The sequence below is a fragment of the Ostrea edulis genome, chromosome 4 (genome assembly GCF_947568905.1).
Source record: "Ostrea edulis chromosome 4, xbOstEdul1.1, whole genome shotgun sequence".
NCBI lineage: Eukaryota > Metazoa > Mollusca > Bivalvia > Ostreida > Ostreidae > Ostrea > Ostrea edulis.
In genome coordinates, this window is record NC_079167.1 from 28523736 (window position 1) to 28667914 (window position 144179).

Below are 144179 nucleotides of genomic sequence, written 5' to 3' on the forward strand. Positions count from 1 at the left end.
TTTTTTTTTTTAGGGAGAGGGCTACAACTCCTTAGGATCTCCGTAATGGTGCAAATGCGGGAGTGATTCACTCCCGCAACATTTGCGCTCATTCTAAACATTTCCTTACTTTCTTTACGTAAATAAAATGATATTCTATGTTTCTTAGTCAATATATAAATTTACAACCTGCAACTTAAGATTTGTGAGGTTCTATTCTACCGTTTTCAACAATTTCGATAAATTCCAATTTCTCGATTCATATTTGTGCGTCATGTTTGATGTACTGAAGTTTCAACTTCCGATTGTCAAGTCATTTGCATATGCCATATAAGGTAGTATTTACATCAATGGACAAGTATGGAGACGAAAGCTATTTCGTCGGTATTGAAAAGGTTTGAATTTAATATCAAGTTAAAAACCGAACAGCAGAGTGTAAATTCTTTCTGCAACAATATGATTTCCTTTCTTTGTCGAAGTGACTCGAGTAACTACATTTTCGCGCTGATTGTCAATGTTTAGGTTTTTCATTAGATCCACCTACGAGATCTCGCGATAACAAGCATGGCGGAGCAGACGAAGAAGTTTGCATGCTGTACATTATATTTAATGAAAAACACCTTTATTAGACATGCCCGAGCACAAAGTTGGTACTCCTTTTGGTGTAAACAACATTTGGGACTAATACACAGAGTTTATTATCGGTTATTCATAAAATTATTTTGCACCATTATGGAGATCCTATGGAATTGTAGCCCTATCCCGAAAACGTCAGAATAAAAAAAATTGGATAGGGCTACATTGTTGCAGCTAGAAGAAAACGAATGAACAACGTTTGGTGATCAAAATGAAATATTAATAAAATTGCATGGTATGGTATGGCGCGCATGTATAGCACGCCAAATTCACAAAAATGAGCTAAACATAGTTTCACAGTTGATAAACTAGGTTTATCGACTGTAAACTATAGTTTACGGACCGTAAACTATAGTTAACGACGTTAATCTATATTTCACATCTGTAAACCATAGTTAACAGATAATCTATGTTTCACAAGCGTAAACTATAATTAACAATGAAAACAATCATTAGCGATTACAAAACATAGTTTATCTGATAAATACGGTTTCACAGTTGTAAACTACGGTTTACAAGTCTAAACTATTATTAACGAATGTAAATGATAGTTTACGGTTTATAAGATATATTTTATAGTATTTAATGCGCCGAATTCACAAAAAAGTGATAAACACAGTTTTGTTTAATATAGTTTATGAGTAAAAATGGCAGTTAGCTATAGTTTACGATCAAAAACTATAATTAACGAATGTTAAACATAGTTTATCTGATAAATATAGTATCACAATTTGTGAAACTAGGATTAACAATTGTGAACTATAGTTAACGAATGTAAATTATAGTTTACAAATGTGAATCTGTATTTATCAGCAAAATCTATTGTTAACGTTTATTTAAAGACAGATCAACTTGGATTAGCATTTGTAAACTATAGTTTACAACCCTTAAATATAGTTTTACGGATGAAAACTATAGTTAACGAATCGTTAACTATAGTTTACGGTCTGTAAACTATAGTTTACAGTCGATAAACCTAGTTTATCAACTGTGAAACTATGTTTAGCTCATTTTTGTGACTTTGGCGTGCCATACGCATGTATTCAAAATGCATTTTCTGTATGTGATGCCTCATTCATTCGGAGACTTTAACGTAAACTAAATCCTATTCAACTCTTTAGTGATTTATATATCACATGCACAAATCTAGTTTGAGTGAAATCTCTGTTAAGATTATGCTCGTCGTCCTTAAATGTATGAAATAACACTTACCACCATAGCCACTACACTAGATAGGTTTAATGAAATAAAATATATCATGCATGAATATGAAAATTTTCCCTCTCCCGCTCTCTTTCTCCCCCTTTCTCTCTCTCTCTCTGAGCTAAAATGGCTCAGAGCTAGAAATGGCTTCTATGGACAAAATCAGGGAGTGGATTACCTTTTAAAAAGCAGTTCCCCTTATTCTTGAACTATAAAATATAATTACTAGAGAAATATGTGTCTTTGAATCAAATTACAAATGAAATTTAGAACGAGTATTCGCTTTGTACATTTAAACTTTTACTTAATTATTCAAACATTCATAAAAAAAAATCTGTATCAGCATACAGTTTCTTAACGATTTTCAGAAATGTGGACCAAAGTACACTATACCTAATTCCCGAACAGGGACGGAAATTACCACAGAAATTAAATCCCGGGTTTTGCCTTGACATACATCGCGGTAACAATGACTAAATTACCATGAAAATCAAAACGACAGTTCCAAGATATCTCTCAACTCGAATGCATTTACAAATGTGGACCGTGGTTCTGAATATTAAGAGGCAAAGTGGATTATTTACATACCTTAGTGAAATAAATGGAGGCAAAGCTGCGTCATCACGCATTCATTGTTTTCAATATTTTTACATTTCTCTCTCTCTCTCATAAATATATATGAACTCTCGAACTCTCTCTCTCTCTCTCTCTCTCTCTCTCTCTCAGGCTCTCGCTCGCTCGCAGATGAACTTCTCAACATTAAAGAAAACACCGAGGAATTCATGCAAATATTCATTTGTTTTAAAGTGATGACGATATACACATAGTCATAGTTAAACAGACACGTTCTTATGCTTGCACCGTGTACAGCCCCACGTACATTTGGGGGTACGGAATAATGACATTAGAGGGTACGAAATTCGAGGCGTGTTTTACTAGATAAGTTGACATATTTAGCTTGGTTACAGCTATAGAGATAAAACAAGTCTTATATTAACATACGACGGAACACAGTGATGTCCCGCTTACTCTTACTTGTTTCCCACCTTGCAGTTTATGCTAGAAATAGGTGAACACTTCAACAATATTCGGCAACCACACCGGCACTCGTAAGCAATATTTGGTAAACTTTTGAATTATTCTACTACTCCATGTAATATAACCAACACGCATGGTTTCTGCATATAACGCTGTTGCAGATACTTCCATGATTTCCGAAATTTCACGTCAAATAAACAGTGAAAACTTAAATTTTAGTGTGTGCCACTCGGGTACAGCTTTCAGTGGAGGTATAGGGGACAATAAACCAATCATTGTGATGAATTTAAGAAAGAATCGTTTGGATTTGAGATTAATATTAAACCATCTGTGCGTTGATAACGAACATATTGTAGTAATTTTTTGATTTGAAATGTCGCTTGTGTATAAATGCAGTCGGTACATTAACATTTCTGATCAGAGAATTATTTGATATGTTCTTATATCAAGATGTTCCAAATCGTACTTCAAAACCGATGTTTGTCATCTCAGAAAGTAAAGGACCTTGTTTTTGGACTACACTAATGGTACCGTTGTCACTACAGGCAAAATAGTTTTGAACCCAAGCGATGCCTGTATAATTGCCTGTTGTTGTCACGGAAAAGATAGTTCATCGTATTTAATACATGTATGTAAACGAGAATATCAAGTTGCAAACTTTACTGATTGCTTTGTCGTTTGTGATATTGGGGCTTGAAATTTGATTTAAACTGTCAGTTCAATTATATTTTATTTTACTAGTAACTACAGGGTGATGACATGAAAGAAAAGTAAACTCTAGTTACACCTACCGAATAGAAAGTTACAACATATACATATTTCTAATAAAGAGTTGGGGTGGGGGGGGGGGGTGGGGGTGGGGGTGGGTGGGTGAAATTCCACATTGCAATAGTGGAACTCCGATTAATCACACTAGTGCGCTCACTGTTTTTGGAGACGGTCCTATTTTACTTTTTAGACAAGAGGCCCACAGGCCTTACTGGTAACTTGAATACCATAGACCATGCATTTTGTTTTTCCTCTCACATATCTCAGAGTGAAGAAGAAGATTTGCTGAGATTTGATACATTTTCACTAGAGAGCCATATTGGCCCCACCCTAGGGCCTAAACCCCAGGGGGCATGATTTTCACAATTTAGGTAGATATCTTCATTGACATCATAACCATGCATTTAGTTTTTCTCACATATGTCAGAGAGTGCTTGGGGTGCAGCCTGGTCCTCACTTCCTTTCATATTTGAAAGGGAGGGGGGGGGGGGTAATGCCCTTTTAAGGTTTTTTAATCGTAAAATTAGACTTATGAATGTGTGGGATTCAGTTTCAGAATAAAGGTCTGGAACTAACGAGTTTACCGTACATCATTTTTTTTATCATACTATCTGTTATTACATGCATACATGTACGTAATTTTCGTTACTTGAATGAGACCAAGAAAATTCCTGCATTTTGAAAGACATAATTGCATATGATAGGTGATGCAAAAAAATTGTATTGTGTTTGTAAACAAAGAAAACAACATCTGAACCGGCCGAAAGGTGTCAATGAGAATGTTTAGCGTTTTCCCAAGTCAAGGGTTTCTGATCCGATCCGCTCAGAAATCCTTGACTTGGGAAGATGCACGATAAGCACACTGCGCAGATATACATATATGTACATATCACAGACTCGTGATGGAATGTTCCTGTTTCTATAAATAGATTTATCTGACACTGCCCAAGTTTATGTTACATTTCGTTTATTACAAGTTTCTAAATAAACATCTATACTAGCGGAAAAAAGAAACTGCATTATTTAATATATATAAAAAATAATAAAAAATAACAACGAACAAATTTTATTTTTTGTAATACTGTTAACAAATGTATTCGTTACAACATTTCATAATCCATTACTGTTAACGTCGAATAACGTCAATTTCAGCACACTCGAAAGACACTGGTATTCGAACTTGAATTACCAAAGTTAATAACGCGTGTGACCACCATTTGCATTCACGCATGCTTGACAACGGAGCCTCATTGATGCCACTAATGTGTTCAGAAATGCTTGAGGGATGTTGTTCCAGATGTTGGTTAAAGCCTGGCCTAAACCAGCCAATGTCACTGGCTGATTTGGTAAACGGCGTAGACGTCGTTCCATTTCATCCCAGACGTGCTCGATCGCGGCGATAAATCGGGGGAAACAGCTGGCCAAGGCAAGACATCGACATTCTGTTGAACAAAAAAGTTCCTGACTACACGTGCAACATGTGACCTTGCGTTGTCTTGTTGCAGTGATGTGATTTTGCTGCCTCTGTATGAAGGGTATCACATGGCGCTGAATAATTTCGTCTCGATAGCGTACGCCGGTGAGATTTCCATTGACAACTTGTAGAGGGGTCCTTCCACGTGCTGTTATTCTACCCCACACCATAACGCTACCTCCACCGAATTGTCGACGTTGCACAGCATAAGAGTCCTGGTACCGCTCCCCAACGCGACGATATACTCTACAACGGCCGTCACTGCTATCCAAATGACAGAATATTGGCTCAGTCCTGTATTCTGAATCGCAGATGTCGTCTGCACCACGCTAGTCTAGCGATACGATGACGTTGAAGCAGTATTGGGCGCACCGATGGACGTCTTTGGTCTGATGTTGTGCTCGCGCAGACGATTACGCACAGTTCTTGGACTGATTGATCGAAGTCCAGGAACGCTACGAGCAGTCAAACTTGCTGTCTGGAAACGATTTCGCAAGTGCACAAATCTAATGTGGTTGTCCTGTCACACGAGGACGCCTGGAACGTGGTCGATCCCGAGTGTTACCAGATTGTTGGAAATGTCTCCATAGTGACTGGATGGTGTTCCGATGAATTCCAAAGTGTCTTGCTACGATATTTTGTACCATTCCAGCTTGAAGTGTCCCAACAACACGATTACGTTGGTTTTCGCTGAGTCGTGGCATGACAGAAGGGTAAATTTTGTCAAAACTAAAGTGCTTTCCTTAACGAATAGTGTCCAAACAAACCTTTTACACTTCTTACTCCAAACAGTATTGGCCAGTAAAACTCGTGCGTACGAACACTTCAATAAATAATATGTGTTCACTAACCATGAAAAAGTTCCAGCATCTGAGTCGGGTACTATCCGATATTGTTCAAAAACATCACCTTTATCGATTGTTTAGATTTTATAAATATAAGCAATAAATATAGAAATATTATACTAAATTTTATAATGCAGTTTCTTTTTTCCGCTAGTATATATCTTCCTCCTTTATTGATCTAAAGGATGAAATTCTTTTCCACCACAACATTCTCATGTATAATGACAGCATGCCATACATAACAACAATGAAATAACAAAATAATCAGAAAAGTACTATCTGTAGGAGTATGGAAAAGGATGACTACTACCTGAAATATACATGTACAATGTAGTTATTAGTTATCTCCTCCCCCAGGGACAAGTTTTATAGGGTACATACAAAATTGAAAAACTGATCACATTTGTCCAAATGGTACATGTACCTATAAAACTAACACAGGAAAATGCAAACACACATCATATAAAAATAAGAAGACAAAAGGACTACAAGAATAATTATAAATGTCACTAAATGTTTCTGAAATATGCATTGTTTATACAAAACAATTGTTATTCGTTACTGCGTTTGTGTACTGTTACGACGGTTAGGCCTTTGTGGTGATAAAAGTTCCTTGACTCCGGCTGTGTTATGAGGACAGCACGTACTGCTCGAGTCGCAGACGATACATCCCTGACAGATGTGTGTGGTGTCTGTTCCATAGCAGTGCCTGCTATGTGATCAGTCGACTTAAAGTTAAGACGTTTGGTTGCTGGAGCAGTCTGTAAGGGAAATTGCAGAGTACAATTGGCTCAACTCGGGTTGTGACGGTAGCGCACATGGTGACTGTGGTCTACATGGTGGTGGTGATATAACTGAAGGCTGTGTCACCTTCGGCACTGCTGTCTCAGACGGAGGGGGTATTTTGGGGACCGCACCCGGGGACAGTTCCACAACTGAAGTCGGTGCTACATACCGGTATATATCCTTTGTCCGCTGGCTATGGAAGGGGGTGAACTTTCTAAGTTGTTAACGGTTGCGAATCGTGACACGACCTGTACCATCCACCCGGACAACATACTGATGATGTTGGCGGACCTCGATAACGACCCCAGTGTGTTCCCATCTCCTGGGATGATTGCCGAACAAATTTTGTAAGTAGACATGATTCCCTACTTTTTTAGTGGCGGTTACCTTTGAGTGCTCATTCCACTTTTCATGTTCCCTTGAGTGTCATCGAGAAAGTGACGTTTCACGATGTGAATGCAGCTGTTTCCACGTATCGTGAGGGGGGTTCTGCCCATCACGGATGGGGCGTCCAAATAAGATCAATGCTGGGGAAGATTTAGTCTCTGGATCTATTGAGTTGCGATACATCACCAATGCTCTCTGGAACTTATCCACATCCAGGGAACCTATAACAGATATGTTCTCCGCGAGGATATGTTTCACGGTTTTCACAGCCAGTTCCGCCCTGCAGTTTGCATATGGGTTAACAACAGACGAAATTCTATGTCGAACCTCTAGGTTTTTAGCTCACCTGAGCTGAAAGCTCAAGTGAGCTTTTCTGATCGCCTGTTGCCCGTCGTCTGTCTGTCTGTAAACTTTTTACATTTTCGACTTCCTCTCCAGTACCACTGGGTCAATTATAACCAAACTTAGTCAACAGCATCCTTGGGTGAAGGGCTTTCAATGTGGGGGGTTTTCAAATGAAGGGCCATGTCCTCTTCAAACGGGAGATAATCACAAAAATGCAAAATAGGGTGGGGTCATTTAAAAATCTCCTCAAGAACCACTAGGCCAGAAGAGCTGAAATTTGCATGAAAGCTTTGCTTTCTGACATAGTGCAGATTCAAGTTTGTAAAAATCATGGTCCCTGGAGGTAAGATGGGGCCACAGTAGGGGATCAAAATTTTACATACAAATATCATGGGGAAATCATTAAAAATCTTCTGAAAACTCACTGGCCAGAAAAGTTTACATTTACATGAAAGCTTCATGACATAGTGCAGATTCGATTTTTTAAAAATCCTGCGCCCCCCCCCCCCCCCGGGAGTAGGTTGGGGCCACAATAGGGATCAAAGTTTTACGTGCGAATTTATAGGAAAACTCTTTAAATATGAGCCAAGATGACTCAGGTGAGCGATGTGGCCTCTTGATAAGAATTCCTGTGTCTTCCCTGCTGTGAACTGGTGGCCACCGTCTGACCTCAGCTCTTCTGGGATGCCAAATATCACGAATGTCTCGCGCAGCCGTTTAACTAGACCCTCTGCACCAGACTCTGACCTGTGCACCATAAACCAGTTGGAATACCTGTCCACAATAACAACATAATATTTGCCATTGGAATTGAAATAGTCACTGCAGATTATTTGGAAAGGGTAGTCTGGGGGTGTAATATCGGATGGAGGTTGCAAACTGGTCTCTCACTCTAGCAATGTCAACAGTGATGTCAGGCCAATATACAGAGTCCATGGCCCGTGCACGCATTGCGCTGACACTTTGGTGGACAGCATGGAATGCATTGAGGATTGATGTACGAAGGACAGGTGGGATGATAATTCGTTGGCCCAAGAGTACTACATCGTCCACAACAAACAGACTAGCTGCATAACGAAGGAAAGGCCGTAACGCTGCAGACAGCTCTCTGATGTCATCAGGAAACCCTGTTTCCAAGTGATGTATTAGGTTAAGGAGTGTTGCGTTTGATGCTGTGGCCTCGCGAACCATATCCCATGTGACCACTGTGCTGACAGATTTCAGGCTTGCCAGATTGTCTTGACGAGATACCATCGTGTTGAGATGATCAATGAGAAGCTCTGGCGGTTCTCCTGGTAGTGGAAGGCGACTTGGTTGACCGTTTGGGTGTCTGGAGGCTGCATTTGGGCCCAAGTTCTTCCTTCCAGTCACATGTATGATTGTGAACCTCTATCTTTTTGGGGTTGAGTAATCGCCTGTATTAATATCAGTTAGTGACTTATCATTCAGTATCTGTAGAAGAGGTTTGTGATCTGTAGCAACAATGCGAACCTTGCATCTCAGTACATAATAACGTGTTTGGGGGAGTGCATACACAACTGCAAAGGTCTCACTTTCGATGGGAGCATACCTGCTTTCAGTTGGATGTGTAAACCTGCTTCCAACTAAACATAACTTCCACCCATCATTGTAACAAGCAGGAGTCTTCAGCACACATTGGCAATACTTCTGCATCATGCAGAAGCCAATGCCATCAACAGACCAATCAGTGGGAAGGCAGGTCGGTCGATCAAGGTCAAATAGCCGCACACCGTCTTTCATTTTCTCTATGGTAATTTCCTTGGACTGGTGGAAGACCTTGTCCAATTCATCTGTCCAAATGAATGGTGTTGATGGTTTCAAAAGTGCACGGAAAGGCTTCATTTGTTGTGTCAAGGCAAATGTCAATGTACCCTGGTTTATAAGTCCGAACATGGCTCTCGCTACAGTAATATCAGTGGGAGTGGGGAAGTTCCTGGTGGCATCAAGGAACTTGGCACTGGGTCGTTTATTAGTTGAAGTGATTGTGGGCCCCGCAAAATCAACATCCTGTACAAATTGAAACTTCTTTGGATTTAATGTAATGCTGTTGCGTACACAAATATCAAACCATGTACAGGCCTGAAATTTGGAACTGGAATTTGCCCACATACATATTTCATCTACACATTTGACCTTGTTTTGGAAGTCAGCAATGATGTCATCAAAGCGCTGGGTGTACGCATCACCGCTGGCCAAGAATCCCTGTGGAGTTACCTTGTACCTGTAGCGTCCCCATGGGGTAATACATGTTGTGAAATGTCTGTATTCTTCACGTATCGCCACAGAATGGTATCTATTCCAGGCATCTGTCACTGTTTTCTTTGTTCCCTGAGGAACGTGGTCTGCAAGGTGAAAAGGGCTTGGAACATGGTGAGTTTGGCGAACGGAACATCGATTTTGTGGTTGCAAGTCTACTGTCCTTCTGGGGGTACCACCAGCCTTGCCGGTGACAACCATCATTGAACACCATGTTGTGGGTGTAGAGACCGCCAATGCGAACATCTCTCTCCAGGTCAGCATACACTTTTCCTGCCAGTGAACTGGAACTAGTGCCGTCTTGTGGACAGCCACGGGTGTTAGCCCTAACCCTAACCCTGGCATTTGGGTCAACATGAAGTTGGAGAGGCTCACACTCAATAAGTGATAGTGGTTGGTGTTCACACATATTAAACATGTAGCTCCGTAATAATCTCGTATAATACACTGAATTGTACTATGTGCAAAATTTATACAGCTATACGAGAGAGAGAGAGAGAGAGAGAGAGAGAGAGAGAGAGAGAGAGAGAGATGGTTTCGAACTCGGAACCATAAAAAATTACAACTTAGTTGGACCATCGCTCTAACCACTACGTCACGAATGATCTAACCACGACTCCACGACAGCATACATGCACAGAAACAAGATCTATAACAGGTTTCTGGATCTTCGAGCAAATGCGAGTTTGGAGATTGGTCTTATACTTCAATCATTTTCAACATGAAGGCCACTTTTAACCAAAATTTATGCAATGGGATTAAGTATTGACACCCAAATAAAACACAGGCACCTGAAGTGTGGATAGCGTGTATAGATCTTACGTACATACATGTACCCCCCCCCCCCCCCCCCTCTACGCAATGAAAAAATAAACACAGAACCAATAATTGACTTTTAAAAATATTGTTTTTGTGCAATCTTAGTTCTCACATACATAAACTAGAGTGTAAAACAAAAGTTGGAATATCGTCAACAAAAATTATATGTCACGTTAAAATATAAAATCAAATCAAATATTTGAATAAGACAAGAAATTTCTGACCCACCCAAGCAGAGTGCCCCTCACGCTGTTCTGTGTTTTCTCTTTAAATGTTTAGTGTATTTAACCTATATACAAAGTGTTTAAAGTTTTTTTCTGTATTTTACTTCCAAAAAAGAAACGTATATATATATATATATATATATATATATAATATATATATATATATAATTCTATGCTATAGATTTATATATTCGGTCTTTTAATTTGATATATTCGTTGCTTCAATTGTCATTTATTCTGCATTATCATGTGTTGAAATAACTCAGACAGATGTGTTCAAATCAAAAAATCATTCACACATACTGATAATTTTCTTTGTTACAATCCTCGTAAATAACCTCTCAATGTACATATGTACATGTACAAATATCTGTAATACTGTTAGTTAGACTAACACTTAACTTGTCATTAATTCTTACATTTATATAGTGTTAGTTAGATTAACAGTTGACTTGTCATTAATTCTTACATTTATATAGTGTTAGTTAGATTAACAGTTAACTTGTCATTAATTCTTACATTTATATAGTGTTAGTTAGACTAACAGTTAACTTGTCATTAATTCTTATATTTATATAGTGCTAGTTAAACTAACAGTTAACTTGTCATTAATTCTTACATTTATATAGTGCTAGTTAAACTAACAGTTAACTTGTCATTAATTCTTACATTTATATAGTGCTAGTTAAACTAACAGTTAACTTGTCATTAATTCTTACATTTATATGGTGTTAGTTAGACGCTGACTGATCACTAATCCCCGAAAAATAATGCCAATCTCCTCACCGTGACAGCCCTACCCTTCCATGTTTATTGTCATACTGTATGTACTAACACCGTCATCCATGTTTATTATCATGCTGTATGTACTAACACCATCATCCATGTTTATTATCATGCTGTATGTACTAACACCGTCTTCCATGTTTATTATCATATTGTATATACTAACACCGTCTTCCATGTTTATTGTCATATTGTATGTACTAACACCGTCTTCCATGTTTATTATCATATTGTATGTACTAACACCGTCTTCTATGTTTATTATCATATTGTATATACTAACACCGTCTTCCATGTTTATTATCATACTGTATGTACTAACACCGTCCTCCATGTTTATTGTCATATTGTATGTACTAACACCGTCTTCCATGTTTATTGTCATACTGTATGTACTAACACCGTCTTCCATGTTTATTATCACATTGTATGTACTAACACTGTCTTCCATGTTTATTATCACATTGTATGTATTAACACCGTCTTCCATGTTTATTGTCATATTGTATGTACTAACACCGTCTTCCATGTTTATTATCATATTGTATGTACTAACACCGTCTTCCATGTTTATTATCATACTGTATGTACTAACACCGTCTTCCATGTTTATTATCATATTGTATGTACTAACACCGTCTTCCATGTTTATTATCATATTGTATGTACTAACACCGTCTTCCATGTTTATTATCATACTGTATGTACTAACACCATCTTCCATGTTTATTATCATATTGTATGTACTAACACCGTCTTCCATGTTTATTATCATATTGTATGTACTAACACCGTCTTCCATGTTTATTATCATACTGTATGTACTAACACCATCTTCCATGTTTATTATCATACTGTATGTACTAACACCGTCTTCAGTAGCTGTTATGAGAAGTGTTACAATTATGGATGATAATGAAGGTGCTCTCATGTAGATAAAAATCTACGCTGAATTCCCCACAACGCAATATGACTACATCCACTGTTAAATAAATAACATTGTATATCGTATATTATTGTAATATTCACGTTATATTCACCGCTTTCACCTTACTATCGAAATCGTAACAAACAACAAGCAGAACAAACAAACAAAACAAAACAAAACAATGCCGGAATTTGGTTATGCTTCACTGATTTATAAAATGACAATATCTCAGAAGATATCGCAAAGATTTATCTGCTGAAAGAGTTGTGGGAAAAAGATATTACGAAAATTACCATTTTGTATTGATAACGAGAATGTTACATACATAATCACTAATGCAAGGGGTCAAGCTGAAATCACAAAGTCCTTATCCCCCCCAATTTCCTTCTGATAAAGCCGGGACAATTATCAACATATCAGATGTCGCAAATCTTTGCAGGCGGAAGGACTTGATTTATTTAAAAAAGCTATATATAAGAGTTATCACGTATCCCTTTACTATAACATCAATAGTATATATTTCAAGGACGTAATGGATGAAAGGAAAGGTGTGTATAAGCAATACTTGCTATTTGCAATTGATTGACATATTTAAAGCAATATGCTGAGTATACATTTCGTTAAATATGCATGTGCATGTGGTCAATGAATGATGCACGTGTTGACACGCACATGTGTTCTACGAAAAATTGGTTAAAGCGTAGGACCGGATTGAAATGTCCATACATGATACACATTGCAGTGTGTGTGTGTGTGTGTGTGTGTTTTATTCAGACTTCAAGTGCAACAATTTTCCCAGCGTGATACGCTTTTCAAAGTATTATTATGCAGTTCATTGTGACCCTTATTTAATGCACCCAAACCATTGACATTACACTATACAATGTACACATAAAAAATCGTCAGCTTCAAGGACAATCGAGTAATATTAAAGTTCATAAATGCGTTATATAATATTAGAGGTGTATTGAATTCCAGGTGTAATGAATGGTTTCAGCTGATCGCCCAGTCATTGTACACACGAAACATAGATATTTATTAGCTCATTGCAAATTGTTCGTTGTCAATAGACTGCGAAGAACAAAGGCAGACATCACGATCCGCCGACCTCGTGAACAATATAATCAACCTGTACACGGGACGGTAGGTGCCAAAGGAAATATCATTTTCAAAAATCAAGCAAATATTTTCATACTGATAGTATACCGTTTTACACTTTAGGTTTTCACAATTTCTGCTGTACATGTTTACAGTAATTTAAGACCTGCGTAAAAACCAGAAAGACCGATAGTGAACGGGTTTATATTGTAGTCTGAAAGAATGGGGTGTTCAACGAGGGAGACCATAAAAAATCCACCCAAAGACAAAGGGCTGCAAATTTAGCAATAAAACATCTTCCTTTGGGCACCTTTTATTGGTTAGAAGTAGAATTATCCATCAGAAAATTCTCAAATATTTATTTATAAACGATTATCTGTAGAAAACGAAAAGAGAGGCAAGATTTAAGGTTTTATACGTTTTGAATATATATACAGAAAATGAATTACAAGTTTAAGACAAAAGAGCGATAAGTTTATTTCTTCATTCCTGAAAAGCTGCAAATGTTATTGAGATTATAGCTTATCTTTTCCTTTTTGTTATCGCGGCGTAATTTAAAGAGAAATTACCCACAGAATTCAAAGGCAAATTACCTATAGAATTCAAAGACAAATTATCCATAGAATTCAAATAGAAATCACCCACAGAATTCAAAGAAAAATTACCCATAGAATTCAAAGAGAAATTACCCATACAATTCAAAGAGAAATTACCCATAGAATTCAAAGAGAAATTATCCATAGAATTTAAAAAAGAAATTACTTAGAGAATTCAAAGAGAAATTACCTATCGAATTCAAAGAGAAATTACCCATAGAATTAAGAGAAATAACACATAGAATTAAAAAAAGAAATTACTTACAGAACTCAGAGAAATTACCCATCGAATTCAAAGAGAAATTATCCATAGAATTCAGAGAAATTACCCATAGAATTAAAAAAGAAATTACCCACAGAATTCAAAGAGAAACTACCCATCGAATTCAAAGAGGATTGTCAACAGAATTCAGAGGAATTGCCCATAGAATTCAAAGAGAAATTACCCACAGAATTCAAAGATAAATTACCCATCGAATTCAAAGAGATATTACGGTCCATCGAATTCAAAGAGGATTGTCTACAGAATTCAAAGAGAAATTACCCATAGAATTCAAAAAGAAATTATCCATACAATTCAAAGAGAAATTACCCATAGAATTCAAAAAGAAATTACCCAACGAATTCCAAGAGAAATTGCCCATAGAATTCAAAGAAAAATTATCGACAGGATTTAAAGAGAAATTATCCACAGAATACAAAAAGAAATTACCCATAGAATTCACAGAGGAATTCCCATAGAATTCAAAACTGAATTGCCTTCAGAATTCAAAGACGATATACCCACAGAATTCAAAGAGAAATTACACACATAATTCAAAGAGAAATTACCCAGAGAATAAAAAAGAAATTACCCACAGAATTCAGAGAGAAATTACCCACAGAATTCAAAGAGAAATCTAAACTGTCTTCACCCTGGAGAATCTCACACAGCAGCAATGCTGCAAAATAAAATCAAGCTTGGTATTACATGTATAATTGGATTACTTATTCAGATTCAGAAAATACCACAGTTTCCTTAAAATACAGTCCACATTGTTATGGACTCTCGAGGCGTTCCTCTGTTCCAGGTCCAGCGCCTGGCTAAGTATCCACAATGCATACAACCAGTCAAAATAAAATACTATACAATTTAATCATACATGTAATATCGGGTGCTGCTACTCTCCAGCACTTTCGCGGACATGCCACTTGAGCAAGATCTAAATGTATTTTATGAATCCAAGGAATTTTTAGACTTGGTGGTTATGGTATTGAAATTAACATACATTCTTGTCCCTAACAATAAAACTATCGTGCATTGTGTCAGTTTGCACTTTTTAAAATTCAGTTAGTTCAAAATAAAACTTTCAAAAAGATCGTCACACTGGGGACCTCGTAGAACAATGAGGGATATGCATACTATGATTAATAATACTAGTGCCTAAAATAGTTAGATAAAAAAAGTACGTGAAGTCGTATCAGGTATCGTAACATGGTTGTTTACCATATTTATCAACAAAGGCTAGTGACTGACAACATCGAGTCTGACAACTTTTGAAGTCACCACGGTCGAAATAATCAAGCTAGGAAACGATCAATGGGACTGAAAAGAGAGCCAAGGAATTTTACACCATTATGAAATAAAATGTACAGACACAGGTCCGTAGCGGGATCGATACTATCAACTCAAAATTTTCAAACAAAGCATTTGCACAAAACGGTTGTTTGCATTGTGTTGAAATAGCATTTTATCAGCGTCACGCAAGTGAACGTGTGCTATATATATATATATATATATATATATATATATATACGGGCGACCGTTGTTGGGTTTTTTTTATCCCCCCCCCCAGAAAGTCCACGCCTTGATTATCTCAGAAATCGAAATTACTGAGCATGCGGCTCTTTTGGTGTTTTTTTTGTAAATGAATGAAAAAACCCCACCACGAACACAAGTACTAATCATGCAATTTTAAGAAGTCTGTGTGTTCAGTTATAGAATTTCCTGTTGAGATATGAATGTGAAATAAACATGTATTAAAATGGGTAGGTAAAGTATACATAATTCAGAAAGCGAAACTTTTAAAGACCAATGTACAAGCGTCATATGTTGCTACGCTACGCCAACCCGAATGAGACCTGGCTGTTTAATCTCCCTGTGTATGGGAAAAAGCCAAAGCCAACAAAGGCGATGTCACGTGATTTAAACATTTCTAATGGAGGATTGAAAAATATTTGAACATGACATTTTTAGGTTTGGATTCTCGGTTGTGTACAAGGAATATGGAGAAAGGTATTCTCTTTTTTACACATACTTGCCTGACATATTATGATTATTTGTGGTGATTGCATACAGCATGTCGCGTTTGATAGTTAAAATCAATAAAAGACACCGGTACAGTTTGTCGTACCTGAGTACGGGAGATATTTCTTTAAAGTTCCTCGCTGTTAATCATCTGATGTATTTATTAAATGAACTGGTTCCGGCTTGCAGTGCATATGTGTGTATTGAAGGGAAAACGTCGTTTCTGGTGTCAGTTATGTGTTGTCTTTTATTTTCAGGTTAATTCTTTAACATAGGAGCAAATTCATCTATACAATAACGGAATGGTATCGTAAAAAGGCAATTTCGTTCCAAAAAATATAAGGAGTAGCAAAAATTATGCTGTTTTCCATTGCGATTTTAAGGGAATATACTGAACGACGTTGTTCTTCCATAGTATGGTAACGTGGAAAGGTTCTAAAAAGACATTACGCTATGGTCAATCTCCGTCATACGTACACACAATGTTATTGCGGTTTGGAGTCTATCTGTGCATATTCGGAGTGGTCACTCAAACGACCTCGGCATGTACCCCGTGTAGCAGTCAGTGTTCCTGCACTCTCAAGTCTGGCACCACAGACGAGTGCGAGGTGGACTGTCGAGAAAATGGTTTCAAGACATTGCCAACAGCGGCGGAGCTGCCTTCTACAGGAAGCTGGAAGATAGTGAAGCTGTAAGTGTCAAAACAAGTGTGTGGGGAATGTAATGACACCGTACTCATACGTCGTACTACCCCCTATATATTATTGTCCAGTTTTCATTGTTGGTCACGTCGATATGCTGTTCTGCAAATATTGTAATGCTTTCATGTCTTAAATCTATCAAATATGTACTAATGGTAGATGCCAAGGTCCTATTTTAATTCCAGCATATTATATATATATATATATATATATATATATATATATATATATGTAAAGTCAAAAAATAAAATCCAATGCTCAAACTTTTATCTAGACTTTTATAGTTTGAGTATTGGATTTTATTTGTTGACTTTATTCTACCCCGATACCAAGAAAAAAGAATTTATTGAATATATATATATATATATATATACTCACACAAGATTAGTATCATATAAAGAGCTTTGCAATGAAATTTAATCTACCAGTTACAGGTGGAAAATTAATTATGTAAATTTGTTTACTAGCATCATTTAGTCGTTTCCAACTTCAAATTTGTTTGTAAATTTGTGAAAGACAATCATTCTTCAGACCATATTATAAACACATTTTAATCTATCTATCTATATTATATGACATTATTTAATATGAATAGCAACTATCCTATCGGAGAATTATACGGAATGTCACAAACCCGAAAAGAGAAAACTCGAAAAGATTGACAAGTCTTTTTGTCTGTGAGGTTTTTGTTTCCTCTAGAGACCTGATTGAAATCTCTATCAATATTTTGACTGATAAGACGTCAAATATTATCATTTAATTAAATTTAGTTTTGCTACCTGGTTTTATACGTCAGGATTGATTTTTCCCCCCGTAAGATGTAAAAAATATCATGAAGACAGTAAGACTTTTAAAAGTATATTAGTTCCACTAAATACAGTGGTCAGACATAATACAGAATAGTTTGGACGAAAAATATCATTTGTTCATTTACTAAAGAGCTTGACAAAAGATTGAAATAATATTACTGTCTTCATTTAACACCGTACAAACTAAATCGCCTTATCTGTTCACACAATGAGAACCGGATCACAGCATAATTTTGGTAGAGTTATATAAACTTGGAACCACTTGAGGGAAACATGCGCGAGCGTTTTTGATTATGTAAAACCGCTTACAACTGTAAATTAACCCAGTATTATTCTGAAGTCTAGATTCGCGGTGGATTAACTGTCAATGTTGTTATGATGCCCCCACTTATTAAGTTCTGACCAGCTGTTGGATACACAACTGCGGCAAGATACATTCTCATCTTACGATATATATATATATTTTTTCTCTCCCTGTGGTGCAATCTGGTTGGTCTGTAGATTTTACACATTGTTGATATAAAAATTATATATAATATATAGTTTTAAAAAGAAAGAAAAAACCCTGAGCAATTTACGTGTCTTGCGTCACCTCTTAGACATTGCTCGTTACACGATTAAGTGCAGTGAAGTCGTAGTTCTTCGGATTAAATAGCACTATTCACCAAAATCAGTACTATAGTATATATCCATTGAGTGTCAATCACGACTATATTTTGTCTCCATATCGTGTTCAGCGTATCATTCATTTATTAAAAGCATTGAGTGCCGTTCATTCATTAATTACTCTGTTAATTTTACGTCGCGTCAAACACACCGGAAAACACACACACACAAAAAAAAAGCAAAAAAAAAAAAAAAGCAAAAAAACAAAAACACACACACACCACCCTGCTTCATCCGTAACGAGGAGTATACATACTTCAATATATATTTGATATTTTACAGGCAGAAATCCTGTACAGCTTGCTTTATATTTGTAATGAGGATTACATATTTAGATTTTATTAATTTTGACTTGCAAGCCTTATCCTTTTGAGTTATATATAGTCATATTTTTTTGAGATTTTATATAGTCGTATTTTTGGGGATATATTTGACTAAAACGATACACTATTTTAGAAATGTTATCAAATATATTGCAAGATGTAAACGGACATTTCGAAAAGAAACGAATAATTTTTATATAAAGGGGTGGCTTTCGAGACCACTTTTGTTTGGCCGTATCTTTACCCCTTACTGCATGTATTTTTGATTAACATGAATAACGACTTTATATTGTAAATTAAAGAAGATAAATCTGCAGCTTTGTAGTGGCTATATAACAATTGCAAGTGATTGTCATCAATTTATAATGTTAGTAGCATGTGTTTAGCTACCTTTAGAACTGTTCTGGCCTGTCCTAATATTTTCTCAGAGGGCTACAGTTCTTCAGCTAGTATTTACTATTAGTCTATTACAATGTACAATGTAAATGTCTTCGAATTGAAAGTCAGCTAGTCAAAATTACGTTGTAATAGTGTAGATAGTTGTGCGTTTAATTTTAGATCTCATTTATTTGTTAGCAAGTCACGCCGAAAAACGTAATTGAAATTTGTTCGTGATCATCATAATTTTTTCTCATTCTGACATAAAAAAAAATCTTCAAGGATTTACTCCGTTAATAAAAGAAAAGGGGAGTCGGCTATTTCAATTACCAGTTCTTTTTAGTGATTCTGTCAATGACGAGGATGTTAACGTTGATTTGTGAAGAGCTTAACAACAGTGAATTTTAACACCATCAAATATCGTCCTCTGAATGTAGTCATTTGCTTCCATTCAACCGTTTAACTTTTCGTTAACTTCAATGCAAGAAATCTATTGGTATGGTCATGCAATTTCCATATAAACTTTCATCGAACATTTAAAATGAGTTTTTTATTGGGAGTATTATACAAGATTTACAAATTCCGGAATTTGACAGTTTTAATGTTTTAATGTTGTAGATATGATTAAGCGGAGCGTCATTTACTCAGGGTACTTGACAGGATCTTTGAGAGCCCTCCACGCTGTATATACTTTTGACGTCGTTTTAATGAGATAAACGTGCTTAATGTGAAACGTTGTGAAGCATTAGAATGATTGACACAATACTGGATCAAAAGTCACACATATGAAATATAAACAGAATTTCTGATCTATATTACTGAAATCTCGGACGTTCCTCTTTTCAAGATGATGTGAATGTCAGTAATTCTGCCGGGCCGTTTTTATGTCCTAAAACTACGTGAATGTGAAAAAGAAAGAATTAAAAAGATTATGAATATATTATTGATGTTACACATGTATCTTTGAAACGATTAATTGACGCAACTTAGGTTTATGATCGAAGGTACATGAATATACTTTGCACTTCTGCTTCGTATGATCGATGAATTTGGATTACATTTTAGGCTAACTTTATTAGGCGAATAATTCATCAATAGATTAGGACAAAATAATTAAACAAGTGACCTTCTTACCCGTCAACCCGGAATGTCTGTAGTGTACAATACTCGGAGCCTCGAATTATATGGCGTCTAGCCTGTTGCAGGGATCAAGCAGATCGGGGTAATCGCGAGCAAGTAATTTACCTTCTACAAAAGTAATGAATATAGATAGTGTGAGAATCTTAAATTCAATCAAAGTATTGAGAAATTGTTTAAGAACAATAGAGAATTGAACCCTCCATACTGTAGTATATGTACAGGTATGTATCACAGAGCTAGAGACCAATGCTCCATCTGATGTGACTATCCGGGATCACACACAGGGTGAAACTAGGCCACTCTGTAACCTCAAAGGTGAATGAATGGTTATTTTGCAGTGACTAATGGTTACTATAGCAGTGATTAATGGTTGCTATAGCAGTGACTAATGGTTACTATAGCAGTGGCTGAAGGTTACTATAGCAGTGACTAATGGTTACTATAGCAGTGACTAATGGTTACTATAGCAGTGACTAATGGTTACCATAGCAGTGACTAATGGTTACTATAGCAGTGACTAATGGTTACCATAGCAGTGACTATTGGTTACCATAGCAGTGACTATTGGTTACCATAGCAGTGACTAATGACAGAGCTCTGACATTCGGTCATCTTTCCGGACCTCCCAGTGAACTTTCAGTCTGAATGGCAGTTTCATCCAGCAACATAGATAAAATTAACCACTGCATGTTAACCAAAGGATTTTATTTGACAAAAAAGTATAATTTTCATATTTTCTGGGTCTAGCCTTATATCCATTTTTTTTAAAAATTAGTCGAACAAAACTTTTAGGAGAAACGTGCGCAACTGATGCGTTTTGAATCCTTGACTTGAAAAAAAAAATATCATTGCAAATACATGTATTTGCATTCTTGTAAAACAGAACTGGAAAAATATTGCCGAAGTTTTACTCCATACATTGAAATTCCAAATCTGGCATTTTAAGAGACAATATTGCCATGTATCTATCCGGTGTCTTTAATAGCTTTTCGCTCTATAAATTCAAAACGCACAAAAATGTGTTTCTCATTCAGGATATAATATAAGACGTCAAAACCATGAAATTTACGCTTTTCACCAAAAAAAAAAAAAAAAAAAAGTAATCCTCTGGTTAACATGCGAAGCTTTAATATCAGCATGGTATATTTGAATCACGTGTTGATTTTTGATGTATTATTTTATGACTTGCAGAAAGTAAATTACTTCGTTGCTATTAGATGTTAATATATGACATGGGAAGTGTAATTTGATACCTCGCTACCTTTATCTGTCCATTTTCTTTAATAAAAATTCGAAGGCCGATCAAGCCATGCTACGCGTACATGTACCAAAGAATAGGCGATATAATGTATGTTGCGAGGGAATAATAAATCAATTGTAGACAAATCCAGGAAGTAAAAAAAAAAAACTTTCGATAACATATTACTATATTAGTAATTTCAGTGTTTTATCAGGGAGGTCTGCAACTTTGATGCATTCGCACAATATCTATACTATTACTGGAAAGGGGGAACGCATTCCAAGGATTAGGAAAAATTTTCTAAAACGAACTTTTAATCGTTGACAGCAAAAATCAATACCGCGATGTATACCTAAAAAGGGTTGGGGTTTTATCTTTAATTACAAAATCTTATGAAGGCAAATGTAGAGGTCCACAATCTATAGAAATCATCTATTACCAAACACGATTTATAAGATTTATAACCGTGTTTGGGGCTAGTTTCTAAGGTACTCGTGTAAATATGGATTTAGTCCCGAAAAAAAGACTGTGATATAAATGAGGGTTTTTATCTCGCGCTTTGGTAGGCAATCTTATCGGGCCGTTTGAAATGTGAAATTACAGCTGGACGAAGAAAGTATTTGGAATGACTGTTCAATATGATAGATATTAACCACTTACAGGGGTGATGTTTTAAAAACGACTGTACTAGGGTTGTTTCAATGGTAATATTAAATTGTTTTGTTTTTGCTCTGCCGTTGTAGTTTTTTTCGTTCCTTATTTATTCTTTAGTTCACACATTTAGATACTTGTATACAGGGCCATTTTCTTATAATTATACACTGATGACAATCAAGTGCGTCATTACATCCCCTTCCTTCTAATAATATAAAACGAGTACCCCCCCCCCCCCCCCCTCTAGTGATCTTTCGCCAAAAGATTCGGCATTTAGAAGTGAGAATCACGGGTCTTTCGGATATGACCCTATACACGGAGATCCTGTGTCCCGGCAGGTGTTGGCACGCTAAAGACCCCGCACTACTACGGCCCTGAACGCTAAACATAGGTCTAAATTTGTGGTACTTCACCTACAGCTGGTGACGGCTAATTTTTCGACGGAACGTAAAACAAGAAATCAATCAATGAAATTATGTAATATACTTACAACAGTCTATAATGGCAAACTCCAAACTGAATTTCTTTTACTGAAGATGATCAATGTATGTTGCATTTGGAGATAAGTTTATGTTGAAAGGGAGAAAATATTGGGGAGGGGGGGGGGGGGTAACCATCTTAACTGGTGTGGTTATATAGGTACAAAATCTGATTCCAAATTTCTGATTTTGTGATACTTTACTGAGTTACGGTCCTTGAACTTCGAAAAACAGTGTTGTCAGTTTGACTGACTTTTTAATTTTGTTGTGCTTGCAGATATTCTTTTGAAAATTGGTACATGTTTATTTTGCTTCTACAAAGTTGATAAGAACTAGTGGAATCACATATATACACCAGCCTAAAGTTTACATCCATTAAGTTTCTTATTTCTGTATATAATAGTACTACACTCATTAAAATTTCTAGTATAGCAATACAACATTGTAGCTAAATTATTCATGATCACCTACATTTCACAGTTCATTGACTTGGTTAAAATCCTAAACCTAATTATAAATTTATCTTTTTCCCCCTGGTTTTGTCTTTGTTCCTGAATAGTAGTTGATTTCAATCCTGGTTCACCAATTTTCCTCTCTACCATAACCTATTTAAATTAATGAACCTCGAATATTGTTACGATCCAATAACTTTTGTGACCGGTTGGGGATTACATATGTTACCATGCAATACTCTCAAAATGCTTGTTTAAATTTAGCTGCAGAACTGTAGCTCTATGATAATTATTGGGGCGGATCCGTACCAATATATTTTTTAAGAGAGCTACAGTTCTGCAGCTAGTTTAAATTTAAAATGTTCAACCAAAAAAAAAAAAGGGGGGGGGGGGAGTGCTAACCTCACGTAACTTATTACGTAAGGGGATAAAGTAGGCCTGCGTGTATATTTACTTCTTTTTTTTTCTAATTTCGCCAAAATTGTTCCTATGAAAATATCCACTAACTCTTTGAACACAAGTTATAATTGCGCATTTACTAATTTTTGTTAGTACGATATCTAGATATATAATAACATGCCGATTCATTGTAATCATTTATAACTTTACTATGAGGAAAAAGTCAGTCTTTGAACTTGACATGGAAATCTATATATGGACCTTTGGAACTTTTTGCTTTGTGCCAATAAATATTATCAAATAAAATATATTTGGTCTATGCACACCTTATCCGGAAAAAGTAGGTTTTATACAACTTCCGACTTAATGGCGCCAAACGACAAGCCAAGTGAATATTTTGTATTTAAACCGGCCTAGGTAAACATTTTTTTGTTTTTAATTTGGATCCATGTTTGAAAAAAAAAACCACCTTACAACGAATTGTAACGTGGATATCATTCAGGTTGAAAAAAAAAAAGAAGGTTGTGAGTATGTCGGCGAGTCTATGACTACGTTAGTTAGAATAATCTAACTGTGTCTCGGGACAGGCCCGGTCTGTATTCGTAATGAAAATCAAAATCAAGTGAGCTTTTGCCCTTTTACTCTACGCGAGGTTTCCGTCCGTAGGACATTATCATTTTAACGATAGAACATTCTATCTATGACTACATAACCGACCGTTCGAAGTTTGTAGCAGTTTGATCCTCAATTGAAACTATATATCTTGTCTAGAGCTACAAAAATAAATACATAACTGAATTATGAAATAATAAACCGGAAAATTATAACAATTTTATTTTGGAATGCTTGACTTCTCGGTCATTTTGTCGCAATATTCAAGTTCGGACTTCATGATCCTGCAGCCAGTTTGTTTTAGAGCATGTTATAATTATTGTACCTAAAATGTCATGAAAAATCATTATACGTGATTGAGATAAGTTGCATATAACCTAACTTGAAGGATGACAAATAAATTATCGTAATGGTCAACTTATTCCTTTTAAACCATAAAATGGAAATATTTATATCTGTAATATATTTCTTGTTCTTACATGGGACTCGATTTGAAAATTGCGAGTTGGAATCCACTGGAAATGATTTTAAAGTTTTTGATTTCAAAATATTTACATTCTGTTTCTGTCAGAATTCTCAGTCGTTAAAATAGACAGAAAATTATCAATGGGGTGGTTGCGACCCAAATTTGGTTTTTTCCATTCCAAAAACGTTTTCTGTTAAAAAAAAGGGGGATTGAAGAGCCCATTTGGCACATAGATGATTAAGGGAATAACTTTGTTTTCCAGTAACTTTCTGGCTTTCATATTGGTTATAATTGATTTGTAAGTATATTAGAAACACACTAATGACTGTTTTAAAAGCCTGTGTTGGATAAATGCATCAAAGAACATGTATAAAATAATGCATAAAATGATAAAATACCTTTACAGATTCCATTTTTAATTCATCTAAATATCTATAATTTGTCATATATATTGGAAACTTAATTTGTATCAATATCTGAAAACCCATGTATTTGCACCAAACTGATTATTTATGTAAAATTAATTTTTTTTAGAACTTGTTTAATCACATGAGCACAGTAAGAATTTATACTTTGACTTGATCCCCCATAAATGGTAGATCGGCAATTCCTTGAATTAAACAGTTTTGAAAAGTGAAAATGAGTGTTTAATCCAAATGATTTGCAGATTTGTATTTGAATTTAGATGCATGTCAGGTATTTTTCAGAAACTTAGAAACTTTAACCTTGCTAATAACTATTGTACAGTAAGTGCTAGAGCTTTGATATTTCACATGAGTATTCCTTGTGACAAGACCTTTCTGTGGGTACCAACATTTTTTACCCTGTGACCTTGAGTTTGACCTACTTTTTGAAAACTTTAACCTTGCCAATAACTTTTAAAAAGGAAATTCTATAGAGCTTTGATATTTCACGAGAGTATTCCTTGTGATAAGACTTTTCTAATGTCAAAAAAAAGAAGACAATTCTAATGTCAAAATCAACAATACTTATAGTATGAATTTTATTTGGTGGTGACTTTTATATACTGTAAAGATATTTTAGTCATTTTGATAAAAAAAATCAGCATATATGATGTTGACACATACTTTCCTATACTGAACCTGCACTTTCCCCCAAAGTATCGCCAAAATGCTTTGACAGGTTTTTTTAAAAATACCTGTGGCAAGGAGGAAATGGTATAATCCCTGGTTTTCATCTGTAGGAGCAGTATAACAGTTTCCACAAAATACCTAAAATAAATTACATTTAATCATATTTAGATATCTAGATGAAAATATTTGGAACTGCTTTGAAATACTGCTTAAACAAGTGTATCTGTAGAGTGTGTGTAGTTAAGCAGATAGGTGTAATACTAATTTAACAGTTTTGAAAATTTAACGTTTAATGAAATTTAATACTGAATCAAATTTAAAGACTTGTAATAGCTAGGCGTTGTATTTATTCCATTGGTTGACTCTCCTGTCTATTTGAGAGCATTGCCGAAACATACTATACATATGAAAATTATAGATATATATATGATCATGCATGCTTCTTGAATATTCCCAGTATTGCATTATAAAGCAAAGTGGAATGTGTTTGCTCAACTGTATGTAGTACGTCGTTTATTCAAATAGCTCAGTTAAACTCCGACAGATCTGGTACCAGTGTATTCAGCCTTTGAACAAAATTAATAGAACCTTGTGTGTACTCAATATCTTGATATTATTTTCACCTCTTTGCACGAAAAGTGCATTTGGGCTGACAATTGATATCGACATTTACGTTTTTGTGCTGTCCTCTATTTCTTTTTCTCCAGTTATAAAGCTTTGAATGGTTATACGGTGCCATGATTTTACTTCATTAACACATGGAAAATTAGACCGTAGTCATCTTTACTCTACACATTTTTCTTAAAAGTTTTTAAAGCACTCGGAAGAAAAATCTTGAATACATGTTTTGGACTAGATGTGCTTCAAGCAAGGTATAAAGTCGATATCTTTATGCATCCTTCTTTTTTGCGTTGTGGTGCCGCTGAAGGAATGCCTGTATTTTTCGTGCTAAATATGTGAAAAATTCTCCATCAGTTTATCATTTGATTTCATTTTAATATTCTTTTATTAATGTCATCTGTAATCTATTACACATGTAGTAAGTTAAACTGACAGTAATTGTAAAAAAAAAACAACAAAAAAACATTACATAATGCTCTTTAAATTGAGCCTTATTAACATGAAACAAGCAAAAAAAATCACCTTTCAACAAGCAATTTTTTATACTAGACGTATCCCGATGAACATTAAAATTTTCCTTTTTGTAATATAAATCATATTAAAATTTCATGTTGTAAAAAGCAATTTATGCACATAGAACTAAGGCCCAATATTCTGGGACACCAAACATGGTCACATACATTGAATAATGAAAGTCTCTAAGTCGGTTCTCTCATTGAAATCATAACATTAAGCCCAGAGATCTCTGTGTGTAAACATGATCAAAAATATGTAAAGGTTTTAAATGTAGTCCTAGGATTGCTTATCAAAGCAGAAATGATGTTGACGCACCTTCTGGTACTCGTAATACACAAACAGCTGAATCATATAGATTACACTGCTGAATATCGAATTGCTTCGATTTGTTATGTATGTATTTTGTGTTCAATTTGTCACGGTTGACCTTTACTATGCAGCATGTCAATGAAATTTTATAACGTATGTACATGTACTTTCACTGAAATGGGCACATAAATTCATGTTCAGAAGTTATATAGTACTAATGTATTAAGATCGATATCTCAAAAATAAAAAATAATCTGTTTTTTAAAAAAAGTGTAGGTTGAATAACAAAGTCTATGTCTTGTATTCTTGTATAAAACGAACTGATCTGTAAAACTGTGCATTCCGGGCAGTTTATACAAAAAAAACTTGCAATGATAAGAAAGAAAATATTGACAGCAGTAATATGGATTTTAGTCTTGCCAATGTGAATTTCTATGTGCATTGAAGGAGCATTTTTCTTACAATTGGGATACCATCTAATGACAAAGGACCAGTTCTTTTTTGTGACTGAACAACACAAACATGAAAAAGATGGTTATATATTTTTTAAACCAGAGACTTTTTGAAGTCACTGTATGCCACGGTCTATACAGCTGTGTTTTAGAAGAAATTCTAAAGTAAATCGTAAGGTCAACGGTTACGTGAACAAGGAATTTACTAAATATATATCGTTGTGTACCTATAGTTGGCAAACATTTCTCCTAAATGAATTTTATCACTTGTCTACGTACAAAGATCTTTTTGTGTGCTCAGTAGCATGGAGTGATAATATTTGTCAAGTACGCTAAGTAGCCTTAATCCTCGCAAATGGAACCCAAAGACTAAGCCAAAGTGTTAAAAAGAAGAAAAAACCCAATACAATGGGAACACTACATTGTGACGAGTATAGTTAATGTGTGTTGCGCTGGTCTTGTGAAATCTTGTATGCCAAGTTTGACCTATATGCAGAATGTATATACTGTAAAATGGAAAAAAATTTCATGTACGGTTTACGATTTTAAAATAGTCTGTATGTAATTGGATATATGTTTTGCCTTTTTTTCCTAAACTGTTTAGAACAACAAATTATGGACAATTATACTTTTTTACAGTTGTTATGTAATTTGCATTAAGATCAGAAGATGTGATTTTTTTTCCCCCTCAATATATTTCAATACTTTTAGTGTTCATTTGCCAATCGGTGATAATGGGTACAATATGGTCTTGTACTGCACCTTTTCCACTTAAAAGAAATTTTTAGCATTTACATAATTGTCTAACATTAAATTCTTGAAAACATTTTCATCATTATTTAATCATATTTAAAGGTATATATATATGTACTTGTGGTGTACGTGACTCTGATGGGACTACTGGTCAGAATGAAGTTCATGAATGGAAAATTTTGAAAACTGTATGGGTTAGTGTATCCATGAAATTTTTTTTTTATAGGAAATTGAATTCCACACCTAGCTACCTATACATGAATGAAGTAAATACTAATTCAATAAAAAATATGAGGACACTCGTGGATATGAGGAAAGTTTTTATATTTCATGGTAATAATAATAATATTTATTTATATAGCACCCTTAGTATGACTATAAATAACCACTCTAAAGCGCTGGACACAATACAGCATGTTATAAAAGTAGTACAAGGAATTTAAATTATAACAGCATTAAGACAGGTAGTATCAAAACAATGCTAGAAAAACATCAATAATGTGAAGTAAAATTACTAAAATCTAAAACATGATGTGCATGAAAAAAGTTCCACGCCGCACAACCAAATTATATAAAATACAATAGTTGAAATAAATTATACAATTATACACTAGAAAAAGGCATGTTAAAATGATGGTAAAGAAACCATAAAGATTTAACCACCTATAATACTAATAATATGCAAGTCTAAAAAGATGTGTTTTTAAATGTTTTTTAAAATGGTGACATATGACATGGTGACATGACTGTGTGTACTCTAGTTTTTCATTGTAACATATCTGTACCCTAGTGGTGCTCAAGTTTTACTTTCTGTATAAACTTATATTGAAGAATATAATTAGTAGCTTATCTTTGTAAAAAGTGGGTCTTTCTTAGAAAAATGAGTTGGGTAAACTAACTCTTTTTGAATGATATTAAGCGAAAAAATCCAAATAAATGGTCTGATTTCATGAGCAAATATACTAAACAAGATGTATTTACTTATTGTAAATCTTGTTTTCGTTTTCAAATCTTTCTCACAAATTTTTTGAATTTGCATGGGTGTGTTTAGGGAATTCTTTGACTGCTCCAATGTTGAAGAGTATTGTTAGTATTGTACTTTACCAAGTTTGTCAATTACTTTTGTCTATTTAAGTATTATGTATAGTCAGATTATCTTCATGACAGGAATTTTTGTATTTACATTTCTTTATATTGTACCTTAAACTGATTATATGTACATAATGTTAGTAGTAGGCAAATATCAAAGGACTATATGCAGAGTACACACCTGATTTGTAGTCCTAAATATGACTTTGAATCTTTAAAAATGAACTTTACTCTAGCTGTTTTATGAATAGTGTGTATACAAATTTTCAATCTACTAGCTGGCAGTTACGTGATAAAGAAAAATGCTGGTCATGGTCTTCAGATAGGACATCATAAATGTACAACTGTTCTGGAAATTGTAAACACTTCAAATGAATGTCCACTCTTTCATTGGACCAAAGTAGGCTCTATTCATTTAGACCTCAAACAACTATGACATAATTTATTGTTCATTTGTATAGTATGCTTGTAAGTTAGGCTAAAATTCATTATGTACCTACTGTTGTCTTATTTTGAATTAATTCTTTAGGAGAGGTAACAAAAGTAAAAAGAATCAGTAATACAAGAATTGAATTTTAGAAATATGATATACATATTGTAAATGTGTGTATAATGGAAATTTATACCTGTCCACGTAAGCTACAATGTAATATATGATTATTATCTCGGCAATTTGAGCATGTCGAAGCCTGGAGGATTGTCGGACATGAAGATGTTATAGAGACATTAACTGTCAAAGTCGTATTTACCGATTGTTAACATATTTTAGTGTCTTTGGTGGTGATCCGATTGTTAACATATTTTAGTGTCTTTGGTGGTGATCCGATTGTTAACATATTTTAGTGTCTTAAATTTGGTGGTGATCCGATTGTTAACATATTTTAGTGTCTTAAATTTGATGGTGATCTGATTGTTAACATATTTTAGTGTCTTTGGTGGTGATCCGATTGTTAACATATTTTAGTGTCTTTGGTGGTGATCCGATTGTTAACATATTTTAGTGTCTTTGGTGGTGATCCGATTGTTAACATATTTTAGTGTCTTAAATTTGGTGGTGATCCGATTGTTAACATATTTTAGTGTCTTAAATTTGATGGTGATCTGATTGTTAACATATTTTAGTGTCTTTGGTGGTGATCCGATTGTTAACATATTTTAGTGTCTTTGGTGGTGATCCGATTGTTAACACATTTTAGTGTCTTTGGTGGTGATCCGATTGTTAACATATTTTAGTGTCTTTGGTGGTGATCGAAGCAAGAGCATGTGAATTTCTATGCATTATCAAACACAGAACAAGAGTGTGAAATCATGATTACATCAAATCGTGCATTAGGTTCTTTAGCATGCCACACCTGCTGTGACATGGGACATCCATTTTAAGGTCGTCTCCGAGGACCCCTGACATTCACACCTGATGCCGAGCGTTTGGCGATGGAACTGTCATTATCTGTTTTAACGACTAAGGTCTGTCGTGGCCGAGATTTCAACCCCTGCCTTCCGCATGCGGGGCGAACGTGCTAACTTCTAGGCCATCAATTGAAATCGATATATAAAATATATGTACATGTATTTAGATTGATAAAAAAATCAGAAAGTTCCACAATCTGCATTTAGGACCTCATTCTGATTCATGTTATTATATCATTCTGCTTTATCTAATAGTTCTAAAAACCATGTATATTATATAACAGTGTTTTCCCCTAAATAAATCAATGAAATTAATGATCAGTTAGTTGATATTTTCACAATGCGTTACACGGGCACACAATTGACTATATATTGATGTATTTGTAATAAAGCAGCAAGGTTATATTCCCTGTGGAAGGAAAAGTATGGACCATTGGTTGTTAGAATTGGATCAGCTATAATAATTAAATAATGATAACATAAATTTACCTTATTTAAGTCTGACATACAAAGCTACAAAATCATTGATGCATCATTTAAAACTTATGCCTGTTATATCAAAAACTAGTGTATCCAGCAGAGATACGGCTTACTATACACTTTTACATTCAGAATACAAATTAAAAACCTTCATGTATAATATACACCCTCTCATAAAAACAGTGTTTTCAGCATTGGAAAAATTCCTATTCTTCATAAAGAAAAAGAAAGTACGTTTTTATTATTTCTTGGTTAAAAAAAAAAAAAAAAAAAAGTGTCCTCTTATCATAAAACCTGCCCACACATAATACTACATTTGTACATGTACCATGATGAATTAATGATCAGAAATGCAGAAAATACGCATGTACAATGCCATGTTTTCAATAAGGCAAATTGTCATTGCATTATAATTATTATCATGGAGTAGAATTCATTTAGAAGAGATGTCCATGTCCTTTTGATTTCAATAAAAATAAATGATTAAGTGTATAATTTATCAATCTACATGAACCTTGATTTTTCCTGGAATCTGACCACATGGTATGTTCTTTTCCTAGTCACTTAAAAGGGATGTGTTTTATGCTCTTTGTTCAAGGAAGGTCTGTGCATGTCATTGAATGAAGTGGAATGTCATTTCTGATACAGGGTTGATTTTAATTGCTAGAAATTTACCTTGAAAAGATAGGAAAAGTAGGTCACTTGTGGATTGTAATTAGCAGGGGTATATTTAATGGGGAATGAATAAGCAGTTTCTTTATGATTGTACACATGTTTTGAACATTTTTCAATAGCCATGCAGTAAGACTACTAAGGAAGATCTCAATCAAAATTTTTCAAAATGTCATTGATTTTTGGCTTAGGTCAATTTCAATTTGAAGAGTGTATGCATACCCCCCCCCCCCCCCCTCTCTCTCTCTCTCTCTCTCTCTCTCTCTCTCTCTCTGGAAAAAAATGATATACTTTTATTTATCATTTGTCAGAATTAACAGTTTTTTCTCTCTTGATAGCTCACTAGAGTTACATAGGCTCAGATGGAGCTTTTCTGATCCAAAGAGCTAGTCACGAAGGGTCAAAATCGTCCTGCTGCTGGGATTTACTTTTCATTTTTTTTTTTGTCTTCTCCAGAACTATATACTTAATTGCCAGTTTTAATGAAAATTTACAAAAAGTATTTTAAGAAAGCAAGATTCAATTGAAGGGCCTTGCTCTATTTGTAGGGAAGATAATTTTGAAAAGAGGATGAGGTATTTCAAAAATCTTCTCAAGAACCACTAAACTAAAAACACAAAAGACCAATCTTTTAATTACATATATGTATATCAAAGCTTCCTTCTGTAGATGGGCCTACAAAAGAAGTCCAACATTGGGAAACTCTTCTACCTAATTGAAATAATTTTCTTAAGAAAATATATTGTGTATAAATTATATATATATAAAAAAAAAATGTCAGTCATGTGAAACAAAATCTTTGTTAGAACTTATTATTAATTCACACTGATTTTTTTTTTTTGCAGAGATCTTTCAAGTAATGAGATAGAAGAAGTGCCACGAAGTAACATATCCTTTTTGACGAACTTGCAGGAATTGTAAGTAATATGCATCTAAGTTTGCACACAAGTTATTTTCACATTTTTTTCTGAAAAGTTCTCTGAAAAACCTTAAGTTTAATTAATTGAGTGTCCTCATGTAATACTGATTCAGTTCCCTTCATACCATGACCCTTAACCCTTAGTGGGTCCACAACAATTAAGAAATTTGGTCTTTATTTGTGTCCACAGGCAATTGCATCGCTTGGGGTCGAATTTACTATAAGAGTAAATTCGACCCCAAGTGATGCAATTGCCTGTGTTTGTGTTCCAAGCTAACAAGTCTTTATCGCTATGAACAAGATGACTCGGGTGATCATTTTGATCCATGGGCCTGGGCATCTGACCTCAAGACCATAATCTGAGAATAGACTTAAGTCTAAATTTCGAATACAATAAACTTTTGAAATAATTTTCATAAGCAAATAAAATTATCAGTGTATATCTGTATTTGATTTGTTTATATAAACCAGCAGTTTTTAGCTCACCTGAGCTGAAAGCTCAAGTGAGCTTTTCTGATCACCTGTTGTCCGTCTTCTATCCGTCTGTAAACTTTTCATATTTTTGACTTCTTCTTCAGAACCAAACTTGGCCAAAAGCATCCTTGGGTGAAGTCCTCTCAGGTTATTCACATGAAAGCTTCCTGACATAGTGCAGATTCAAGTTTATTAAAATCATGGCCCCCTGGGGTAGGGTGGGGCCACAATAGGGGATCAAAGTTTTACATAAAAATATACAGGGAAAATCTTTAAAAAATTCTACTCAAGAACCACTGGGCTAGGAAAGTAAATACTTACATGAAAGCTTCCTGACATAGTGCAGATTTGAGTTTGTTAAAATCATGGTCCCCGGGGGTATGATGAGGCCACAATAGGGGATCAAAGTTTACATAAAAATATACAGGGAAAATCTTTAAAAATTTCTACTCAAGAACCACTGGGCTAGGAAAGTAGATATTTACATGAAAGCTTCCTGACATAGTACAGATTCCAGTTTGTTAAAATCATGCCCCCCGGGGGTAGGATGAGGTCACTATAGGGGATCAAAGTTTTACATACAAATCTTTTAAAATCTTCTTCTCAAGAACCACTGGGCTAGGAAAGTAGAAATTTACATGAAAGCTTCCTGACAAAGTGCAGATTCCAGTTTGTTAAAATCATGGCACCTGGTGTTGGATGGGGCTACAATAGGGGATCAAAGTTTTACATGCGAATATGTAGGTTTGAATATGGGCCAAGGTGACTCAGGTGAGCAATATGGCCCATGGGTCTCTTGTTTTAATCTGTGGTAGAGAAATCTAAGTTATTAGTAATAAAAATTTTGACTTAAAGTATATTCTCAGTTTATGGTCTTGCATGAGGCCAGGTCTATATGAATCATAGATGAGAGAAATATGTTTTCTTCGAGAATTTCTTTCATTCTTTGCAAATTTTATCCACGAGTTGGTAAAACTTCAGCATTAATTATAAAACCTTGGGGTATACCAGGGATCGACACTAACGGTTGTCCGATTGCCCAAGGCAAGTGAAAACCCAGTTTGGACAAGTAAAACTCAATACACAATCCATATCATACATATGGACTGTCGATGGGATGATGGTGTTCCCTATTGATTTTGGGGTCAAAGGTCAAGCGCACTGGACATCGAAGTAGCAATATGGTTTCGGGGCTTTAAAGCGTTATCCATTCCACCTACATGCAGTCACCATATCATACATGGACTACCCATGGGATGAAGATGTTCCCTATTGAATTTAAGGTCAAAGGTCAAGGGCACTGGACATCGAAGTAGCAATATGGTTTCGGGGCTCTAAAGCATTATCGTTTCCACCTACATGCAGTCACCATATCATACATGTTGACTACCCATGGGACGAAGAAGTTCCCTATTGATTTTGGGGACAATAGGTCAAAGGTCAAGCACACTCCTAGAGAAGAGACTACCCAAGGTTTTGTCATCCCCCCCCCCTTTTTTTACACTCAGGAAAGAGGTAATTTATACCTATTAACAACACCCTTTTGGAGATTGGGTTAAGGGGGTGGGGTGGTATTCTTTGTGAGCATTGCCTCTTGTTGAGTCCTGGGATATGCGAGAGTGAGCACTTTTTGCATGAAAAAATATCTGGAGAGCTCTGACTTGTCCAATGATGTTTCACATTGCTAGATAATTTGTAAGCTTAGATGGAAATGTTATGCTTTTTCAAATGTTTTTTTTTTTTGGCCAATATTTGAGTAAATTTACATGAAAGAATAATGCCACTAATTATGCATGCAGGACTCAATTCACACATCTGCACAAAATATTGTGAATTTTTTTTATAGAATTTTTAAAAGATTTTAACAATAAAGATAATTTTGTGTACTTTTATATACATTAAAGCTTGCTGCTTTATAATTTGTTAAAGGGGTACCTGTAAAGTGCGAAACGAAATTGAAAGGAAACGAAACGAAATCTACCAAAACGAAACGAAACAGATTGTATAACCGAACTTTTTAAATTAAAATAATTAAAAATGGTATCTTAGGCCCCAGTGTGAAAGTTACCACAGATAAATAAAATTCGCCTCCCCTTTTTGATGTAGGCTTTGGGCTTGACTGATACGAAGTTTTAAAAGTTGGAGGGGGGGGGGGGGTAAGGACAAAGTACATATCCGAAGTTGATTAAATACCATGTGAAATTAGTTTCGGATCAGTAAATTTCAGAACGGAGGGTTACAGTCTCAGAGGTCTGGGGAAACACACTAAACGAGGGGTGGGGGTCACCGGCGTTGGATCCGCCTTTGGGTATAGATACATTGTTTGAAGAAGCTCGTGTCTGAGAAAGTTGAGAGCAGGAAGAGTTCTTAACCTCTTATTTTATCTCGAACTGCTGAGGTGCGAGTACTGAAATAAATTAAATAATATACCATATTATATGAATGCAATTCGGTAAGATATATATACATGTATTATTAAAAATTATTATTGATATGTAGTGAGTCTAAAGATAACTCTATACATTTGGGGTGTTGCTAAGACGTGAAATTGAAAACGGGACGGAAAACGGAAATTGTTTTATACAATAATATCAGGAGGAGGTCAGCATTTTGTAAAATGAAAAGGCTTATGAACAAGGGAAGCATAAATAACAAAGAGAACATACTCAGAATCCACCGTTTGATATACTACATACAAATACACAATATCCACATGTATACATAGATTTGTCTTTAGAGCAAAAAACACTGAAACATGTATTTATGCCCAAACGCATTTCGTTTCGTTTCGGTAGATTTCGTTTCGATTTCGCTTCGCACTTTACAGGTACCCTTTGTTAAAGATGTCGAATTTGCCTGTACCAAATTTTGTTTTTTGTTTGTTTTTGTCATGTTATTAAGTAGAATTTTATAAAGCCATTAAAACAATTATTGGCAGAGCTAGTAGCTAGGTGTGTTAAAAAATTCTGGTAATAACAATTATGAAAAATTTTGTTTGGCCTAAACTTTGCACAAATGTTATTTATGAACATTATTGAAATTGAATTCAACATTTTTGCTTTGTGGATTTTCCTGGAATTTACCAACAACAATGTGGTGTAACTTTCATGATTTATAATACATGTTTCTAAGATGTTTTCCATTTGTAGAAGCCTGCGAGGGAACAATATCTCCTCCATAGAGCACAGTACATTTGATGATTTAGAACTATTAGAAACATTGTAAGTACAATATTGTTGTATTTTCATATTTGTAAGTTTAAGTAAATATTCTTACAAAATTCTGAATGTACTTATATTTCATGAAAACATTCATATATACATGTGTACCATCATTTAAAAATGATTTGATGAATGATATCTTATCTTTTCAGAGATTTATCATCCAATCGTATATCAAATTTCGACAACAACTTTTTCAAGTCATCCAAAAACATAATCAAGCATTTGTGAGTATTAAAGTTACTGTGTACATTGTAAATGAATACCTTGCACATACTTGAATTATAACTATGATATCGCGCACATTTTTATACATATAATTTGTATTATAATTATATATTTATATTACAAATCGCGTTTTCCTCTATGAACCAACCAATTTCAGCACGCGACACAATCCGTTCATATTGACTATGAACTATAGTTTAAAGCACGCGACTGAGAGAGCGTAATGATTTGAAAAAATACGATACGTGTTACAAAGATCTCGCAAAGTCACACATCGGATTAAGATTGTGAACTTACGTGGATTATCATCCAAATTTTATGGTCTCTTAATTAGCTCCAAAATACAGTGCACCGTGCAATGTTAATAAAAGGCAGGGTTAGACGAAGTGTGACGACATGTCTATGTTTTGACGTACATCACAATACGACATGTCTATGTTTTGACGTACGTCATCACAATACGATTGTGACATAGGTGGATCTTAGGAGTTCGTTTTATGCAACAAAATATTGCCTGACTTATACAAGCAATGTAAACAAATGGTGATTTAGTAAATGAATATAAATTTAAGAAATGAACATCACTTTTGAGCTGTTCATAGTCAATATGAACAGATTTGGATTTGAGGCAAATTCTCTGTGAATCGCTAGCGCGATTCACAGAATTTGCCTCAAATCCAAAAAAAGCCTTTTTTTTGCGGCAGTGGGGGACATGGCTAGGTCACCTGAGTAAACTCGTGCATTAACAATTGAACATTTTTAACCTCTTCTTGATAGCTATACTATTCCAATTCTTTTCAAATTTGGTATATGAAGATCTTTGGGACAAGGGGGACATAAATTGTAAATTTCAGGACTCCTGCACCCCTGGGGCCTTAGGGGAGGGGTAAAAACTGCCAAAAATTGACCAATTTTCGAAAATGTTCTTCTCTAGAACTGCATATGTGTAAGAAAACTATAATTGGATTGTGATATAGAGTGGGAAAGCTTCTACCAAAACTGTAAATTTCATGATCAAAGGGGGTACGGTTTGGTTCAGGGTGGTGTCAAAATTATTATGATAATGATTTGAAGGACTTTTTTATAGTTTGCTGATACAGTGTAAAATCTAAATGCATATTTAGGAATAGCAGAAAAGGATGTACAAAAACTGGTGAATTTTACAACCCAGGGTTTTGACTCTAGGATGGGTCCTCATTAGTCATATTGTTTAATGTCAATACATATAAATATTATGTAAAGCCTAGCTCTCATTAGTGTATGCACTTTTGAGGGCAGTGAAGTTTTAAGAACGTATCTTGTTTTATACTGTTGCTGAACATTAGAATTTAATTAGCTTAGATATTCAGAACAGGAAATGTTTTTCTAGATTTCATAGCCATTGGGAGTAGTTATACTTTTAACTAGTACTCAGGTGACCGATAAGGCCTGTGGGCCTCTTGTTTTATTGTTATTGAAAAAATATTTATTTATTTATTTCAGGAACATTAGTCATTTACAATTAACAACTTTGGAAGAAAATTTTCTAAAGGATCTGCAGTATCTGGAGACCCTGTAAGTACATCTTGCTTCTTCATCATGTGCATGTTGTTTACCATCAATAAATTATCTGTAATTACATTTGTATCATTATTAACTATAATGTTTAATTGTTTCCATTGCTCTCTTTGTCCCCCACCGCAACACAGAAAGGGTCATAGAAATACTGGTGTCCATGTGTATACGTCCGTGCATGCATTCTTTTGCCCCACTTGACTTTGTGGATGCAACTAGCTCCTCTAAAGGAAATGTTAGTCACCATATGTAGTTGATCATCTTGCACCATCATTTTGATTCGACAAATTTTACAGGAGTTATGGGACTTTTTTTCGTTCTACCTTTTTTTGCGGCAGTGGGGGACATGGCTACACGGCTACACATAGCAATCTTGTTATTTTTAAAGTCAAGTTGAATTTACAAAGAGCAGAAAATTAATTCTTGTAATATAAAAGCAAATTAATTTAGTTTGAATTTTTCTTTGATGTTAAGGATGCATTTTACAAACAAATTATTTTCTGATATGACTAAATACTCAATTACATTTTATCAAAATGAAATAAACATTACCTAATATATATTTTCAATTTGATCAAAGAAATAAAAATTAGGACTATATACAACACATAGAGTTATATAATGTAATTCATTAAGATCTGAAGTTTACAATCTCAAAAGATACATACTTTTTTTTTCGCTAGCTATTTATAGTGCTTGCTTACGAATTAAATAGCTAGAAAAACATGAAAATTCTAACAAGTTCATGCATCAGAATGTGTGTTTGTGGTATGTATAATCATTAGGATGATAGCTTGAATTTTCAAATGGTTCCACAGGATCAAAAGCAGTTCAATATAATTTGATATGTTTGTGTAGTGATGCAAGTTACAACAAATTATCCAGTCTCCCAGTCTACACCTATAAACACACTGTTCTACAAATGGTGTAAGTATTATATACATCTTGTTAAAAAGGAGTTCTCCTCTAATTATGAGTTTAAAATTATTGAAAATTTCATGTTTTGAAGTTTGTTAGATAGAGATACATTGTATTACAAGTGTTAGTTTATAGATTGTATATTTATTGCTTATAGATGGAGGTACATGTGTTTACTTTATGTATTATACAAGAACTGAAGATCACAAATATATATCACAAAATTTTATGTCTCCAGTCTTATTTTGTTCAATTTATCAGCAAGATACCATTTTTGTTAACGTTTCTCATGTCTGATTTGTTTCATCGTATTATATAGATATAAAATAAATCATGAAATTCTTTTTTCCTTGTTAAGGCAACCTCATAAATTTGCATCTGATGAAGTGCACATAAATTAAAAGTGAATTTCAGCATATCACCGTGATTCAATATTAATTAGTTTTTAGCTCAGTTGGACGAAAGTTCGTTGTAAGCAAATATGTGAATTTGTTTTCTTTAAAAAAAATTCTTTGAAAGAACTATGCTGATTTAATCCAAACTTTTTTCAAATGATCTTTAATAATATCATACAGTAACAATGAATGCTTTAATTGCAATTTCAAAATTCCTAAACTGAAGTTGAAATTGAATATAGTCTATGATGGTAAATTGTCATCGAGATACATATAACCCATAATAATAATGCTTAGCTTAAGTTACATGTGTACACTGATGGGTAGAGTTTGTACTGTAAAAGCTTACTGACATGTAGAGTTGTGGTGCATTATATGTACTGCATGCAAAAATCACACATGGCGTTTTTAGATGTAGGATACACATAATGTAATAATAAAGTGTGCAGCCAACTCTTTTTTTCTCTGGTTTTTTTTGTTTTTGTTTTTGCTTCTGATTCCAGTGTTGTATGGTTGAGTAATTCAAACAATTTTTTTTTTTTAAATTACGCATGTCCTTGGCGATTATCACCTGCATAAATTGCCATCACAAATTTCAGATGTGCTTGAGAGTGGTCAGACCACGGCTACAGGAACATGTCAAAATTAAATGCAACAAAAAGATGAGGGAGCTATACCTTCCTAGGCTTAAAACTTAACAATTCTGATATTATTACAAAATCTGTACTTAAAATCCATGCCCTTGTACAGTAAATTGCATTTCTCCCCTTATTTCAAAATTTTGTTCTCATTTGCAACAAGTTACCTCTTATTTGTCCTTGCAACATAAATTGCAGCATATTGACTAACAATGATTTGGTAACTGTGGATTTGGAGCGCCAAAGAGTGTATCATATGTAAGTAACTACACCAGCCACTCCCTCTGTATATTACTCTTACTCTCATTTGCTTCTTCTTAGATGTCTTGTTAGATTTATTTTATATATTTATACATACCCTTTTTTTTCTTTTTAGATATTATATAGCTTTTTTGAAATCATTATTTTTCAATGCTTATAATTGGGTAGTTATCAACTAATGGTTTATTAGACATCGGACGTAAATGTGATGGAACTTATTTTCCCTATAGTGAAACATATGGCTAATATATGTAAAACATTACAAACTATATATTATGGAATGAGACTAGCATGATTGATGGAAACATTATCCAACAGACAGGGACCTGTATTAATGCATATATCTGTACATTTGCAGTTTTATTTCACAAAAAAAATAATTGGGGTACCAGTATAGGTAAAATAGGGTACTAGTATATTAGTCAATCAGGCCCAGAGGTTATAAAACTTTTACCATATTCAAACTCAGCCATGCTTGTTTTGAGTATAAATCTGAGCAAGCTCTAAGCAAACTCGAAAAATCTTGAGCTCCATTTGAGTATGAGAATAACTTTATAAAAGTTTTATCATGTTCACTATTAAGTATGAGTATGATTTAGAGCACGGAGTTTGAGTATGAAAACATGCTCAAAAAAGTTTTACAAACCTCCTGACATGGTGTTTGGTCAAGGTGATACAAACTCATAATGATTGGTCTTTCAGATAAGTTATTATAAATTGCGTATCAGGTTTGCCACACTGAAAGTTAGGTACATTTTAATGATAACTAGTCAGGAAAGTGCGTTGTGATTTTTTTTTTAGTTCTGGATATTAAAAAGCTTATACAAACCTTAGAGTGCGGGCACACATTGTTTAAACTGAAGGGAGAGGATACAATATATTTCTTACATTTTTTCTCTATCATTTGTTGATATTTTTTTAAAAATCAATGTTGCTGCTTTTTTAGTATTAGTCTAGACTATACTGTGAATTTTCTGAACAAAGTTCCATAGTTTTTATTTTATTATAGACATACACTGTAGATAAGTGAATGTAAATCCTGGCAATCGAAGCATGGTTAATCTTCGTGAGATATTTTTGTTCATTACTTAAAGTCTATGTTGCAGTAACTCAGTGGTAGAGCATTTACTCCATAACCGGAAGGTTGTGAGTTCGACCCCTGCTCGCGCCAAGGCCGCATCAAACCTAAAACGTAAACATAGGTAGTGATTGCTCCTTCACCAAATGCTTGGCATTTAGAAGTTAGAATCACGGGTCATTCGGATATGACCTTATAGAGACCGAGGTCCCACGTCGCGGCAGGCGTTAGCACCATAAAGAACCATCTGTTATGGACTTTAGCACTATAAGCGTAGGTCTAGATTTTTGGTACTTCACCTACAGCTGGTGATGTCTCAATATGAGGAAAAATTTCTTGAAAGGATGTAAAACAAAACAGCTAAACTGAATGTTGCAGTGGAGATTTACAGATGCTGCTGTTTATGCAGATACACCATGGGTACAAACATTGTAGTCAGCGATTCATCATATCCCAAGGATTAGCAGAATCGCACTGTTAAGCATATATATAAATCAATGATTTCATGGAGAATTAATATGTGCAAGTATCATACAATTGATTTTCCATAATCTAAAATCATTCATCGAACCATTATATTAACACACCTTTGATTTTTAAAATTGCATTGTTTTTAGAATTACACATGAAATTGATTTTCCACAATTTAAAAACATTATTAACCCATTATACTATATTACATCCTTGATTTTCTTTTTTAAAATGACATCGGTTTTAGAATCCCTTAACAAAGATTTTTCACCGTGAGATATAAATGATATTTCTGTAGATATATATATTGTTTTCATTGTATTCAGATTCAATGCATGTATATTATTATTGTATGTTACAACTCTAGTCTTTATTTTTAAGTTATATAGTACTATACTACAGCTTATTCATTATGTAGTGATTGCTTTACGTATCTTTGCTTTTTTATTTTGCCTTGGGTTACTGTAAAGGGCTTTAATTTTGCAAGCTAAAATTTCATGATTTTATCGTTCGGTATTTCACGAGGGTTTAAATTTCTCAGATAAATTTATCATGTATGAACTCATACCCCCTAATACTTTGAACAATTAGCACTTATAGATGGTTTTATTTTCTCGATCAATAATATAATTGGGAATCAAACGAAATTAAAACCCAAGCAAATATATCCCCATTTACAGTAATCTGGCATTGGATAGAACATGTCACATGATTATCATGTGATGGGTTCTATTTTTTTTTCTTATAGCATAGCATCCCTATATTTGTGACATAGTTTTCTGCATGTGTTTTTTACAATTTAAACAAACATAATGAATATGAGTCAGATATTTGTTTATACAATTCTTTGTTATATAATGTCTACAATGCTAGTGACACTGTGAATATGTCTATTAATCCTGACCATCTACAGAAATATATCAGGTCATGGTCATCATGTATGCTTTATACAATTACAAGTTGGAGGGCTGCAGTAATGGTATAGCGCATGTAATTTGGTTGATGCATGCCTGCATAACAATCGTAATTCAAGTTGCAGATGGATGATTATTTTTGCCCTTGTAACAGCCAGTATAGATGGTACCCTATTTAAAGAAGTATCTAGCCTTCTTGATAATCCAGTTTTACAGCTGATCATAATTTTGTACGAAACAAGGATTTTGTTTTCTCTCCTTACACCTTGAATACATCATTGTGGCTGGGGTCAGATAAAAACTAGAACATATGAAACAGGTAGTTATTTTATTTCTTTCAGGGACCTTTCCTACAATCAGCTGACCAGTGTTACAGCCTCCCATATGGTTACGTCCATTGAACAACTGTAAGTCATCTGTTTTAGCGTTATCATTTACAGCTGAACCTTTGTCAGCCCAGACCTGTGTTATCCCTTTCACTTTGAATATAGTTTGTCATGTACAGTTGAACCTGTCTAATCCAACACCTATGTAATCTGTTTCCCTGTGAATTTTGACTGTCTTTTTCACTTTCAATTATCCTTTTTATACGCCCGTCTTTAGACGGGACGTATTATGGTACAGCGATGTCTGTATGTATATCCATCCGTCCGTCTGTTCGGGGTTTTCTCTTTATAATTTCATTTCCCTTTCACATATCATGCTGAAACTTGCTGTGTAGCTTCTTTGTGGGTCACTCTAGATCATACTGCAATTTTGATCCTTTTCGACCTTTTTTCCAGGAGTTTTGCCCCTTTATTTGGAAATAATTATTATATGGAGGGTACATAATTTGTCCGCCCTACTCCTCCCAGTTTTCAAGTGAGAGCCTTCTTATTTTGTGGAGTGTTTGTATGGGTATTGAAGATGTGTATGTGGGATGGATTGTGATTTTCTACAATTTTTGAGAAAGTTAGAGGTTGTTGAACTTAGTCTATTTGGAAATTAATATTCTATGGAGGGTATAGTTGAACTTAGTCTATTTGGAAATTAATATTCTATGGAGGGTACATAATTTGTCTGCCCAACTCCTCCCACAGTTTTCAAGTGAGGACCTTCTTATTTTGTGGAGTGTTTGTATATGTACTGAAGATGTGCATGTGGGATGGATTTTGATTTCTACAATTTTTGAGAAAATTACAGGTTGTTGAACTTAGTCTATTTGGAAATTAATATTCTATGGAGGTACATAATTTGTCCACCTAACTCCTCCCACAGTTTCAAGTGAGGACCTTCTTATTTTGTGGAGTGTTTGTATGGGTATTGAAGATGTGGATCTGTGGAAAGATTTTGATTTTCTTCCATTTTTGAAAAAATTACAGGTTGTTGAACTTGGTCCATTTTAAGGAAAACTTGATTTTTAAGCTAAGACCCTTTGTTCATATGAAAGTTTGTCACAGCCTCATGATGGCTGATACTACCTGAAGCAAAGTTATACAAATTATAGCACAAGAAAAACACCCTATGTAAGCATTTCACGGGCATATTATGTACCGTTTGCGGTACTCTTGTTTTTCATGTTATTTATTTTACGTTTCGACATTGGTACCGTATAGTGGGTTTATTCTGCCGGTCTAAAATTTGGCGATTTGCTGGCTCAAAGGTATGCTAATAATTGTAGCGGAATAAATTTTGACGGACAGGAAAGAGTTGTCTCTCTTTCAAATACTGAAGTCACTATTGGGTGCATATTTGGCGCATAAAATTTTGGCAGAAAGCTATCTAACCGCCAAAATTATAACCCCACAGAAAAGAAAAACTCTATATGGTATAACAATTAAGTTAAAAGACATAGTACTGGTGTATGTACTCTTATAAATTTTCGATTCTGCATTCTTGGTGGAACTTTGTGAATTAAATTTAACCCCATACTGTTGAGAAAATAATGTGTTACTTTTTTGTTGTAGGGATTTGACTGGGAACCAGATTAGTACTATGAACCACAATGTTTTGGATCAGCTGCCAAATCTCCAGAACATGCAAGTTGTCTAAGTATCATGTACAGATAAATACAAAAACATTTATACATGCTTAATTTTTTACTAGCATGTACGGACATTGAGAGGTTAAAATATATGTACCCTAATAAATTCTTGCCAAAAAATTGAAAAGCAAGTGATTTGCAAGCTATGTTAATTAATTGATGGACTGAAAAACAGTAAACTTAAAAAAAGTAGTATCAACAAAGCTTCCATGCGTACAATCTTCTGCAGACTTTTTCTTCCTGATCATTATAGCTCTGCTTAGAATATTATATGGCAGAAGCCATAGTGTTTGTGTGTGTGTGTGAGGTTTCATAAATGAAAAGATGTGTTATATTTTGGATTCTGAATTGCAGAAGTTTAGCAGAGAATCCCTGGGAGTGTACCTGTAGTCTGAAAGATTTCCACGATAAACTCATCCAGTTGGAAACCTCATCTGGTCTCGTTCTAGTCGATAAACAGAATGTCAAGTGCAGCAATATGTTGGATGTGCCAATGTTTAATCTTACTAATAGGGCCAGTTGGTGTAAGTACCTGTTATAATGTGTAGAATATGTATTTCACTTAATATATTACAAGACTTGAATTGATTTCACAGACTTAATTTTTATTTCTTTTTTCTTATTATGATTTTAGATGAATTCATATAACTTTTGACACCATTTGATTTACATTTTGATGTGGATTTCCTTGAATTTTTATAGCATTAGGAATTTTTTTTTGGGAAAGCTAATTATTAAAGAATACTGTACATATAGAAAAAAACCACCATTTCACTGAATGTTAAAAGTGTGATTTGTGACACCTTATGCATTGAGAAAGTTCAAGGCTATTCACCAAGGATTTTATTCTGTAATTTGACAATTTGTTCTTTCTAAATGCCATACTAAATTTTGCATGTTGGCACCAATTTGCCATGCTTGATATATTTTATGTTCTATTTTGGTATATATTCTTTTTTTTTTCTTTTAGAACTTTTATAACCAAGATACTATATAAAAGCACTTTAATTTAAAGTAGATACATGACTTTTTTTTTTTTTAATAATTTGCTTAATATTTATGATGCTTTTTATGTTATTATTTAAAAACAATCTTTTTGCATGTTTAGTTTATATGCAGTTTTTCTTGAGAGCTCACAATTAAATTCTTCTTGCATTGATATGAATTTTAGCGTGTCTTTGCAAGACAAAGCAAAACCCTGCGTCGTGTCTGATCAAACAGTGGCCCAAAATTAGGTCAAAACGTGCCCCTGGTAAGATGAAGGTGTAGGGCGATTTTGTACTTTGACCATTTCATCCCTGCTGCTTGAGTTCTGAGCTGTTTTCTATTTCTTTTGTATATATAAGTCCCCATAGAGTTTGGATCCAATTCCTCTTGTGTGTTTCTATCAGATTTATAGAGAATAACAACCCTTCATCTCTAGTAGAGACGAAAATATATTCCAATAAGAGAAAAACAATTCGTGATGAAACATGTGATATAAACAGAAATTGACAGAGCCGTTTGAGAAACCTTAATCTTCTGATTTTTTTTATTATCAATTTTAGTGTCAAAATGTCGGTACACATTGCGCTTTGTACATCGTCATCAACGAAAATTCCAGAAAAGCATCCAAAAATATTTAGTAATGCATGCTAGAAAAAAGCGTTCAAGTGGTAAGAAAATAAACAACTAATGCATAAACAGAGGAGGTATTGGGGTGATGTTTCAATCTGCCACACTGAACTTGTGTTTATTCCTTTGACCACTTTACTCAATTTTTTTTTTACAAATTGATCTCAAGTCTACAAGTAAAAGATGATTTTTTAAATTTTATCTAGAGCATTGTTTTAATGAGAAAATGGTTTGTTTCTTTAGTTTTGCAGTTTTAATTTTGAATAAATGGTTTAATTAATTAAAAGATGCTTCTGTAGAAGTTCGAAGATTATTTACAGATTTTTAACATGTCCAGATTATAAATTGCAAGTGTGGTAGACTTGAAATGCACAGAATTGACCTTGACAAAAGCACAGGTTATTGTGGCACTAGAAACCAAAGTAACCATTTTCACACGAATTTTGATTAAGTCATATCTGCCAAAAGCATTGGTTACTGCAGCTATGAACTCAATTGGAAAAAAAATCCCAGTCACAATTTTAGTTAAATGTTTTGTAGAGATAAATATGAAAGTGTGAAAATGGTTTGTAAATAAGTGTGAGGGGACAGAACCTAACAAGGGTGTTTGATTGACAATACTTGGAGAGCCAGGTGAAACACAGCTTATAAACATAGGGAATATATAGATATATATGTTTGGGTTGATAGGTGTATGATTGCAAGTGGTAATGGGAAACAAGAAAAGCATTAAATTGAATAGAATGCATATTTAACTTAGACAGGTGAAGGTAACAATTAATTTTATGAAATTGACACCTGTTGACCACATTTACTTTAGTTTTAAAGATTAATGGAATAAACAATTAAAATAAATTATTTTACAGAGATCGAACATCAGCATGCGGTGCTTTTAAGTAATTTGGTCTTTCGTAGATTTCAAGCATTTGTATTAGGAAATATTTCTTAGGCGTGTAAGATGAATGCGAATATAAGATGTAAAATGCGTTATCTGAAATTACTAATTGTTCGCAAAGTATATATCTAATGCAGCGCAGATATATCCGTTCACTCGCTGACACACTAACAACACATTTATCTTAAATGAGCAAATTAAACACACAGGTAGATATAAGCACACTGCAGAAACAGGACGAGCTTCACAGCCTATGTTTCAGTCTGAACACCCTTGAAGCAATCACACCATACAATATTTTCATTCTGCTCATAACCAGTCTTCAAGAACCAAAAAAAAAAAAACTTGATTAACAGTAAAACTTGAATGATGCATTTTATCACATTTTTTACATATGGACATCATCAATTTTGGCTTGCTGTATGTCAATTTTTGGCTTGCTATGTGTCAATTTTTGGCTTGCTGTATGTCAATTTTGGCTTGTGTCAATTTTTAGCATTCTAATGCACCTCTATGCTTTTAAAACTAATCCTGACCAACCTTAACCCATCCCTGTAATGTCTGTTGAAATATGAAAATGTTGTCTAACCTGTGTGCTTTATATTTAACACGATAACAGTGGTGGAGTGCAGTCATGTTAAGTCCAAAAGGGACACCCAGAGACCACCATGTATCTCCGGGACCACATCATACCATCCTCGCCATGGGTGTGTTGGTGAGTCTTCAGTGGTAGTAGATGGCTAGTCAAGTGTTTACCCCCTCCTCCTTCCCCCATTAAAGGTGGCAGGTCTCTGTGAACCCAGATGTGAGAAATGCATTGTTGATTCTGTTTATTCTAACATGTCAGAACAAGGGTGCCAATGGATAATACCGTGTAGGAGGAGCTAGTCAGTCCCAGTTAACTGATCAAAAAATGAATGTAATATTTGCTTAAATTTATCAAAACCTGAGCTAGAATTTACAATGCTTACACAATTGTTGTTTATCCCAGTAATTGCATGATTATTGAGCATTTTAAAGTACTTCTCAAAGTCCTATACAGATGGAGACACCCCCACATTCAAAGTCGTGAAATATTTGCGCAGCTGATTTATTTGGCTGATGTTATTGAATAAGTATATGACTGTAATGTCAGTCATTTTTCTGAGAGTACACTTACGATGTGTCATAAAAAATATTTTAGATATCGTATTTCTTAGTATGCAATATCTGCAAGGCATTATTATGGTATGGGCTTGTCTGTCCATCCGTCTCTTAGCTTTTTGTGTGCACTGTCAGGCCTATGAGTAACTAACTGTCGTGACCCAATGGTCTCCTTTGAATTCTATGGCTACTATAACCTACCCAGATTGTGTCCAGATCATATCTTGCAAATTGTGAGGTCTAAAACCATCAAACTTGGTCAGTTGATGCATATTGGGGAGAAGGTGTGTCACAATCGAAAAGGTCACTGTGGCCTAATTTTGACATTTTATGGCCGCATGTATTTAAGTTGTGTTTGGATCATTATTTTGAGCACTGAGGTTTAGGGCCATCAAACTTGTTGGAGGTGTATTGTGACCTAAAAGTAGGTCACTGGCCTCATTTTTAGCCGAGTTGCAACGAAGTTTAACTCGGCTGTTGGTTTGGTGATGCGGGCGGGCATCAACAATTGGTTTCTGGATGATAACTCAAAACGTTTACAATGTAATCAAATGAAACTTAGATATATTGTTGGGTACCAGATAAGGAAGACCCCTATTAATTTTGGGGGGAAATGGTCAAAGGTCAAGGTCACAGTGACCAAAAATACAATAAAAATTTCAGAAAAATTTGGTTTCCGGATGATAACTCAGAAAGTTTAAATCTGAATCAAATGATACTTAAAAATATTGTTATGTACCAGGTAAGGAAGACCCCTATTGATTTGGAGAAAATAGGTCAAAGGTCAAGGTCACAGTGACCGAAAATACAATGAAAATTAAAAAAAAAAATTGGTTTCTGGATGATAACTCAGAAAGTTTAAATCCGAATCAAATGATACTTAGATATATTGTCCTATTGGTTTTGGAGAAAATAGGTCAAAGGTCAAGGTCACAGTGACCGAAAATAGATTTAAAATTCAAAAAAAATTTGGTTTCAGGAGGATAACTCGAAAAAATTTAATTTGAATCAAATGAAACTTGGATATATTGTTGATACCAGCAAAGCAAGGTGCCTATTGATTTTGGAGAAAAAAAGGTCAAAGGTCAAGGTCACAGTGACCAAAAATAGATTGAAAACTTCAGACAAATATGGTTTCTGGACAGTAACTCGAAAAGTTTAAAACTGAATCAAATGAAACTTGGTTATATTGTTGGATAGCAGGTTAGGAAGACCCCCTATTGATTTTGGAGAAAAAAGGTCAAGGTCACAGTTCTGAAAAAAGATTGAAAATTTTAGAAATATCTGGATCTGCATGATAACTCTAAAAGTTTAAATCCGAATATTCATAATTATAACTAGTTCTAATTGTAACGGGGACCGTTACAGATGTTCCCCAAACCTCCGCCAATTAAAAAGTGATGTCCTTGTGAATCTATAGCAAAAAATCATTTTATTTTAGCCTTTAATTACATGTTGTACGTTCAATATGGTCATTTCAGTACCAAGAAATGAAAGAAAGCATTGCACGTGCATACACGTGCACGCGTGTATGATTCCGAATTTTTGTTGATGTCGTTCAACAGGCATTTGTATCATATACCCACAGTATGAATTTCATAACGTTTCCACCAAATATAAGGAAGTTATAGCGATTTTAAAATCGTCCAATCAGAAATCAGCACACGTGCATGCACGTGCTGAGCAGTAATTCTAACCACAGCAATTTGTAAGGAGTACCAAGATACATCTAAACCCTTAATATGAATAGAATTTGATGAAAAACAAACACGTTATCGTCCTTTAAAAATTGAACATTTAAAAAACGTTGCACGCGCGTGTGCGTTGGCATTTTTTGTTACACCAACATATAGATACACATATTGTCTACCTATGCTGTGAATATCATCTCATTCGCTTCATAAATAAGATAGTTACAAACGTTTTAGCATTATCCAATCAAAATGAAGCGCACGTGCATGCGCGTGCAAATTGGTAATTTTGACCATGTAAATCAGTTAAGGGTCTCAATATCTACCTATGATATGAATTTCAAGCCATTTCAATGAACAACAAAAAAGTTGGACTGATTCCAAAGTTAGCGTACAAATTTTGTAATGCGCGTGCACGCGCATGCGTGCACGTGCTGGCAAAATAACTATTATTTTTCATATGTACAAATGATATACTATCATCCTATTTAGGTTTTATATCGCTTCCTTCAATATTCTGATTTTCCATTTTTTGTACCAAAATTGCAATGCACGTGCGCGCGCGTGCATGCACGTGCAAACAAAATGACTATCACTATGCACATTTACAAACGCTATACTATCATCCTGGAAAGTTTCATATCGATCCCTTTTGTAGTTTCTGAGAACACTACCGGACAAAAAAGTACCGGAGAAAAAGAATAATAATAATAATAACTAGACACTCATTACTAGTAATGAGTAGGTCTTCCGTTTGTTCACTTCCGGTAAAGAGTTTTCTGATCCTACGAAAACCATTCAAATATATCAGAGAATGTACTTGAATATTAAATGAGAAATGTATTATCGAATTTTTTACTCCTTTCTCGTAACTTCCGGTGACGGCCGGAAGTACTATTCAGATGCGTTTTCCTATAAATGACAGCGACTCTTTACTGTCTATATTCCCTGAAAATTTCACGTCTCTATCTGAAAGAGTTCTCAACAAAAAGAAGTAGACTAAAGAAAGAAAAAGTAGTAGGTTACTACCGACCGGAAGTCAATTTTGAAAAACAAAATTATCAGAACTTTAGAAGTTGATACTTTTATTAAGACATGTGAAAATCATATGAAAGACTTCAAATATAAGCGAGATTCATGGGGACAAAGAGACGAAAAGTAAAAAGGTATTTTATCAAGAAACCGGAAGTAGTCGTTTTGTCTACCGACATACTCAATATTCTTTTGACACTTTGAAAGAGAGTTAATAAACTAGTATAGGTTTCAATTTAAAAGAAAAAGATTGAAATTTGCGATTCCTTCCATCACTTCCGGTGACGACAGGAAGTGACGGTCGACATGTTCAACCCACTACTTCACGCCTACAAACAGAGATTGATCATCCCTGAATGTTTGATGAACCTATATTTTACCTTTTCCAAGAAAAATGCTGGACAAAATTCCTTTTGAGAAACAGAAAATCGGCTATATTTTCCGACCGGAAGTGAATTTTGTAAAAACAAAAAGAATTATAGCAAGGTCATTTCATAAGACATTATTCCTGAAAATTTCAGCCATCTCTGAGAAATCACTCGGAAGAAATCGGAAAATCGACATTTTTTCAAATACTTCCGGTATAGACCGGAAGTGATGGACAAAAAAATTGAATGTATGTGTACAATGGACTAATGTCAGTTGATCAACTCTACAAGTTTCAAGCGTCTATCTATATTCATTATTGAGAAACTGAAAAAACAAGGTTTGAATATGTCCACCCTATATCTCACGACCGGAAGTGAATTTTTTCAAAAATATTTAAATTTACTTTAGACATTTATAATGTCTATAACATTTGTAAAATTCAAATCATTAACTTGTTTTATGACCGAGATTTATGGCACTGAAAAATGAGAGAATGAATAGTCTTTCTTTGATATAACCGGAAGTTGGAGTTTCAACTTCCGGTGGGGTCAACATTTTTTTTGAGAATTAGAACCAGACCTAGTAAACCGATATAGGTTTCAGTTTGAAAGAAAAAAGTTTGAAATATATGATTCATTTAATCACTTCCGGTGACGACCGGAAGTGACGGCCGACATTCTTAACCCCCTACTGCACGCCTACAAAGTGAGATCTATTAACTCTGAAAATTTGGTGACTCTATCTTTTACCGTTATTGAGAAAAACGCTGGACAACGAAAACAGCTAATAAGCCGTATTTGCCGACCGGAAGTAAATTTTACAAAAATATTTGACGTTGCTCTAGACATTTATAGTGACTATTATATATTTAAAACTCAACTCATTAACTAGTTTCATGACCGAGATTTATGGCACTGAAAAATGAGAGAATGAATAGGCTTTATTTGATATAACCGGAAGTTGAAGATTCAACTTCCGGTGGGGTCAACATTTTTTGAGAATTAGAACGAGATATAGTAAACCGAAATAGGTTTCAATTTGAAAGAAAAAAGTTTGAAATTCATGTTTCTTTTAATCACTTCCGGTGACGACCGGAAGTGACGGCCGACATTCTTAACCCCCTACTGCACGCCTACAAAGTGAGATCTATTAACTCTGAAATTTTGGTGACTCTATCTTTTACCGTTTCTGAGAAAAATGCTGGACAAAATATCTTGTAAAAAGACGAAAATTGGACATATCTTGCGACCGGAAGTGAATTTTGAAAAAATGAAAAAAATGCCTCGAGGTACCATCGTTCTCTATAACCTGTGAAAGTTTCAGGAAAATCCATCCACAGTCTCGGAGACGAAAGGGAAAAAAAAAAAAAAAATAATAATAATAATAAACAGTAGAATCACTAGAAGGTCTTCCGTTAGAAACGGAAGACCTTAATAATAATAATAAGAAACAAAGTAAAAACAATATGTTCCCAAACTTTGTTTGGGGAACATAACTATGTCACATCATTCCTGACTTTACAATGTATCCCATGCAACTCGGCTCATGCACCCCTGGGTGCATATATTGATTTTTTAATTTTGTGGCTATATACATATTCAGAATGTGTATGGATTATAACTGGCACATTTTAAGACTAAGCTCCATCATACCTGGTCTGCTGGTGGACGTTGGTGAATGCAGACATGCGTGCAAGTATGCATCATTCACATCCAACTTCAGATGGGTGCACTTTACTTTAAAACTTTGATTCTGTAGATCCACCTAAATTAAACAATTTCACCACTGTGCATACAACGTGAGGAGTAGACTTCAATCAAATGGATCAGATTTAAGCTTATACATTTATTTTTTCCTTACATTTTAAAGCTCTTATACTATGTAAAATGGTAGACAAAGCAGCCATGATATTCTGAAATGGTATGTTGTACAGGAATTTAAAAGAAGAGTTGTGGTGGAATTCGATATCAAATGGAATCATCCTATATTAGTGAATGTTTGATATGATGGGAAATAAAATCATCATAATAAATGTTAAATAAGTAATTCCTTAGGTATGATTTTACTGAGGTTAGATTCTATTTATGAACTCTAGATAGTATTATGCACAATGTTTGACATGTATGAATACATAGGACAATCAACAGAGATAAAATTTTATGTGATTGATACATATCGGCTATTTGTATTGATATCTCTGCATGCATATCTAGTTTGTATTTTGTATCTTGTTTTACTCATTGTAGGCACATAAATTTGTTAATGTCTCACATCCTCAATTGTATTTTACTGTTTTTGAATATTTAGTGTAGATTCCCAGAGTTACAAAAATTACAGCTTTCAAAATATCTTTTAATCACGTGCTTTAAAGGCATTTTACCATCACCAAAAACTTGGCTAGCTCTCTGACACTGTTGGCTTGTCCACTGTTGGCTTTGTCCATTACTTAAAAATAGAGTGCTAAATTTGCATTCACCATTCCAGTTATATTTGTGTGTACATGTCTTTGCTTTTAAAGCTTTCCAGTTACATGTGGCAATTATTTTGTAAGTACGGTATAAGGCCTAAATTAAAACTTTATTTTGTTTATATATATATATAAATATCAAAATTGTTTCATTGCATTATATATAATCCAAAGTTTGGAACTATATTTTTATTGATTTTCTGTAGTGAAATATTTTCTTTACCAACAGCTTTGCCTACTTTCACGTAATCTTTATGCTCCCATTCCCATATGTAAGCGTCACCTTGATATCAACATGGTGGGTTGCAAGACAAGTAATATTTTTATTTAGGCCTTGAATCGGAAGCATTTGTTTTTTTATCTTAATTTTATGCATTATTTATGATATGATATCTGCTTGTTGTGCAATCATTAGTTTTATTGAATATGTCTCAATGCATATTAAGTGGTCTCTGAGTGGGCAACCTTGCTTAACACCATCAATTACTAACAGAAAGATACAAACTAAACTACTGCAATTTCATTTAACCACTAACACACACATGTATATGTAATTGTGTGTTTGTTTTGTGTGTGTGTATATATATATGTGTAAATCTGTGTGTGAGTGTTGTTGGTGATTAATATCAATTGCACATGTACATGTATATATATTTACATTTTCAATGTTCTGCTTTTGATATCTTTACAATTTGTATTGATAGCCATTTCCTCATGAGTGCACTGCAGTTCAAAACAATGTGCATATAAATCTTTATAAATTTATTAGATCTATTTTAAAAGCTGGAAATTCTGACAGAAATAAAAGTAGAATGTAAATATCATTTTTGAAAATGCATGAGGGTAAGAATTGCAATGCCTCACGCCAGCATACTTTTTATGCAGCATTAATGCGCATTGTGAAGTATGCTGACATGAAGTGTAGCAGATCATGCTCTTATGTATTTTAGAAAATGAAACTAATTTCTTATATATATGTGCATGTGTGATTCTGTTTGAGATGTGCTGTGTGGTCTCGATATGATTTGGATGGGATCCATTGCCTGCATTAAAATTGAGAAAAAAAAAATTCAGGCTATAAAACTAATATGCAAATGTATTGGAAATTTTAATGAATGTATAATTACATTTATATACCAAGACTATTTCCATGGAAAAATTTTAATGAATACTGTAAGTGTTGAAATTTTTATTAGACTTTATTTGCATGAGATTTATGTTCTCACTTTGTGTACAAGGGGGAAGAATTCTACTGGAAATTAATTCTGTATTAATAATTGAATTAAACAAAATTAACAGGAAGGCCTTTGCAAAATCACTGAAACATTTTACTACCCCTTTTTACCATTCTCATTTCATTCAAGCAGTGTTTATTGTGTTTGTTTGGTTTTTATTTTTGGATTTTTTTTTTGTTGCTCAGTGACTGATTAGCTGTCAAAGCGTTCACTTTTTGTTCATTCAACATTTGCTCATTTTTCTTTTACCTGTCATTTGCTTGGGGTAGTAGAACATTTCAGCGTCTAACAGTCATGCAGATACATTGACTCTATCATGATACATTTTAAATTTTCTCATGTTTGGATAAAGTACATAGATCACTTAACGTCTCTTTAACATTTTGATTCGAGCAAATCACAAATACTTCAGGAGTTATGTTTTGACAAAATCACATACACATACAAAAGAACAGGAAGTTAAAAATCAAATTGACCTTTATTTTCAGGAGAGCAGTTGTGTAATATTTAGTGTATAACTGTTTATGTATATTGATTGGAAAACTTTAAATGTAAATTTAAAAAGATTCATTTAATACCTTTATTTTTAAAGAATGCTACTTTACTGCAATAAATTTAGATATTTTGAATTTATAAATATATGAGTGCACATAATTTGTAAAATGCAATGGTTATACTGTACAGTGAAACTTGTCTAATCCAGAAAAAAAAAATTAAGATTAGACAAAGTGTCAAATAACAGTTGGGTGCTGAAATATGTGTATGGTTTACACAACATTACAGATTGCAGCTCACCAGATTATACAAGCTTTACTGTATAAGGATGAAAATATCATTAAACTTTGTTGATTCAAAAAAACTTTTATATTTGTGGTTTTACCAATCAGGTCCCAATGAATATGCTTCCTGCTATGATGACACAGAAGAGGGCAGGAAAATTCCCGTGTTATTTTCATCCAGTTCCACAACATCAGTTGTTCAAGACTGTACAGAAAACTGCTTTGACAGAAACACCACCTATGGTGTCATTACATCAGGAGTATGCTTATGTGGTAAAGAGTTGGAAGACTATGGAGATTGTTATTGCTCTACAAAGACCTATAGCAGTGGAGAGAATATACAATGCTCAGGAACAGCAGGTACCATCCAAAAAACTTATGCCAGCAATGTGTTCCAGGTTCATAGTGGGCTGAAATTTGACTTTGTGGGCAAAATCACAGCAGGTCAGCAGCATTCGTTTACAGCCCGTGTAAGTCTAAGGACCATCACGTCCTACACATGGCAACATGGAGACACCAGCTCACCTCGTGTCCAAATGGTCTCTAATCAGTTTTGTACCAACACCTATACCTATATGTTACCAGGCACCTACACTCTATCGGTGGGGATTCTCTCCACTCAAGGGGGGTATTCCTCGGGGTCCATCACTGTGGAGGTGGTTCCTCCTACCTCACTCATTTCCCCCTCTATTGAGTGTCCTTCCTCCGTTGATTATGAAAATGGGACCACAGCAATCTCGGCTGTGTTTTCCATGGCGCACAAACTGGAGTACACCTTGAGCAGGTTGCCAGATGACAATATTACATCAACTACAGGTAGGAAAAGATTGTTTCTGCATTGGAATGGATGGGAATCTGCATCTTGATAGATGAGTTTTATATGAAATTGATCTTTACTGGTAATCAAACTCTTTAGGAACTCTTGATGTCTTGTTTCGAATGAAAGTATAGTCCAAGACGACTGTTACTTTGAATAATAGAAGTACAAGAGCATGTTCTGTATCAGAAATGTTGATAGGAAGCAAAATTTGTAGATACTGACATTGATCCATTATTTTATGAGTACATTGGTGACAATGTGTTCCTTGTTGATTAGGAGGTGGTTGTGACAGCTCGCATCATGAGTACCATGGTAGGTGTTTAATGATGGCACCATCATCCTACACCCACACCCAGGGCGTCACGCAGTGCTCCACTGGTATGATGCTGTCCATTCATTTTCCATCTGAACTGACTGATGTCATGACCCATTTTGGAGGATCAGGTGAATGAAGACGCCAGAATTCCTGGTTTTGTGTCGCATAGTTAGAAAAAATCAAGTTTGAAATTTTACAAAGCTTGTTACATATAACAAGTACATGTTGATGTAGATAAGAATTTTAGCAATTAGTGCATTTTTGTGGGGGGGAAAAAAACCCAAAACATGATACACTTTAACTTTGTCTATGTAAATTTGCTCCAAGGATTTGATATAACATTAATGTTTCAGATATTAATAAACAAAATGCTTTACATGAGTAATTTCAGTGAGATTGATATCAATGGAAAAAATGTAAGCTTTTAAACGTTATATTTTGTTTTAATTTTTATTTGAAATTGTTGTAACTTGCATCACAGTGAGTACAGGAATTTATTTGGATGCCAAGAAGATGGGCACTGAATATTACTGGACGACAGGAGCAAAGGCATATTTCACGACTAGTGATGTCACCAATGCAGGAGCTGGGGACTGTGCGTACGGGGACAAGTCTAGCAATTCTATACACGGAACTGACTGCAACAGTGCCTACAACGTGATTTGTCAGAGCAGTAAGTTTCGAAGAATGGTTTTACTTTGCTTTTTCATATATTGGTTTTTAAGATGAGAAATGATTACAGCGAATTACAAAAGACCAGTTGAGTTTTCAATTGCCTGCTGGATTGATCAACAGACTTTACAATTTGGTCAGCAAAGTATCACATTAATTGGTTTGAATTTAGGTCACAAAGTTACTCACATATTGTAACAAACGATATGGATTTAATTGGATAATTCTAAAGTTACATCTGCTATCAGGTCAGTTTAATGTTGTATAGGTATAAAGTAGTGTATTTAATGAGTGAAGTCCAGAACCGTAACAATCAATATATATATATATATACACACACTAGATGACCATTTCGTTAGACAACTTCTGGCTTCATCTTAGGAAGTCTGTTTTTATCCATCATATAGTGTGCCGGGGGGGGGGGGGGGGGGGGGGTATATATTTTGTTACTTAGCAGTATGTATTGAATCTTGTATTTCTATTCCTAAGTTACATGCGTAATGGTTTTTGACCTTGCTTTGTAATGTTGAACTATCGTTGTACAGAACCGCAGGCTTGTCATGCAGGAGGCTCCCTGTACAGTAACAATGGGCATTGCTATAAGCTACAGTCCAGTGCCCAGAACTGGGGGAATGCGGAACAGACATGTGCTTCTCTGGGATCCACCGCCCACCTGGCAAAGATTGACTCTGTTGCCCTGCAGACCTTTCTTGTGAGTAATTTGGTTTCCACTGGACAGGCGTGGACTGGCCTGACTGACAGGAATCTGGAGGGTCAGTTAGAGTGGGCAGATGGTGAGATCTGGTCCTCGTACCCTGCAGTGACTTCGTCAGATGTGGACTGCTTCCATCTGGATTCAACCGGAATATGGCATTCAAGTACTTGTACTGCTACACTGAAGAGTATTTGTGAATACAGCAGTCGCGGTAAGGCTCTGTGAATGGAAGATGGAAAATATTCTTTCCTGGTTCTTGGCTCAGGATTTAGTCAGGCTAATATTAACTTAAACTTTGGTAAATATGCAATCACTTGTGAAATTTCTTTGTAGCATATTTCATACATGCCAACTTTTAAAAATCCCCATGGGGGATTTTGCGCGCGACGACCTTTTTTCAAAGCTCAAAATTTACGACATTTTAGCATGAAAATAAATATTTGTCCTTTCAAATAAAATATCAATCAAATCATTGTTAATGTATCATATATTAACACAACATCAAATGTGTTTGACCATTAACTATATAAAAAAAACTTTGAAAGATATACATTAATATTTTATTAAAATCATCTATTCAGCAAAAAATCTTCTCCAACAAGTCACATACATAATATCAAATAATATTTAAGGTTGCATCCTTTTACACCATACAATAAACATTGGCCGGTCTATATATCAAAATTTAAATTAAAGCACATGCATTTAGGTATGACTGCAAAGGCGATCATGCTTGTCTGTAAACATGGGCTTGCAGAGACTGGTGGAATAATCTGCATTGCAACCAAAAAAGGAGTGATCTGCCCTGCTATGAAGTTTGCGAACAAAACCTTTGCACCCATGACATCTGAAATAATTACCAGGGAAAAAACACATCAAAATATACGATTTTACTTGTAAATTAAGGCTACTTGCTAAATAAAAAATTCAGTACAGACTTGTGCGAATTACGCATCACAAAGTATATTTAATGAATACTACACTATATAGACTATATAATACATCACTATAGACGGATAGATTTGGATAGCCTATATTATTATAGTTGGAAAAAATATATACTTGACGTACCTTATTGCAAATTTTGGATGCTGTCAGCGAGAGGCGGAATGTCCAATTGTTTGGTGGTGACACTAGCATCGTTGTCATTCACGTTTGTGTTAAAGGATAGGTCAATTTGAAATCCGTCTTCCCGATTAATTACTATCAAAACATGCTTCGTACTGTCCAATAAACACCCCGACACAGGCAGACCAACCCGACACCATGCGACACAGGTAAACAGCAATGGCTGACTATTGTCCCGATTTCTGATTGGCCAGTTCAGAAATGACGCGGGATTTCCAATTCTGGTCACGAGATTTCACGATTATCCTGCTTTCAAACTCGTTTTCAATCGTGAAATCGGAAATTTTGGTCGGAAAAAATTTCAAATCGGGATTTTAGGGTAATTTTGCTTTCCCGATCGGGAAAGCGGGACCGGAGGGTAAAATTGGGAAGATCCCGCCTAAATCGGGAAAGTTGGCATGTATGATATTTTAAATTATTCTATGCAGATTTAATAGCATATTAATTATTCTATGCAGATTTAATAACATCTGAATTATTCTATGTAGATTTAACAGCATATTAATTATTCTATGCAGATTTAACAGCATATTAATTATTCTATGCAGATTTAAGGGAGTGTGATTTTGTTGGCTACTGATAATTTCGTCTGTTCCAATTTTGCAGAGGTGGCCAGTGTTCCAACATATGTGGCTGGGACAGCACAGCTAATGAACACACCCTACTCCTTGACCACATTATCGTCCACTACCACTGCCCATGTCACCGACAGAAACATCCTCTCTCTGTTCCCAGGTATCTTGTAGATGTACATGTATGAATGTAGCTTTTAATTGCAAACATTTTAGCATAATTATGTAGAAATAAAAAATTCATTGTTAAACTTTCCAAATTAATGATACTGTAGTTTTTCCACATGGTACAGATTTGTGCTAAGCCCCTGTTTACAGGAAATCTGAGATTTTGTACCAGCATACTTTTTCAATTTTTAGATCACCTGAGTAAACTCAGGTGACCAATTACTGCCGTTGTGCGATAACAATTGAACATTTCTAACTTCTTCGTGATAACTACTATAATTTCAATTCTTTTCAAATTTGGTATGAAGCAACCTTGGGACAAGGGGGGCCTAAATTGTAAATTTCAGGACTTCTGCACCCCTGGGGCATAAGGGGCAGGACAAAAACTGCCCAAAATTGACCAATTTTCATAAATCTTCTTCTCTAGAACCGCACATGTGTAAGAAAAACTAAATACATAGTGATGTAGAGCAGGAAGGCCTCTGCCAAAATTGTAAATTTCATGATCCCCAGGGTAGGGATTCCGACCCCAGGGTGGGGACAAACTTAGTGTATAGTGTTTATGTTTAAAACATTTAATTAACATCTTCTTTAGTGTTATTGATACTAAATTGAAACTAAATAGATATTTAGAAGAAGTAAGTAGGTAGTCCTTTACCAAAATTGTAAATTGCATGATCCTATGGGTAAGGGTTTGGTTTCAGGGTGGTGTCAAAAGTATAATACAGTAAAACTCTGATATAGCGAATTTCTGCGGACACTGTAAAAATTCGCTATAAGCATAATTCACTATACGCTTATAGCGAATTCATAAGTTCTACATGTATATGAGTTGTATAAGAAAGCAGCAATCGATATACTTGCGTTTTATTGTCTCTAAGAGAAATTAAACCTAATTTCAAGAAGACATATTTTTATAGAAGAACTATACACACTGATTTAAATATGATATTTTTTCTTGATGGATTCTTAAGTCACGAATGAATTATGTCGAAAGAAAAATGTCAACAAAATTATGTGCAATACATACAAACAGTCTATCGCATTTGTAATTTACTTGTTGATTTACACAAAGAAAGGGGTGTATGATAAAATAAATGCAACCAAACTTCAAATTTAATAAACGAGAATAGGAAACACCGACAATATATTCGCTAAATGTATGTGTAAGTATTGTTTTGCGTTAACAACCTTTTTTGAAAAAATACTATCAGAAATTCCGTAATAAGTGTGGATGTTTTATGGCAATGGAAAGCGATTGTTAAAAATCACAAGTTTAAATGAAAAAAAATCGTTATAAAAGGTGATTTTTACGTTCATTTTTAATTCAAGGGGAATAGAGATTTACTTCGTTATATCCGTAAATTCGCTATATCCATGTTCGTTATAGATGCAGATTTTTCTATAGAATATACAAAGAATTTGCCGGGGAAATCGATTTCACTTCGCTATAGCCGCAAATTCGCTATATCCGTGTTCGCTATATTCGAGTTTTACTGTAATGATTTGAAGGACTTATTTAAGTCTGCTGATACTGTATAAAATCTAATTGCATACTTAGGAAAAGCAGAAAAGGATGTACAAAAAATGGTGAATTTCACAGCCCAGGGAGGGTTATGACTCTAGGATGAGTCCAGATTAGTCATATCGTTTAATGTTAATACACATATTATATCATGTAAGGCCTTTCATTAGAATTTAACTTAGATATTCAGAACATGATATATTTTTCTAGATTTCATAGCCCTTGGGAGTAGTGAAACTTTTTCACTAGTACTTAGGTGACCGACAAGGCCTGTGGGCCACTTGTTTACTTTTTCATTGACAACAGACAATGTAAGGAAATGCAATAAAAACAATTTATTTTGCATATCAATTCTATAGTAAAGAATAATAACTATACCAATAAAAAGATTAAAACATAAGAAATCATCACTTCAAATCTAGATTCAGGCACCTGAGAATGTTGACTTTCCTGAATTAAAATACAATAAAACATGGTTATACTGAACCTTGAGGGTCATTCCTCTCCTAGGAGAATGAATATCACTTCACAATAAGCATAAATTCGTTATAAGCATGTTTGAGATAAGCATGTTTTACTGTGTCTGTTTGCATTCAGGCATACAAACTTGTGGAATTTTGTACTGTAGACATAATGGATATCATCAGTCTGCAGTATTTTTACTGTGTGGAAATAAATTTGTCTACTGTACATGCAAATTAATATTAATCAGTATATGTATTAACATTTGAAATGTGCATGTATTTGGGAATAATGTAGATATTTATTTGGATGAGTTATACATGTTTACTATCGATATTTAGGAATGTGGATTAATAGAGAGGGAAAAGTCAGGGCATGGAATTTTCGAACAACATCCGGAAGAACCGAGAGTTTTGCTTTGACATTCATGGTGCTGGAACCAGTGTGCTCGAATTACTTTATACCTCCAGGTAATTATAAGAAAAGAAGAATAGGAAAAGCATGTATTTAGAACTTTTTGAATTGGGAAGATATTTACCCTGGAAGTGAATTGTGAATTAAGACTGAGATAGAAAAGATATTGAAACACAAGGCAAACCTTGACGTCCATATACCAAATTAATAAAGCAGTGATGTGAAATATGCCTTTTTGTGTTTATAGGTTGCAATCAAAGTGGAAGCTGGTATGGTTCTTGTGTCAGTTCTCCACCGACCTGTACAAAATCAGTGTCCACCTGTCCTAGTCATGAGGACTACTGTCTCATCACAGACTCCTGCCTTCCAAAGACTGACCCTTGCACCTGTGTCAACAAACCCCTTTTCTTGTTCTGTATCAACCAATTTTCCAGTACTGGAGTAGCACCAACCTATCGTGTTAGAGGGGTGACATACGTTGATCTGCCAGCAGGAGGAGAAGAGGAATACACCGTTCCAGCTACGGAATTCGATGTGCATGAAAATGATGTACTTGCCTTTGCGACAAATGCCTCCATCGATGTTATCAAATGTGATGCCAGTACTGGGTCAGATTGGGATCAAAATTTCAACAGCATTTCAAATCGTGACTGGGTTGGTGTGGGAGATGTGGTTTCCTTGCAGTCATGGTTGTCGAACCGTGTATGTTACTTCAATCTGATGTACACTGCTAATCAGAAAGAGACCTTGCCAACCACCCTTCAGTATTTCACCAATCCGGATACGTACACCTACACGTTAGACGTACCTTCACTTGGTGGAAGCCCTCAGACATCATCCGTCAAGGCTGAAGAAGAAGTGGGAGAAATAACGTGGATTAATCCTCCAATCCAGTCATCAGGTGGTGTTAATGTTTTGGATAACACAGACACATATTTTGTGTTTCGCATAACCAAAGGGACACATTTGGTGGCCAGATGGACCAGGAATGGCGTTGACACGAATGTTAGTTTTCAAAGTTCCTGTCCATCAAGCATCGAAGCACTATATCCGACTGAGTGCTCTCAAGGTCACCGCCCATTAGCCTTTTCTTACCAGCTCTACAAGTTCCTTGCTAGTGATGGGGCCTCGCAGACGATAACTGTAATGGTATACAATGACCTGACTTTGCAAAAAACTAAACAAATTACTGTCAATGTTTTACAGCCCATATCTGGATTAAATGTGTATTTGGAAACTCCTACAACTAACAACATTGTAGAAATTGGGTCCCCAACTACCTTTCTCACCAACATAACTAATGGGACTCCATCATCATACAGTCTGAGTTACAATGGGTCCACGCCTGTAAAAACCTCCACGTCTTCTTCAATATCGTACACATTTACAAACAAAGAGACGTACCAGGTTACTGTGACAGCAACTGATGGACTGACAAACACCTCAGCAGAAATTACCGTCCGGGGCAGATATCGAGCGGGACTGAATGGCCTTGCTTTCACAAGTCTTGGGGATTTTCTGGCTGCAACATATACCTACAGTTTTGTGGCAACAGCAACTGCTGTTGCTGGAGCAGAAGTGTCCATCATTTGGCAAGAAGGAAACTCCACTGTACAGACAACAAACGAAGTGATTGGGTTATCAACATTTTCTGTTTCTAAAGATTTTACATTTTTGACTGCAGGGAATTACACAGTTTCGGTTTCGATAACTGATGAATTTAGTGAAAGCAAAGATACATCGGTTGATGTAGAAGTAGTTGATCCAATCGGAAACTTCTTTCTCCAAGCTCAGAATGTGTATCTTGAAAAAGGACAGACTGCCAGATTACAAGCAAAAATGGACCCAGCCCCCCATACGTATGGGGTTATTTTATTCACTTTTGACTATGGAGATGGAAGTGCAAAAGATGTGAATGTTACGGATTCTACCAAGGACCATACATACAATGCAGCCGGTAACTTTAATGCCACCTGTGTGGCTACCAATGGACCAAGTTCAGCCTTCAATTTTGTGGTTTTGCTGGTGCAGGAGAAAATCAGTAACTTTGTTGTGAGTGGGGATTTATATGTGGTGGTTAATACTTCTCAGAGTTATACTGCGAGTGTGACAACAGGAACAAGTTTGAATTACCAGTTTAAAATTGATAGCCTGGCATTTGACTCGGGCTATACACCAAACAGTGTTCTTACTTACATCTTTAATACTGTCGGTGCCTATAATTTGACAATTTCTGCCAGAAATGACATTGACTTTAAGAAAACAACCCTGGAAATCCATGTGGTGCTGGCAGATACTCTTGTCATCAAATCTCTCAGCCACAACAGATATGTGGAACAGAACAGTGCTGTCAGTATGGAAATGACTTTACTTCATCATGACATGAGTCAGCTGCATATTACATGGGATTATGGGGATTCAAACACGGAAGCTGGGGTGGGAAAGACAACAGCTACACACACTTACACAACAGCTGGTGATTACAACATCATGGTGAATGTGACAGACAACTCCAATTCCAATATGGTGATGAAATTATCCCCCATTACTGTGATGCGAAGTATTCAAGGATTGTCTGTGAGTAATCCTGGACCGGGAAGTATCAATTCCACAACAGAGGCCACCATCACCGTGACTGCCACAGTGAGTGACGGAACAAACTTAAACTTTGTCTGGGTATACAATGGGGTGGAATATGATACTGGAACAACAAACTACATCAACCTTAACTTCACTTCAGCTGGCTCCTATTCAGTCTCGGTCAACGTGTCCAATGCAATCAGCTCAGAGACGGCCACGTCCAGTTTCAGTGTCCAAGCCATGATTGAGAATTTGGGAATTAAATGTTCCACATGTGTCAAAGATGGCGCTGGGAATTATTTCCTGGAGGCAGCTGCTTCCACATCATTCACGGTGACATACACAGGTGGATCTGACATTCAGTTTGTGTTTAATTTTGATGGAACTGCATCAGCTTCACAAACTGCTGCCACCCTTTCTCACACCTACACTCCTGGAAATAGAACCATGTCTGTTACTGCCACAAATCAAGTGGATTCCCAAACGGTGCAAATTCCGATTGCTGCACAATCTCTTATCAGTAATGTGGCATTTCCAACATCTTCTGTCATGCCAACCATTGTGCTAGTGAATGAGACCCTGACTTACACCTTGATAGTGACAGGTGGTACAGATGTGAAGTATGTTTGGAAGTTTTGTGATGTCTGTGTTGAGATTCACCATGAAACTAACAGTATTTTAAATCCTGGATATACCTCTGCTGATCACTACCTCCTAAACGGTACAGCTTACAACATGATTAGTGTCAAGTCAGCTACAATTCAAATCACAGTTGTCAACCAACTGACTAGTGTTGCCGTAGCTTCAGACTTGATAGCCAACACATATGCCATCTCGGGAACTGGATATACTTTCTACATTCTTCCAAATGTGTATTATCCACCGAATTCCAATTCCTATAAATACTATGTAGCTTTGACAAGTGATGCCTACCCAAGTATAGCTACCAACACCATTCAGAATTTTTCGTATCCCTTCATAACTGCAGAAGATTACAAGCTAAAAGTTGTAGTGGACAATGTGAAGTCAAATGTAGAGAAGGAGTTATTTATTTACGTACAGGATCAAGTGTCCACTCCCAGTATAACCTCCAATGTGACCTCAGACGTGTCCACGGGATCTGCAGCTCTTCTCACAGTATCCGTGTCTTCAGGCTCCAGCAGAGAATACCAGTGGTCCATCGAAGAAAACGGTGTTACGCAGACTCTAGCCAGTACTACCAACACAGTAGAGTATCTGTTCTCAAGGAAAGGAAACTTCACAGTTAGTGTAAATGTTTCAAATGTTGTCAGCTGGAAAATAGCAACGTATCAGCAGCAGGTCATGGATGCCGTCGAAAACATTTCCTTCTCCCACAACATCAACACAACTACTTATCCCTATGTCTCAACAAGACAAGATGTAACCTTCACATCAATTATAGAAAAAGGTGATGCCTACACAGTAACGTGGACTGTTGTGGACTCCACCAGCTCAACGATAATCACTCGGACAGGAACAACGTTAATTTATGCCTTTACTTCAGCAGAAACTTACACGGTGCGAATGACGGTACAGAATGCAGTCAGTTCTCTCCAGACTCAGATGGTGGTCCATGCTCAAGTTCCTTTGGTCAGTTTAGTCTTGACACCAACAAAAACAGTGACTAAAACTTCAGAGGCTATAGACCTTACGGCAGTTCACAATACAAATGCCACGCATCTCACTTACACGTGGACGATACAGAGCTCAACGACAACTACCACTGGAAACACGAAGACCCATTCCTTCACATCAAGCGGAAAGTACACAGTGTCAGTGACAGTGAATAACAGGCTGAACAGCCTTACAGCTCAAGTGGATATTACAGTGCAGGATGTCATTCAGAATCTCGCTATCACTGGGTGTGACACAGAAGCTGTGGAAGATACCACCGTTGCCATGGTAGCCTCCATCAGTGCCGGGACAGACGTAACGTATGACTGGACAGTTGTTAGTGGACCAACCCATACTGGTGCTAATTTCTCAACTGTATTTGACACAACAGGACAATATTCTATCGTAGTCAATGCTAGCAATTTGGTGGATTCTAAACTTCTGACATGCCAGATGACCATCATTGGAATTATTTCTGATCTCCACATAGACATGACACATTCCATACTTTTTGTGAAATACAACACACAATTTGTTGTTGGAGGCCAGAATCTTGTGGGGGTGAGCTACAACTGGACCTTTACAGGCCCAGCAACCATAAACTTGGTGGCCACTAATAATTTACTGATCAAGAAGTTTGATGATGCTGGTCTGTATACCGGTACGTTATTGGTGTCAAACTCCATTAGTGAAGCATCTAAGGTTGTTGTCTTTGAGATCAAGCCTCTGACTTGTGATGCACCAGTTGTAGTGGCCAGTGGCAGCGCCTCGCGTACCATTTTCAAGTCTTCATCGGTGTCCTTTGAGCTAGATACCGACATGCAGGGATGCAGGGATTATATCATCAGATACAGCTGGCAAGTGCAGTCAGCTGCCTCCGCGTCCTGTAGTGGCAGCCTGACTCCATTTTCCCTTCCATCCTCGGTATATGCAGCTAGCTCTAAATTTACTATTCCTGGGAAGACATTGCCCTACGGATATTATTGTATCAGTGTATCGGTAGTGTATATCGACACACCACTGGAGGTGACCAAGGAGTATACTGTATCTGTCATCGAGTCCCCACTTATCGCACTGCTGTCCGGTGGTAACTCTATGATTGTCTCCAACTTGAACTCCGTGACCCTGAATGGAACTGAATCCTATGACAGAGATGATAGTAGCACTGCTCTCATTTACAGTTGGACTTGCTCAATTTCATTGGTATGTGTTTCTATTCAAATTTTAGATGTTCTTGATGATAATTGAATTGATAAAAAGCATAAATGCTCTTTTACCATCCATTTTCTCTGTTTGAAATTTTGAAGATTGATTATTTTAGGGAGGTACAAATCCTGATGCATGCAGTGATGTGACTGGGGCTTCTTCTGGAACAGTAACAATGGATAATAGCAAGTTTCTTGTGGGACAAAAGTATACAGTGACGTTGACAGTTTCCTCACCAGCGAGAACTTCAGGTTCCACCTCTGTAGAGGTAAATATGATAACAGCTAGTAAACTGTCATTTGAGCTGTTCCTAGCAAAAAAGACCTTTATCTTATCCAACAATGTTTTTCACAAAACGTCATAATGAAAAAAACGTGATGTCATATTTTTTTTTTATCCTTGTAAAGAAAAGGGTCACGATTGCCAATCTCGAGTTGGTTTTCATCTTTGATTAACTGTAATATTTTAACGACAATATTGCTCAAATATTTTCAGGGATTGTTCTTTATAGTTCACACTTTGGCACTAAAATACTCAAGGGCCCTTTTTGCTAGGAATGGCTCAATTTTCATCTCATTTTGTAGACATCACACTTGGTGTATTTTGTCAAGACATTTACGGTTTCATTGATTATATATAGGTAATTATAGGTTATTTCGTTTTCTTGCTGGTCTGGCACAACCGCAAAAACAGCAAACATAGTATGGGTGTCCTATCATTTGGTTACATATGTGATAGTGGAGTTTATATGTTACACTTTGGTCATATCTTAGTATTGAAACCATTGATAGTTTTTATCTGAATACTGTGAAAGTGTCTTACAAATGTTTATTTATGCAATACATTGTAGGTTGAAATTTCTGGGAACGATGTGCCGCTGGTGTCCATCAAGTGCATCTCCTGCTCAGCTGAAGATCGTTACGTGATCAATCCAGGTGATATGGTGATGTTGGAGGCCGAGTGCTCAAACTGTATGTCAGCCAGTAGTCTGACATACTCTTGGACTGCTAAGTATGGCAGCAGCAATTTTATCTTAGACTCCACCACAACCTCGACTGGAAATGACCAGATTAATTTGGTTGTGAATGCAGACCAACTGCCAGCAGCCTCAGCATACAAGTTCAAGCTTCAGGTGCAGAAGACGGTCTCTGCTACCACAACCTCTGGCTTTGGTGAAGTGGAACTTCATGGTAACACAGCACCAAGTGGAGGGTCATGTTCATTGAACCCATCCTCTGTCATATCCTTGGAGGACATTGTGACCTTCACCTGCACCGGCTACAGTGATCCAGGCAGTTCCTCCACAGAGCTCTACTACCGTGTGAAATCTTACAGTTCCGATCAGAAGGAGTCTGTGGTGCTGTACTATGGTAGCTCAAGCAGTGCCAAGATATATGTGGCTCCTTGGCCAGGAACCACCAGAAGCACCGTGCCGATTAAGATTTTTGTGGAGGATGAGTATGGAGCCAGTACTCAAGCCTTGGATAGGTATGCAATAGATGTGGAGACATAATGATATCCATCATTTTTTACTACTCTTCATGAAATTTTGTAGTGCTCTTCGTAAACAAAATTTATTTAAGTACAGTGGAACCCCGTTATTACGTTTTCCATTTTGTCACGATAAAATAACATAATACCGGGGGCAACGTAATAAACGTTCCCAGTGAAATCCGTTAAAAATATTATTTGGAAATTGTATATCGTCCGTTGGTACTCCGTGAAGGGGTGTGTGAATATATCTTTACTGTTTCTTTGTTTAAAAGACTATGATACTTTGTTTTATTTACATCTTATCTTTAATGTCCGTAATTCTTCATGTTCTTATTCGGTGTAGTATTCATAGTAAGGATGTTTTGATAAACATTGCTTTTCCTGCATTCGTTTGGACTGCCATTTTGTTCAACTTTAAAACAATGCGTTCATGTAAATTTCTCTTAATAACTCATTCCGGTTCGTATTCAACATTTGTATTAAAAAAATAACAAAACATCGTTTTTGTTAAGTTCTCTAATTACACAATACACAACACAATAAAAAAATTCCACCCAAAAAACAACAAAACTATAGACAGAAAACGCACACGATACCCAACACTTACACATTTTTCTCACCAACGATAAACACAGAGAACAATTTAATCGCAATCCACATAAAAAAATATAATGATGCACGAAGATTTCATTTATAACGCTAAATGATGGCACTAAAATCACGTGCGCATCAAGGGATTTTAGAATGTTCACTGAGGTAAATGCCGTGCACGAATCGGCCAATAACACAGGACAGTTTGATTGGTGTATGTATGGACGAGATTTACGAACACCCAAGCTGCATGTCCAAACAACGGACAATTTTTTAATTGCACACCTTTAGTCACCTAAGCCCAAGCATTTACCCAAGCAGTTGTAACATTGCTACGATAAATCTTGTCTTTCATGTTTGGTACCAAAGCTGTCCGTGAATAGAGTTTTAATAGCGAAGGTAATCACACTCTGCTGAACACGCAGGTGGTTGAGAAATTATTTCTTTGATTATCAAAATATGAAAAATGAAGTAGATTTCATAGAGTACAATTTCTAAATAAACATTATTTAATTGTGTATCACTGGCTTCAATACCGGGTATTCACCTGTAATGATGTCGCTAGATCTGTCGAAGCGTGATCAGTCAAGCCTCTCTAATCCCCTAAGAGACCAGGAAATTTACGTGGTGACTGCCTCAGGCAGTCAAGGTGTGTGAATGGCTTATTATTTTGAGAATCACTATTGAATAATTAGGGGTTTATTATGTTTTTGTCGGAATTTTTACAACGTAATACCGAGTCCCAGCATTTTAGGACAACGTAATAACGAGGTCTATTTTATATAGGTTTGTTAAGAAATGGTTTTGTGCTTTGAAATTCCAACGTAATATGCGGACTAACGTAATAAAGGGGGAACATGATAACGGGGTTCCACTGTACTTGGTGATTTAAAGCTGGTGTTGAAAGTCAAATTGCAAACTTGTTCACAACACTTGCATTTATAAATTTTCAGTTCTGTTGTAATTACTGCACCCTCCACGAATGCCACAACAACAGCAACTGACTACATCCAGTCTCTAGCGTACAGCAGGCTCTCCAATTTGGTTCTAGAAAACAACCCCACGCTAATCTTGCAATACTGCATTACCATGGTTCATGAAGTTAACGAGCAGTCACGCCTGGTGGAATCGGCTAATTCAAACCAGGAGCTGACCTTGAGGACAAAGGTCAGAAATGCCATCATGTTAGCTGCCATGGGGCTGCCACTAGAAAGTCTTCATGAAAAGGAACAGACAGCTTTCATTCTGGAACACCTAACGGTGAGTAATAGCGAGCCATCACGAAGCGCTGGCCTGTACTGTGAGCTCTAATGACTAAAGCATGTGAAATAATCTGAGCTAAATCTAAACCTTTAACATGAAAATTTTTTTGATGCCAATCCCAGAAGTGCCTTGTCAAAAATGGCGGAGATCTCGCAAAGTCACACCTTGAAATATGATTGTGAACTTGCGTGGATTATCGTCCTAATCTTGTGGTCTCTTAGCTTGAAAATTCAGTACACCATTAGGCACAATGTTTAACAAAGTGCAATGTTTATGAAAGGCAGGGTAAGATGATGTGTGACGTCATGTCTATGTCTTGACGTACGTCATAATAAGACTGGCAGTGGCGGATCCAAATACTTGTTATAAAGTCATGCTACTGTGACAATATACCAAACATTAGGCATACGTAATATGGCATCGAATATGAATTGTGTAAACAAAGAAAAATTCTAGATCCGCGCATGTACATGTATGTACAATAACTGTTTAATATATAGATTTTTTCTAAATCATCATTATATTGAAATGCGTTTTATGTTCAAAAGCAGTGCTGATCACACAGTTTTACAAACTTGAAAGGTTTACAACAAGACTTGGGTATTTTTATCACACAGTTAGTGACTAGAAAAGATTGAGAGTAGAAATAAGGAAAGGAGAGGCAGTCGAGAGGATACAGTTCAGAACAAGTCACGCATCGAAGGTTAAGCAAGTCACAGTGAAGGCAGCAGGAATATAATGCATATATTATAGTATAAAAATATTTCAACCACATTCATGAATAATACGTTTGTAAAATGTTCATGCTGGGTATTTTGGAGTGATCTAAATGTAGCAAGAACCTGATACAGGATTTAAATAATTATTTGAGTTAAAACTCAAAGAGAAAACTAAATAGGCTGTTTCTGCTGCCTACTGAGTATTTGGCAAATAGATATTGTTGAAATTGAACCTGTTCGAATGGTCAAAGCGTGAACATTACAAAATATGTGTATATGTAGCTGTGCTCGCTCAAACAGTAGTACAGTCAACATATTAGCACAGTACTTCAGTTTTTGTCGGTTTAAAACTTATTTCGCTGTTTACATTTGATATTGAAACCTCATGAGTGCAAGTGCAGTGCATTTCAAAATTAGAAGAATAAACTGAATTTAACCCACATTTTTTAATTCCATTCATACTCAATAATTTTGTTTTTCTCACAGAAATATGCCACAGAATTTCAAACCAAAGAGTCTCAGACAATAGCTCTGAACCAGGTTGATGATTTGAAATCATCCATGAGAAGCACTCAAGGAGTTGGTGACAATTCAGTGTTGACAAGCCACTTGATGGCCTGTATCTCCAACCTTATGGATGCTGCCAATGCTGGGGTGTATGATGCGACATCTGTTGTGAATTCTACAAAGTCTCTGGAAGCGGCACTCATTACAACCTTCAAAGCCAACATCAGCACCAGTGATACTCAGTCAGCCACCAGATCAGACGAGGATCACAAAAAATTTGTTGTGAACAAAGCCTTTGAAAACAGTGAAGAAATCATCACAGTCAATTTGAAAAACCAGATTCTGGGTCAGAATCCCATTGAGCTGGAGTTGAGTGGGATACAGATATATGGGCTCAGAACCACGAGTACTGTTCCCACTACGTTGTATCAGACCAGCGGTGTGGCTGTGCAGGGCAATAATGACATGTTAGATGGAATTGTTAACCCAGGGACAGAGGTACTGCAACTCATGATGGGGATATCACGAAATCCATTTACCTGGGGTTATTCAACCACGCAAGTCAATTCCAGAATATTGACCATGTCTTTCAAGCAGACCTCTGGCACAGATGTTGCAGTCCAAAGTCTGTCTGACACCAATTCACTCAAGTTTTACCTCCCGGATAGCTCTACAAATGGCTACTCCAATCTCAGTGCTGGAGGACTGATTTCCAATACAGCGTATGACCCCTCAGCAGGCCTAACCATGACCACATATGAGATTGAACAAAGCTCAAAAAAGAAAATTAACATCAACACTGCGGGTTCGAAATCAGGCCATGCCTTACACATTCAGCTGAGAATAGCATTGATCAATGACAGTCTACTTACCCCCTTGGATGAACTGGAATTCTACCTTGGTAAAGGATATGAAGCTACTTCTTCAACATATGAACAACAACTGATATTGGGAACGGCCCACATGACGGCAGGAATGAACCATACAAATTACACCATCTTTATCGACTCAGAGTAAGATGTCATTTTTTGTATCACTTGCAAAACATGATAAAGTAAATGTGTGAAGCAAACAAAAGGCTGTCCATAGAATATGGGGCAAACTTCAGATTTTGGAATTGCCAATTTTTTTTTATTAAATTAGATTTGCATACCATTTGATTTGTCATGTATTTTTATACGTTGATGGTGTTGCTGTATTTGTTACAGATCCTTTGACCCCTCAGCCTCCTACACGATCACTGTCTACAATAATGACCCTAACTTTGCCTACAATGTATCAGCAGCCATCTATTTGACATCGTGTGGATTTTACAACCCCAGCGATGAGTCGTGGAGTGGCTCGGGTTGTTACCCCACCGCTGAGTCCCTCCCCCACTACACCACCTGTACCTGTAATCACTTGACCCCATTTGGAGGGAGTATGCTAGTCCCGCCAGATGCCATAAGCTTTACGGACATAGTGGTAATTCTTCAAGATCTAAAAGTGCTTTCAATTGTTTATTTTAGAAATAATGTACAGATAGGTGGATTGTAAAAGTGTATGTTATACTAGAGAGTCATGTATGTTATATATTTTACTATGATAGAGAGGCTTTTTGATTTTTTCATGAATTTATTTTTCTTCAGAACTTGGATCTTTCCAACAATCCTGTGGTATTCATAACGTGCTCAATCATCTTTGTGATCTATGTTGTTGCCATCATTGTCAGTCGGCGTATGGACAAAATTGACCTGGATAGGATTGCCACCGTACCACTGTGTGGAAAAGATGGATCTTTTAAGTACCAGATCACCGTAGTAACTGGAAGGGGCAGAGGATCAGGTAACTCATTGCATCTGATTCTCTTTGTAATGGTTCATTGAAGAAATCAATTTCAGTTTGGAAAATAAATGAGGATGTGAAATGTGACACTCCACGCCAGGTTACTTCAGGAAGTATGTTGGTGTGTCATGAAAAGTATGCTGACTTGAAGCATTGAAGTTCATGGCTTCGTGTATTTTCAAAATTAAAATTTATTTTTATACGCTCGTCATTAGATGGGACGTATTATGTTAAGGTGCTGTCCATGCATCTGGATCTGGATGGCTGGCTGTCTGTCCATCTGGGGTCATGTTTTCCTGACTTTTTTCCATAACGGATGCATGTACAACTTTGAAATTTTGTCACAATTTCTCCCTCAACAATTGTAAGAGTGAGTTTGTATTTCAGCTGGATTTGTCCATCCATGACCTACTTTAGGGCTATAAATAGGTCAAACAGTTTTCCGGACTTTTTTCGATATAGATACAGATATTGCCCTGAAATTTACACATAAGCTTCCTTTCAGAGGAATACAAGTTCAGTTTGCATTTCAACTGGATTGGTCCGTCTGTCTGTGGCCTACATTAGGACTAAAAGTTGGTCAAACAGTTTTCCTGGCTTTTTAGCTCACCTGAACCAAAGGTTCAAGTGAGCTTTTCTGATCACATTTTGTAAGTTGTCCGTCTGTAAACTTTTCACATTTTCGACTTCTTCTCCAGAACCACTGGGCCAATTTCAACCAAACTTGGCCAAAAGCATCCTTGGGTGAAGGGCTTTCAAGTTTGATCAAATGAAGGGCCATGTGCCTTTCAAAGGGGAGATAATCACAAAAATGCAAAAATAGGGTGGGGTCATTTAAAAATCTTCTTCTCAAGAACCACTGGGCCAGAAGAGCTGAAATTTACCTGAAAGCTTCCTAAAATAGTGAAGATTCAAGTTTGTTCAAATCCTGGCCCCCGGGGGTAGGATGGGGCCACAAGGGGGGATCAAAGTTTTACATACAAATATATAGGGGAAAAACTTTAAAAATCTTCTTCTAAAGAACCACTAAGCCAGAAAAGCTGAGATTTACATGAAAGCTTCCTGACATAATGCAGATTCAAGTTTGTTCAAATCATGGTCCCCGGAGGTTGGATGGGGCCACAATAGGGGATGAAAGTTTTACATACAAATATATAGGAAAAATCTTCTTCTCAAGAACCACTGAGCCAGAAAAGCTGATTTTTACATGAAAACTTTCTGACATATTGCAGATTCAAGTTTGTTCAAATCATGGCCCCCAGGGGTAGGATGGGGCCACAAGGGGGATCAAAGTTTTACATACAAATATATAGTTAAAAAATATTCGTCTCAATAACCACTGAGTCAGAAAAGCTGATATTTACAAGAAAACTTTCTGACATAGAGCAGATTCAAGTTTGTTAAAATCATGGCCCCCGGGGGGTATGATGGGGCCACAAGTGGGGGGGTCAAAGTTTTACATACATATATAGGGAAAATCTTTAAAAATCTTCTTCTCAAGAACCATTGGGCCAAAGAAGTTGACATTTACATGAAAGCTTTCTGACGTAGTGTAGATTCAAGTATGCAAAAATCGTGGCCTCCAGGGTAGTTGGGGCCATAATAGGGACTAAGGTTTTACATGCAAATATATATGGAAAGTCTTCAGATATGGGCCAAATTGACTCAGGTGAGCGATGTGGCCCATGGGCCTCTTGTTTCATTATGGATACAGATATTGCCCTGATATTTAGTCGAGGGCTTCCTCTCAGAGGAAGACAAGTGCAGTTAGCATTTCAGCTGGATTAGCGCACTATGACCTACAGTACTTTAGGGGTAGAAGTAGGTCAAACTGTTTCCAGATATTTTTTTTGGTATTATGGTCACGGGTATTGCTCTGAAATTTAGTCACAACCTTCCTCTCAGAGAAATACATAATCAGTTCACATTTCAACTTAATTGGTGCCCCATGACCTACTTTATAGGGCTAAAAGTAGATCAAATGGTTTCCTGGACTTTTTATCATCATAGATAGATATTGCACCAACATTTTGTCACAACCTCACTCTCAGAGAAATACATAATCAGTTCACATGTCAGATGGATTGGTGCCCCATGACCCAGTTTAAGGCTTTTCTATTCAGAATGTGTGTTGTATCAATTCAGAGTGCACAATATGCTTCCAGGTAACTTTCACTATCCGACGGGTGTATATTGTACCATTTGTGGTACTCTTGTTTTATATTATTTCTGTCAGAATTCCCAGCCATTGAAATAGACTGTACTTCATGCATATCTATCAAGATTCATGTGCACATTGTTCACATTCGTGAAGAAATGGCTATTATTAGAATTGGTAAAGCTATCAAAGGCAAAAACATTGGAAATGTAAATATATAGATATGGGTGTGAGTAATATTTCTAGTGAGAGATTACCTGACAACTGACAATTCTGTGTGATGTGGGATCCATAGATTTGTTGATATAGAAATTTTACTAGTATCAATATATGTATGAAATGAAAAATTTTCAGGCATCATAATGAACATGTGTGATCAGAGAATATTTTGTCCTGCAGGAACGACGGCCCATGTTGGCATCAAGCTGTATGGAGAATACGGAAAAAGTAAAGAACGACAACTCGTCAAAGATGGGGCTTTTCAGCGTAACTGTGTGGACTCGTTCTTCATCGCTAATGATACCAACTTGGGAAACGTTCATAAGATTATGATCTGGCATGATAATTTTGGCCTTGACCCCAGCTGGCACCTGATCCAAGTCATTATCAGAGACATGCAAACGGAGAAGAAATATTACTTCTTTGGCAACTGTTGGATGACACTAGAGAAAGATCAAGGATTTATTCAGAAAGAAATTAAGGCAGCTGGTAAGTATGTTCATAGGAATCCATGCACCACAGTGTAGTAGCATTCTTGAAAGCTGGAAAAAAGGGATGACTGAAATTTGAAATAAAGTGAAACTGATCTAAATAGGACATGCTGGATAATTGATATGTATTGAATTTGATGTATATTTTCATAACACAATTTGAATAGTAGAAATATATATTGACATATCACATAAACTTTGATTAGATCTAGTACAAACATATATTGACATATTACATAAAATTTGATTAGATCTAGTACAAACATATTTTGACATATTACACAAACTTTGCATCACACTGTAGTACTATTTAAATGATTTTTTTTCAAAAGTACACACACTAGTGAAAATGGCTAAAATGAGAGGTCACGACTTCAAATTTCATTATTTAGGATCATCAGAAATCAAGAGGTTCTCCCGAATGTTTGGGCACGCAGTTTCTAACAGCATGGCAGACCGTCATTTATGGGTGTCTATTGTGGATCGTCCAGCAAACAGTCGATTTACCCGAGTTCAGAGAGCTACAGTGTGTGTTTCGCTCCTGTATGTGTTCATGTGTGTGAATGCCATGTGGTATGGCATACTGAAGACGACAAACACTGATGACCCCAGTGAGGGGATTTCCTCGTTTGGCTGGGAGGAAGTGGTGCTGGCATTCCTTTGCAATATCATGGTCTTTCCTTTCAGTCTACTTTTGATTTTTATCTACAAGAAAAGTAGATCAAAGGTACGTTGTGAGAGTAATTGACTTTGTGTTAGATCTTCAAAATCCTTTGTTGATGGACATATACTGTACATTTGAAAAAGAACCTTGAACAATTGTTTTCATGTTGGCTGTACATACATGAAGGCTTATTTCATAAAGCTGTAAAATGTATTATATCAACAAAGTTGTATTTCTCTAGATACATTTATTTGTCAATCTTTTATTGATTATCTACAGGCATCTGAGTTTGAGTTTGCACGGCCACAGACAGCGAGAACAATGGAGATTGACGATGATTTGGGTGGATCTCAGTTCAGTTCCTCTTTCCGCTCGGATTCTCAGAGTGATCTGCTGTCGTGCATGGAAAGAGAAAGTACCACAGACAGTACCATGGTGAGAGTTCACTCATGTTACATTTTAGCTCACCTGAACGAAAGGTTCAAAGGGATCCTCTCAGAAGTTTGCGTGTATGTCTGTGTATATATAGAATTCACATTTTCAGTATCTTCCAAACTATTAAATTCCCAAAGGAATTTTAGAGATTCAGACTTTTCAGATTATAACCCTTTACTTAGTTTGGGGGTAACAGATAGGTAAATAGAATGGGCAAAGTTTAGAAAAATCTTATGTTTCAATAGCAATAATTATCCATTTGCAGATATACACAACAAACAGACTGTTAACATTTTAATCCCTGTTTAATTTCAGTATATTCTAAATGGGCGAATATATATTTTAATGACTGTATCAAAAATTGTAACGACTGTATCAATTTCCCCCCCTAGATTCCTCCTCAGCCCACTCTACCACTGAGGAAGACTAAGACTCTGAAGACGACACGTAAGGGAGCGGAGGAAACATTCGTGAAGGTTCCCATCCCGGACGCTGCTGAAGGAGTATTCCCGGAGAAGTCCAAGGTAACACCTCTCAGCTTCTTGTGTACAAGCAGCTGCTTTTCAGTGTTGATTTGACTTGATTGTAGTATTATTTTTCGTGATTGGTGATTTGTGTGTACAATTTATGTGTATATAAATGTAACTGGTGATATGGTATGTACAATGTATCTGTACATTATTGTACCGTTGTTTTGATTCCTTTCGGTTAACTTCAATTTACAGTATTTTCTCCAAAAGTTAAATAGAAAAGGAAAATTTCAGCCATTTTTTTCTATCATTGTTAGACGACATTGGTAAGACAGATAATCTCTCTTATGTAATGCCTTCTGTGCAATATGCGAATGTTGTAAAACTAGATCCCTAATAGTTGACTGTAGAAGATCCTATCCAACAAATTAGTCTAAATGTCATCACCAAATTACTCATATGTGAATCGGGTCTTGACTGAATGTTGTGTGTGATTACGTTTTCTAAACATTCTCTTTAGGTTTGATGGGGTTTTTTTGTATTAAAAATCATGGATGTTTTAACAAATTCAAATTTAATAAGTTTGATTTTCTATTTTGATACAACATTTCTGTGAATTAAGAAAGATCCATGATTTTCTGTCTCCCTACTGTTGTTGGTGTTTTTGTACTTTGAATGATCAGTGTAAATAATTACTAACTTAATAGACCTCCCAAAGTAGTGAGACCCATGTTGGTCAGTAGGTTACCCCTTAGTCCATTGAACTTAATCATGGAGATACCCGCACTTACAGTGGAAGAGGACAAACAACCCTCGTATCTGGAATGACCAGTCCATAATGGATAGCTGGCCGGATCGGATTCCTAGATATAACGACAGACAGAGCACACCGAAAATTGGCCAACGCAATCCTGAAAAACAAGTAGAAGTAGGGTTATACTAACTAAACTAACAGTCATCAGGAATGATTTCAAAACCTGTAGAATCACTTGTTTTGTGGGGTCAAATTGTTGTGGTTTTAAGGAAAAAATGTGCATGTTTTGATTCTGTGTCTTAATGTTAGTCTACATGCATAGATTTGTCCCTCCCAAGACAATTAAAGTGGGAAATAGACCCCCCATAACAGTTAGTGATTGTACAGCATTTTCTCCCACAATATTTCTTAAACTTTCTACCATTGTTCTTAACATTTTCTTTAAAGAATTGCATATATTTATTTATTTTGGGTAACTTTCATACTATATGTTACACTGATGCTCAAATGCTAAATGATCATGCAATTATTTGAAAAGATATATGTAATCTATGATTTGTCCAGAATTATAAAATAAAGACTGTATTGCATAATCATAATTTCCTATGTCTATACATGTTGCATTTATTATTAAAATCCTGTCTACCTCAAAGGTGAAAGAAGCTGCTGAAGACATCTTGAATTATTTGGACTGTGTAGAACAGGATGCGATGGCTAAAGAAGCAAAGAGATCCTTGCAAGGGGGAGGGGCTGCCAAACCACTGACCAGGTACTGTCATATACAGACAGGATTTTTTATCCGCTTTCCGGACTGTAAAAATCCGTTCTCTATATAACGATTATGCTGCCAAAAATTTGTAGGTTCAATAAATTTCATCGTTTGTAAATCTTAATTTTCGGGAATATCCAGTTTTCACTTTGAATTTTACATGGCGGTCAGTATTTCCTCATTGTATTCTTCTTGTTTATTGGTTTAATCATTACGATATTACCCAATCAGCACAATGTACACTGATTGTAAACATGTGGGTCTTACAAAAATGTCTGTACAAAGAGACAACAGTAATGTTTAAGGTCATTGACAAGGTCCAGCTTTTGAAGAACCATCAAGCGTTGGTAGATGTGTTGGACCTTTGCCTAAGACTAGATTAATAGGGAACCAATACATACAAATGTACTTTTATTAATATCCATTTTCTTCGGTCCCCTGAACCCCGAGACCCCCTTCCGCTTTTTCTAAATTACCTTTCTTTTGAATCATGTTGGTATAAAAAGTGAAATTTTGTGATAAGATGTCCATTATTTTTACAATTTACCAACATATGGACCATGAATATAGGAGGAAAAGCATTATGAGATGACTATGTTTCAAATCAAATCAAATAAATACTTTAATGGATAATTGTCTGCAATTCATCTATTGTACTATGGGTAATTTGAATTATATGTGTTTCAAGAGTGCTTACAGCCTAAGTTGATTTAATTTGAGTTTTTGTCATCTCTAGGAAACCCACAATGCCACAGAAAAAGCTTGACGACTTAGATGATCTTTTGATGGATGATGATGTGAAACCGAAGCATAAACCAGTGCAAAGACGGGTCTCCACAGTTTCCATTGGTTCTGGCAAACCCTCCAACTCAGCCAGCAATCATAAAAACTTTAACCCAAGACAAGATCCAAACATGTTAGTAACGAGTCCAATGTGTGGTGCTTTTACCTGTTTGTACATGTTGTATTGATATCATTCCTATCAATATTCAATTTATAATGTGTTTTGTAGAAAAAAGCCACCTTCTGCTACTAGCAACAAGGTATCTAAATGGGTTTCGAAACTCCACACCACAACAACACGCGACTCGCTACCAGAGGTAGAGCATATTGGTCCACTTGAGCCAGACGTGGGGCTGGCACAGAGAAATGGGAGTGAATTCTGTAAGTTGTGTGTTGAATGCACATTTGTTTGTTTGTTGAAAATAATGGAAATGGGGGATCAAAGACCATTTAGTCTCTCCAGATTTTATGAATACCAACACCCCAACCCAGGCATGGAGGTTATAAAACTTTTACCTTACTCAAACTCTGCCATATTTGTTTTGAGTACAACTCTGAACAAGCTCAAAGCATACTTGAAAAATCTTTAGCATGTATTCTATTTGAGTCTGAGAATGATTTTATAAATTTTATAACCTTGACTTTTGAGTACGAGTATGATTTAGAGCACAGAGTTTGAGTATGAAAATGTGCTCAAACAAGTTTTATAACCTCCAGACCAGATGCATAATCTGAATGAATTGTCCAAAATTCTCATCTGCCTTAAAATCTCATCAATTTTTTCTTGAACAAAAAGCTCACCCATATGTAAAATTGGACTCAAATATGCATTGGAACTTTTTGAGACACAAACACTTCTTGCAAACAAACTAATAGACAGTGAAAATATGGTGGTGTTCTCCAAATTAAAGCTTGTTTACAGTAATTACAGATTTACTGGAAAGAGGCATGATGAAATTTTAGTTTTTATTCTTAAGTGTTTGACAGAAAACATGGCACATTGTTAAAAAGAGAGAAATGTAAGAATGCATGAACAGAGCCATTGAGATTGACAGACATTTACTGTTGTGTTTCTGCAGATGCTGATGGCTACAGCGAGATGACTGAGGTGGTCCCTGTTCACAGTAAGAAGACGTGCAGCCTGCCGGCCTGGTGTATCTACCTAGGACACGTCCTCTGCTTCCTCTTGTCTGGCACGTCCTGTATACTGGTCATTCTCTACGGCCGACAGTTTGGAGCCGACATTGCTCTCCAGTGGTTGCTTGCTCTTCTGTTCTGTTTCATTTTCTCTTTCCTGTTCGTGGAGCCATTGAAGGCAGTCTTCATCGCCCTGTATCTGGCTGCATGGGAAAAGAAGACCGAGGACACAGATGATGTCATTGACAACGAACCCAAGTTTGACACGTCTAATGAGCTTGTAAAGGTAATTGATGCTGGACCGAATACCTACGTATTTAATTGAAGATGAAAGCTTCCATGAAATAACGATATCAGAAGTACCTGTTGATATTATTACGAATTCATTACGCTTCACTGTACATTTAAAATTATTGATGATGGTAACTAATATATATGGATGAAATGATTTTCTTTTGTAGGAGGTAAAGTTCAGTCCTCTGAGTGGCTTTGCCTTGCTGAAGGCTAAAGAGGACGGAATGAAGATTCAGCGAATGAGGTTGATGTTGCGGCAGTTTGTGGCGTACATGTTCTACCTATTACTGGTGATGGCACTGTGTTACACCAACTTTACACAGCACACTTATATAATGTCTCAGGCAGTGGAAGAAACCATAGTAAAGGCCAACATGCCCAACACCAACAAGTCATTTTATAACATATCCAGGTATGAGTTAGGGGTGTCAACCATTATATAAAGCCATGAATTGAAACTACCTGCATACAATAAAACCTGCTTATAACGAACACACTTATAACAAATCCATGCTTATTGTGAAGTGATATTGATTCCACTATGATTGGAAAATAAGGAAAATATTATGATAGAATGAAGTTTGGGTTACTTTTCCCTGACCCTCAAGGTTTTGCTATTTGCTTTTACTGTACATAAAAAGGAATATGAATTCATGTTTCTGCAGTATGGACGAGTTTTGGACGTGGACACAGTCTGTTTTGATCAGCGGACTTCACTATGATGAGCTGACCTCCTACACGGAATTTAATACCTTTTTGGGTGTGGCCAGGCTACGACAAGTGCGGGGACTTCGAGGTAAAGATATAGGGTCCTGCCTATTGCATTAACAATGGACAGAGCAGGGTTGTAGCTAGGAACTTTTCAAGTCCTGGACTCGTGGCTTTCCACATCTAAGACGCAGATTGTTGTAAACCCTGCTGGGTAAAATAAAATCCTGCATATTGCATTAATGATGATGAGGGTTAACTAAAGCAAAATTTAGATATGAGGAAAGTATGTCACAATTGTTCAGTAGTTTATATACATTTGATAAGGGCTGTTCCATTAAAACATATGAGGTACCCGGGGACGGCAATTAAAAAAAAATCTATGGGTGCTTGTCATTGGTAGAAAATTGCATCTATGGTGGGTACCTACTGCCAGAAAACTGCATCTGTGGGTGGTTGTTTTGATAAAATCTTTATTTTTTACCGAAACTGAGAGGAAGAGAAGGGAAGGGTTGAAAGTAGAATGTGAAACAAACGCCGTTTTCTGTCTTCATTTTATCTCGGTCGATGAGGTTCCGCGATCCGGTTATCGTTTCCAGTTTGACTCTAAAATTATAGCAACCGGAAATTAGGATTATCTCCCTTGTCCAAAATGGAAAACGAAACGTGCTCGTGGTCCATTGAAACGGTTTTTGATTTTTTTCTAGCTGCAATAATGTAGCCCTATCCAATTTTTTTTATTCTGACGTTTTCGGGATGAGACTACAATTCCATAGGATCTCCGTAATGGTGCAAAATAATTTTATGAATAACCAATAATAAACTCTGCACTGTGCATTAGTCCCAAATGTTGTTTACACCAAAAGGAGTACTCGGGCATGTCTAATAAAGGTGTTTTTCATTAAATATATTGTACAGCATGCAGAATTCTTCGTCTGCTCCGCCATGCTTGTTATCGCGAAATCTCGTAGGGGGATCTAATGAAAAAGCTAAACATTGACAATCGGCGCGAAAATGTAGTTACTTGAGCCACTTCGACAAAGAAAGGAAAATCATATTGTTGCAGAAAGAATTTACACTCTGCTGTTTGGTTTTTAACTTGATATTAAATTCAAACCTTTTCAATACCGACGAAATAGCTTTCGCCTCCATACTTGTCCATTAATGTAAATACTACTTTATATGACATATGCAAATGACTTGACAATCGGAAGTTGAAACTTCAGTACATCAAACATGGCGCACAAATATGAATCGAGAAATTGGAATTTATCGAAATTGTTGAAAACGGTAGAATAGAGCCTCACAAATCTTAAGTTGCAGGTTGTAAATTTATATATTGACTAAGAAACATAGAATATCATTTTATTTATGTAAAGAGACACATTTTCTTGTTTTTTAATACTCAAAATACTAGTCAATTTTAAAACTTTTAATAGTTGTTTTTGAACATTTACAATACTAGACTTTTTATGAACAGGTAGACTTATAAAATTAATTTAGTTCATCATATTTAAGAGTCTTGATAAAATAAATTGATGGTTCTATGATCAAGATTCATTGATGGCCAGTTATTTGAATGGTGATGACACCCAAGATACTCTTCTTTTTACTATCATGCTTGGGAACATCTGAAAATAGACCTCTATTCAGGGGTTATAGTCATTCATGCATATTGAATTTAAAGAAAAAGTGTATTTCAAATTTATTTCTTTTCTATGGGTGGTGCCGCACTATCTAAAATTGCTTCTGTGAGTGGTCCCTCATTACATTTTTATGCTTCTATGGGTGGTTACCCAAATTTTAAAGTGCCTTCCCCGGGTACCTCATATGTTTTAATGGAACAGCCCTAATGTAAAGAGATGCTGCTAAAGTTTGATATTATTTGAATTGTTTATCAATGCTACATTTGGTAAATTGTTGTGTTCTGTTTGGCGTAGAATCCTGTCCTGTGAAAGAGTACCCATTGCATTCTGGGCTGGAGAGTTTGGCAGGGGTCGCTGACTGTGAAGGAAATCTAGGCTACACTGAGGACAAGTATAACTATGGATACTTCTGGAACATCACACAGTCGCAGAACCTCTCGTGGCGCTACCACACTGACAGCCAGACTGGAAGGTATCAGAAACCTGCCGTCAATTATAATAAAAATGTCACGAATGGAGAGCGTGCATTGATCTGTAAATCTATTAAACATGTTTCTCTTCAACATGTTTTAACAGGAAAACAAAATGCATCTTTTGTGTATCTGGATATTGTTATCCTGAGAATTATTAGAAATGCCTCTTGTAATTGTAGTAAAAGAAGACCAGGCTTTGTATTTTCTTACGGCGGAGGAGGATATGTGCAGTATCTAGGATCCAGCTTCAACGAGTCACTGAATATCTTAGAGGATCTACAGAGCAAGAACTGGATTGATCTAAGGTACGTTTACGGAATGTGTTCTCTTATTATGTTTCTTACGATTTACAGTATCAGTTAATATTTAAAAGCAGCCATCGAATTAGTATTGGTCACAACAAAGAGTTAACAAATTTGTTACCATTGCTTAAACAAGCAAGAAAATTGCATATTGAATTGTTTTCTTGTTGTCTTCAGAACTCGAGCTTTGTTTATTGATTTCACATTGTACAATCCTGCTGAGGATCTGACCTCATTTACCACCCTGATCGTTGAGTTCCCATTGACTGGCGGAATAAACACCACATACGATATTCAAACAAACCATCTCCTCAGGCACATTGACGGAGTAGTGGACCCAGTCATGATCTGCGAGGTAAATTCAGTTTCCATCAATGGGTGTGCGTTATGTATTTAAATACATACTTTTCAAGGAAAATTCATCTGCTTATTTCTTTCCTGTAGTAAATCAAAGTCTAGATGAGGTCTTCTGTATATTAAAAGTAGAATTAACGTTAACGTCACACTGTTTAATTAACAGGGGTTTTTTGGTGGGGTGATAAATTTGGCTTATTTTAGCGGTTAGATAGCTTTCTGCTAAAGTTCACTCACCATATATGCACCTAATTGCGACTTCAGTATTTTCAAGAGAGATCACTCTTCCTTGTCCACCAAATTTATTCCGATAAAATTATTAGCATACTTTGAGGCCAGCAAATTGCCAAATTTTAGACCACAGGGAAAAAATGCTATATGGTATTTTTTTCTTAAACTTTAAGATTTTCAAGTAGATCTTGCCATTGTTTCAGATTATTCTCTTCCTGGTGGTCCTCTACTACCTTGTCCACATCGTGCTCCAGATGCGTGAAGGCGTTAAGCAATACTTCTGTGACATGTGGAACTGGCTGGAGATGTTGACCACCCTAATGGTTGTCGTCAGTATTGGACTCTACATCGGCTGTGTCATCACTGCCACGGACACTTTCTCCTCGTTCCTGAACAACCAGAGAAGTTTTGTCAACTTTGAGAAGGTTTCAGACATTCATACAGGGGCGAGGTACCTTAATGCCTGGCTGCTCTTCCTGCTCATGTTCAAGGTATGAAATTTCTGTCGTGAAAATAGAATAATGATATATGGGGTTGGGCAGTGAGAAGGACAAAAATGATGCATTTCTAAATTAATATTTTTTGAGCGATAATTCTGTAATTTTACTGATACTTTTAGCAATGCTAATATCAAAGCAACTAGTGTCTGATATAATTTTAATGTACTGTAGGATTAAACATTCTTTTTGAAAAATTCATCAATGTGTAAACTCTGAACATATTACTCACAAACTGAATAAAAGTGCAAATTTGTTCCCTGTATTATCAATTTCATTAATTTGAATAGTTTCCCTGCACTATGTTATTTGTTTTCAGGCGCTTATGTATACATAGCGTTTTTGGATTTATTGATGTGTTTCTCCTTTAAATTTATTTTTGTCCAATCAAAACAATTGTAATGAATAACAATATGTATTGTATTATGTATGCATTTTTAAGCTAGCACGAGTCAGTGGTATAATGATGTCCAGTGAGTCTAATTTTTTTTACGTTTAATTCCTTGAAAATGAGAAAATTCCACAAAACAAATTAGTAATAATCTTGTCCACACAGATGTATTGAGTTTCCTTTAGTTTTATATATATATATATATATATATATATCAATATGGATGACTGCACTTCACCTTAAAGTTGTTGGTAGTGTGTTGTGGTTAGTGATTATTTATTTGTGTTAAAATGTCTAATAGACAAATACTGTAAAACAAAAAGAAAGCAGAATATATGCATGCTTTATTGATTTTTGTAATGCCTTCGACAGTGTTATATTCATACAGGATTAAAGCTTATGGTAGCTCACTACACTTATACAGCTTATACTCTGTATGACACCATATCACAAGATGGCGATTTAAATGTTTTGTGAAATTATTTGTATCGATCCACTTGTTTGTCTATCATCGTAGATCAGTGGTTAAAGCATTGGGCTCGGGTGAACCGCAGATCTCGAGTTCAAATCCCCGGAGTCTTTTGTTCATATGTGTTGAAATGATTTTTTTTTTGAAGATCATGTTTTTAACCAAATTTGTATATGTTTTGCCTTTTTGGTATATATACTTATTGTATATCATCATATCTTTTATAATTAAATCAATTCCTACTGATTTGAGAAACTATTTCTTGGTGTAGTGAGCCACCTTAAATTACTTCACATGAATGTGGGCTCCAGATTTTACAATATCAAAAGAAATATGTAATACTATAAGAATAGCCAAGCATGTGTGAAAACTGGAGATTTTCTCACAAATCCCTTTCTAATTACCCAAGGCGTTCGTGAAGGGGAAACTTGAGTCCCCCACTATTCAAAATTTTCAATGATTTTTCAGTATATTTGGATTCATGTATTGATGTTGTCTCACTTCATACACAAACTGTTAATTGTTTTATGTATGCAGCTGATATTGTCATTGTCTGCTGAGGGTATACAAGCAAGACTCCCTAACCTTAAACTGTTAATTGTTTTATGTATGCAGCTGATATTGTCATTGTCTGCTGAGGGTATACAAGCAAGCCTCCCTAACCTTAAAAAATATTGTTCTGATTGGTGTCTAAAAGTCTATATTCAAATAACTAATGTCATGGTTTTCAATAAAGCTGGTCATGATATTAAACAAATTTTTTTCTTTAAAAAAAAACATTGATTGTGTGTCCATTTAAAAATATCTTTGAGTTCATCTTGCTTCATCTGGAAGCAATCATGTAGTAAAATTGAAGCTGAATAAAAAGGCTTTTAAAAGCCTATTATGAATTAAGAAATTACTTTATTAAATTGATTCCTGGGATGAAAACCAATATTCATGTATTTCAATTTAAACGGTATTTTATTGTGATAATTCATAATAGGATTGGACAGCAGGCACTGCCTATATAAATATAAGTCCTTTCCATAATATTCTCCGAAATATTCATGTATTTGACTCCACCATCAAACCAATTCTTTTGTATTATGCAGAGATACGGGATGTGAGCAACATAAAATTGTTAAAGTGTGAACATCTAAATATTGATGACTGCTTTAAAGAGAATCTGCCTCTCAAATTTAGTGTTCATAAAAATGTAGAAATTTTGCTGAATTGAGAAGTTTTCATTTACATTATGGTATTGTTAGATTGCTAATCAAAACTTGATATAGATTAGAGAATTTATCTACAGAATTTTTTTTTTACTCAAGGATGCATTTGAATGTAGTGAAAATCTTTTTCTGATTTGAAAGAATTCATGGTTTGCATTTATATACATAAATTATGTAATTAGAGATGAACTTGTTTGTTATGGGAAACATAAATTTGAATTGGTCTATGATAAAACACTATGGGATTATTATGTGAAAGACTGGTATACAAGTTTACAAAATTAAGCACAAAACTGGGGTTATGAGAATTATTCATCTGTAGTCACAAATTTTGATTCCAGAAATTAGGAATTTCTTCTCGCAGGTTAAACATTGAAATGGGTAGATTTACCACCATCCCTAGAAAGGACCGATTGTGCACTAAATGCAAATCTAATACTATAATAGAAAATGAAATACATTTTTTGACAACATGTAGAAAATACGATAACCAAGAAAAGAAATATTCCAGTCTAGTGATAAAATATTCACATTTTTTCTGCCTTAGAAAATTAACAAAAACTATTTTGGCTACAGTACTCAAATTTGAGGAGAGAGAAATTCTTGATCTTGTGGGCCATTATTATTAAAGACAACATGAATTAGTAATATATATGTATGACATATTGTCATAGAATTAATTGTGCTTAAATTATGCCTTATCATCTATTGTTATTGAAATATTCTATCAATTATTGTCATCTTTTCTCTTGATTATTGTTCTATATAATTAACTACAACCGTGGCGGTGGTGGTAGTTTCCGTTCACACTGAAGCGACATAGATATGTATATAAATATGAAGTATCGCAAGATTCTACAGACTGTATAATAAGAACAAATAGACGATAGTATAGTGTGACTTCTGTATTGTATGGAACAGTAATACGGAGCACCATTTTTTTAATGAATGAATACTAAAGACTTGTTTTACAGACAGCTAGTACTTGGTGGTTTACACACGATACATGGAAAATTAATTTACTTCTCCTTTCTTTATAGGTTGTGAAACAGATTCGGTTTATCAAATTCCTGCACAAGTATGAGAAAACTATGAGCAGTGCTTTCCCCAAATTAATGGGCATCATGTTCGTCTTTGTTGTCCTGTACTTGGTCCATGGAATGATTGCTTACTTGGTAAAATATTTGATGATTTTTCTACATAATTTTTTATTTTTATGTATAGCAGTAAATCAAATAATTGCAATGTCACTGTCTAATTCTGCGAAGAATGCGGCTGGTAATTTATGAAACTGAGATCGAAGTAAAGCATTGCTGCTTTCTGTTCTTCGATTTTACCATGAAATTTAGCCTGAATGATATTTTCATAATAAGCATTTTATATCTTCTTTTTTTCAAGTTCTTGGGAAACCACATGGATGGCTTTGAAAATTACTGGACCACACTGATGTCCCTTTTGGGGATGATCAGAGGATCTTTCAACTTCTTGCCTCTCCTAGAGACGGACACCATCTTTACCCACTGTTTCTTCTACTCATACTATATCTTCACCTACGGTCTGACCATTGCCCTGATAATTGCTGTATTGACCGATTCATACAAGACTGTCAAGTCACAAATGTTTTACAAGAGTACATTAGATTTACAAGATTATGAGATGATTGACTTTATGATGAAGAGATTTAAACTCTGGGCTGGATTTGCAAAACCAAAAGAGGTGAGAATTAACAGTGGAAGTAATGTCAAAACCAAAAGAGGTGAGAATTAACACTGGAAGTAATGTCAAATTTATGTAAACTCCAGTAAAAACTGCAATGGTGAGGATAACAGGTTCAAACTTTTGTTGTGATGTTAGATTTATGTAAACTCGAATAAAAACTGTAATGGTGAGAGTCTAACAGCTTCTAATTTTTGTTGTGATGTCAGATTTTCATGCCGAATTATTTTTGATTTTTAATTGAAATTGATTAAGAAATAGCCCCAACATTAACAAAATAATTTTGATAGTATGCCAAATGTTTATATATATACGTAAATGATATTACAGAAAACAAGAAGAGTGCATTTTGAGGGGCAGCGATCTGTGTCAGACAGATGCTCTACTAGTCATTCAAACCGTTCCTATGGTGATCTGGAGGACATGCCCCTTCCTGTTCCTGCCAAATCCAGTATGTCTGCAGCAGCTCTGCTGTCCGCCAAGTGGGAGGACCTCCTTAAGACAATGAGAAGAGTCAGTATATAAATACAATTTGTATAAATTGTTAAGTTTTACTTAAGGATGGAAGGAATTCTTTTGTCTAAGCCATGTCTTTTTATGTCAGAGATTAAAAATCTGGGGGTGTATCATTTTTGGTCAACCTCCCTCTTTATTTGCATCTTTATCTTTGGTCATAGCTTTTAAACTAAAAAAACTAAACTTAAACAAAAAGGTCAAGGTCAGTGCTATGCAACTGCTAAAATCAAGGTCATATACCAAGGTCAAATTTGCCAGGCAATTAAACATGGCCACACTGAAGAGTATTTGTTTCACAACCACATTTCATTTATATTCTAAAAGAAGGTGGTAACGGTCGCCCGCTCGGACACTTGGGTTTCCTCCGGGTACTCCGGTTTCCTCCCACATAAATGACCCCCTAGCGCAAACATCCGTGCATCCAAGGACCCCATTGGAAATAAGCTTTCAAGCTTTCATGGGTTATCCTTGGTATGTTTGTATCAATGTATATACCGAATAAAAACATTTATTAATGTTACTGATATTGTAGGTGGAGTTCTTGGATGAGAAGGAAGATGAGATGATGGCTAAAACACAGAAAGAAGTGGATGAGTGGGGTTTCCAGAGTCGTATTAAGAACTACGAATCGGAGAGACAAGGTCTGCTACAGTGGAAGCAGACAAACACCGGTGAGCGGGGCAGGCCGGTGTCCAAAGTACCTCACAGGACAATGACACAGAAAAGTCTCCCAGGGAAAAGTGATCTTCAACCCTCTAGCAGTGCTAGTGCGCCAGTAAAACCCACTCTACAAAAGGGACGACGACCCCTCAGTGACGGGGGTCGAATAGCTGCAGAAAAGGAATCAGAGCCCCGACCACTGGGCTCAAGGGAGAGAAAATCAATTTATAACTTTTTCAAAAGCATAAAACCTTCTAGGTCAGCGTGGAATAATTAAATTTGTCAAGTATTTCAGTGCTCCAATGTGTTCAATTATTGGACAGAAGTCATAGTTCAAAGTGATATCAAAAACACACAGAATGGACAGGACCATATTGAATTATTAGATGACCTTCATTGTGTACCACTTCAGGGACTCATCATTGGTTGTGTAACTAGTTTCAGTTTCATTTTAGTATCATATCTCATGCAACATCAATTCCACAAACCATTTTTCATAGCCACTGTTGTTACAGATTATACCACTGTGAAAGACGGTGTACTTGGTTCATTCATCGATACCATTAAGGTATTAAGATTGAAATGCCAAATAATACACAGGAGAGAAAACTGACTCACCTACCGAATTGGAAATGCATTTTGTGTTTGACTAGCAGCACAGATTCTGTGATTGTGCGTTTCCAAGGATACATTACATGCCTTCCAAAAGGCTTCTAAAAGTGCCAACAAGTCTTGACAAATTTATCAGCGGATAAGAATTTATTGCCCATATTTTTAAGTTTATTTATATATATATATATGAAATGTATTAGCCAGTTGTTGTTTGAAAGATTTTATTGTTATGCTTTCCAAATAATCTTTAAAAAAAACTTGGACAATCAGTCATTGTGTCTTGATATGTTATCCAATCAAAAGTGATTAACAAGTATCCTTCACAGTCTATACTGTCCTTGCTGCTGCTATATTGGGTTAGAGGTTTTTAATAATGTTGTGTTATTACTTATCCTGGGTTAAGAATACATAAGGTTGCAATTAATTAGCAATATTCTAAGTCATCTTCAATGTTCTGACATTACTGATAGTCATTTTTTTCCTGCTCATCTTACACTTTCAACTTCATGCAAATGTTATGTATTAGAAAGGTAACTCTTTTTGTATTCAAATACTGGTGCTCCCTTTGAAATCTTTCAACAAATAGAATATGCGTTCTTTTTCTCATCTTAAAGTCCCACTAATTCTCTTTGATAAACATGGTGTGTGTCTTGCCTATGTAGGTCAAATGAGGAGTTGTTTGAGTCAGACTTGAATGCAGTGGTAATACTGGAGACACTCTGTACTTCATGTGGTATATTGACAATCCGAGTAATTTATGTGATACTGAGAAATTTTTTCAGGTTTTGACTTCATTCACATTTTATTTGTGAGGAATTTTGATATGTAAGTGTAATTTTGCAAGGAATTTATTTATGTGTAATTTCGCAAGACTAATTATTTGCAAAAGTTTAGTTCTCATTCACGAAATTTGTGTCTCGTGAAATCCTCGCGAAATAAAGGTGATCTGTAAGTATTCCCAGTAATTTTACAGTATTCTGATGTACAGTTCATCAATGGTTTTAAGGCTCAAAATTTTGTACTTAACTTACTGAAGAAAAAATTAAAACCGATAGCCAAATTAGTCATAGCGATAATGTGCATGGATATTTAATGTGCCAAATGGGGAGGGGGGATGGCGGCAGCAAAGTGCCTCCATAGGTGTTTCATGGATTTGCGGGGGGGGGGGGGGAAATTCAGAATTCATCATAAATTATAAGGCAGAATTAATTTCTGTACTTCGAATTTTCCATACCAGTTGAAATTGGGGGAAAATTTAATATTATTTAAAGAAACCGTCCATATCTTTGACTGTGCATTCCTTTACATGTTTTTTTTTTCTCTTGAAATTATGCATTCAGGTTAGTTTACGATATATGTGATATATGCAGTATTATTTATCAAAATACATATGTATTTGTTGTGAATTTTTATGTATTGTTGACCAATGTTTTTATGGGGGATGTTTTTTTATTATTATTATTATTATTTTAGAATGAGAAAGATTTAAAATGCTAGTTGTCACGGATGTGAAATGTTGACAGTTTGTGTGGGTTGTTTTTACTGAATCATTTGAGTGTGAAGTTGCTTCATATGCTGAATGAGAGTGAGAGAATGAAACAGTATATTTAGATCAGACTGACAGTAGAATCAGGGCTTGAGTCATTTCCTAGACTTGTGCGATACACCTACATTTATTTGTTATCCTATATATGACAAGCTAGACAACGGTGTACCTGTATTGTTCCTAAAGAAAATGAAATGGCCAAAAAAAAATTGCATTAAAATATTGCTCAATTGGAATATGTACAGTTTTGTACATTCAGGTTTAAACCTACGTCCCCTCATACTTGTTTCAAGTTGATTGAATAGTGCGATATGAAAAATGTTTACATTTTCAGTTTTTTGTAATTAAAGCAAATTTTCACTTTAATAAATTATTTAAAACGTTTTCAAAGTAACAGAAATTATGCTTAGTAACAGTGTTGGTAACAGTATTAAAGAATATACAGTTTGTCAAAAGTATTTAGAACAAGTTTTTATTATCCTTATCACAAATGCTGATCATTTTCTCATGAAACGTGGTGCCTATGATGCTATTTAAAAAAAATCATCAAAAATCACCTTTTGGTATCAGTGTACGTAGTATGTAGTATACTTCGTGAAAATTTTTATGGCGTTCTAATTTTCACGATTTTGTTCATGCCTTTTAGATGTTTTATTATATTTTTCCAATGAAATTTCTATAATATTGTTGATTCCCACCTTGTCTGTTGACGTTATTACTTTGTACATAAGAGTGATCTGTTTCTAGGTGTCTCTTCACCTCTCCTCATGTATCTGACGAATGTCATTAAAGCGTGCTGCTTCTTGACTGACGAATAGTGTTGTGTTGTCTTTTAAAAGTATGCAATGAACTACAGTCTACTCCACTTATACATGTATTGAGGTCACTTACATATGTATATTGAACTAAGTGTTATCATAGGTTTAAACATTCTTTTTGAAGAATTTATTGATGTGTAAACTCTGGACATTTCGCACTTTTATGATAAGTTTATGAGTAAAATATTCAGAGTTTACACATCTATTCTTCAAAAAGAATGTTTGATTCTTATAATTCCAATTCGTTCCCTGTATTATCAATTTCAAAAATTTGAATAGTTTTCCCGCACTATGTTATTTTTTTCAGGTGCGTATGTATACATAGCGTTTTTGGATTTATTGATGTGCAAATTCTCGTTTAGATTTATTTTTGTCCTATCAAAACAATTGTAATAAATAACATTGGAATTATATTGAAGTAAACAAATTTCTAGTGACAGTTCAGCATTGGTTATATTGAGCTGTGGATATTATGAACAATCCATGTCGGTCCCCTTAATTTCAATTTATCTGAATTAGACTGTATTGGTATTTACTCTTTCCAGTGATGTAAGTAACCACATGGTATACTTGGGGCATTATCGGGGTGGGGTTGGTGAAAAAATACATTATAAATTTGGGGGGGGGGGGGGCAAGAGTGAAAAATCTATTGGATAAAAATGCATCTTTGATCAAGTTGGGTTTGTTTTTTTTTTTTTATCACATTATGCAAATCTGTCTTGTATGGAGCGCAAAATTAACATAAACTGAAATAATTGAAGATATCATCAATTCATTTGATGCGCGCAACAATTTAATTAAAGATCTTATCATTAATTCTTCAGCTGAATTGATGTGCGCTTTAAATGAATAGATCTCTTCAAATGAATTAATGATATCAACAATTGAATTCATGTGTGCTACAATTCAATTCAAGAGAGCAATAATTGATATAATGTGTGCATTAAATCAATTGATGAGAGCAATAATTGATTTAATGCACACATTAATTCAATTACTGCTTTTTCAATTGAATTAATGATATATCTTTAATTCATTTGAGGAGAGCATTAATTCTTTTAGAGAGAGCAACTGTATAATTAAAGATATCTTCAATTCAACATATTCACAATTGAATTAATGATCTCTTTAATTGAATTGTTGCTCTCTTTAAAAGAATTGATGCCGCATTAATTCCTTATACAAAAGCATTGTAAGTAATTAAAAGATATCTTCAATTGAATTAAAGAGATCATCAAATTATTTATACTGAGCTCTAAATGAATTGCGAGCAATATTTCTATGAAATTGATGCTCTCATCAATTGAATTGAAGAGAGCAATAATTGAAACGGGTGTGATTTTTCCTGTTTTCAGAGAAAATCCTCTGATTTGCTCAATTTTCAAAAAAATGAAACTCTGGATTTGATCTAAAGTAGCAGAAAATGATATTTTTCCAGTTAGGGTGAGGTGTTTTCCTCTCTTTTGACCAGTTTTCCTCTGATTTCTGAGGAATTCAGTCGCGTCCCTGTTGAATTAATGCTCGCATCAAATCTATTATTGCTCTCATTAATGCAATTGATGTGCAAATCAATTGAAGAGAGCAATAATTGAATTATTGTGCGCATTAAATCAATTATTGCTCTCATTAATTCAATTGATGCGCGCATTAATTCATTTAAAGAGAGCAAGAATTGAATTGATATCTTCAAATACATGTAATTGAAGACATCTTCAGTTATTTGTGTTTGTTGATTTGGCGCTCCATAGCCTTGCAGGGAAATTAAGGTCCATATCTTGGTGTGACAGCTTTGCATTATTGGAAATTCTTCACAGTCTCGGATATTTTAAAATCGTTCTCAAGTGATCTTGAACTTTAAAGTGGGTAGAATGTATCAATTCAAAATAATAGCAGAACTTCCATGTTTGTGACATTGACCTTTAACTCTGGAAACCTATAGACACCATGATCTGTTTGTGAGACACACCAGAGTATCGGAGTGTAATAAAGTTCATCTTGATAATCAACAGGAACCAAACTTTTAAGCAATGACAATATTACCAAAACTTTTTTTAAAAACTTTTAAGAGAGTCTTTGATATTTCACAAGGAATGAAGAACTGGGCGATTTTGAAATGTTTAAAAACTCCTCTGCGTGAACTGTGCCTTGATGCATGTGGCCAATGATATTTTTGGGGAAGGACTTGTTGAGAAACTGATTACCTGAGCTGAAAGCTCTAGTGAGCTTTCTGATCGCCTGTTGTCCATAAACTTTTTCACATGTTCATTTTTCTTCTCCAGAACCGCTGGACCAATGTGATCCAAACTTAGCACAGAGCATTCTTGGGTACATCTTCGCTAGCCAACGATATACTGTGTTCCTCTTTCACACCGTGTATCGTCACCCTTAGCAATAGCGTCTTGGGTATTGGACTTGCAGATATGTTTATCCCATGATCCATGCAAAGGGAGGTCACTAGCAATATGTTAGAATAGAGTTGGGTAATTTTAAAAATCTTATAAACCATTGGGAGAGATGAAACAAATTTTAAATTTTTAAACTTATGTGAAAGTTTCATCAAAGAGTGTATCTTAAAACGTTGGCTCTGGGAGGACACACAACAGGTGATCAAAGTATTGATATGTCGCAAAATCTAATATGCATGCATGCAAGCATCCTCGAGTAAGACAGATTCATGTTTGCTCAAATCAAGGGGGTGAGCAAAGTTTCATATTAGAATGCACAGGGGGTAGGCAAAGTTTTATATTAGAATGCACGGGGGGGGGGGGGGGGGGGTTATATTAGAATGCATGGGGGGGGGGGGGGGGCAAAGTTTTTTATTAGAATGCACAGGGGAAGGATTAAAAAAACAAGACGATCATGGATCACATTGCTCACATGAATCGCCTTGGCCCATATTAAAAGATTTTCCTTGTATATTCGCAGGTAAAACTTTGATCTCTGTTGTGTCCCCAACCTACCCCGGGGGCCACGATTTTTACAAACTTGAATCTGCACTGTCAGAAAACTTTCATGTAAATGTTAATTTTTCTGGCCGAGTGGTTCTTAAGAAGATTTTAAAGACTTTCCCTATATGTAAAACTTGGATCCCCTATTGTGGCCCAATCCTACCCCCGCGGGTCCTAATTTTAACAAAATGCACTGTGTCAGAAACCTGTCATGTAAATTTGTACTTTCTTGGCCTATGTAGTGGTTCTTGAGATTTTCCCAATATATTTTTGCATGTAAAACTTTGATTTGCTATTGTGGCCCCATCCAACCACCGGGGGCCATGGTTTTAACAAACTTGAATCTGCACTGTGTCAGAAAGCTTTCATAAAAATGTCAGCTCTTCTGGCCCAGTGGTTCTTGAGAAGATTTTTAAATGACCCCACCCTATTTTTACATTTTTGTAATTATCTCCCCCTTGAAGGATCATGGCCCTTCATTTGAAAGAAAACTTGAAAGCCCTTCACCTAAGGATGCTTTTGATCTAGTTTGGTTGAAATTGGCCCAGTGACTCTGGAAAAGAAGTTGAAAATGTAAAAAGTTTACAGCCGGACAAACGACAGATAAAAAGCGATCAGAAAAGCTCACTTGAGCTTTCAGCTCAGGCGAGTTAAAAAAGATGAGCTTTTATGACCACTTGTTCTGTTTGTTCGGCCATCCGTTCATCTCTTAACTAGATACATTTTTTTACTTCCCCAAAACAAATGGGTCACTCTATTGGGGTTTAATGTTTTAAATAAGATTTAAAACTCTGTTCAAGAGCAGCTGGGTCAGGATTAGTCATAATATATATGCAAGGTTCAAGTTTCTTCAAATCAACACCTAGGGGGTCAAAGTTTTACATCAAATGTATGGGGGATTTGAAAATTGTTCTTTTTTTTTTAAATATGGACCATACATGTAGGTTAGGATGAGGCTAGAACCGGGGATAAAATTTGACATGAATATAGGGCATCCCGATGTGTAGATTCAAGTTGATTTAAGTCATGACTCATTTGGCTTACATGAAAGGGGGGGGGGGTTAAAATCCATTTTTAGAAACTGAACAGCAGGACTAGGTTGACCAGGTGAGCGTTGTGACAGGTCTATGGACCTCTTATTTTGACATGGTTTTCATCCGCAAAAAACATACATAAATAAAAGCTCTATGATGTGTAATCCAGGAGAGGAATAAGATTTTGGTAAACATAACATTTATTAAAGTCTCCGACTATCGACTATAATCAAAGACTGATTGAATTTCAGAGCAAGATAAGTCTCTGTTGGACCTACACTCCTTCTTCAATGTCCATGGGCCATAACCTTACTAAAATAAGTCAATCACAGGGGCTAGGCCCGTTCCCTGCGATACCATAAATTTCTATATTTATGGTATCACAGGGTTCGGGCCCAAAACGGGCTTAGCCCCTGTGAAGTCAATCAAAGCTAAACTTACAACTTAGTCTGTAGCACATACTACACCAAGTGTCTACTCAATTTCCACAAAGAGAGAGAGAGGGGGGGGGGGGTTGATAAAACGTGTAAAGCGAGGACAATTTTTAACCATCTGACAGTTGTGAGGACAGAAAGTACACTATGAGGACAAAATTCTGTCTTCACGGTTACATCCCCATAAATGTGATCAACAGCATGCGAAAGATGTAGATACAAACGAGATTGCTACACATAGCCATGTCCCCCACCTCCGCAAAAAAAGTTGAAGCACAAAAGTCCCATAACTCCTGTAAAATTTGTGGAATCAAATTGGCAGCGCAATATGATCAACTACATATGGTGACTAACAATCCTACAAAATTTGAATGAAATCCGGTGAGCGGTTTCGGAGGAGTTGCATCCACAAAGTGTTTCTATAGTGTAGCATATACAAATTCAACAAAGTCCCATAACTCCTGTAAAAATTGTCGAATTAAAATGGTAGCACAATATGATCAACTCCACATAATGACTAACAATCCCACAAAATATGAACAAAATCCACTGAGCGGTTTCGGAGGAGTTGCGTCCACAAAGTGTTCCTATAGTGTAGCATGTACAAATTCAACAAAGTCCCATAACTCCTGTCAAAATTGTCAAATCAAAATTCTGGCATATGATCAACTACACATGGTGACTAACAATCCTACAAATTATGAACAAAATCCGTTGAGCAGTTTCTGAGAAGTTGCGTCCACAAATTAAGTGAAGTGGGACAGACGGACACCGCTATTTCTATGTCCCCTTCCGCATTGCGGTGGGGTATAATTATTAGATTAGTGAGGACAAGTGGTGTGGGGACATGTTCTCACTAATGTTCTCTCTCAAAACCATTTTTTCACAGTTCGAAAGAAAATATTAGAAATGGGACAATACTATTTATATGCCCTGACCATTTCATGGTGGGGGCATATAAATGCAATATCATTACCTGAAGGCGTTAATTTAGCATTTGAGTTATCAACTGAAAGAATACATATATACAACCCATACATGTTTAAAAGACTCCGCCTGGTCATATTCATTAATTCATTGATATTTTGCATCACATATGGTAAGAAATATGGAATATGTTTTAGGCGATACTTTGTCATATCTATTTTGAATACATCAACTTGTGTTATCGTATGATATACATGTATATTACAAAGCCGATTGAGTACACTTGACTAGTGTGTGTGTGTGTGTGTTGTTTCTCATTATAGTTCGTTTTGTCTTTACTTTATACTTTCCATTTTGTAATATGTCCAGTTAAAAGTTAAGTGCTTTTATCAGACATAAAATACGTCAAAACAGCATAGGTTTATTACCAATAAAACAGCATAGGTTTATTACCGATAAAACGGCATAGGTTTATTACCGACAAAACAGCATAGGTTTAATTATTACGGATAAAACAGCATAGGTTTATTACCGATAAAACAGCACAGGTTTATTACCGATAAAACAGCATAGGTATATTACCTATAAAATAGATCTGGTTTATTACCAATAAAACAGCATAGGTTTATTACCGATAAAACGGCATAGGTTTATTACCGACAAAACAGCATAGGCTTAATTATTACGGATAAAACAGCATAGGTTTATTACCGATAAAACAGCACAGGTTTATTACCGATAAAACAGCATAGGTATATTACCTATAAAATAGATCTGGTTTATTACCAATAAAACAGCATAGGTTTATTAGCGATACAACAGCATAGGTTTATTAACGATAAAATTGGTATATATATGTATTCTTGATTTACTCTTTATAAAATCTGCAGCGTAATGCAGCTTGTAGGACATTGCAATAAACTTTCCTCTTCCTTGGGGGTGTTTTTTCTTCTCATTATCCACAAATGGCAAACACTTTGCAATATCTAAAACAAATACATTTATGTACATGTCCTTTTGTAAAATGCTTTGACTGAGGGATGAGGTCATCATTTTAATTATAATTTTTACCCCTACCATAAAGATCATGTTTTGGGTCAGATTGCATGACCTTTATGTGTTTATTTCACATGCATTGAGGGAATTTTAATGAATCATGTTCCAAAGGAGATTGCAGGCTCTCGACTGTGGGACATTGCATATCCCCAGCACCATACAAGGTTAATTTTAGTGATTTATAACTTCAACTTTAAGATGTGACTTCCTTTCTCTTTTGTCGACGAGTCTCTATACCTATTTTAAACGCCTTAGGTTTAACACGTCCGTTTGAACTTGGAATTGAACCCAGAACACGCGCCCTTAAAGTTATGAATTGCCAACAATAATTTTGTGTGAGAACTGCAAAGGAAAAAAAAGGGGGGTACATGGCCCAGTGTATGTATAGTGGTAAATTAAAATATTCATAATTGTAAATATTTCTTTAGAGGGCCACTTGTATATGTGCACACTACATTGTACTCTCTCTCTCTCTCTCTCGTTAATAATAACACCTTGAAACACCAATGAAAATAGCTGTAGATAGATATCATATTTGAACGATTAAACTCATCATTAGATTCCACATGTGAAAATAAAAAACATCAGGTAGAATTTAAGATACAATTGTTATCCAGAAACATGCCGGTAGTCAGATAATTATGTGAATTAATTAAGCAGCTCCACAAAAACCCTGTCTATGGGAAAATACAACAGATAACAAAGACAACCACGTCTGCATTAGAGAAGTCAATTTGTATCATCAGAATCAATCTGATTCTTCTGTAACAAAAGTAATTTAAAAATTCACAATAAAATAATAAACTCTTGAACACATATTTAGTACTCTATATGCGAGTATGTGACAGCATAAACTACAAAGGAGTATATGACCGCAAATACTTATAGGTTATAGACTTTGTATGGAAAAATATGACGACCGAGTTTTTTGGCGCATAGACGGACCGAGCTTGCGAGGTCCGTCCGCGACAAAAAACGAGGTCGTCATATTTTCCCATACAAAGTCTATAACCTTTTTATTATATACTTTTAATTTCATTTAGAAACTAACAATAATTTATTTTTAACAATTTCTTTATTGGTTTAACTGAGTAAAAGATGAAAAACACGAAAAATTTGAAAATTAACGACGTAGTAATTTGCTTGTGTATTGATTGTGACGTAACGTTTGCGGGCCGGAATGTTTCCGGGCATATATCGTGTGATATATGCCCGCAAACTTTTAAAGAAAAGTGAAGAGATGAAATTGAAAGTATATAATAATACAGTGTATATGACTGCAAATACTACAGTGTATATGACTGCAAATACTACAGTGTTTATGACCGCACATACTACAGGAAGTAGAAACAACAAAATCGTACACATACAAAGCTTATCTAATTTTATCCCCTCTACTGAAATTGGTCCTGGCTACAGATCATTACTGACCATAATGGCACATAGAAATAAACATTTAACAAAATCATGTATATCGCTTATATCTACTTTCAAGGATGACATTCGGTCTTTGGTGGATGTTCACTCTAGATTCTATAGGACATGGTAAGGATTTCATTCAGCATTCCTCTACTTCAAAAAATACACGATTGTTGCAATTACCTACTGTAGGTAACTGAACACAAATAAAAAGAAAATTGCTTGCTGCACAACTTGTCAGAATTAAAACAACACATGCAAGGGAAAAAATAAAGAAAAAGTTTATGCTTCATAACCCCACTGCTAAAATTAAACATACACGTAGTGAAAGACATAAACAGCTGCAATATTTCTCCATTTTCTAGAATTAACAACTGCATATTATGAATGCAAATATGAAAAAAAAATCAATAAAATTTGAAAATATGCATTAAACACGAAGCCACATAGCTCACCCAATGAGTTCCATTTTCCAAATGTAAACTTAGAAACCCTAAATTAAGGCCTTGCCCTACTACTAGGGGTCATGGTCTACTGCACCCTTGTGTTTTAAGATTTTACAGAATTTTCATATATATATATTTGTGTAAAACTTTTAACCCTATTTGTGGCCATGATCTGGTTTAACTACAGGGATTCTGGTATAAACAAAGTGGTATCTATTTCTTTTATAAAATTTTAAAGATATATTCCAAACCAAAATATTAAACTCCTAATTCAGCCCCATCCTAGACCTGAGAAAGGGTCACAGTGCAAGCAAAATCTGATCTACACTACATAAGAATGTTTGACATGGACGTTTTAAAATTTGACAAATTATAGACATTAAAAAATCTTAAAAGATTTTATTTTCTTGTCTATTCCTATGTTGAGAAATTTGAATCTTCATTATATATTGTAACTTTTGGTTTTCCTCTTTCAATAATTCTTGACAATAAGATTTTTTTAAAAATATCCACCATATTCTAAATATTTCCACATTATTAATTCCCCTTGGAAATGGGCATGAACTTTCATTTGTACTAACTTGAATCCTTTTCAATCAGTGATACTTTGAACCATGTTTGGCTGAAAATGGCCCTTGGGTAAGTATCTTGAGTAGAAGTTGAAAATGTGAAAGTTTGTCACAGTCGACGACAACAATTTCGATCAGGGTTTGATTGAGCCTTAAACAAAAATATACATATTAAATAAATTCATCCGATTTAAAGCATTAAAAACATTCTACATCTGAGGTACCCCACACAAAGTCTGTCAAACAGAATATTCAAACAAATCAGGAATTAATTATTGCAAATCAGCCCTTCTGTTCACAATATACATGGAATTTTTTTCTAGTAGTTATACTGCCCTCTTCTTTTAAATCTGTTTGAATGTTTACTCTTTTAAATCTCCAAAATTCTGTCGCAGCTGTTCAAAGAAAATGAATGTGAATACCGTGTGCGGACCCAGCCTGACAAAGGCAGGAATAAAACCCTGAAAAAAGAAATTCATACGTTAGCAAATCAGTAAGATTTTATGTATTACAAACCACGGATCAATAAGATTGTATGTTTTACAAACCAGGAGTCTCACTGAAAATGTAAGACAGAGATCTGAAATATAAAACCATATATCAACTTTATCATTTTACCTTGAAAAATCCTATTGGGCCATTTTTGGCAATATCCATGGCACATGCAGAAATCCCCTAAAATCAGAAATCCAAACTCAGCTAAACATAATATACTGTCATAATAATAATTATTATTTTTATTTTACACAAGTTCACATTATGGTTCTGTTTTAATAACATGTTTATAGACCGCACATTACATACATAGACAATAAAACAGGACAGTAAATAAAATAAATGTTTATTCATAATATACAAACATACATACATAAAAACCAAGGATAACCCATGAAAGCTCGAAAGCTTATTTTCAGTGGGGTCCTTTGATGCACAGATGTTTGCATTGGGGGGGGGGGGGTCATTTATGTGGGATGAAACCGGAGTACCCAGAGAAAACCCACGTGTCTGAGCCGGCAACCGCCATATCCCCTCACATACAGATACAACCACTGCTGATCACGGGGATCGAACTCGGGTCGCAACGGTGAGAAGCATAATAAAACAAAGACATAAAAAAACAAGACATCCACAAAGTGGGGCTTATGCCCTCGCAATCAGTATCTACAGGTTTTTTCAATGAAGTCCCATAGTGACCTTGACCTTTTGACCCCCAAAGTCAATAGGATTCTTCCTCTCTTGATATCAATGCTATATGTGAAGCAATCTAATTAAAATTGTATGTTAGATCCGCTCGCATACTCGCATGTTATGTATGCAAGTATGCGAGCAGATCTAACATTAATTCTAATTAGATTGTATGTGAAGTATCAAATCACTGGAGCAAACAATGTGGCCTGTGTAGTGTCTACAAGTGTTATCCTCACACACTCACCCACAGATTCACCTCCCAACTCATATTTATAAACGGGGCCATTCGTGTGTGAGTGGGGACGTGAATCTGTGGACGAGTTGCGAGAGTGTGTATATAACTATAATATCCTCTCTCACAATGAATTGCAAGTGAATAAAAATACATATGACATTTGACATTTTTAGAACACAGAATACTGATATACGTATGCTAGTCAAGATAGACAATCTAACATACATGTACAGGTACTGGTATTTATGGAAGTCAAAATCATCGAGAAGATGTTCAGATTTAAAACTGTCATTTACATCATCATCTAAACCCTGTTCAAATTTCTAATTCGCACTGGTTGTGTTACTGTGCAATCTTCCAAAAATCCACCTTTACTGGTAATTAATTTCAAAATACATGTACATATTGAATTATTCTCTTATAACCAAATCTAAAATGACGAACAGGTAGGAGCAGCCTTTTTATGGTTATTCTAATGTTAGACAAAGTAATGAATCGCTTACTGAGTACGTCCCAGGTTTGGCATTCATTAACCGGGTTTTCATCACGTCCAATGGCTGAGTCAGAAGTGTCGCTATACAGCCCTGAAATGAACAACATGCAGTCTCATTTGTTACACTCCTTCTTCTCTGAACTTTTTACGCATTCAATCTTAAAATATTTTGACTGAGACAGATTTTAAAAATCAGAAAATTTTCCTAATCAACCTTCAGTTATAGTAAGCAGCAAAATAATTGGATCATTAATGTTTAGATTTTACTACCATATAACGGTTTTGTATCTATACTTAAGCCACATGTATGAATATTTACATTTCCTCATGAATGCATTGCAGTTGTAAACAATGCATGTATGAATCTTGATCAATATAGTACATCTGTCTTAACAGTTGGTAATTCCCACAGAAATAAAAGTCAAATTAAGAAATAAACTTCAGTTTTGAAAATGTGTGAACTACCCCACTAGAAGGCATCCCACTTTTCATGAAACGTAGCCATTCACACCTTCATGTATTTTCAAAATCGATTTATTTCTTTAAAAATGGACAAGTTACCGCCATCAATTTATGTGTTGATTTTAACTCCAATGAGATTATTTTATGTTCCAAATTTTCTTAATTTCTTTGACATAAAGTGAGCAATTAAATTTTGTGTACATTTAGATGATTTTAATGTTTCCCAAGTTATAATTAATTATGGTAAAATTGTAATCAATCCTAGAAATCGGTGGCACATCAAACTACCACGGTATTTATGAATTGACTACTGCTTACAGCCATTGTACTGCATGTCAGGTGAAGTACCATGTTGTCCTCAAAGACTCCTGTCGTCAACAGCATTTGTTTGATCTGGTCATAGCAGGCCAACTTGAAATAGACATAGAAGGCGGCTTTAAACATGCTAAAAGAAACAAAGCGTACAAATTGTCAGTCCATGAGATATACAGTGTATATATATATATATAAAGCACTAGAATGACCAACGACATGAACAATTGGAATTGTCAAATTTTCAGGACAACCTGTCCCTTCGTCAGGACGGGAAAGGATTACAATATGGAGAAAACACAAATATAATTAACAATAAGCACTAAAGCTACACTACAAAACTAGCTAAACACTTTTCCAGTGGATTACATGTTGCAGGCTCTGTTATTAACTCAAAAAAGAATAAGAATCAGGGCGTGAACTCATCATGTCTGGTCACTGTGGTATCAGTCGGTAAAGTGTGAAATTCATTAATGGATTAATGAAATTAACATGATAATTATTTTCCCCTGACCATTGTATCTATTTAATATAGATCCGACAGTTTTGGATACTGAATGTTGTTGGTTCTTCAGTGCTTTATATCTATATATATATATATATATATATATATATATATATATATATATATTGTCAATACATGTATCCCATTACTAATTTCAATTATAGTTACAGTTTAAATTGCTTCAAATATTCATTGAAATTATATAGAATGAAAAAACAACTGCTGTGTAAAGTTACTTTTTATTTTAAAATCATCACTATGACATCATCATAATTCTTACCTGTCCAATGTATGACATCATAACCATCCTTACCTGTCCAATGTATGACATCATAATCATCCTTACCTGTCCAATGTATGACATCATAATCATTCTTACCTGTCCAATATGACATTATAATTCTTACCTGTCCAATGTATGACATCATCATTCTTACCTGTCCAATGTACGACATCATCATAATTCTTACCTGCCCCACGGTGACAAGAACTGCTCTAGAACTCGCCATTGTCGCCCCTCCAAACAAACGTGGGACTCCTTCATTTCTGTACACTTTCCACAAGCCATCAAAGGCATGCTTGTAGCTACAATGGTACATTGAGATTTGTTAAATATTTGCTTATCATTACATCAATTTTCAAAATTTACTACATCTGGGAAATAAATTTTATAACCTACTTTCTCCTTTGGTCTGCTGGTAACTTGACATCATTCTGCATTCTAAAACATAAATCATCAAAAATTGTCAAGTTCAAAAAGCAGTGTTAATTGCAAGGTCATTTAAACACAGAATTGTACCCCACGAAACTAGTTTATTCACCTGTAGCTATTCATTAAATTCACCTCATTGAATATTGAAATACATATTGTAAACACAGTGTTAAACTCAGAGGCTAAGGAAATAAAAGAGTGGAGTTATAGTTTGACAGCCTTAGGTATCTTCTGATGCACCGAGAATAAAGGATATTGAGGAAACAAGGAGATATTAATGTGTGTTCAGATTATATATCAAATAAAAAACAAATTCAATATATTAATGATGTGCATGTATTTCACACAAAGCTCAGAAATCTACATGTATTTCCCATGAACCTCAGAAATCTGAATGTATGTGTAGCTGCTGCTATGCTTCCTAACCTGACATTTACAAGATCAGCTGGAGTCCCCACCAAGCCCCCTGTAGCACCTGAGACTGCTGCAGTCAGAACTTTCTGATAGAAAGGCATGGTACCCCCATCCTGGGTCAGCCTTTTCTTGACCGTCTCATACATGGCAAATCTTGTCATAGAATATGTTAGCTACAACAAACAAAATTATGAAATAAAATTTATTTAGGTCGTTATTTTGAAGAAGAAAAATTTTACTTCACAAAGAAAATTAATTATAACAGTCCTAAAATGTTTTATATGGAACTATATACTACTTCTAAGGAGAAAACAAATAGGCATTAGGGCCGCATTACACTTTAATCTATGCAGACATACGATCTATTGATAAGAATCAACATGACAGCATTTTTCTCTCAAATTCTTATTACTGTTGTACAAACCTTATTGAACAATCTACTGATATCAATAATAAATCTGATCTTTTCTATACCTGTCTACAAATTGAAGCAGATAATCCATTATATAGACCTAGAATTCCATCCGATTTCAGAATCCGTACAACCATTGTCGTCGCCTTGACCTTTTCTAGTTGCTGAGTCTGTAGATGTACCTATAAAGAAATCCAACAGGTAAAAGAGACGGAATCCGATGGTCAGACTAAATCCCCAGCCATTGTCTAGTATCAGTTTAATATGTGGAAGTTCATTTGCTGAGTGGTTGGGCATTTTTGCCACAGAAATTGTTTCATTAAATGTGATATAATATCTGTATGACTTGTTAACATTTTTACAATTGATAAGTAACAATTCATTTGACCTTACAAACAAACTGATTGCATATTTAAGTTCAATAAATTCAATTCCTGAAATAAAATATGTAAAACATGTAAATTTTCACTCTATTACATTTGTAAGTTCCCAAATACTGTGTGACAGTCGGATGGGTTCGATCACTGGTGTCCTAGCTTAGTTGGTAGAGCACCTGTCTAGAGATTCGGGGGCCCAGTAATCCGAGATTCCTCTGACTCTCACCCCTGCTTTTATATTGTGACATGTGCGGGGGAGAGTCAGAGCGGACTCCATTTTGAAAAGTGGGAATTCAGTGACACCAGCTGGTGTTGCTGCTTAACCTACCTCTTCCAACTTTATTTCGCGGATCTATCTTCCAAGACGCAAAGATTCAGTTATCGGAAGATTATTCTACAAATAGATCTTGATTAATATGATGCTATTGCCGTTTAAACGATGGAATTTTCTGTGTTTATAAGCTGATGTCATGCGCAAAGAAATCGAATGGCGAGGCGGCAACCTAATTCAAGTGATGCTTCATTTGTCGGTGTTAGGGCCGTTTAAACGGCGATAACATCGTATTAATCATGATCTAAATAATTTGTAGAATAATCTTTCGATAACTGAATCCTCACGTCTTGGAAGATAGATCCGCGAAGTAAAGTTGTAAGAGGTAGTTTAAGCAGCGACACTAGCTGGTGTCGCTGAATTCCCACTTTTAATATGGAGTCCACTCTGACTCTCCCCCGCACGTCACAATATAAAAGCGGGGGTAAGAGTCAGAGGAATCTCGGATTAGGGGCCCTGGTTCGAATCCCAGTCTGATCTGTTGCATTTTCTCCCTTCCTGTTACAACTCCATACTGAATCTGTTGGAGGTTCCTTCATGGTTCTTTGTCTAGCACCCTAGTCCCTATAGCCCTAGCTTCTCTCAATGTACATGTAAAGCTTTAATCTCGCTACATCATATCAAATTAGCGTTACGCTTAGAGATTCACAGCAGCATTGATCACCGGGAGGACTCTGAACAAATTGATGAAGCTCAACCAAATCGAGTCTTGGAACCAAATCTACGAATGTCATTTCAGAGACCTTCTTATGCTATGATTAGATAACTTGATTTTTATAAACCGACAAAAAGATAAGTTCCTCAACACAAATAAACATGTCATGACCGTATCAGACGCGTTTACGTTGTAGGTACGCACCTTTAGTAAATCTAAAGGGTGGGTGCAGCAAGCGGCCATTGCACTTGCAACTCCTCCGAAATACCATCTCCCAACTCTCTTCGTTTTGTCTGTCATGTTTATTGTTGCGGTTGTCCACTGTTTGTCAACCTTGCATCTTAGTTCACTTCTTGTCACGTTCCAAGGTTGTCTTAGAGTTATGTTCCTTTAATTCTAACGATCTTTGTACCTCCAGTTATTGAAGAGTTTCCGTAGGGACCGTTTCAAAATACAATACTGGTGATTGGTGCGATAAAACACTGTACAGTAAAACAGAGACGAAGAAAGAGCCCTAGGAGGTCATTAGTTAAGTATACATGATCTAATGGGAACACCCCCGGAATTTCAAAGTTAATCTATAGATCCCTGCCATAATTATTTACGAAATAATTTTGATGCAAGGAATCAAATCAACCCCGAAAATTTTAAATATTTTAGCTATTTCAAAGAAAACACACAGAAATTGTAATATGAAACATTCTATTTCAAAATAGAAATCAAAATTCGCATTATTTAAAAAAAATCATCAATAATATCATTTATGTAGGAACATTTGTTCAGAGTGCACGTGGTCTTCAAAAAATTACTCGGATAAATTCATAAATTATTATAAATCATAAGGTTATAAATTATAAATGTTCTGTAGATGCACTAAGCTAATGCAATATGAAATTTTTAAGAACATTGATATAATAAACATATTATTTAAAGAAAAACTATTACATGTCACAAAATCTAGCACTACCAGAAATAGGTCTGCCGTCCTCGATAATGAAAAAACAAAACAAACAACAAAACAATTTAAAAAAACAAAACAAAAATAAAAAAATATAAGTTTGAATCGATAAAATGAATTCATGCATTGAAGGATCCCCTTTCTCTCTCTCTCTCCGAATATCGGTAAAGAGGGTAGTTTTCATTTTTATTACCAAAAAAAAAAAAAGAAGACTCCTCTGGAAACAAGAGGCCTACAGGCCTTATCGGTCACCTGGGTATCAGTTATAAGTACCCCAAGGCCATTGAAATCTAGAAGAAGAAAAAATCCTGTTTGAATAATCATATTCGACAAAAGTACATACAGATTTCAGACCACATCTTTCTTTTAATTAAATGTCCTCGAAAGTACATATTCATGTAGCAATGAAAGGCTTTACATAATACACATATAAACTGACTAATTGGGGCCATCCTAGAGTCAATACCCTGGGGTTGCAAAATCCGCAAGTTTGGTACATCCCCTCCGCTTTTCTTAAATATGCATTTAGTTCATCAGGAAACTTAAAAAAAAAATATTTCAAATGATAAATGATATATAATCACTATGATAATTTTGGCTCAACCCTGGAACCAAATCCTTACCCCCCTAGAATCTTGAAATTCACAATTTGGATAAGGGGCTATCTACTCCTTCTAAATATCTATTCAGTTTCAATTTAGTATCCATAGCATTCAAAAAGGTACTATTTAAATGTTTCACATATACAATGATATACTGTATACATACCAGGTTTGGCCCCGCCCTGAGGTCATAACCTCTACCCCGGGGATAATGAAATTTACAATTTTGGTAGTTTTCCTGATCTGCATCACAATGTATTTAATTTTTCTTACACATTGTGTGGTTGTAGAAATGAAATTTGTTGAGAGTTGGTCACTTTATACCCAGTCCATCAGGCCATAGGGGTGCAAGAGTCCATAAATTTACATTTAGAGCATTCTTGTCCAAAGGATATTTCATACTAAAATTGAAAAGAATTGGTATGGTAGTTATCAAGAAGTTAATGTGGTCTATTGTTCACATTTAATAACTGACCTTTTCTGGGCACACCCTGACACCAAAAACCCCTACCCCCGGGGGTCATCAAATTCAAAACTTTTGTAAAGGTTTACCTGCCTTTTCTAAATATCCATTTCGTTTCAATTTAGTATCAATAGCACTAAAAAGACGTTATTTAAATGTTTACACATTAACGCTATGTAATAAGTTTGGCCACGCCCTGAGGTCATAACCTCTACTCCGGGGATCATGAAATTCCAAAATTTGGTAGAGGCCTTCCTGCTCTACAACACTATGCATTTATTTTATTTTTTGTTACACATGTGCGGTTGTATAGAAGAAGATTTTTGAAAATTGGTAAATATTTGGCAGTTTTAGCCCCGCCCATCAGTCCCCAGGAGTCCTGAAATTTACAATTTATGTTCTCCATGTCCAAATGATGCTTCATACCAAATTTGATAAGAATTGGAATGGTAGTTATCAAGAAGAAGTTTAAAATGTTCAATTGTTAACGCACGACGACGGACGCAGATACACTAAAATATAATAAAAAAAAAAAAAAAAAAAAAAAAAAAAAAAAAACCAGGATCCGCGCATGGGGTGTGAAACTTTGGATGATCTCGACAAGTTTGAGTTGTTACCAAAAATAATCAAAATGGACGTTATGGAAGCCAGTCAAACACAGAAATAGCTGTATGTTCAATATAAAAAATTTGACAGAAAACCCGGAAACCAAAACACACAGTGCCTGCAAATACAAGTTACACTTTGATCAGAAAAGGCATGGTCAAAATGGTGCAAGTGTGAACATTCTGGAAATGTTTTCAGCCCTGTTGGAGGGTTGTTTGTTTTACGTCCCGTCGAGAATTTGTCACTCATATTGAGACGTCACCTGTTGTAGATGAAGTACCACAAAAAGTCAACAAATGCTAAATCGCTTACAACCGTAGCAGTGAGGGTTCCCTACGGCGACACGGAACCTCCGTTTCCAAGATCATATGATTTTGACTACATATAACTCCGTTTACCTGATCAAGATATAGGACTCATGGCGAGTGTGACCGGTCGACAGGGGATGCTTACTCCTCCAAAGCACCTCTGGTGTGTCCAGGGGTTCGTGTGTGCCCAACTCTATATCTAGGAGTTATGGGATTGATCACTGTTCGTTATCTTCACATTTATCCGAAAGATCCGTGATTCTCACTTCTAAATGCCGAGCATTTGTTGAAGGAGCAGTCACTACCTATGTTTACGTCATAGGTTTGACGCCACAAATTTTGACTTATGCGTGACGCAGTGAGGGTTCCTTATCGTCCCAACGCTCATCATGACACATGACCTCCGTTCACGTCATATCTGGAGGACCCGTGATTGCGCTTCTAATGACAGACACTCAAGGCGAAGAAACGGTCACTACCTTTGTTAAACGTCTTAGGTTTAACGAGGCACCACGATCGAACCCAACCCTTCCGCCTGCGAAGAGAGCGCCCTAACTACTTCACTAACCACTTCAAGAGAAGACCCGGATGTCTGTGTTATTCTGGTCATACGTCAAACTTCGTCAATTACGATAATTGAGACAATTCGTCTGTAGAGCACAGACTGGGGCTCTGTCTTTAGGAAGTTTTTTTATCTTCAAGCATATAATGACATTTCCTAGAGGTGGAGAGGGCAAGCGATATTGACATTTCCTAGAGGTGGAGAAGGCAAGCAGATAATGACATTTCCTAGAGGTGGAGAAGGCAAGCAGATGATGACATTTCCTAGAGGTGGAGAAGGCAAGCAGATAATGACATTTCCTAGAGGTGGAGAGGGCAAGCAGATAATGACATTTCCTAGAGGTGGAGAGGGCAAGCAGATAATGACATTTCCTAGAGGTGGAGAAGGCAAGCAGATACTGACATTTCCTAGAGGTAGAGAGGGCAATCAGATGATGACATTTCCTAGAGGTGGAGAAGGCAAGCAGATACTGACATTTCCTAGAGGTGGAGAAGGCAAGCAGATGATGACATTTCCTAGAGGTGGAGAAGGCAAGTAGATGACAACATTTCCTAGAGGTGGAGAAAGCAAGCAGATGATGACATTTCCTAAAAGTGGAGAGGGAATGAAGTGGTTATTGTCATGAACATTCTTTGAATTCAACTGTGGTGCTAAATTCAGGATCTAATATCATGCATATGATAAGCTGATTGAACCCTAATAATTTTCGATTTACTTCTACTCACTTTATTGATATACATGTATTGGCACACAGTCAAAATAAAGAACACGAACAATATTGACTGAAAATAGTACCTAATACATGACTACTGTGTATTTAAGGACATGATAAGACTGAAGTTTTAGGTTCATATTCAAGTTTCCGATCAAAGCACAGTTCAATGTGCCCAGCAGTATAACTAACATAGAGCACTAACATCCGCAAGTTTTCGTAAGATAAGTCATGCACGATTCCGGATTAATGTCAAACTGAACACTAGAGAACAAAACCCTTTCAGTTTTTAACTCCAGAAATGAGTGAGCCACTTTCGTCGGTATGTACCCTGTATATCAATATGCGTGAGAACTGTCTACCGGATAATATTAGCAGGTGCACGGAATCCGAGGAGAATTTCATTTCCAGCACATTCCCGTCTACTGAAGTGCTGAAGACCTCTGAGGAGTTAGAAGTGTCCCACATTTTGATTTTGTTATGCTGACAAGCAGAAGCTAACCAACGACTGTCTGGCGAGAATACAACTTTCAATACCTAAATCAGAAAAAAAAATTGTACAGATAAGAATAAACCAGAGGCTGTTAACTATAGTACCATCAGCTAAATTGATGTATAACGATTACAGTACTAGTATTAAATTGTGTATAATGTAGGTCCTGTATTTGATTAACATTACGCACTGTATACATGAACAACTTTTTGAAAGTGTCCGTTAACAGTTTAATGCTCTTCAATGCAACAAAAATATACTCTATCGATAGAATTAGTAATCTGCACCATATTCTTAATGTATTTATACTCTCACATACCGGTGCTGCATGTTTAGTGATAGGTAACTTTTCACCAACTGGATAAGCTGTTACAACGTCAAACAGAAACACGTAACCACTGAGCATCCCTAAAGCCATAATTCGACCATCTTTGCTCTGAGCTAGTGCTTTACTGCAACCCTTGAATTCTTTAAAATTTTCAAACCACTGACGTCGAGTTGACGACTGTTCTTTATCTTTCGCTCGTCTACGACATTTTCCTGCAATAAAGAAAACGAACATTGTATCTGCTTCCCATATTTCATAAAATGGTTTGACTTTTCACAATGGTAATATGATGTCGCTGATATTTACATATATGTACGCTACAAGTATTACATAGCCACTTCAGCTTACCTGTCGGGATGTCCCAAAAGGTGACCCAATGCCTGTTGTTGATAATCATCGAATTGCCTATGTGAGGGCATATGTCTTCTCCTAGGTGAGGAATAGGACTGAAATTTCTTACACAAGGCATCAGTCCTCCGGTAGCCTGTTGTAAATCAACTGCCATGAATTTGTGTGGATGAACTTGTGGTAAATATGACCTTTCTTCACACAAAGTTTTGATATTTTCGTACTCCTCAGGTACAACTTTCAGCCGCAGGCAAATATATCTCTCGCTCTGACTAAGACAAATGTCCAGATTCTCAAACTTCACTATGGACTGGATAGGAAATGACTTTCGTATGGTCTTCTGTTTCAAATCAATAATTGTTATATGAAGAAAATTTCCATTCATTCCAAGTGTATACAATGTCGTTAAATCTTTACCAACTGTGACATCGTAGACATCTTTCGGCAGTCCAAATTCCAAGATTTCTGACTTTTGCAGGTGAAAGACTTTGAGTTCTTTATTTTCACCAAGTACGCAGCATATTTCATTTCCGCACATCAATATTTTCTTAGCCACCATATTGATAGGAAATTCTTTTATGAAGCCACCGTCTCGAAGTTTCCAAACTTTCAGCATACCATTTTTATCTGCGGTAACAAATTCATGACTACCATAAGGCAAAGAGATGTTAGTTATTGACTGTTGATCCAGTAAGCGCTGCGAAGATGAAAAACATCCTTCGTCAGCTACTTTTAGGAGTTTCTCTAAGAGAGACTTAGTGGACCACACTAACATTTTGTTTCTGCTGCGAGAAATGAAAACATCATCCAAAATGATCAATTGTTGAATTCCACAATCATCAGCTTTAACACTCGTACACAGGGTGCCATTTCTGGCATCATACAAAGCAATGTTTCCGTCATTGTCTCCTAAGAGCAAAGTGAATTCTCTTCCACTGATTTTAGCACACGTAACTCGATTACTTACTGTAATCTTGAATATTGGTGTGCCCTTTTCTACGTCAAGAACAACAACTTTATTATCGTCGGACCACGCACAAACCAAGGGTGTTGAATTTGAGCACGAAATGCGTTGGAAACGATCCTGGAGTTTAATTGGTGCCTGGATTTTCTTACTGTGAAGATTAACACGAACCATCTTCCAGATTTCGTCTTTGAAATCCAGAACACTGAAGATGCAATCTCCTTTGGATAATCCATAACAGTTACTGCTTAACTGAAAATCAAAGCAGTATTGGTTTGGAACGCATGTTCCCTTGGTATATTCCTGAAGCACACCGCATCTATTATTATCCTTGTCTGAACTAATTACAAGCACCGTAAAATGTTCTGTACAGACGATATCTACAACATCTGCTACATTGCCATGTAAAGTCCATCTATTCATCACTTCTAGGTTGTTGATTTTCAACAGGATAATATCTCCATCATCAAATAACATAACCAAATGTTTGGTATCTGTACTGACCCTTTTGCAAATAATTTTCCGCTTTGAAGAAACTCCATTATCCAAATTCTGAAATTGCTTTTGGATTTTAATATTTTCAATCAAATCAGTGAGAATCACTGAGTCTTGTGAAGTGAAGATCACAAAGTGACCATTACCATCAACGATTGGTTGATGCTCTTCCTCCAGGATATAAGGGACATCCACTTCAATTAATTCCTGGGAACTTTCGTAATACACCTTATAAGGGGAAACAGTATCATCTTCATCTGTCTTCGAGGAATCTTTCACCAAAACAACCTCTTGACCATAGGAAACGATACTATCTACATCCACATAGGAATTGATAATTGCCGCAGAGACTCCTAGTCGTGGAGCTAGTCCTGGATAGACCGGGATCAAAGTGGTATTGATTTGCTTTCTTAGAAAATCTGCAGCTTGGTTAAGCAAATTTTGCAAAGAAACGTCCTTAGAATCAACAAAGACGTATTCCAAAAGGTTGACTGCTAATTTGTTAGGATATATTAAACCTTTCTTCGATGAAGCCAAAAAGTCTCTTAATGCTTTCAATTCTTCATCCTCTTGAAATAGTAGGAACTCATTCAATTCATTTACGAACGTATCCGTTGAAAACGCTGCTATTTTGAATCGAATGAAATTGAAATTGCATAAGCATTTATCTTTCGCTTGTCGCAACGATAAAGATTTTCTTGCATTGATCATATGATATGGAAGACAGAATAGCATTCTTCCATTGCGCTCTGAAATAGGCTGTAGCGTCACCTGTCTGTCTGCATTTGGAATGGTAAGTTTTCTTCTCGACAATACAATATCTCGTTTCACTCCCGTCTCACACATGAATATTTCAACGAGATTCTTGTGCAGCAGTTCCCCTTGTGCCCCCGATGTGTATCTGGCTCTGGCAACTTTTGTAAACTGTCTGTGGTACCAGTTCATGGTGTACTTATCATACGACAATCTTTCTACTATGTACTCTTTAATGTCGTACTTTATTCGAGCGACTAAAACGGGAGGGATCCTTACGATGCCGTCTACAGGTGGGTTGTGATAACGATACACGTCATCCAAAGCCTCGTCATCGCAGGATAAAACATCCTCCAACTCATTCTCAGAGATGCCATCTCTTGCTATGGTGATGTAACCAAGGGCATGGCTTGCAATGACGTTCCCGAATTTTACCTCGATATTCTCAAACAGCTTGTTAATAGCACCCTCAACTGTTTCCTGCAAAACCAAATTATGCTCTTCTGTGTAGGATTTCCACTTCATTGCCTCGTCAATGCTCAACTTCAAAAACAAGGGAGATGGACATTTCGAAAAAGCATTCATCAATACTTTTTCTTGGATACTCGTGAGTGATCGGTTTTTCATAGATAGGTAATTCTCTGTGATTTCTTTGCCCGTGTCTAATGGCATGTCATTTATTTCTAAGTAACAGTTTGAATCTGGCAGCAAGGCTTTTATATTCTCTAAAATTCCATGTTCTTTTGGAAGCGTCGATACAATGATTTTGACATTCTGCGGTAATGACAATGGTAACCATTTCATATTGTAAGCACCGTGCTCCCCAGAAAGCTGATCTATTGAATCAAGAAGGATTATTACTGGCCTCTTTAAACTGTTTGCAACCCTTCTTATAAACCTTGGCAAATACTCTAGTAAGTTTTTCATCTTCTTGTAACCAATAGGTTCCATCCCAATTCCAGAGACATCAGACAGCTGTCTAACCAAACTTACCAATACATCATAGACGTTCAAAGACAATCCGGAAGTTCCCAAAAATCTTATGATTCCAATATAGTTCTCGTCTGTCAACCAGCCACGTAGGTTCTTCATCACCATCGCCAAAACCGAGGTTTTCCCGTTCCCTGATGGAGCGTGCACAACAAGTGGTTTGTTCATGCTGACATCCAAGATGTATTCTTTCATCCTCCTTAGAACAATATCTTGCCCACAGAATGTTCTGCATTTTGTTCTACAAAAATGAAGGTGATGAAGCACATCCGGAAACTTACTCCGAAATTCTCTTTTCCGAATTTGGGATCTTCTTTTCTCAAGTGCTAAGTCAATCATCTTGATACAATCATTGTAAAATTCCTCACAAAACTCATTTAAGTATAGTGCATGCTCCTGGTATATTTCAGGGTTGATTCCTTGTGGCTGCCAGATAACGGTGTGCTTGTGTGTGTGTCTGCTTTTTGTTTTTGATGTTAACTTTTCCGTCAGATCTCGCTGTAATCTTTGTACTTCTGAGTTGACATCATTCTAAGAATAAAAAACATAATAATGAAAATTTCTAGCAAACAATCTTGAAAGATTTTAATGAAAGACATTCAATTATAATAGTAAATTAATGCTTTGCTGTCCTCAAAATTATCTTGATTTCTTCATACTTTTGTTAGCTTAATTAAATACCAATCTAATTAAAATTAGAGGTTAGATCCGCTCACATACTCGCTACACAAACATCTAACAACATCCCGTAGAGGGTCACATCAGAGGTCAAATTTGCATGAAAAATTAACCAATCGCTACAAAGGTGGAATGTCATCGGCATCCAATGAAAATCCTCATTATATACTGTATTTGGTTACTTATCAAAGATGGCGACCGATGAAGAAATGGAAGCGATTTAAAACCGCTTTGAATATATTTGATCTCGAGGCTTTGAAAATGAACAAGAACAGTTACTTAAATGTCATCTTTGCTGAAGTATACATGAAAAGATCCCCCGATGTCGCCATAGTTTAAAATTTAAACAAACCACGCGATAAATAAGTCACGATCGTGGGTGCCGCCATTTTTTCTCTTCCTTGCGTAAACAATACATGGAATTGTGGGATAATACCCTATCGATATGAAGGGGGAAGTTTGATTGGCTGTTGCAAAGACCTCTGACACGACCCTCTATGGGATGTTGTTAGATGTTTGTGTAGCGAATATATGAGCGGATCTAACATCTAATTTTAATTAGATTGAATTAAATACCTTCCCATTTTTTCTAGCCGTGTCAATAAAACGCATCGTTTGAGCATCGTCAAAGTCAGAAAATCCAGTTATATCACGAGAGAACACAGCTGATTGTGATGCTGGATCGTCTACTGATAGTATTCCCTTCCGCATTTCTATCTCAGTCACTGAAAAAATACCCCCAATATTGCCAAAGTTATCATCATATGATTGTAAAATTGCACTTTGGGTCATCGTATTGATAGTAAATAGTGATGTCTTCTTAACCCAGGACAATTAATAAATATTAAGTCCAGAATATTTCATATGGATCAAAGAGCTTTCTGCACACACTGATGTCCAGTCAGTAAAATTGAACTAAGGTGCGATGTTAGATTTCGTTTTCTTTGTTGTTGGTCGTTTTGTGTCTTCTAAAGTAACTCCACCCTTATATTAGGTTTCTGCAACATCTTTAAATAATCCAACTTTTAGCATGATAAAAAGATATCTTTTGTATCAACATTACTCAATGTGGATACAATAGAAAATCGGTAAAGTAAGTAAAAAATACTGATTTTAAAAAAAATTACTGCATGTGTATTGTAGACTAATTATAGATTTGAATCAATATTAGTGTGGCGAGTATGGAGTTACTTTTCTACAGGTATAAGACATCATCAGCTGTAGATGAAGTGTCACTTTAGACCTGTGTACGGTGATCAGTGATGTAGCAGTGAGGGTTCTTAAACGTACCAGCACCTATCATGACACGGGTCTTCGTTTTTAAAGTCTAATCCGAAAGACCCACAATTCACTTCTAAATACCGAACGTTTGGTTGATTGATTGATTATATTGAATATTGTTTAACATCCCTCTCGAGAATCTTTCACTCATATATGGAGACGTCACCATTGCCGGCGAAGGGCTGCAAAATTTAGGCCTATGCTCCGCGCTTACGGTCTATGAGCAGGGAGGGATCTTTAACGTGCCACACCTGCTGTGACACTGGACCTCGGGTTGTTTTTGTCGAATGTTTGGTGAAGGTACAGTCACTACTTATTTTTGACACAGCTAAGATGGGGCTCGAACCTACACTATCCCGTCACAAAGCAAATGTTAAACCACTGACCACTGGGTGCCCGCGATCGATAGTGTAATACTATATAGCTTTATGAGAAAGGTATTTAAACAAACAATTACAAAACTTTTCAAATTCTAATCGTGAAAAATTAAGAAGATTTTATTTTTAATTATTTCATTAGCTCGATGATAACTAAATTTAATTACCTGAGTAAAAGTACTCATGCAGTTGAGCTTCCGTAAATTTCTTAGAATGGTAAGCAAGTTGTGCTGCATGTCTTAAGATTCTTTGTAAGTCAGAGAGGGTGCGGTTCCATTCTTTCGCATGTTTAGCACGATGACCATCACACCCAGGAGAAAAATCCGCAAAAAAGGAAAACTGAGAACTGATTGGCTGAAAAACAGAAAAATCCGCAAAATAAGGAAAACTGCGAACAGATTGGCTGAAAAACAGAAAAATCCGCAAAATAAGGAAAACTGAGAACTGATTGGCTGAAAAATAGAAAAATCCGCAAAAAAGGAAAACTGAGAACTGATTGGCTGAAAAACAATTTTTAAACCACATATACAATTTGGAGAGGTACTTACAAACATAGATTCTATATTATTCTGTAAAAATAAAATACTGGACTATTTTCACCTCATATTACAAAATATACCAAAAATTAGAAACCGCTGATAAATTCACAAAAGAAAGCTACAGAACTGACCGAAGTCAATTTTTTTTTCTATTGACATCATCAACTCAAACTAAAGCAAACTAAAATACCTGTAGAACATACTGATGAGGCTGGCAGTTTTCATCTAGTTTATACCACGTGTCAAGCAGTTTAGCATCAACGTCTTCCGTTACAAACGATTTTAACAGCTTGAAATCTTTTTCAGCAATTTCCGTGGGAATAGGACGAAATCCGTATCTGTTACCAATGATAGCCTATTCGACAAAAGCAAAAGAGAAACACAGGAAACAGGTTGCAGTGTCAGCTATTTGTATATACATGTACATATACAAATTTTTAAATCCTGCTTTTGAAATAGAAGTCGGGTCTTCGAGATGACATTGTATGTTAATATGTAAAACCTTTCCGTGAATTTATTTAATTTTTCGGCTTTCATCAATCTGGTTGGTTGTATATTTTTAACGTCCCTCTCGAGAATCTTTCACTCATATGGAGACGTCACCATTGCCGGTGAAGGGCTGCAAAATTTATGCCTATGCTCGGCGCTTACTGCCTTTGGGCAGGGGGGAATCTTTATCGTGACACGGGACCTCGGTTTTTTGCGGTCTCATCTGAAGGACCGTCCCATTTAAAATGTTACTGACACTTATTCCCTATTAGCAAGTTGTATAGAACTACTAAATGCGTACGAGTTGACAAAATACATATCTCCCGGATTCACACATTTTAAAGGAAAACAACGTTATTCCGAAAGATTGAATAATACGAAGGGGAAAGTTCTCGTTTTCAGACCATGACCAACTCCAGCGATAAAATTTATAAATGTTTCATAATTCATTGTTCCAGAGTATCGATGGCATAAAAATCATTCTACGATAATAATTTGATTTTGTTATACCACAAAGTTGGGTCCTAGCGACATCTGTTGGCAGTTCTCAACTTCCTGTAGACAGATTTTTTCCACACTGTGGTCATTCTGGGAATCCTCTGTTACACCCCACCTCATATCCACCACCTGAAAATCTAGATCCTTGGACAAGCAAAACTGTTTCAGCTTTGGGAAAACCTCTCGAGATAAGATATTTCTTTCTGCCCTCATGTCTGCAAAAATATAACCATACTTTTAGTTATCCAACCTGGGTTTGGATCTTTCTCATATACGGGTACATGTCAAATGTCATTCTCTTCTTTTATAAACTGAGAGAGAGAGAGAGAGAGAGAGAGAGATTACCTGAGAATGTAGAGCTGATGAAGATTCGGACTATGGTTCTCGGAAGGTTCGGAAGTTCGTCCAACTTTCCCCGCAGCATCAAACGAAATTTATCTTCCAAATCTTTATCATAATTCTTCCCTACTTTGCCTAAAAGAAATAATCATACTAAATGCTGCGATACCTTGCTCGATTCAGTTAACATGTACATGTATTTTATTTTCATTTAACATTTGATGAAGTTATGGCAGTAGTATTCTGACATAAATATCAGTTCGGAAAATCCAAACTATACACATATTTCTACCCCCCTCCTGGTTTTATTCAGCCTGAATCCCCCTACTCTTACCTCTCTGCTCAGTGCTGGGCGTTCCTGTTTTCGTGGAAAACCTATGGATAATAGTCTCACGATTTTAAAGCAAATTTCATATCTGTTACAGAAATGTTACACATACAAAGTGCACGTATAATCAAATTTGGTTTTCAATTCAGCTTCCATTTATTGACAAGTTAAAATGCAATAAAGAATCTCTGCATCGCATGAAAGTGTCTTAATAAAGTAATCAAAATTTGGTCAAATCACGATCGTCCCAGCCAGAGCGGGTTAAAATAAAGTCTATATGGGAATACAAAGTAAAATCTGAATCGTTCTTCTCAGGAACCACAAGGTTGCACGTATAATTTGCCGAATTTATATATAAGCATCCTTGTAAAATAATCGTTCAAATTTGCCAAACCATGATCCCCGAGACGAGGGCCGCGACATGACAGGTTTGAAGTTTTACAAAAATCTTCTCAAATGTATAATATGAACAGGACACTGGGGACCACTTTCATTGTTAATGAATTAAGAAACTTCCATGCGAGTTTTGGTTTCTCCGGTGTAGGTATTCCTAAAAGAAGACTTCATTTTATAAAATTCATCTAAGTTTTTCATTTTTTACACGATCGTCCTTCGAGAGGATACGTGCTCCTTCATTTGAACAAACTTACATTTACTGTACCCAAGAATGCATGTTCATTGAAATTGGTAATTAGCATTCTTTTTTTCTTTTTTTTCTTTTTTTGTGAGGGGGGAGGAGGCGTTCCATTCGAGATTTTTCATTTTATGTCGAGGCGTAACGAGCTCTAACTAAACACGTTCTAAAATATAACTGTGTGTGGTTCGAATTAAGTATTTTTCACATATATGTACTTGTTATCTTATTAGATAATGTGATTAATTTGGAATGTAAACAGAATGATGGACTTACCTATGTAATCGCGATTTCACTGAATTATTGGTGGTATTCCTCAAACCCTGAAACAAATATCATTATTTGATACAAAATAAAACTGGTTCACATTGAGAAACTCCTCCTTTTTCTAAAGGATCGACAAGTTCTACTGTATTAAGAAGGCGAAGAATTGGAATGGAATACCTTTTATGAAACAGTTGTGGAATTTATATCTAAATGTAAATGCATATTTGTATTAGTCTTATAAATTAGCATGAAAATCAAATTCCGTTTTAAAACACCTGTACCTGGCCAGTGACACCCGTCCTCCCCGCGAAAGATGAATGCCGCTTTGGTCCATGGGTAGACATCTTTACTATTCGTCATTAAAGTAGGATACTGCTGAATTAATGAAGAGAATGTGTATTTGATTACTTAATCTCTCTCTCATTGCCGATGACATAAATAATTTAAGAGCTGGAATAATACCCATGAAATTCAAGCATGACGATGGACCCAGACTCGGCAACAACTTGTTCAGGTAGATTACTTTGCAATGTACAAGCTACATGCAATGAATCAAAATATGTAAAGAAATACCTGAAGGAAAATCTTACTTGTAATGTACGTTTACGACCATTTTCCTCTCCTCGTTGTTTACCTGAGAAACGTTGTTTATAATCTGGTTCCCTTTAATATTTGTGAATTGTATTGGGGGCTATTTCAAAATGTATTTTGAATTATCGATCGTTCAGAAAAGGATTCCGAGATCTCGTTTACTCTCTCTCTCTCTCTCTCTCTCTCTCTCTCTCTCTCTCTCTCTCTCTCTCTCTCTCTGTGTGTGTGTGTGTGTGTATCAATACCTTTGCAAAGAAAGAAAAAGGAAGCACCTAGAATATCAATATAACCATTTGTTTGCAATTATAAACACAGTGACACATAAATTATTAATCATTATAGAATTCATCTACCTGTTGTCTATGGAGCGCCAAATTAACATAAACGCAAATAATTGAAGATATCTTCAATTATTTGAAGATATCATCAATTCAATTATTGCTCTCTTCAATTCAATTGATGAGAACATCAATTGAATTAATGAGAGCAATAATAGATTTGATGCGCGTATTAATTCAATTATTGCTCTCTTCAATTCAATTGATGAGAGCATTAATTTCGTAGAAATATTGCTCGCAATAATTGATTTAGAGCTCGGTATAAATAATTTGATGATCTCTTTAATTCAATTGAAGATATCTTTAATTATTTACAATGCTTTTGTATAAGGAATTAATGCGCGCATCAATTCTTTTAAAGAGAGCAACAATTCAATTAAAGAGATCATTAGTTCAATTGTGGATATGTTGAATTGAAGATATCTTTAATTATTTAGTTGCTCTCTCTAAAAGAATTATTGCTCTCTTCAAATGAATTAAAGATATCATTAATTCAATTGAAGAGAGCAATAATTGAATTAATGCGCGCATTAAATCCATTATTGCTCTCATCAAATGAATTAATGCGCGCATCAATTCAATTATTGTTCTCATCATTTGATTTAATGCGCGCATTATATCCATTATTGCTCTCTTCAATTGAATTGTAGCGCGCATCAATTCAATTGTTGATATCATTAATTCATTTGAAGAGATCATTAATTCAATTAAAGCGCGCATCAATTCAGCAGAAGAATTAATGCTATCATCAACTCATTTAATGCGCGCAATAATTCAGAATTGAAGATATCATTAATTATTTGAAGAGATCTTTAATTAAATTGTTGCGCGCATCAAATGAATTGATGATATCTTCAATTATTTGAGTTTATGTTAATTTGGCGCTCCATAGTTGTCGTTATGCAGCCTCATTTATAATCTCACGAAGAAATCCAGGTATGCACACGAGCGAGACACGTGTAGTAATGGAATGGACATTACTACAGGAAACCGTAAGAATATGGCTGAAAATCAATAAATCAAAAACGCAATGACCACCCTCCGATCGAAATGGGAATATATAATGTATAATATATAATGTATTAAAATACGTCACCCAATAAGAAGCCGTTGAATTCCACTGTATTTCAAAACGTGAAACATTAAATATACAAAGAAAACAAAAACACCAAAAAATGATTCATTAAGACCTTAATATAATTGTAACAACTGAAATGTATTAAATTTTCGCAATCAATGTCTAGTATGATATTCCTGAAAAATCGTGAATGTTGAGAAATATGAATTAGTTTCTCTTCCGGGAGTAACCATGGTAACTCGATCATTGAGTAAACAGATCGTTTCTTTCTTCAAACTTTATCTTATTTTGTTTCACTCCATATACATGTATGTTCTTGATAATCTTCATTTCCGTCAATATCTTTATATAGGCTGAGTGAATGAATTGAACTTCCGAACAAGAAATGTTTCAGCCCCCCCCCCCCCCTCCCCCACCTGGCAATATTGAAAAAGATCAATTTACATTTATAGGATATCAGTAGTGACAGTGAATAATATGGGTTATCTACTAGTCAGAGGCAACCATAATGAGTTTGATCTCTCAAGATACAGAGCAGACATTTCCAAATAACCAGTCATCCGAGTCATGACCTTTGACTTGAAAACCAATGGGGGGCATCTACTTTTAAAGTCTTTAGGGGGCACCAGTGTATAAAGTTTGATGTCTGTCAAGCAAAGGCGTTCTCAAAATACCGAGCGGACAATATCTTATGTTCAATTCAGAGTAGATTGACCTTGTAACCTGAAAATCAATACGGGCTATCTACACCTTATGATGTACATGTACCAAGTTAGTTGTCTTTCAAGCAAAGGGTTCTTAAGATATTGAGCGGACAAGACATTTTTGTTCAGAATAGTTTGGTCATTGCTTTTTGACCTTTTGACCACAGATTCAATAAGAGTAATCTGTTTCTGAGGTAGAACCAGTGTACCAAGTTTGATGTCTATCAAGCAAAACGCTTTCAAGATTTTGATTGGATAATATCTTACTATGTCCAGTTTGATCCTTGAACTTGTGACCTGTAAATCAAAAGAGGTCACCTACTCTCCAAGGGCAACAACTGTACCAAGTTTGGTAACTGTCAAGCAAAGGGTTCTTTATATATTCAGCAGACAAGACAAGACCAACAGACAGGCCCTTGACCTTGACCTTGTAACCTGAATTCATTAGGAGTCTTTATTCTATAACAGAGTATCTACTCTACATAATTAGATACCCCTTACCTGAGCATTTTTCTTACTAAGTATTATAGACTTTGGCCAACTCAGCATTTTACATTTAGCCTTGAACTGTATTACTTTGAGGTGTGTGTAGGGCACGCTGGTGTACATCTCCACAAGTGAAGGTTGTTGATTCGTTATTATCTCCCACTAACGTTGGTGCGAGGTAACGAATCAACAACCCTTCACTGTGAAAATGGTTGTTGTAGTAAATTGTGCGTTTTTGACAGTGTATGGAAGCTCGTTAGTGTCCTAACTTTAGATTTTTCAATTTCGTAATTATGGTCATTTGTTTTAGGTAAATTTTACATTCCTCTTTGGTTATATTCATTCAATTTTTCATGGGAAACTTATAATTTGTTATCAACTATCAACTATTATCAACTATTCTTAAACCATATTTCCTTATGCTATTATTGATTGATTGATTAAATATTGTTTAAATGTCCCTCTTGAGAATCTTTCACTCATATTGAGACGTCACCATTGCCGGTGAAGGGCTGCAAAATTTAGGCCTATGCGCTTATGGCCTTTGAGCAGGAATTTATCGTACCACACCTGCTGTGACACGGGGCCTCGGATTTAGCGGTCTCATCCGAAGGACTGTCCTATTTAGTAGCCTCTTACGACAAGCAAGGGATACTGAGGACCTATTCTAACCCGGATCTCCACGGGATTACGATAAAAGATTCTTTTAATGTAATCTTCAGAGGGAGTGATTTACACTTCTTTTACAAACACTACAATGTGAGAAATTGTTAACACACTTACCAAGAAAGTTGCGTAAATGCTTTGTTATATTCAGATTCTTTAAATAGGGAATACTACTCTGCCCCAAATACTAACTACGTTTGTGAACATATGTCACCCCGAGATTCTGTATCCCTAAGAAAGATTTGAATAAAATTTTCTGTTCTCCCGATCTCCTCTCTGCTACGTCTAACCCATAGAATTCTGTTTTTGTATCATGTACCTTTCCATGGTTTGAGTGAAATAAACTGAACTGTGCGGTATATTTTGATATATTTACTTGTAAATAATTTAATAGCATGAATTAACCAACTCGTCTATGATACGTCCCGTGGGGATCTGGGTTAGAATAGCCTAGGTCCTCAGTACCCCTTGCTTGTCGTAAGAGGCGACTAAATGAGGGGGGGGGGGGCGGTGTCCTTCGGATGAGATTGCAAAAAACTCAATGACCATGCCATGGAATGAGCAGTTTCACAGTTATGGAGACTGTCAAGAGATTTGTCATGAGGTGCCACAGTGTGTTTAGCTCCTCCCCCTTTCAGTCAACCAATAATATGACACGAGAGGCTTCAAAAGTATGTATTAAAAATCACCATGAAATCAGGCGACTAAATGGGGCGGTCCTTCGGATCAGACCGTATAAAAACCGAGGCCCCGTGTCACAGCAGGTGTGGCACGATAAAGATCCCTCCCTACTCAAAGGCCATTAGCGCCGAGCATAGGCCTAAATTTTGCAGCCCTTCACCGGCAATACTAATGTTTCCATATGAGTGAAATATTCGTAAGATTGATTGATTGTATCTTGCTTAACGTCTCGCTCGAGGATTTTTCACTCATATGGAGACGTCACCAAGACTGGTGAAGGGCTTCAAATTAAGGCCTATAGTCGGCACTTACGGCCATTGAACAGTGAGGGCTCTTTAGCGTGCCACTCATACTGTGACACGGGACCGGAATCCGTTTTTAAAGTCATCATCCCCGAGGACCCGTGGCATTCACACCTGATGCCGAGCGTTTGGCGATGGAACTATCACTACCCGTTTTAACGACTTGGGTCTGCTTTGTGACCATGTTTGGATGAAATTGGCAGGATGGTTCTGAAGTTCCGAAGATGATGAAAATGTGAAAAGTTTACAACAACATTGGAATTTTTTTTATCAGAAACTCTCGCATTATTGCATGAACCTTTGGCTCAAGTGAGCTAAAAATCCCAGGGATTATCGGTACCTTCTCATGGTCTGATATTCTGCCCCATTCACAATGGAAAATAGGTTGAATTTTTTCATTTTGTGGAAAAATCAAAATACTGAACCCTTTTTTTTTTCTTAAAGAAAATTGTGCAGATTAAGGATGACCACAGGTGTGATTGAAAGGGAAATATCTTCTTCATGTAAAAAACTTTGTAGCTTTTCAATGGGAAGGGGAAATTGCTGCACACTTTTTCATTCACCTTATCATGAATTAGAGAGAAATGCAGTGCTTTCACAATAGGGAATACACACTTTGTTGTGTTAGTATCAGGGTTTAAATCTTTAGTGAACTTAGTCTGGTGTCATGCTAGTCTTTATACAGGTCAATCTGAGTTGTTGGTTGGTTTGTTTTTTTTGTTTTTTGTTTTTTTTTTTAGTTTTTTGTTTTATCTTATACTGTTTAACGTCCCTCTCGAGAATATTTCACTCATATGGAGACGTCATGCACCATTGTCGGTGAAGGGCATGCAGTAATTTAGGCCTCTGCTCGGTGCGTACATACGTACATACATGCGTCAAGACCTCTGAGCAGGGAGGGATCTTTATCTTGCCACACCTGCTGTGACACGGGGGCTCGGTTTTTTAGGTCTCACCCGAAGGACCGCCCCATAATCGCCTCTTACGACAAGCAAGGTACTGAGGACCTATTCTAACCCGGATCCCACCGGGTTAAATCTGAGTTGTGTCCAAGCCATGTCACAAATCTATACAATACAAATAGTACCTTTGAAGTGCTCTTGTCTATTGTTATTAACTCTAAATTTGATACAGTTAGATCTCAGTTGTTTACAAGTCATATCCCACATAAAAAAGAAAACCTTTCTAACACTCTCCCTTATCCATCTAATGCATTATTTCCATGACAATGTGAAGTACTTACTTACTTAATCCACTTCGTCCCATGGGGGACATAGGGCAACCACAGTAGCTTTCCACTTTTTTCTGTCTTGGGCTATTCTTTTGGTTTCTCCCCATGTTTTATTGATGGCCTGTAGCTCTGCATTGATCCCTCTACGCCATGTGTTTTTCGGTCTGCCTTTCTTACGTTTGCCTTGTGGATTCCATTCTAGAGCTTGTTTAGTTATGTAGGTTTTCTTAAAGTGTGTCCAATCCACTTCCATCTTGTTCTAATTGTTATCTCAATTGGTTCTTGTTTGGTTCTTTTCCACAGTTCTTTGTTACTAATCGTATCTGGCCATCTCGCACCAAGGATGTTTCTTAGACAGCGGTTTAAGAAGACTTGGAGTGTCTTGATGGATGCTGATGTTTCTCTCCAGGTTTCGGACCCATAGAGAAGAACAGATTTGACATTAGAGTTGAAAAGCCTTAGTTTGGTACTAGTTCTCAAGGTGGTGCTTCTCCAGACTGGTTTTAGCATGGCAAAGGCTTGTTGAGCTTTCCTTTTCCGAGCTTTTATGTCTTCGTCGGTTCCACCTGTAGTGCTGATGATACTGCCCAGGTATGTGAATTCTTCTATATTTTCTACTTCTTTGTGTCTTATTTGTAGTTTCTTTGTCTGAGCAGTGTTTATTTTCATTATCTTTGCCTTTACTGGATTGATTAGAAGGCCTATTTGTCTTGCTGTTGATTCAAGACTGATGGTCTGTTCTTTTGCGTCTTGAAATCTATGTGATAGCATACATATATCGTCAGCAAAGTCAAGATCTTCCAGGCGGTTTTGCATTGTTCACTGTATACCTTTTGGGTTTTTATATGCTGTTTTAGTTACCCAGTCTATAATGTAAAACGTATACGGTACCAATTTTGATGCACCAGATGCACATTTCGACAAATAATGTCTCTTCAGTGATACTCAACCGAAATGTTTGAAATCCAAAATAACTATGAAGTTTTGGAGCTAAATATAGCCAAAAACAGCGTGCCAAAAAAAGTGGAGCCAAATTCGTCCAAGGATAAGAGCTATGCACGAGGGAGATAATCCTTAATTTTGAAATGAATTTCTATAACCATCAAGAATAGGAGAGGGGGCAGGAGACGGCCTTGCCTTACACCAGTAGTGACATCAAACGGATCGGTCAGGTTTCCATCATGAACTATTTGGCAGTTATATCCATCATAAAGCTGTTGAATGATATAGATGATTTTATGAGGTATGCCATAGTGTTTGAAAATATCCCACAGTACCTGATGGTCGATACTGTCAAAAGCCTTTTCGAAGTCTACAAAGATCATATAAAGAGATGCTTACCATTGATCAATTGTCTGTTCTACTATGATTCTTAAGGTTGCTATCTGGTCTACACAGGAACGCTCTTGTCTAAATCCTGCTTGTTCATCTCTAAGCATTTTGTCTAATTTTGCTTTAATTCGATAGATTATGACATAACATAGGATTTTGCTTGCAACGGATAACAGAGTGATCCCTCTCCAGTTGTTACATGAGGAAAGGTCACCTTTCTTTGGAAGTTTAATAAGGAGCCCTTTTTGCCAATCATCTGGAATGTGTTCTTCCTTCCAAATTCTGTTTATCAGGCGGTGAAGGGCCTCAACTGAAATATAGTCCATGGCTTTAATTGCCTCTGGTGGAATGTTATCAACTCCTCCTGATTTCCCATTTTTAATATGTTTTATTGCTCTATCTATTTCATCTCTTGTAACTTCTTCAATATTTATGTCTAATGGTTGTCCCGCTTCTATATCAGGTGGATTCGTCGGTGGTGGTCTATTTAGTACTTCCTGAAAATGTTCTTTCCATCTCTTAAGTTGTTCTTCAATCTTGGTTATTACATTTCCGTTTTTATCCTTTACTGGTGTATTGGTAGTGGGTGGTTTACCACGCAGCTGTCTGGTGATGTTATAGAGAGTTTTGATGTCTCCTTTACTATATGCTGTTTCTGCCTCTTGTGCTAGATGTTCTGCATACTTTCTTTTGTCTTTTTTACAATTTTTCTTCACCTCCTGATCTTTTAGGGTGTAGTTCTCCTGTGCTTGACGTGTTTGGTGTCTGGTTGTAGCTCTTACCACTTTCTCTTTAGCTTGCCTTCTTTCCTCTACTCTAGCCCAAGTGTCATCTGACATCCAATGTTTACGTTTGTTTTGGACATAACCTATGGTTTCTTCACATGTTTGTATAATGGCATTCTTAGTTTTCTCCTATATAGTATTAATATCTTGGTCTTCCTCTTCGATTGGTAAAACAGAGAATCTGTTTTGTAAGGTTATTTGGTAGTTTTGTTTTGTAGAAGGTTCCTTTAGTTTTGCAACATTAAACTTTTTCCTCTTTGGTTCTGTTTTTTTCTTTGATAGCAGCTTTAGTTTGATGGTATCCATTAGTAAGTGATGGTCTGATGCAGCATTGGCACCTCTTTTGTTTCTAACATCCTGCAGTGATGTTCTCCATCTGTGTGATATAGCAATGTGGTCTATTTGGTTCTCTGCATTTCCTGCTGGTGATACCCATGTGATCTTGTGGCAGGTTTTGTGTGGGAAGAATGTTCCTCCTATCATTAATTTATTGACTGCACAGAAGTCTGCAAATAACTCTCCATTTTCGTTCATATTTCCTATTCCATGTGGTTCAATCTCTGTCTCCCTCCCTACTCTATCTGATCCTACCTTTGCATTTAGGTCACCCATGATGATAAGGATGTCACGCTTTGGTGTGTTATCTACTGTGGCTTGCAATGCATTGTAGAAATCATCTTTTTCATATTCATCAGCCTCATTAGTTGGAGCATAGACTTGTATGATGGTGGTTTTCTGGAATTTTGTGTCGAATCTTGCTGTAATTATTCTTTGTGAAACAGGATTCCACTCTAACAGTGCTTTCTTTGATGTTTTGTTGAGTAAGAATCCAACTCCTTTCTCATGTGGATCATTTATGTTTAGATTTCCAGAATACACGATGGTGTGGCATGTGCTTATTGTTGTTATACCAGATGTGTTCCATCTACCTTCACTTAAGCCTAGTATTTCAATATTGTATCTATCCATTTCTTTAGCTACTTGGACACACTTACCACTTTAATATAGCGTGCGGATATTCCAGCACGCAATTTTTGCTGGATGTTTTGGTGAGAACAACTTTCTCGGCTTTCGTGTCATTCGTTGAACTCGTGTTTGGGGGGTTTAGTTTACCTCTATCTCTAGTCTTTGACGAGTAAGAGGATTTTCTTCTATGGTTGTTTCTGTAACCGATTTTATCCACTGATGGGGGTTGGCCCTTCAGCTTCACCATATCCCTTAGTTTGACAGACTGTCACCCCACAAATTCAATATCTTTCGATATAGGGTTGGATTTTGAAACCTGCAGAGTAGTTTTTACATCAGAGTCTCTTTCTCCTAGACTGGTTGCCGACCATGGCTATTGAGTCCTATCTATCCATGTTTTGAATGTTGTGAACAACTAACGGCTTTCAACGCCGGGTTTGAAATCAGAGTTTTCCTTCTCTTAGATGAATTGCCTTCCCAGGCTGAGGAGCTCCATCCACCCCAAGCACTGGTTTTAAGGCGCCAGGGTCTCGCCTTTGCCCCTTCTCCTGTTCGTTGAAACAGTTCCACCACGAGAAGGTCAGAAGCTGGACTTTGGTTGTCTGAGGCTATATTTTACGCATGCCCATAGGAGCACTTATTTGAAACTGGGTGCTTATCTCCAGTATCACCCCTAGGCATAACAACCTTAGGAACCACACTTCACAATGTGAAGTGTTCTAATAAAAATTAAAAAAACAAGTCACCTTTTTTCACAACGTTTTTTATCTTTAAACTATTTAAATTTACCAAAATTTAAAGAAAATTCCTATAGGATAAATAGCAAATTTGCATTGGTTAAATGTTGCCTAGCTATCAATAGAAAGGTTATCATTGTTAAAAGAAAAACATAATTACTAGTATACTCGCATGAAATGCTAATCCTCTTTTACATACATGCATATCATAAACTGACATGACAAACACCAATTTTAATTATTTGATTTGTAAATCTGCACTGGGATAGATCTGAGTCAGAAATCTGAACTGTCCCAATATTTTTTTTTCTAGAGAGCTACAGTTCTGCTAGTTTCTGTGAAAACGAGGGGGTTATCGAATATAAGTAACCCCCTCGTTTCCACAGAAACTACAGTTCTGCAGCTAAGGTTCGAAATGAAATTTTCCGGTCTTTTCTTTTGTTGCCATGAGGATTTTTTTTTTTACCGTTAAGCTGTGGTCCGAGTTAGTCAGGGAATGACTTGACTGGATACCGTGAGGATTTAGGTGATTAGTCTGGTCCCCGCCCCCGCCACTCATTGATCACTCGTTTCGATAGCAAAACGAGTGATCAAACGTGTGGAGGGGGCGGGGACCAGACTAATTCGTGTTCTTTCTCTATCCTAGTCGACCTTATGTAAATGGCCGAGTAGTTACGATTGCTCGTCTCTTGGGTAAACAAACCACAAAATAAGAATGCATCCAAAACTACTTGATAAAGTGTGAAAAGGTAAATGTATAGGGCTTATATGGTTTTTTTTTACAAAGTGTTTGCAACAGTTTCTTTATAGAAACATTGACAAAATTTAGGTGAAATGCTTATCCGAGTTTCCTCCGTGTGCATCAATATTACATATATGCGCTAGTCTTACTTACCATTTCTTCTGCTAGCTCCCTCTGAAGAAGGTGTGTATTCATATCATTAACATTGGAGATGCTAGTGTATTTGCCAGGGACATACTTAGCTATAATAGAGCCCTCCCTTGAACTGATACAATTTTATTTTGTTCTCAGTAAAATAAGGGTCCCAAATATTAACCGTTGACCCCTGCATTACAGGTCAAGTGCTTTGACCACTGAGCCACCCAGGTCGACATCCATGGTCCCTATAGTCCTAACTACCATGTGTCCTATTGAAGATCTGATTAAATGACTTACTTGACTTAATTCCTTCTCTCCTCGTGGAGAATAGGGCCATGAACAAGTCCTCTCCATTTACTTCTGTCCTGGGCTGATCTTGCTGCCTCTGTCCATGACCCAAAACCTAGTTCTTTCCTCTCTCTTTCTATTGTTCTTCTCCATCCGTAATCACTTCTTTTTTTATGAGGTTGGGTGATTAGCCCTACGCTCAACCTCATGGAGGTGGTTTTTCTGTTGGGGTTTTCCTTCCCTTAGATGACGGTCTTTTTAAGACTATTGGATGCCATCCCCCATGTTTTACATCGGAGTGTCCTTCTCCTAGGTAAGCTGCCACCCCTGGTTGCGAACCTCACCTATCCGGGTTTTACATCGGAGGTTTCCTTCTCCTAGACAGATAATCATCCCTGATTTTCGACATCATGTCTTGCCGGCTATATTCCCATAGCTGGCTTTATTGATATTTTTGAGATTTTGGCCATGTATTATATTTTATTGCATTTTTACTGATGAAAAGAACATTGCATTTCTTGTTGAAAGACCATTTCCTCATATATTTTCCCAAATATGCAGCTTCTAGCCGGAATTAAAGAGTCACTAATTGATTTGATGGCAATTAGATATCCAACTCTTTCTGCAAAGAGGCGGATTTTGGAATCAAGACCAACAGAGATGTCATTAATGATAAAACAGATACAACCTCTTGTGTGCTGCAGGCTTATCTCAGAACAGGGGTCGTTTTTCCTTGTTTGTCATAGTCACTTATATAAGTTTTTATACAAATAAATTGAGGCTGACTTTATCAAAAGCTTTAAAAATATCCATACACTATGATTAAAATGTCTGTTTGAGTTTGAATTTGAATTTTTTTATGTATTTTTTTTTTTACATTATCTAAGAATTAATTAGGAATTTGCATTTCACAGGACTTAAGTAAGATCTACAGAAGCCATTTTGTAACTTAGTGTAATGGATATAGAATGTTGTGTGTGTCGATCAGCCTGTGTCATGATTGAATTTACTAGAAAATTGTTCAAGAAATATACAACATATACAGTTGAACTTCAGTATCTCGAACAATGATATTTCGAATACCATGGATATGTCGAAGTGAGTTGGAAGTCCCAACAACATTATCTTGAACCCAATATCTCAAAGATTTTCTAGGTCACATCAAGTTCAAGATAACGAGGCCCAGCTGTACATGTTAGAGAGTTGGGCCTGCAGTTTTTGGGGGTATATGCTATGACCCTGTTTTGTATATTGGGGTAACATGCAATGCACCAATCAGTGGGGATGTCACCCAGTGTCATAATTATGAATATATTTTATTTTTTAACCAGAAACACATATTACTAGAGATATAACATATAGGCAATATTTATTTGATTTCCATTTGTGATATTTATTTGATTTCCATTTGACAGTGTGATATTTATTTGATTTCCATTTGTGTTATTTATCTTATTTCCATTTGTGATATAATTTATTTTATTTCCATTTGTGTTTTGAAAGGAATTAGCCATTATGACCATATGTTATTCCCCTTTAACAGGAAGTTTTCTCTTTCGAATGCCCAGTACTTCTTTCTATGCATGCTCAGTTTTTCTGTAAAACCTCAACATAATTAATCAGTCTGAGGACTGACTATTAATGTACAATTTTTGACATGTAGGGGGAGTGCTACTTTATACCAGCCCCCAGTGAATATGTTAGTGAATAACATTTAATGGTTCAGTGATTTGTTTAACATTTGGTTTTTGATAAGACATGCATACACAATATTTTACCCACATACTGACAATGTGATTACTGTGTATATTTGTAGGCATTGTGCTGAATAATCAAGACAACCAGTTCTCCAACATGCCTAAAAAAGGTACAACAGATGGTGTGAGATTTCATTCTGTTCTTCACTGGAAAATGATAGATTCCACCCTAACAGAAATTATTGTGATATATCTCTACAAAATTACTGACGAGAGGTGGAGCATCCACACAACGTCAGGGTCCTTAGTCCACTTTTATGAGTGGATTCGGGACCCCTGATGTTGCGAAGGTGGCTGTGGAGAAAAAGCACTGTTTTTTTCCTTCATTGCCTGAGTACAGTAAAACATGGTTAAAGTGAACATGGTTATGCTTACAGTAAAACATGGCTACAGTGAGCATGCTTATGATGAATTCATGCTTACAGTAAAACTTGGTTACAGTGAACATGCTTATAATGAATTCATGCTTACAGTAAAACATGGCTACAGTGAGCATGCTTATAATGAATTCATGCTTACAGTAAAACATGGTCAAAGTGAGCATGCTTATAATGAATTCATGTTTACAGTAAAACATGGTTACAGCAAACACACTTATAATGAATTCAAGTTTACAGTAAAACATGGTTACAGTGAACACATTTATCATGATGAATTCACCCTTACAGTAAAACACAGTTACAGCAAACATGCTTATAATGAATTCATGCTTACAATGAAGTGATTTTCAATCCCTGAAGGTTTAAATCATATTATGAACTCATTGTGCATGTCTGTATAACATTTTATAATGATCCCAAACACTTCTCCAGTGATATTTAGCTTATTTTTATAATGGCATTCAAAGTGCATATAAAAACATATTCACATAAAAACTGTGAAAAGAGAAACCCAGAAAATTGAATTGATATTGATTTTTTTATTTCCCACTATCCATTGTATTACATATTTGTTAAGAGGTACATGTATCTATCATTTATTGCTGCAAAATATCTATTAGAAATACTCTTCTTGATTTGAATCCTACATATAGAATCTGTTGATGGAACTTCACGATCACCATGACCTACTCATGGATGAACACAATAGCTGACACAGTATAGGATACCCGATTTTTCCAATCACTCGTGTTCTATTTTAAAACACCAGACAAAGTTGAACAGAAGAAGGCATTTATGAAAAGCTGTACGCTCATGTGAGCTTTTCTAATCACTGTCTGGCAATCTGTCTGCTCGCCAGTGAATTTCCTGAAATCTCCACTGGATGAGAAGACAGGATGATGTTGGAATGACAGACTTGCAGCATATAGACAGGGTCAAGATACCATTAATTCATCATATTTAGCATGTACGATATTTGATGGAAATTTATAGTTTTTAATATATTTAGCACTTTCTGAATGTGCTACATGGAGATTGAAATATATATATGCTAGACATTTTAGCGATGTACTTGATTTAGCTGTAGCTGTTTTCCATGAAAGGTGCTAAATAGAGTACACAATGTAATACTGTATAGCAGGTTTTTTCCATGGGGGTGATCAATTTGGCTTATTTTAGCAGTTAGATAGATTTCCGCTAAAATTTCACTTGCCATACATGCACCCAAATGCGACTTCAATTTTGACCAAAGAGATAACTCTTCCTTGTCCTCCAAAATTTATTCAACTAAAATTATTAGCAATCAAATTGCCAAATTTTAGACCCGCATAAAATAACCTGCTACTTACGGTATGTTACAGTCTTACTAGGGTAATCAGGTAGAATGTGTTTCAAATGCTCATAGGCTTAATTTGGTTTGAATGTTTGTCATGGGAGTAAGTAGGAGTGATGGAAAGATAAAAACTGTTAATTGTATTTTGATGGGCATTATGAACATGTACACTTTAACTTTTGATCTACCATAATGATAAAAGGATTTAATTCATTTTCTTTCTTTTAAAGGACAATCCCATAAAATGCCTGCAAGGCAATCGTCATTTCAAATTGTGAGTACCATATGGATGTCATTGATTGATTTTTAATTGATTTGATGAATTAGGGAATGCAATGTGCAGCTTTTTATGCCCCCTGCTATGAAATGGCAGGGGTTTATAGTGTAACCTTTTTCCAGTCAATTATCTGTGCTACGGATGCACATTTTCAAACTGAAGTTTGGTAGATAGATTCATGAGAATTTACTAACAGGGTCATGCAGGTAAAACAAGTTTGAAGAGTTATGCTCCTTGGGCTTAGAATTAATAAAAAAAATGTTTACAGTTTCTGCTTATTATCTCTCTTATACATGTACATTTGAATTGAAATTTGGAACATGGATATATCATGAGAACATATATTTCAAGAAACTGTGGTTCTAATAAAATAATATTTGGCAGAGTTATTCCCCTTGGTCGGACTATTTACAATAAAACAATAAATTACAGTTTCCATTCATTGTCTCAATTATACATGGACATTTTGAATGATGAAATTAGGATTATAATCACATCCTGAAAATATGCAGGTCAAGTTTTTATTTGGTACCAGTCGAATAATAATTGGGAGAGTTCAATTGGAATATGAAAAATTTCAAACAATTCACAGTTTCTGCTATTATTTAAGTCATACATGGACACTTCGAATAGAAAATTGAGATACCTCATAAGAATACACAGTTCAAGTACTTCAATGGCTCCAGTGGGATACCTTTAAATTGGATGAAGTTATGGCCCTTGGTGTGGGGCATTTTTTCCCCCAGTGTGATACATCTAGTCTTTGTTTAAAACATGATTTCAACTCACACCTGTGAAAGAATTTGTTATAATATTAAACAGTAAAAAAACACTGTGTCTAATTTCCAGCTTGCTTTTTAGCTCACCTGAACCGAAGGTTCAAGTGAGCTTTTCTGATCACATTTTGTCCTGCGTCCATCTGTCTGTCTGTCTCTCTGTCTGTCTGTAAACTTTTCACATTTTCATCTTCTTCTCATGAACCACTGGGCCAATTTCAACCAAACATGACCAAAAGCATCCTTGGGTGAAGGGCTTTCAAGTTTGTTCAAATGAAGGGCCATGTCCCTTTCAAAGGGGAGATAATCACAAAAAATTTAAAAATAGGGTGGGGTCATTTAAAAATCTTCTTCTCAAGAACCACTGGGCCAAAAGAGCTGAAATTTACCTGAAAGCTTCCTAACATATTGCAGATATACGTTTGTTCAAATCATGGCCCCTGGTGGTAGGATGGGGCCACAAGGGGGGATCAAAGTTTTACATACAAATATATAGGGAAAAACTTTAAAAATCTTCTTCTCAAGAACCACTAAGCCAGAAAAGCTGAGATTTACATGAAAGCTTCCTGACATAATGCAGATTCAAGTTTGTTCAAATCATGGGCTTCGGGGGTTGGATGGGGCCACAATAGGGGATGAAAGTTTTACATACAAATATATAGGAAAAATCTTCTTCTCAAGAACCACTGAGCCAGAAAAGCTGATTTTTACATGAAAAGTTTCTGACATAGTGCAGATTCAAGTTTGTTCAAATCATGGGCCCCGGGGGTTGGATGGGGCCACAATAGGGGATCAAAGTATTACATACAAATATATAGGAAAAATCTTTAAAAATCTTTTTCTCAAGAGCCACTGAGCCAGAAAAGCTGATTTTTACATGAAAAGTTTTTGACATAGTGCAGATTCAAGTGTGTTCAAATCATGGCCCCCGGGGATAAGATGGGGCCCCAAGGGGGGATCAAAGTTTTACACACAAATATACAGGGAAAAACTTTAAAAATCTTCTTCTCAAGAACCACTAAGCCAGAAAAGCTGAGATTTACATGAAAGCTTCCTGACATAATGCAGATTCAAGTTTGTTCAAATCATGGGCCCCTGGGGTTGGATGGGGCCACAATAGGGGATGAAAGTTTTACATACAAATATATAGGAAAAATCTTTAAAAATCTTCTTCTCAAGAACCACTGAGCCAGAAAAGCTGATTTTTACATGAAAAGTTTCTGACATAGTGCAGATTCAAGTTTGTTCAAATCATGGGCCCCGGGGGTAGGATGGGGCCACAAGGGGAGGATCAAAGTTTTACATACAAATATATAGGGAAAAACTTTAAAAATCTTCTTCTCAAGAACCACTAAGCCAGAAAAGCTGAGATTTACATGAAAGCTTCCTGACATAATGCAGATTCAAGTTTGTTTAAATCATGGGCTTCGGGGGTTGGATGGGGCCACAATAGGGGATGAAAGTTTTACATACAAATATATGGGAAAAATCTTCTTCTCAAGAACCACTGAGCCAGAAAAGCTGATTTTTACTTGAAAACTTTCTGACATAGTGCAGATTCAAGTTTGTTCAAATCATGGCCCCCGGGGGTAGGACGGGGCCACAAGGGGGATCAGAGTTTTACATACAAATATATAGTTAAAATCTTCTTCTCAAGAACCACTGAGCCAGAAAAGCTGATTTTTACATGAAAAGTTTCTGACATAGTGCAGATTCAAGTTTGTTCAAATCATGGGCCCCGGGGGTTGGATGGGGCCACAATAGGGGATCAAAGTATTACATACAAATATATAGGAAAAATCTTTAAAAATCTTTTTCTCAAGAGCCACTGAGCCAGAAAAGCTGATTTTTACATGAAAAGTTTTTGACATAGTGCAGATTCAAGTGTGTTCAAATCATGGCCCCCGGGGATAAGATGGGGCCCCAAGGGGGGATCAAAGTTTTACACACAAATATACAGGGAAAAACTTTAAAAATCTTCTTCTCAAGAACCACTAAGCCAGAAAAGCTGAGATTTACATGAAAGCTTCCTGACATAATGCAGATTCAAGTTTGTTCAAATCATGGGCCCCTGGGGTTGGATGGGGCCACAATAGGGGATGAAAGTTTTACATACAAATATATAGGAAAAATCTTTAAAAATCTTCTTCTCAAGAACCACTGAGCCAGAAAAGCTGATTTTTACATGAAAAGTTTCTGACATAGTGCAGATTCAAGTTTGTTCAAATCATGGGCCCCGGGGGTAGGATGGGGCCACAAGGGGAGGATCAAAGTTTTACATACAAATATATAGGGAAAAACTTTAAAAATCTTCTTCTCAAGAACCACTAAGCCAGAAAAGCTGAGATTTACATGAAAGCTTCCTGACATAATGCAGATTCAAGTTTGTTTAAATCATGGGCTTCGGGGGTTGGATGGGGCCACAATAGGGGATGAAAGTTTTACATACAAATATATGGGAAAAATCTTCTTCTCAAGAACCACTGAGCCAGAAAAGCTGATTTTTACTTGAAAACTTTCTGACATAGTGCAGATTCAAGTTTGTTCAAATCATGGCCCCCGGGGGTAGGACGGGGCCACAAGGGGGATCAGAGTTTTACATACAAATATATAGTTAAAATCTTTTTCTCAATAACCACTGAGTCAGAAAAGCTGATATTTACAAAAAAACTTTCTGACATAGTGCAGATTCAAGTTTGTTCAAATCATGGCCCCCAGGGGGTAGGATGGGGCCACAAGTGGGGGGGGGGTCAAAGTTTTACATACAAATATAGGAAAAAGCTTTAAAAATCTTCTTCTCAAGAACCATTGGGCCAAAGAAGTTGACATTTACATGAAAGCTTTCTGACATAGTGTAGATTCAAGTTTGCAAAGGGTAGTTTGGGCCATAATAGGGACTAAGGTTTTACATGCAAATATATATGGAAAGTCTTCAGATATGGGCCAAGGTGACTCAGGTGAGCGATGTGGCCCATGGGCCTCTTGTTTATATATATAAGTACATGTATATATATATATATATGCACTCAGAATCATCCATATCTACGTAAGTCATAAAATTTTGCAGAATAATGAAAGAAATTCTATGTACATTCTTGTACTTTTCTTTTTAGGATGCAATGACAAAACCATTCGTAATTAAAAGTGCTGTGCTTCAGAAAGGAAAAGCCAATCCGTATGTCTCTTTCCTCAGATGATGTATTGATTTTAGAATATAAATTGTGGTTTTTAATTTGGGAGAAACATATAGTCTAAGAACAGTTGAAGTGGCAAGTCAGACTAATTGTCAATTGAAAAGGTATCAAAGTTATATCACTCCTTTATAGACCCAATTTTAAGTTAACACCCCCACATTTTACCTGTATCATGATCAATGTTAGACTGCTTGTCAAGCAAACTTTTAACAATAGATCTCAGGTGGAGTGACATCTGCAGAGACTGTGGTCTGGAGCTACCCCAGAGAGGTGTTTTGATAACAATAACATCCAATACTTACTTGCATTCTTTAGATCTTGAGGAAGCCCAGTATAATTGAGTTTTGATAGCATTGACCTGTCCACAACTGCTATTTTCTTGTAATTCAAAATTTTGAAAAAGACCCCTGAACAATGCAATTTTAAGGTGGCTCGCTACACCCTGAAATTGTTTCTAAAAATCAGTATGATAATAAAAGATTTGATAATTTATAAAAAGCGTATTTGCCAAAAAGGCAGAAAATATGCAAATTTGGATAAAAACATGATTTTCAAAAAAAATATTTGGCATATTTGAACTAGAGATCTGTGGTTCACCAGCCCAATGCTTTAACCACTGAGCTACGATGATAGCCAAACAAATCGATCGATACAAATAATTTCGCAAAACATTTTTAAAATCACCATCTTGTGACGTAGTGTCATAAAGAGTATAAGCTTTAGCGTAGTGAGCTACCTTAATATAATTGTATTTCTTCCCCTTTATATACATGCATTATGAATTACACAATCGAAAATCAAACAATAATTTGCACATTTCTAAAATTTGTAACTTATTGAAATAATTTATATTATCAATTTATGATACCTCTATATTTATAAAAGAAATTATTCATTGAGTCAATGACTGGGAGTAAGAGAAGAAGAGGGGGTAGGTGTAGACAGTGTGTCCACTACAGCTAGGGATACAACCATTATACAATCAATATGACCACAGAAACTGCAGATGGC

The 144179-nt window shown here is 35.9% G+C and overlaps 7 protein-coding genes and 1 long non-coding RNA gene across 9 annotated transcripts in view; 2 read left to right on the forward strand and 6 right to left on the reverse strand.

Moving 5' to 3' along the window:
- Positions 1-8280: 8280 nt before the first annotated feature.
- LOC125668944 (uncharacterized) lies at positions 8281-10083 on the reverse strand. Its single transcript, XM_048903382.2, has 2 exons — positions 9032-10083; positions 8281-8821 (listed from the first exon to the last, which is right to left on the reverse strand). The coding sequence occupies exons 1-2, from the start codon at positions 10081-10083 to the stop codon at positions 8281-8283; spliced, it is 1593 nt and encodes a 530-aa protein (XP_048759339.2).
- Positions 10084-16335: 6252 nt separating this feature from the next.
- LOC125672010 (polycystin-1-like) lies at positions 16336-95439 on the forward strand. Its single transcript, XM_056162162.1, has 44 exons — positions 16336-16464; positions 16734-17167; positions 33034-33105; positions 36731-36802; positions 36955-37029; positions 38513-38584; positions 39443-39511; positions 40734-40793; positions 43601-43666; positions 45206-45277; positions 45637-45806; positions 48411-48506; positions 56616-57323; positions 57604-57771; positions 58125-58316; positions 58861-59241; positions 60765-60893; positions 63227-63355; positions 63547-68717; positions 68836-68988; positions 69571-70208; positions 71759-72065; positions 73274-74307; positions 74503-74758; positions 74923-75118; positions 77676-77984; positions 78379-78713; positions 78930-79085; positions 79478-79609; positions 80349-80483; positions 80963-81078; positions 81815-81994; positions 82091-82242; positions 82941-83284; positions 83460-83704; positions 83958-84088; positions 85941-86118; positions 86299-86424; positions 86599-86776; positions 87210-87497; positions 90618-90752; positions 90976-91293; positions 91624-91806; positions 92342-95439. Exons 2-44 carry the CDS (start codon positions 16893-16895, stop codon positions 92744-92746), a joined length of 14607 nt encoding a protein of 4868 aa, XP_056018137.1. The 5' UTR covers positions 16336-16464; positions 16734-16892; the 3' UTR covers positions 92747-95439.
- On the reverse strand, positions 78145-80468 carry LOC130054030 (uncharacterized). Its single transcript, XR_008802285.1, has 2 exons — positions 80347-80468; positions 78145-78691 (listed from the first exon to the last, which is right to left on the reverse strand). It is a non-coding gene; the product is annotated as an uncharacterized LOC130054030 (long non-coding RNA).
- Positions 95440-102351: 6912 nt separating the features above from the next.
- LOC125672013 (mitochondrial dicarboxylate carrier-like) lies at positions 102352-110792 on the reverse strand. Its single transcript, XM_048908063.2, has 9 exons — positions 110579-110792; positions 109074-109193; positions 108612-108772; positions 108153-108194; positions 107944-108058; positions 106975-107067; positions 106205-106285; positions 104897-104953; positions 102352-104739 (listed from the first exon to the last, which is right to left on the reverse strand). Exons 1-9 carry the CDS (start codon positions 110672-110674, stop codon positions 104641-104643), a joined length of 864 nt encoding a protein of 287 aa, XP_048764020.2. The 5' UTR covers positions 110675-110792; the 3' UTR covers positions 102352-104640.
- A 3784-nt stretch (positions 110793-114576) lies between these two features.
- LOC125672012 (uncharacterized) lies at positions 114577-125018 on the reverse strand. Its single transcript, XM_056161539.1, has 12 exons — positions 124977-125018; positions 124668-124761; positions 124396-124442; positions 123492-123532; positions 123164-123292; positions 122831-123033; positions 122022-122186; positions 121460-121646; positions 120211-120359; positions 115755-119487; positions 115398-115618; positions 114577-115122 (listed from the first exon to the last, which is right to left on the reverse strand). Exons 2-12 carry the CDS (start codon positions 124728-124730, stop codon positions 114868-114870), a joined length of 5193 nt encoding a protein of 1730 aa, XP_056017514.1. The 5' UTR covers positions 124731-124761; positions 124977-125018; the 3' UTR covers positions 114577-114867.
- A 5658-nt stretch (positions 125019-130676) lies between these two features.
- Positions 130677-131279, reverse strand: LOC130053779 (uncharacterized). The gene has a single exon (XM_056161345.1). The coding sequence runs from the start codon at positions 131277-131279 to the stop codon at positions 130677-130679; it is 603 nt and encodes a 200-aa protein (XP_056017320.1).
- A 1430-nt stretch (positions 131280-132709) lies between these two features.
- Positions 132710-133549, reverse strand: LOC130053780 (craniofacial development protein 2-like). The gene has a single exon (XM_056161346.1). The coding sequence runs from the start codon at positions 133547-133549 to the stop codon at positions 132710-132712; it is 840 nt and encodes a 279-aa protein (XP_056017321.1).
- A 1002-nt stretch (positions 133550-134551) lies between these two features.
- The window catches only part of LOC125672011 (NACHT domain- and WD repeat-containing protein 1-like), a 35160-nt gene continuing 25532 nt past the window's right edge, over positions 134552-144179 (forward strand). Inside the window, exons 1-4 of one of the 2 annotated variants that reach the window (XM_056161303.1) lie at positions 134552-135032; positions 137268-137318; positions 139152-139195; positions 143088-143149. In XM_056161303.1, the coding sequence (XP_056017278.1) occupies positions 137306-137318; positions 139152-139195; positions 143088-143149 (119 nt within the window). In that variant the 5' untranslated portion in view covers positions 134552-135032; positions 137268-137305. Of the gene's footprint in view, positions 135033-135913; positions 137319-139151; positions 139196-143087; positions 143150-144179 lie in introns of those variants that run through there. The other variant, XM_048908059.2, reaches the window with a different exon arrangement.

Bases quoted from the DNA above. Each gene is read 5' to 3' on its own strand.
- LOC125668944 (XM_048903382.2), bottom strand. From the start codon at position 10,083: ATGCCAGGGTTAGGGTTAGGGCTAACACCCGTGGCTGTCCACAAGACG. The intron at 8,822-9,031 runs GTATGCTCCCAT...TGTGACTGGAAG, and splicing joins ACACATCCAACTGAAAGCAG to GAAGAACTTGGGCCCAAATG.
- LOC125672010 (XM_056162162.1), top strand. From the start codon at position 16,893: ATGGTAACGTGGAAAGGTTCTAAAAAGACATTACGCTATGGTCAATCT. The intron at 39,512-40,733 runs GTAAGTATTATA...CATAAATTGCAG, and splicing joins CACACTGTTCTACAAATGGT to CATATTGACTAACAATGATT. The intron at 87,498-90,617 runs GTATGAAATTTC...CTTTCTTTATAG, and splicing joins TCTTCCTGCTCATGTTCAAG to GTTGTGAAACAGATTCGGTT.
- LOC125672013 (XM_048908063.2), bottom strand. From the start codon at position 110,674: ATGACAGACAAAACGAAGAGAGTTGGGAGATGGTATTTCGGAGGAGTT. The intron at 109,194-110,578 runs GTGCGTACCTAC...ATTTCTTTATAG, and splicing joins ACCCTTTAGATTTACTAAAG to GTACATCTACAGACTCAGCA. The intron at 108,059-108,152 runs GTAGGTTATAAA...GTACCATTGTAG, and splicing joins CCAGCAGACCAAAGGAGAAA to CTACAAGCATGCCTTTGATG.
- LOC125672012 (XM_056161539.1), bottom strand. From the start codon at position 124,730: ATGTCTACCCATGGACCAAAGCGGCATTCATCTTTCGCGGGGAGGACG. The intron at 123,293-123,491 runs GTAAGAGTAGGG...TATTTCTTTTAG, and splicing joins GCCCAGCACTGAGCAGAGAG to GCAAAGTAGGGAAGAATTAT. The intron at 120,360-121,459 runs GTAATTAAATTT...GTATTTTTTCAG, and splicing joins GCATGAGTACTTTTACTCAG to TGACTGAGATAGAAATGCGG.
- LOC130053779 (XM_056161345.1), bottom strand. From the start codon at position 131,279: ATGCAAAACCGCCTGGAAGATCTTGACTTTGCTGACGATATATGTATG.
- LOC130053780 (XM_056161346.1), bottom strand. From the start codon at position 133,549: ATGGATAGATACAATATTGAAATACTAGGCTTAAGTGAAGGTAGATGG.